Source organism: Sylvia atricapilla, chromosome Z (assembly GCF_009819655.1).
Source record: "Sylvia atricapilla isolate bSylAtr1 chromosome Z, bSylAtr1.pri, whole genome shotgun sequence".
Lineage (NCBI taxonomy): Eukaryota > Metazoa > Chordata > Aves > Passeriformes > Sylviidae > Sylvia > Sylvia atricapilla.
The window spans coordinates 26181666-26303561 of NC_089174.1; the positions used below are offsets into that span (position 1 = coordinate 26181666).

General features: G+C 39.4%; 1 protein-coding gene across 1 annotated transcript; it reads right to left on the minus strand.

Moving 5' to 3' along the window:
• Positions 1–36530: 36530 nt before the first annotated feature.
• On the minus strand, positions 36531–111701 carry PRDM6 (PR/SET domain 6). Its single transcript, XM_066339857.1, has 7 exons — positions 111176–111701; positions 101920–102227; positions 62127–62254; positions 58398–58522; positions 54911–55253; positions 44309–44485; positions 36531–37328 (listed from the first exon to the last, which is right to left on the minus strand). Exons 1-7 carry the CDS (start codon positions 111699–111701, stop codon positions 37214–37216), a joined length of 1722 nt encoding a protein of 573 aa, XP_066195954.1. The 3' UTR covers positions 36531–37213.
• Between the last annotated feature and the right edge of the window lie 10195 nt (positions 111702–121896).

Below are 121896 nucleotides of genomic sequence, written 5' to 3' on the forward strand. Positions count from 1 at the left end.
TCCTCATTATACTGATGATTTGATGAATAGCTAGTCAATGCTTGGTTGTTACAGCTATTTGAAAAAGAAAAGGTCAAGCATTTTTTTGCCATATCCTATCTATTGAGTAAATAAGTAATTGCAAGGATTTTAGTGAAAACTTTTATAGGAAAATCGTTTCATGACTTATTAGTATTGAAATACTAATAAAAGCAAATCCCTATTATCCTAACAAATGTGACAAATACTTCTGGAAATTAATCTTGAAGGTAGGGGGAGGCTAACCCTTATCTAAGTAACTCAAATGCTGTGAAACCAGCAGGCTACTGCCCACATGCCAAATGTGACTGTGCCCATGAGATGGTCACAAACTCTCTATCCCGATCTGGAGCTCAGTACAGAAACTCAGGAGCTGCTAGGCCACAGACTGGGCCACAGTGGGAGGAGGTGGTAACTTTACATCATTGCACTTTCCATCCCACGGAAAAGATACTTTTACTTCCACTCACAAAACCTTAGTCTTGCCCAGTATGCCAAGGAATTACCATTTCTTTGCCAGAATGAACTTATGCACATACATCCTTTTTTTTTTTTTCCCTCTGCTTTTCCTGTTGTCAAGTGTGATGATAAGATGACATGATGATAAGAATTAGCATATTTCACTATAAAACAAATTATTGAGTTGTTTATTTACAGTGAATAATAGAAAAGTTTCATAATTAAACATGCAGAGAAATTATGTGCTAATTTATTATTGTATTTGATCAAGGTTGCTTGATCAAATAAATATGTTTTGAAGAGCTGTATGTACATAAAACAGGTTTGTTTGCTTTTTAAAGATTTTTTATGCTTAGTCAAGCAATCTTTCACAAAGATTGGAGGGTTTTCTTGGGTTTTCTTTTTTGCTCTTCCTTTTATGCTCATTGAGTAAGTCATTCACACCATCTGCACCATTATTCCTGGTAGAATCTCACCATTCTAAAAGTAGAGTATCTTAACTAAAATAAATGCTGGTAGAATAAAACAACAACAACAACAAAGAGAGAAAACCCTGTCTGTGTGTTTAATTTGATTGCTGCTTATTTTTCCACTCAAGTTTCAGATAAAAAGGCATATCATGCTTTATGGAATGCATTTTTTTTCAGAGCACAGAGAGCACGCTAACTTGTGTACCACAAAATAACAAGCTAGTATGAGTACAGGCAGGGCTGCTGTTTGTACTGCCAGATTCAAACTTCAAGTTTGATAGTTTCTGGCAGTGAAAGCACCTAGTCTGTTACTTATACACCAGTTAATCCTGACTTAGAAAAAAATGAAAGTCCATCTAGGGCCTTTAAAACCTTAGCTAACTTTTATATCACACTAAGAGTTTACTCAGAGTATATCACATTAAAGATTATAATTCTTAAAATCTTCCCACTGTTGTAGGCATTAGGTCTTTAAATGCTAACACTTTTTTACACAAAAACATAATAATTAATACTGAGACAAAATACAAAGCAACTTTTAGTGGGCTTAGCTCAAAATTTGTTTTATGACCACAAGACGAGAAAGCAGGCAGTTAGTGGTATCTGCTTTTTTTTAACAGAGGAACAAGGACTGCAGTGAAGAATTAGCAGTATGAAGGAAAGAGACTACCCTATGTGGCTTGAACAAAGGTATATATATGTGTGTGTGTTTAAATATGCTAATAAAAGAAGAAATATAGTAAAAAGAATCCACACAGGTTTTTCATGGGGTTTTTTAAGGCAGAGAAACTTGCTTTATCTCATTGTGGTTTCTTGATTTTCTTCTGTAGCACAGAGCAGTACTTCAATGGCCCAGCAGCCAGATTACATAAAGTCATTTTAATAAGAAACAAAATTCTCTTTGGGGACACAAGAGGCAACATGTAATCTGGTTCACAATATCTTGCATTTTTAATTCTCTTCTTATAAAAAAAAAAAAAAAAAAAAAAAAAAACCCAACTAAACCAAATCTAACCATTTGGGGGTTTCCTTACAGAGATTTCTCAAATCTTGCATTTATTCATGGAAGTCTTAACAATACATATTTTTAAAATATCACATCCTTGACTCCCTTTTCTATTTTTATTATCATAGTATCTATTTTAATGGGTATTAAGCTACAATGTCCCTACCTTATCTTTGTCAGCTAATGTATCTAATTCCACCATCCCAGAGGGAATAAACCTGAAGCTAAAGCCTGCAATATATTATAGAATCAAGAACGCTTATGCAGAACAAACAGAGGATTTAGCTTGGATAAACAGCAGAGAGCTCAGTGTCTTTTATGTCCAGAGCTCAGGACTGGATGAAGAAAATGACTGTAAATCATCCCTGAGAAACAACATAACATAAATGTTGTATGTTTATTTAAAACTTTATACAATCATTTATCTGGGCTATAGCTCAGTTTCAAAAAGTGGTCTGCCGTAATGAGGTACTGAGGCTAGCAGTGATCAAGAGTAAAATGATATATAGTCTTCAACTAGAATTTGCTTATGGGAAGAATGGAAAGCACTTAAGCAGACACCAAGTATCTATAACTAGTAGATCAAGCAGGAGGATAATGCAATAATAACAAAAACTTTGATAAATTTTTTCCTGTTTCTCTTCAAAATATCACATTTCTTGTATTGTGACATTGTTTTGAGAGCTAAGCAGCCAGCAATTTATGCCTGAATTTTCACATTTGAATAAAGATTGATTTGTTGTGAGTGTCTGAGGTTTGACACAATGTTCCACCAGACTTAAATTTTAAAAAGAGGCTAAATCTTTGTCTGGCCTTACATCCCAGGCACAAGTGCTCTTTAAAATGTGCTGCTGGGTTTTGTTCTCGCAGGAGCAAGCACTTCTGTGATTTCATGGCTAGTAATTGTTAATTTTTTTACTTCAGGAAATTTAAGAGCCACTGATGATACATTTACTGCCTAAATAAGGCAGGCAAAAATATAATGCAGATTTTATTGCAGAAGGAGATTTTTCCTGCAAGTGCTTTGCTCCCTGGAGTATTCCAGAGGAGAGCCTGTGGTATCCCAGAAGATGTGTTTGGCCCCAGGAGTGCCCAAGCAGCCATGAGGTTCTAGGACAGGTTTAGCCATGAAATCCCTGGCAGGACTGGTGCACCTCCCATGGTGTGTGGGCACGCTCTGGCACGCTGCAATCCCCAGCACAGCACCTTCTACTTTGTATTTCAGTGTCGTGCCAGCAGATCTTCCTCAGCAGGGAAGATTCTGTGTTCTGTGGCACAATAAGTCCCACCCAACCCTTAGTAAAGTGCCTACAGTGGTGGCAGCTTCTGATGTGACTTGCAGGCTCTCTCCAGGTGCTGCATGCAAAGATTTTCAACTCGACCTGACAAATCTCCCAGCATCTGACAGTACATTTGGGCCCAAAACCCTATAAATTTTTCATTTCCTCTAGAGATGATCTGGTGGCAATTTAAAGCCTGCTCTCTGTTACCAAATTAATGTTAATTTAAGCTCTCTCTGGTACTAAATTAATGTTAATTAAGCTGCTCTGTGTTACTTGAAGGACTACAGATCTATTTGTTAGTCACTAAAGAACCAACCACAAATAAAACCCAAAACTAAATCAAGTCACACCATTTTCCTCTTGTTTTTTTTATTTATTTTTTGGTCCATGACAATGAAGGCCTGCAGAGCTGAGGCTGACTGGAGCACTGTATCTCCTGACAAGAACACCAGAGGTGAAACCTTCTCCCTCCTGCTTCCCCTCCACAGTTGACAATACCCTGTAAAACAGTGCTGTAAAGAGCACAGGCTCCTAAATACTTCTATGCCAATGCTGCTCCGGATGTTTTCAAGCAAATATATTTATTATGTCAATAACTATTAAAAAAAAGATTACTTATTCAATAATTATAATGGTTTCAGAGCTGCTGGAGGCTAATATGGCTCACTTTACTTTAGATAACTTATAAATGTAGATTATTTTCATGACACACTGAAATTACTTTCTGGTGAATATTTACTTGAGCTTTAATTTTCTTATTAACCCAACATGTACTATAAAAGAAGATGGTACTACTGTCTTTCTCGTGCTGATCTCCCAGATGCCAGTAACAAAATCTCCAAGAAGTATTTTGTGAAAGCCAAGTCTTAAAAATTCTCCCATGCCATCAACAGCAGACCTAACTCTTGTACGGTTGTTTTTTTTTGGTTTTTTGGTTGTTGTTGGGTTTGGTTTTTTTTTTTTTTTTTTTTTTTTTTTTTTTTTTTTTTTGGTAGCTAAAACCTTTTTCCAGCATCTGAGTGTAAACAAACAATTCTACAAGAAATAGGGAGGGCTAAGCCACTGCTCTCCCTGTGAGAACTGCAGCAGCTCTTGCACAATGCCCAGGTGCCCAGACAGCCCTCGCGGAGCTGGAGCATCCTTTGTGGCCAAGGCACCTGCGGGAGGGACGGGAAGGCAAGGGTCAGTTTGGAGACAAGAAAATGTGTCAGGCACATCAGGAGCTCCCATATCCTGAGGGATGCAGGACATTGCCACCATCTGACCTCTCCATACTTCATCTACATGAAGTGGATCCTGGTCTGCCCTTCGGTTGGACATGGCACATACTGAAACAGAAGAGGCGTCCAAAATCCTAAAAATAGTTTAAAATGCCTCTGGAGTTTCCATCTTCAGAGTAAGTGAAAGCTGGAATATCTTCTCGATAGGAGAAGAAGAGGGGCAGGAAACAGCTGGAAGAGGAGGGACTCACACAGAGAAAAACTTAGCCCTTGTCCCTACAGCAGGCTGACTTCCTTCTCTTTTTCTCTAGGTGAAATATCAAATTCAAGATATTCTGTTAAGCATGTGTCCATATCCCAACAACCACAACATTTTAAGTGAGAGCTGCTGTGATGGTGCTTGAGCCATGTGAAGAAAGCATTTATTGTACAGATAGGAACACACACTGGGACCAAGTTTAAGGTGGCTTTTCTAGCTTGTTGTTTGAAGTTAGATTGTACAAGTGAATAGGTTTTGAATTTACAAATGTCTTTTCCACAGTGTCTTTATATCCAACAGGACACGACTAATCTATACTTTTTCTACATTAAATTGTTTTATTAATTTAATTTTGCACATACAAGAAATATGCAAGTGTGGGAATCCATAAATAGAGTCACGTTAAAAATAAACCTTGCCCTAACACCAATAAAAGCTAGCAACAAATATTTGAAAACTTGAACTCTGTACAAATATGCAAGAAATCCGCTTGGAGCCTGTTTAGAGCCGGTTTCGGGGCAGAGAAGGGTGAGAGCAGAGCGTGTCTGAGGCCGCGCACCCCTGGGCAGGGCCGGGATTGTCGCACGTGGCAAACCTGCAGGGAGGTGCGCGGGGCGTGCCCGGCAACATTCCCTTCCCAAAAAGCCGCCCTGCGCACCGACGGCTGCGCTCCCCGGCCCCCGGCTGCCTGCCCCGCGCCAGCACTGACAGAAAGCACCCTCTCGCTTTAATCACTTAAGAAGTAACTTATGATATGCAACCAAATATTTAGTTGTGCAGAGGACAGCTTGTCACAGACAGCTTTGTTGCTAATGTATACAAATGCTGGTATGGCACTGGCTTCCTCCCTCCGGGCACAGAGCTACACACATGCTGACCACAGCCTAAATAAGCTGATTTATTTGTTTCAGTTATTTGATAAGTGCATCATACCTCAAACCCTGCGAAACCACTTTAAGAGGATTATAAGTTTTATGATGTGAAAAGATTACCCTGAGTGTGCTGGGCAAAGTTTATATTCAGAAACTGTGCAGGAGGTGAGGCATTCACAGAGGCTGGAGAATAAGGGCTTGATAGATCAAAAAGGGATTTTCTTTGTTGCTGCACCACTTGCTGGACTTTTTTCTTTCTCTTTTCTTCCATTAAAAGGATGGTCCTGGCAAACCCCAGATTTGCTAAACTTGTAACATTCCTCTGCCTTACTCTCAACAATGGGAATTTCAGGATTTACACCTTTTTTAAAAAAAAGAAACCATCCTTTCACTGGCAAATGAAGAAAGGGGAGAGCTGAGTCTGAGGTTACCTCCAAAATGTGTCTGTGAGGCTCATCCTGATCTGGGAGTCTGGGGAGAATGGCTCAGCCCAGTTTCCCTCAGGATCCCATGGCCACTGCCAAGCATAGTGCCCCAGGGAGGCTGGAGCAAACAGGGTACCTCTAGAGATCCCAGATACCCACCCAGTCCGTGGGAGGGCTGTTCCATCACCCTTCTCTCTGGTGGGAACCAGCATCCGCTAACCCCAGTGCAGCTGAGAGTCCAGAGTGGTGAGCAGGTGAGGGGAGAGCTGAGAACAAGTCTTGGCTTTGGACCTGAACTGACAAAGTTGTGCTCATCCCATGTGGCTTTGTTGGGCTTGACACCTGTGTCATGACATGGCAAAGAGAGGAAAATAGCTTAGCCTTTTTACTCTTATTATTTAATGTTTGACAGATGCTTGGGGAATAATTGTAAAATGGAGGAGAAACAAAATTCCTAGTGTATGCTTTCACCCACTGTTTTTAAAGGAATAGTTTTGAACTGCAAATCTTAAATACTGTGTTCTTATGATGTTCTTACATTAATGGGGCAATGTGGATATAATGGGGCAACACAGGACAGAAAACAGGAACAGCAAGTGGAGGTAGTGCACACAACACCATAGAGGCCTGCTGTCCTCAGAGGGCTTCGCTCAGGTTCTGGAGCAGCACTCAGGGAGGCTGCCTGGGGGTTTTGCTTTCCCACAAAGTCCTCTGTGCCCTGCCTGACCTCATCCCCTCTGCCCTGGTTGCATCAAAGTGGGGTCCTATCACCTTCGCCGCTACCTTCCCCATCACATGATGGGGCAGTGCTGCCCCAGAGAGCTCTATTAAAAAATGTGTTTGTGCCCAGTGCTGCACAGTCCACAGTACTCTGCTGTTACTAAAGAAGCATTTATATTATATTCTGTCTCCTGCGTCTTTCATAAGGGAGTTTTTATGTGTCACCAGAAAATACTGGTAACACACTTTATTAGCCTCATGATACTGTGGCCCATCAATACTTGTCGAGGCCTGATGAGATCATGCTATGATTGTTAATCAGAGCTAAGGAAGGAGGTGGAGTAGTGGGAAATACCTTTAGGAAAGAATCAATTAGAGAGAACAGTATTGCAGGTAAGCATGCAATGTGTTTTCCAGTGTAAAACAGCAGGCAGCTGCTCAGCCCATCACTGAAGTTTAAACATAACTTTCATTTAATAACAAACATTCCTTTACTCAAGAAGATAAGAAATACTGCGTTAGCTTGTGATCAGTCTGTGGCTCTTTCAACCATTATCAGCCTCCTTAAGATCCATTATCTAGGAAAGTACTTAGGTGCACAGCTGGCTTTAAACAGATGGAGTGCTGCCCCAGACGGTCTCATTTATTCTTTGTTAGACTAAAAGATTTCAGCTTAAGAGATTGTCCCGCACAGCTCAGTATTGATTACTCACTTGGAAGGTGCTCTAGACTTGGATTTTTCCTCTTCAGTAAGGACTGGTTCCTGGACAGGGAGGTGAATGATTTTTACTTCTTTGCATCTTTGTAGAACCTCAGAGCAAAGGCTCAGCCTGCTGCCAAAGTGATCTGAGTGTTACACAGGCAGCGTGAAGGATGCGGCAAGATCTGTGCCACCACCCAGTGATCACCAGGACGTATTTAAGCTGTGTGGCTGCAGGTGATGTTTGGTTTCCAGGCCCTACTACTGTTGCTTGGTACTCATAGTGCATAATTTCTTTCTGATGTATTTTTCATCCTGTCCTGGGCCAGAGGAGTGTAAAATTTTTGTAACATAGCAGGGAGATTTAGTAGTCATGACATTTCTTAGACTGCCGCAGAAGTCTGCAGCTCTAGTGCTCACCTCTCATCCCTCCAAACTCTTGCTTGAGTTCCTAGGAGGAACCTTTAGATTGTGGTCAGAAAAGCACAAGATACTTTGATGACACCTTGGTTGAAAACCACTAAATTTATAGAACCTGTTTTGCACACCTGGCTAAGAATGAAGCAAAATGTTGAGTGGTTTCCATCCCTCAAAGTAATACAGACCAGGCTGATGACAGATGCCAGGCTGATTGCTCACTGCCACCAGCCTAGGTAGACTTAGTCTGGTTTAAGAAGTACAAATAACTTAGACACTCCTTGCTAATTTGATGCCAAGTGGAGGATTTCAGGAAAACATGAGGAAAGAATCAAATCAGATCTGGGTAACTCACACTGGCAGAGTGTTTGAAATGCATCTCCTTAAACTATTCCAAGGATACAAATAAGGATGAATTTTGTCTGGGACCAGCCATCCTTTTACAGGAGAAACCCAGAAATCCTATTGCATTATTAGTATAGCAACATCCTACTCTATTAATTTGTATCCTAGGGAATTCATGTTGAGGAACAAATGGGTGCTTAACTGTCTTATCAGAAAAATACAGAGAAATAAACAGTAAACAATAATACCTACTGAATCAGCTGAACATTTCAGAGAGTCTCCAGAGTTATTTTAAGAAGTTCTCATAGGCAACCCTTGATGTGAGCTATGTCAGCACTTCTGAAAGATTCCCCAAAAGTCTCGGCAGAAGGTACCTCATCCATGGTTATATGGTCTCTATCTTCACAGCACAGTGAATGGGCTCTTATTTCTCCAAGTTTAAAGTTATTACGTGAGCTCAGTAAGTGTGAAGAGAGCAAAAAACCTAAAAAAAAAAAAAAAAAAATTCCGAGTGAAAAAACCTCCACATCATCAAAACAACCAAAACAACAGAACAATAAACTCACTAGAAACCAGAGGGCAGCAATCATGATTCTGTAGATGCTTCACAAGCCAAACATATTTAGTTGTACTAAAAGGCACCTTCCTGAACTACTGACCAAAGGAATAGAACTCAGTGCATCTCAGTGAGATGAAAGTATGTTTTCCTGTGACCTCTGGGAGCTGCTTATCCTCCTGTGTATCTGTATTGTCATATGCCCTAAAAAGAATAGGAACTCTACATTTAACAACCGCAATCTCATTCCATTGGCTCTTCTGGAGCAGAGGTACTGTCAAAAGCATTTCTGTGCAAGTCCTGATGTATGTGATGACTGTATTGGGTACAGGGACAACAAAGCTCTTTAAAAGTATAAATTTCCTGTGAATTGATTAGCACAATTCCTGCAGGCCCTATGATTTTTTTAAAATGGATATCAGGTACAAGAACAAAGCTATGAACTCAAATACAAATCTGCTTTGCACAGGGCAAAATTCTGTGTTCATAGTTTATTCCTATGCCTTGTACAACTATTCCAATTAACAATGCATCTGATAATTGGGAAAAAAGTCCTAAATACTCTGGTTTTGGTGGAATATTTCAGTTCAGAAGGGACCATTACATCATGCAGCCTCATTTTTGTTTATCGGGGGCTTTCTATTTAATCTGGCTATTCTTGAATAGAGCCCAGTGGTCCCTTTGGCTGGAGAACACTTGCTTTGAGTTAACCATATCTTCCAGAAACATTCTCTAGTTTAATTGGAGGACATGGGTTTAGGTACTAAGCATCCTGGCTGCCCACATGCAAATCCTATGTGTCACTGCCAGGTTGATGGGAGGAGAACTCTTCAGTGAGTCTGACGGGGCCAGATTCTGAAGCAGCCAGCAGGAGGAAGAAAATTTTTCTAAACCCATTTGCAAACAATTTTCACTAAACACTTCCGTAAACCTTCTGGGCTCTGTAATTCAACACTGGCTTTGAGCTCCAGCTTTTTATTGGCAGTGTATCTTGGCTTGATCTCATGCCTCCACTGTTAAAAGCCAAGTTTTGAAAATTAAACTGTTGGGTTGACTATGGGTTAGATACACCCTTGATCCAAGTACAGCAGTTTTTGAATCTGTTTGTACTGATTTACAATGAAATCAGTCTTTCAATCACTATTTTTTTTTCCCAGTTTTTCCTCTTTTTCTATAAGAATAAATAATAAAATCTGTTCATTTAAACTAGCTTGTTTTCTATTGAATTCTGGAGTCCTTATGGACATATATGGCTCTGACTGTTGTAAGATTGGTGTTTCCAGTACTTTCAGGTAATTCCCCACCAATCCCTCTCATGGCAAAATATCAAATTTCACTTGATGTGAATTGAGCAAAAGGTGATGGAAACAAATGAGAATGTGCAATGGAGATATACTTTAGAAATCAGACAATGATGGAAAAAGAGCAAAGATGTCATCCGTATTCCTCCTGATCAGCACTGAGCAGGCATGACAGTTTTTTAATTTAAATCTTGCAGTTTACTTCTTGTGAGCAAAGGAACATGGTGAGATTAACTAGTTTAACTTAGTTTTGGATTTAATACAAAGAAATCTTCACACAATTTTCTTTTATAATCTGGGAGCCTCATGTGACCCCTCACTTGTGTTTCCATGTGTTCTGCTGTTGCCATACAATGACATTCACTTTTCATTTTGTCCTTCTCATGGACAAGAGGCGATCTCTTTGTCCCCAGCTCTCAACGCTACTGAGCATACTGGCAGTACATTGGACTTTCTGTGTCCTTAAAATAAAATGCAGACAGGAGGCAAATGATGAAAGATTTGCCACTTGTATCATGGGGTAAGGGCAATTTATATCGAACAGAAGATATATGTATATATGAAATATGTATATGCATGTCTGGATTTTTTCTTTATTGGCTTGTGTTACTCCCTTCATTTTTGCTTGACTAATGATACAACACCGTGTTAGTTTAAAGTTAACTTAGGAAACTATGCAGCATAAGGGACTCATAACCTTGTATTCTTCTGGGAACTCACCCAGACACTCAAAATGTTCCCACAATATGGTGGACTAAGTGTTTGCTGGTGAGACATCATATGGCACCTTTGAGGTGTCTATCACTCATCAAACCAGTTTTGTAATTTTTTTCCTTACAATTTGCTGTATCTCTTGGGAAAGTTTACCTTAGAAAACTGTTGTGGGAGTAGAATGAAATGTTTTGGTCTGGTAAATGGAAATGGGAAGTTTTGATCATTTTCCTCACCCTAAATAGAAGCTCAGCACAGCTCTCCTGTCGACCATCCTCATGAACCAGACAGGTGCTGCTCCACTTTTGCACTCATTTAATCCAGGACCCGTTTGCATTTCTCATTAATTTGTCAGCTTCCATTTGGGAAGCATTCTTTCACAAATATTTGAAGAGGTTGTGCCTAATAGGATCATTCAGGCTGTTCTTGACCATAGTGCCACAGGGTTGAGAATATATCCTTGGAAAAAAACTCATGCACATTTGTGTGTGCACAAACTTATGCACTCTTCCTTACACACCCCTTTCTTCCTCTGCTCCTCGGAAACCCTGCACCTTCAGGGGCACGCATGGACTCAGCACACGTGCAGTGCTAGAATGTCACTGAAGCTAAAGTTTAACTTCCTCATATGAATAAAACTAATGGTGCTATTTAAATACAATAAAAACATGCAGAGCTTCACTGCCAAGTTGTGCAAGGTCACATTGCAGTGCGCCGGCTGTAAAGATTTCTAAGGAGCCTGTTTTCTTGAGTAATAGCAGTTTCAGAAACGCACTTATCTGAAGAATGAGACTGTTACATGTTTCTGTAAGTCAAACCCTAGCCAAAGAGAAGTTCCTTAATATCCATTTTCCACTTCAACACTTTGACTGTGGCACACACACTGGGCTAGGTCCTGCACAGTTCACAAAAGCAGCCCACTCAAATCGATGCTGGCATGACTGGCCCTGGGTAAATTTAGAAAATACATCGAGTGACTCCATTCAAGCAGGAATGAAAGGGTCTGGTGCTTTCTGTATGTGAATACTGGAAGTTGTGCCAGCCTCAAATTTCTCTCGAAGGTGGGCTCAAGCCATACAGGGCTCAAGCCTTCGAGATAAACCAAGCTCATGGGAAGTGATACAAATCTGATAGACTAAAGTATAAAAGAGCACTGAATCCATAGCTGCCACCTTTTGGGATTCTATCACCCTCCTGCACTCTCAGGCATACCATTAGTGGGTGTCCTTGCGTTCACAATGGGTGATCACTGAAAGCTCTTCAAGGTAGTTTTGAGATGGCTATAAGTACATTTCCCTTTAAATTTCCACTTGTGGTTGTCAGTACCAGGGAAATGAGGCTCCCACCCAATCCAGCTTCTTGCCAGAGCTGGGCATGAGACTGGCTCAGCTTCCTCCTATTTGGGGACTATTTGGTCAGCATAAAAAGAGCTTTGGGAATCCCCTCTTTTAGAGAGCTACCACAAGCAGTAGGGAGGTGGCAGGGTCCCTTGTGAGCCCTCACAGCTGGGGGGTGCCTGGAGAGTGGGAGCTGGCTCATGGCATCATGCTGCTCCCTGGCACAGCACCCAGCTCTGCACCGCAGCATGTGGGAGGACTGCCTTCTGTGACAGCCTTGGCAGCCAAAAACACAGGCATCTGAAAAGGGTTTTTTACAGATTCTATTAAATGCTATTATTCACAGGAAGCCTTAGAAAAATCTAACACTACATTCCCTTCTGAGGTATAGTAGATGTAAAGTCTTTTTTTTAAATCATTTTAATGCGATCATTTGTTGGGCCTTAGGGTAAAATTACATTTCACAGCTCCCTTGTTCCCATGCTATGTTAAAAAAGAGATTGATGTCTGAAATTTCGACTGTATTTGTCTTACGAATTTGTCTGACTCCCTGGAGAATAATTGTCTCATATCATTTGAAGGCTGGTAATTCCTTTGGAATGACCTCTGTGTTATAATTACAGCAAGAGTACTAGTATGTAGCTAGGCAAAGTGAAAGTTAATGTTCTTGGTTTCTAGCTTTGTTATTTTTATTAAACTGTTCTCCTTTAAAAGAAATACCTGGAGATACGGACTCTTACTCAAAAGGTCTTTTTGGAGATAATACAAAATGTCGTTTTTCCTGCAAAACACTTACATGCATTAGCAATTATCTGAAGGTTGCAAAGTATTCTTAAAGTCATGTGCATTTCTGGAATATATTAGAAGAATTGGAGACTTCAGCATGTCATTTGCCTCAGGATTATTTATTTTATCTTACTTCAAATGTTTTGAATTTTTTTGAATATGTATTCAGCCATGGCTCATGTCATTTTTCTATCATGATATGGGATGGAACTGAGAATAACCTAAATGTACCTTTTCCTTAGGAAAGAAAATCCTGCAGACCTGGGAAGAAATCTGGAAAAAACTGGTGAGCAGATCAAAAGGCACAGAGAATTAGAGATGCACTTGCAGAAGGAACAAGAAAGAGGATTCAATTTGGCATACAGCTTTGTCCTGTTTGCCGTGGTCTCTGTGGACCATCAGCCCTGAGTCAGAGCTATGCCAGGGCTGTGTGGGGGTTACAGAGGGAAAACCCTCCCTGAAGCCCTGGAGGCACTCTCACTGATGTGCAGGCACTGGGATGTAGAATTACTGTTACCATTACAACGATTTACATGTTCAAATTCTGTCTGCCTGGGCAAGGTGATAAATACCTCAAAATATTATACATTATAGAGCCTATTCGATTCTTGATTTACAAGGTCAGTTGCCTATACTAAGCCCTCTTAATGTTGGTGGGAATTTATTTTATAAATTTTCAGCACACCCAGAAAGGACATGGGAGTCAATCTGTCATGACTCTTCTCTCTAGGGGCAGGACCAGCATCTTACTTCCCCCAACATAGTACTTATGCACATTTTTGGATGATATTTGAAGGTAAAAATGTGGTTTGGTGAGTGGGATGGGTCTACATGCTTCATTTAAAAAGAAAACATAGACTCTGCTTAATACATTTACTGCATTACAGTTCAAAAGTGGGAACATTTATCATTTGTTATAGTAATAGCTGAGATATTATTAGTATTTTTTTTAGCCTCTGCCCACTGTGAAACTATGATATCTTATAGTGGATATCCATTATTTGTTCATGGGTAGGTTTTCATACAGGTTACGGCCTTAGACTAGCCCAGTTACAACTCTGAAACATTAGAGTAACCCATCATCATTATTAAGATATACATATAATAACTGTTTAGTAATGACTAAAAAAAAAGTAACACAGCATCTTCTGTATTCTCTTGAACAATGCCCTTGCTCATTGTCTTTGAACAACATCTTCTTTCGTCCAGTGAGCACAAAACTAAAACTGAGACTTCTGAAACCAGCTGATGAATCTTTTGGGATAGTCCTTGTTCTTCTAGGCAACAAGAGAGCTTTGATCCATGTTTCAGCAGCTGAGTTAATCTCTATTTTTTCTTTGTATTTTCTGATAATTCTGGAGGGCTATGCCTAGTTTCCAAGCTAATATCGACAATATAAAATTTCACACTTTTTGGCTGATTTAAAACATGTATGCTTTTTTTAAACTTAGAACAGGAGGAGCTCAAATTTATGTCATAAATTGCCTAGAAGACTCACAAACGTATGGGCACAAAGTCACTAAAAATAAAACTTCCCAAAGTTCTTTTAGTTAAATGACTGGATATATTTGTAAAGCAGTCTTGCATGGAGGCAGTATGGTGACAGAATTAAAGGCAAATGAGAAACTTTGTTGAAGTTTAAAGAGAATTAATATTTTGGCCATTGAAATTGATGGATATGTTGGAAAAATAGTTTAAGTGCTTGCTGTGTTAATGTCAGCTGACATAACAATTGTTTCCAGAGAACCAGACTTCTGAATCCTCATGTAAAGCACTGGGGAACTTGAACAACACAAAAAAAATGTAAGGTTTGGAGAGAATGGGGGCAGGGGAAGGAAAGAAAAACATTATATAAGTTTAGCTACTTCCAGCTCATTTTTCCCCATTGAAATAATGAGCATAAGGGTGTCTCAGCAGCAGTCCAAGCCAAGTTTAGAGAGAGCTTCAAGACTGCTATCTTAAGCTGAAGAACCATCCCGTGCATTTACCAAGCTGCACCAAAGAGTCTTTAATTCATGTTTGTAGTCCTACATTGAAATGAAAACTGGTTTATTAGATGAAAGGTAATAATGACCTTGGGGAAAGAAACTAATGTCTTGACTAGCTGAAAACTGAGTTCCTCACTGAACTCAGAGGAGCCAAAAGCAGTACTCAGAGCCTAGTGCTGTGCATGCACAGCAGGGAGGCAGAAAGACAGCCCTGACCTTTTTCCACAGCACAAGCACAAGCCCACCACAAGCCCTGCTTAGTGGAGATGGAGAAAGCAGTGTCCTCAGTGGCTGGAGCCTTGGACCCAAACACTCCATTGCTCTGAAGTTTTCAGTCTTCTGTGCCATGCTTCAGCCTCCAGGCATCAGCCATGCCCTAGGGGTCCCCCCAATGGCTCCCAGAAATCTCACACCCTTTGTAAACTCCTTTCTGTAAGGAAATTCGTACTTTTTTTCTTTTTTTTTTTTTTTTTTCCTAAGTGCATCTTATAATTCAAGATGCTACAGAAACCACTTTATTTGGTCTGGATCAACTGGTGTTTGAGCTGGCAACTGCCCACAAAGATCCTCTGCCATAGTTATCATGTTGCATACGCTCATTAACCTCCCTGTATAAAATAATGAGTAGAATATGCACAATGTTACCAGTTTTTTGTAAGTTCAAAACCCAGAAGAGCACACAAATCACCAGAGGAAGAGTTTACAGCACTGGGGTAAATTGGAGTACACATTTCTGTGCCAGTATCAAAAAAAAAAAGGCATTTTCATTGTGAAGAAAGATGTCTTCATTCTCACACAATGCACAAAATAATATCCTGATGGTTTCCCATGGACTGAAAACGTATCAGTGGAAAATGAAAAAATATATACTATCTCTACCTTCTCTCCTCCTCATATTTTCTAAAGCCATGTAGAAGCCTCTGTGCCATTTGTTCTCAATTGTTCATGTATCAGGGCAGTGAGGGATCTAAATAACACATTTTGTGCAAATAGGAGCTTTGTAGCTCCTGCCTCAACTCCAGTGTTCAGCTCTTGTGATCCAGCATAGCTGAGAAAGGGGTTTTGATGGAATGACCCACTACTCAGGGTTTCCACCCACTACTCAGGTTGTGATAGTCAAGACTGTTCTTCCAGTCAATTTCAGTGACTACCAGAGCCAGCTGTGAAACATTGTGAAGTATAATATGTCCTAACTGCATGTTTTTTAAGAGACTGATCCAATGAGGGCAAGTTCTTCATTACCAACTTAAAATTTAGGTTTTAAACCTTTCCTGGTCCCCATACAAGGAAACCCTGTAGGCTGTTATACTCCCAGTGTACATGTTGTTTGCATATAAGGTATCTCCATCAGTTTTAAAGTGGCCAGCTTTATTCTTGAAAATGCTTAAATAGCCACAGATTGTATTTCACAAGATAATGGGTCTGATTATTCCCAACTGCTTGTATGTTGCTTTGGTCATGGAGAGTATTGGCTGTTTCTAGAAAAGCAAGAGTGGTGACCCTGGTAACTACAGGCCTGTCAGTCTCACTTAAGTTACTAGTAAAATTACAAATTTTCTGATAGTTAATGAAAAATACCTGAGAGAGAGGATTGTCCTCTGCTGTGCACTGGTATGGCTTCACATGCAGGATTGTGTGCAGTTTTGGGTGCCACAATATAGGAAAGACATTGAGCTGTTGGAGAGTGTCCAAAGGAAGGCCATGAGGATGGTGAAGGGCCTGAGGGGAAGACGTGGGAGGAGTGGCTGAGGTCACTTGGTGTGTTCAGCCTGGAGGAGACTGAGGGGAGACCTCAGTGCAGTTACACCTTCCTTGTGAGGGGGAGAGGAGGGGCAGGCACTGATCAGTTCTCTGTGGTGACAGTGATAGGACATGACGGAATGGCCTGCAGTCACATCAGGGGAGGTTTAAGTTGGATATCAGGAACAATTCTTCACCTAGAGGGTGGTTGGGCACTGGAACAGGCTCCCCAGAGGAGCGGTAACACCACCAGCCTGACAGAGCTCAAGAAGAATTTGGACAACATTCTTGGTCACATGGTCTGATTCTTGGGGTTGTCTTATGCAGGGCCAGGAGCTGAATTTTGGTGATCCTTACGGGTCCTTTTCAACACAGGATATTCTGTGACTGAATGATTTTTAATCCCCATTGCAAACCTCATTTTAGAAGGGTTCACCTGCCCTGGGTCCAGGTTTTCTGTATTTCCTCATATACAAAACATGAGAAAAATGTGAGTCTCTTTCCTTGCATGGGAAACAGATTGCTGGAAAACCAAACCCAGCAGCAGCCTTGTGGCAATCCCACTTACCAAGAGGAATGTAATTTCTGTTTGGCAAAGGTCCCACTGAACATCACACTGTCCACATCTTTGCCTGTGCTAGGTGTTCAGTACAGGTTGAATGACCAAGACACAGCCGTGCTCACACCACAACCCCTCTTTCAGAAGGATGGAGGTGGCTGGGATGTTGTTAGCCTTAGAGACCGAGCTCCCCAGGCTGCCATCAAAGACTCTCTGAAGGGAAAAGTCTAGGAACAACTTAGAAATTATAGACCAGATCACAGAGCTATCATAAACCTTTCATCAGTCAATAAAACAGGCTTTCCTTTTCATAAAAAAAAAACAAAACAAACAAAAAAAACCCTCTCAAACATTTTTGTCTTATAAAAAGAATATTGATGCTGGAACCCTGAAAACTTCATCTGAAGTTTTATTTTCTCTGCTTTTCTTTTCATTTCCTGTTTTTCTTTTCTTTCTATGTGGTGAATGCTTTCATGAGACCTTTAATGCTTTTTGATCCACTTATGGGTGAGGTGCCTCAAATAGCACCTCCATTTTGCCTATCTTTGATTTCTATCAGCAGGTCACCAGGCAGCCATGACCTCTAGGAAGTTGTAAGAGGGATGTCATCTTCGGTCCTCTGCATCACCCTAAGCTGAGGAAGAGCACAAGAATAGTTGGGGAGAAATATGGCAATTCCAACTCCTCTACCGTTTTTAAGGCTTCTTGAAAGATCATCATGAGAATGGCACACACTGAATGACCTTCTAGCTGCCTTTGCAAGAAAAAGGTTCTTTCTGTGAAGTGCTTGCACCAATATCATCAAGAGATACTCCAGCCAATACACAAAGCAGGTTCCATATTTTTCCATTTCAGTTAATTTTCCCTTCATAAGTGGAAAACAGAAGCAATTATCCAGCTGTCACATCTGGCTCAGCCCCACCTTGTCTCATACTGCAGCCTGCAGAACTGCTGGTGTTCTTGTTGCTGAGGCTGAAGCCCCAGCACTGGGCACAGGGTGCATGCATTGTGACAGTCTTACTGCATGAAGGCATTATTCAGGAAATATTTAGCTATTTTTTCCCAGTGTTGTACAGTGGTCAAGCTTTTCTTTTTTTTGAATTTAAGTCTTTCTTATAAGGAGAAAGGCTATGTCTATGCCTGCCTGTGTTATATGCAGGTTGAGTGTCTGCTTTTAATTGCTGACAATAAATCTCACTACAGGAAACAATGATAGAAAAGAATTACAATTATTTTTCCCAAGGTGGTGCTGCATAGGTAAAGCAGAGAGCCCTTAATGTGATTTGATTACTGTAATATACTCATCCAGCATTTGTTGACACATGGATATTTCAGAACAAATCCTATTATGAGTTTTAACGGCATAAATAATTTGAGTCTATCTGTCACAAAGATATCTGAAGAAATCAGAAACACAGAAAAAAAAAAAGGAAAAGAGAAAAATTAATCACATAATTTATTCACAGTGAATAATGTGGCTCAGTCCATCTCTATCTCTGTACAAGCAGCTGACAGCCCTGGATTGGTGGCAGTCAGGAAATCAGTTCTCTAAACCATTGTCCTTTTCCCATGACTCAAACATTTATAATTTAATAGTAAGAGATTTTAAATTATTACTGGACAGTTGATTGAAGGTTGCTGTACCTGTTTTCAAAGTGTTGTAAGTAAAAATTGATGTGATTTTGAAAATGGAAAACTATTGTATGAAACTCTTTAGCATGAAGAGAGCTTCCTGGACTATGGCCATAAGCTGCATTTGCTCAAGTCAATTTTGCATTAATCAGTGTGCCTTGAAGATTACGTCCTATGTTTTTTTATTTAGTGGGTCATATATTTTAAAAAGTGCCTTTAAGTGTTTTGATGAAACACATTAAAAATCCACTGTAATGCCTAGGTGGCTGACAATGTTAATATATAGCAGGTACCTTTGCCTTTGCAGTTTAAATAATCTGAAGGAGACACTTCATTATTTATTTTTAAATTTTATCACCAGAGATCTGTAATATCTGAAAATCAAAGTTATGGTACTTGTCTCCAGTATTTTAAAAAATACTAATGAATGTTTTTCAGTCACTCAACCACAAAATCAGACTTTTAAAGAAAGTTTTCCAACTAGAACTTACATAAAAATGGTGTGATGTTCTTTTACACCACCCAGAAAGCATAAAAATTAACCCTACCTATCTTTGTGCAGCCAAAGAGTCCACAGAAGGAGTAGTATAACATTTAGCAAAATGGCAAATGTCAGGCCATGGTGTATTCTGATTTTCTAAATATTCATGGATCTGATTTTTTTTAATATCCTGTCCAAACATTTTGATCACAAAATGGACTTTTCACAACAACCAGGCTTCATCTGAGTTTCCCAGCTTGTTGTGAAGAGATCTGTCTGTCTTGGAGGTCCTACCAGCAGCACAAGAATTTTGTAATCTTACCTCCACTCCTGGGTGCAAAGGTATGAACAGGAATAAAGGCTTTAGGATTCAACCTTCCATTCTAAGTTAAAACAAGTGTGTGCAGGCAGACACATGCCCTCTTCAATACAGAAATGACAATCATGAAAGGCAAAGCAGCATGCACGTGCTGCTTTAGCCAGTAAAAATCTTTTGACACCTCACATTGGAGCTGGTGGTGCTTTAACACAACTCTCTGTGCAGGGAAGAGCTCTCTCCTATACCCTGACCAGGAAAAAACCAAATTTTCTGCTTTAGACTGCAACTGCAGAGGCACAAAGAGACCTCCCAAGACAGCCTTGGAATCTCTAGGAGTGTGGCAGAACTGTGTAAACATGGAAGAGAAGAAAGTGCAGCAGCCAGGTTAAAAGAGATGTACTTCAATTGCTCTTTAATAGGAATCCAGACAGCTGGTTTTTTACAGCTCTCTAAAATGACACTTTTGCAGAGAGAAGACCATACCAAAACCCTGCAGTAAGAGCTGCCTTGTTCATGTCCTGGAAATGCCTGTCTACTGAGCTGAACTCCTGTGGGGAGGCAGCCTTCTCATGCAATGGGGCCTCCAAGGCAGGAAGAAAGGATGGCTGTAGCAATTCACGCATTCTGGAGGCCAGGATGTAGGGACCCAAGCTGTGAATATGAATATTCACAAAAGTTATACACACAGAAGAATGCAAAGCCTGACAGGCTTCAGCTCAGTCTAGGATTTGAGCACATATTTTGTTTCAATGCTAGTCTATCCAAACTAATTTGTACATCTCTAGTAATTTTGCCCAGTGGGCCCCATCTCACAGCTTTTAGTCTTTATTCAGGCTATAAGTCCATTGACCTCAGTAAAAGCTGTGCCAGGATAAAGATTGAAGGAGGACCGCAGGATTCAGGCTGAACATCTTGAATAGCATTTAGATATGATTTCCTGTATAAAGTTCTCCAATATTTTTAAAATAAAATCAGAGAAGTGGGAGGATGATAACTACTTCAGTGATATGTTTCAGAATAATCACTTCTCAAATGTAGACATGAGATAAAAGATAGGAAATGAACCTTTTGAAAGAAATACAGCCTACGTAACATGCTGGGAGTGGCCAATGGGTAAACAAGTTCTGGCAGAGGTGAAGTTATGCGAGTACACAGGAATTATTTAGTACTTTCCTCTGACTAGAGGCAGGACCACACAAATACAGGCCTGTCACAAATATATATGAAGGGAACGATGAGTCCAATTCATTACATTTAGTGGGATTCTGTGTGTTTTGCTGGGCTGCTGACCTACTGCAACATTATTAAAATGCACTGGGGTGCATTTTTTAAATTACAGAGAAAAAGTGAGTGGAGCCTTCAAAAGGCTTTGCATGTACAGCCAAGTTCACATTTGGTGCAGCTCCTTGAGGCTATACTACCAATAAGGCTGAGTAAAGCCCTGAGACTGGAACAGAAGTGGTCACTGACTGCTGTCCTACAGAAGATCATTTAGCAGGTTTTACAAGTCGTTCTCTAGCCATATTTGAGTTACTCTAATTTTGCATTATCATGTAGTTTCACATTCCTTTCTATGCCCAGCCCCTGTTAGAGGCTTTCCTCATCTTGGTTGCTGTTTGTTAAAAGCAGAGGGAGTCTGCAGTGGTTCACTCAGGGTGGGAGGGAAGAAAAGATGAGAGCACTGCAGATAGGGGCTTTGAAGAAATTGAATGTTAAAGCTGGAGATCTAGTAAGCTTGAACTCTCCTATTTTGGCTAGCTCTGAAACTGAAATTTGTAGAGTTTTCTTGGCCTTCTATCTAGATCTGACCTATCCTCTGAGAATATGTGGATATTTTTGGCTTTTTAGAATACACTGCACAGATCACAGATCAGAAAAATTGCAGCTGGCAAAAACCTCTCCTCATTGAGCTTGGCTGCCTGTCTGTGAAGGATGGTTCCCTAGAGTCTGTTTTTGTAGAATTCATAATACAATCTAAAACTAGTGAAAAGGGGAAAGTTTGTCCGAGAAATCTGCTATTTAAGAGAAGGACTTGATCTGGATTTTTATTTTTGGTTGTTGCTGTTTTGTTTTGTCTGGAAGAAACATGCTAGAATTTACACAGTTGTCCAGCAACTCTCCGTACGCCTTGGTTGCAGGAGAAGATTTGCATGGCTATTTATTTTTGTGATAACCTGTGCTTCAAACAGATCTGAAGAATCTGTTAACCATCATCTGAGCTGATTTCTACCTGAGTGAGAATGAAGGACTACTGCACGACATGTGAATAATGCATCACAACAGAGGCTGTAATTTAGCATTTGCACTACAGTAGCCCTTTCCAGTCCTTCAGAATGTACTATCACAGATGAGCAGTGTCCAAACCAAGATTACAGCTATAACATGGCAACATCTTTCACATCCCATAAAGTGGGAAAAGAAAAAAAAAAAGAAAGAAAAAAAAAAGAAAGAAAAAAAAAAAAAGAAAAAAAGAAAAAAAGAAAAAAAAGAAAAAAAACAACCACCAACCCAAAGAACCAAAACACTTAAAAGAACCTCCAAAATACCTACAGATCCTTCTGTCTTGATTGCTTCTAGGTCACATGGAAATGCACTTCAAGGGAGGTCCCCCAGAGTGCCTACTCAGAAAGGGGGGCTGTAGGTGGTAAAAATCTGTTGGGGAGCCTGGTTACACTGCTTTTTTTCCCCCTACTTTGCACACCATGTGGAGCTTTTAGGCTCAGCCCTCTGGATCCTGCCTGGCTAATGGATGGGTTACAAAACAGCACACTGCTGGTCTGATTGGGACTAAGAAGGTGACCATACCTATCCTCATAGAATTGTATTAAACTTCCCTTCTGCTAGGTTAAAACTGAGAAAAATAACCTCTACTTTTCTTTTCTTTCGAATTGTCAGTCCAAGGTTTAACATAATGTTTTACAAATTGCATGAGTTCCATATTGTAGTTGCTTTTTGACAGGTCTGACTCTGCTTCATTAACTGGCTCCTTCTGGCGTAACACTTTCACCCATCAAATTTACCTGTTCTTAAATGTCTTGAAAGAAACTCTAAACTGTGAGTAGTAGTTAATACTTCTCTCTGTACCACATCTGGCATTGTTTAAGGTTATGCATAGGCTCTTAACACTAATTTTCCTTTCTGCAGTACAAAATGAAACATATTGATTATAATTTGTTTCCACTCCCTTTTATCTTTTTTTTTTTTTTAATCAGAACTTGGAAGAAAAATATTCAAAGAGTACTTTTCTCTATTTTTTTTTGTTTCTGCAACAAGATAATTTTTATGAAAAGTAACCTTCAATGAAGGCAAGGGATAATTTTTATTGCAATTTTGCCAAGTGTGTGCTTCCCCTTATACAAATCCTCTAATAATCTCAAAATATTAGATAGAGATCTTACAATTAGGGCACAGAATATAAATCTAAGCATCCCCTAGAGTTCTGTGGCATCATGAACGAATCTAATTTTGCTGTTGAGGTTATCACAATGACCTTGTGAAGCTTGTGGATGGCTTTGAGTAAGGTGGACTGAAGGCCCCGAGTCAGGAAATGTTTTTATCTTACAGACAAATGAGTGCAGCAACATAACTCTAAGAACATGAAATCTCAGTGAAGTCAGTGGGATATACCTTGTTAATGAAAGAGGAACTGCAAGGGAAATTGACAGGAGACAAAAGTTCCTTGTGTGCCTCTTGATAACTGTTCGACTGGACTGGTTTTCATTTTTTTCCTATTTTCTACTTTTTTTTAGAATTCAGAATACAAAAGGTTTAAGGTTCCAATTAACTTTTATGAACAGATTTGGCATCTAAATTATCAAAGAGAAAAGAAGTTGTTTCTGAAAGTAGTGTGCTTATGTTATTTTAGATTTGGAATTTGTTTTTCTTACTATCCTCTGGTATTGCAGGGGAAGAATCAATAAAACCCTTCCAATGATAAGGCTCAATCTAACCTGGCAGATGTATTAACAGTACCCAGTTCGAGAGGTGTACCATCTGACTCTGAAATACAATGGGGTCTAGGAACTTTTGGACCCTTTTTCCCTACTTCAAACCCGTCTTTTAGGTTTTCTGTCTCTGCACACTCCAGCCACATCTCTGACCCAGGTCAAAAATGGAGGTAAAATAAAACTGGCATGTGCCATGCAATGCATCTCTCCCTGACACAACCCAGAGGACTGTTTTAAGCTTTACTAAGTTAATTAGGATTTTAAGATATTTTCTTCCATCATATTGGCTTTTAAACCATTTCCTAACAGTACACCCTTTCCCCTATGGAAGAGTTTTCTTCCATCCCACTGGCTACACATTTCAAAGGTGTTCTTCAAGGTATTTCTATTTCAATCTGTTTCCCATTTCTTTCTTTCTTTCTGAAACAAGCACTTCTCTTGCACCAGAAGAACTAATCATCATCTCCTTGCCCTCCTTCCTGACATGTTTTGTTCTATGAGTAGGTTCCCAGCTGGGCTTTGGGATTAGGAGGAGAGAGCGACTGACCAATCTTTCATACTTTGGATAGTGTTTGAATGTGCTTTGTACAGTTCCAGCAGCAAAAGAAACAGTGAAATTCTGGTAAAATGAGAACTACATCTACTCAATTAATTCCTTTGCTTCTGTCTTCCTCAGTAACCTTATTAGGGAGGGGAATTATTTGGGAACAGCTTCCTGTTAAGGACAAATACCACTGTAGTTTTGCAGCTATACTATTCCTTGGCCTCATGGCTGGTGAATTACCATTTCTTATACCACGTCCGAAACTTGCCTAAAAGATATCTGTAAATTATTCTGACATGATATTTATGGAGAACAACTTTATTCTGTTAAGGTTATCTGAAAAAGAAATATAAGCAGTGAATAAAGTTCAAATGTTATTTGAGAATAGCCTTATGGAATGACAAGTAAAATTAACCGATAGAGATGGGTTGTGACTTCCTTTGCACAGTGAAATTTTGTTTTGTGGTCACACTTTTTTATGAATAGAAGGCATTTAAGTGCCACCAGTATTACCCTGCAATTCATTGTACTTGCGGTACCATGGGATGATGAATTCAGACATATCTGCTGGGAACCAAGCATTATCAAGAGGATTTCACAGAGGAAAACTAATTATTTAAAGGAGCAGCTGAAATGTATTTCTGTTCTGAATGTCCCCTAGAGCCTGGCTAGTAGGGACATTCAGCCCATAAATATGGATTAAACTCTATTTTCATAATTGATTTGCAGTACATCTTTAAGTGTTAAGGAGGCCAGGTGGTTCAGCAATGACTGCAGCTTTATTCCCGTACAATAAAGAATCTGTGCATGCTGCACTCAGGCAAGTTATACCATGGACAGTTGAGGCCGATAGGAATCCATGTAATAATTCTCACTCCATCATTTTCGAAAATTAGTGACTTACAGGTCCTGATCTTAGTTCTGAATTTGCCTTCATTTTCATTGATTTTGTGGTATATCTCATGCCCACTGCAGTAAATTACTGAGATCATAAATGATGACTCATGAAGCCGAGAGTGAAGTCAATGCCATTGGGGTGAACAAAATTAATGGATGCTGGTGAATGATCTTTGTGCTTTCCTGTATCTGTTGTTTGAACCTTTTCAATGCACATGGGTCTTAGGAAGCCTGGGGACATGATCACAAAAAATAGCTCCATGGCTCAGTTTTCTTGTACATCAGTAAATGAGCAGGGGGCTGAGGAAAGGGGGTGCATGAAGTATTTTTTTTTTTTTGAAACTTCTCTATTTCTTAGTTAACTAGGTGATACTGATCCAGTAGCTCCTGGATTCTGATCTTTACAGCTCTAGGCCAGCACAAATTGAGGTAACATTATCTAGGGCAGTTATAAACTTTCAGCAGCAGCATAAAGTTAATCTATATTTGGAATATCTTTCCACTTTTTCAAGGCAGGAGGGAAGAATTGTTGCTGCTGTATTTATTGACTACCGCTGAGGCAATCTTCATGCAGCCCAAAAGCCTGGCACTATCTTTCTTTAGGAGGCTAAGTCACAGCAAACAATGGTGGACCCTTTGAGAAATACTTTTCATATTGCTTAATACACAAATTGGGAAAAATGCTTCACTAACTTCAATAACAGAATCTTTTTTGAGGAGGAAAATGTAGTCCAACTGAGGGTAAAGGAACTTGCATGGACTTAGAGTAACAATAGGCTCTTTGATAGAATTAAATCAGTGTTACTGGCCATCCAAAACTGCCTTTTACCACAGACATGACAGAACATCTCTGGTTTTATGCTTTGCAGCAATAGAGTCACACTGATTTGCAGCTTGGTGACTACAAAGTAGCCATTGGTGTTTGGTTGGCTGTGTGCTTACTGACACAGATACAGGTCAGCACCTGCCACCTTGCATGTGAAATGAATCTTTCATAGTCCTCGTCACATCAAGAGACCCTACCAGAAATGATGTCCCATTGTTTCCTGTCAATGACAGTGTCCCTGTTCTAGAGGATACTGGGTTTTTAAGAACTGCAAGGTCAGTAATAAGGCTTCTAGATATGTCTGTATCCAATAGGGGCACCATATGAAAGTAGTTGCAAGGACAAAAAGTCTGATGTGAAAGAAACTATTTCTACTGAACATGAACAATACTCGAAAGAAGCAGGCTGGGAGCTGAAGTTACACCATTCTTTGTTGCTTTTGATGTTGCCACCATTGCAGTGGTCAGCAGTGGAACAGCATTTGAATAGGAAAGTACTTGGTCACAGAGTGACCCCTCTGATCAAATACAATACCAGTGCAAGTCTTGGGATTTCCAACACTATAAGCCATATAGAGAAGCATTGTTACAGAAAAGTTGGCAAATCTAAAAGGCCTTTTAAATTCTCAAATAAAAAGCCTAAGAAATTTATGACTGTGTTGCTAGATGTGGAGGCCACGTAAACTCACAATGTTGATCTTAGTTGTGTTTAAATTTCTCCTGCCTTCTGGCACTTTGAGCTGTAGTGGAAAGAAATCATTTACTTCGAGCAGTTTTAAGCATTTGGAATTGCAGGGGTACCATGGAAAAGCATTAAAAACATAAATTATATCGTACAAATGGCCCCAGATGTTTAGTACCTTTCCTCTCACACACTGCAGATCTATAGTGTCATGTGTGGGCGCATTAAAAAAAGCCCCTGAACAAAATGTGATGCCAGCCTCTGGGTTAATGGCTTTTGACATCAGGCTGTACTCATTTAAAACTCCATTGCGAGCAAACAAGTAAACACAAAGCTTGAGCTTCTAACCCTGACAGTCCTTGCTGAAAACAGGATTGTCTTTGTTAGACAACTGATATTTAAAGACAGTCTTTGTTTATCTATCTACAAACATCCTTTTCTAACCTGGCTAAGTTTGGGATGGAATACAGTATGTGGTCTTTCTCCTCTTGGGCTTTTAATTGCCCTGCAAGTTTCATGTTTAGGAAAGAGTCTATTCATCTTTTCACCCTATTAGAGATCAGAGGTTACCGGGTGCTCACAGAGCCCCCAGAGCAGGGCAGCTGAACAGTGAGGGTGCAATCTCCCTCTCCAAGACAAGATATGCTGGATGAAATCTCTTGAGCAGAATAGCAGTCATCCATTTCCTTTGCAAAGGTTTTGGTTAAAAGAAGTTTATTTTTCATTCCTTTATTGAGCCTAATTTTAAATGCAGGATAAAGATTGTCAAAATTCCCAAGTACTGCCGTGTGTAAGAACAATCAGATGATCTATGATGTGGAAGATTACCTTGATTTAATGCAAGGCAAAATGCAGTTTGTTGAACCCAGGGACAAATTAAACACTTATCTCAGAAGTAAATTTAATAAAAAAATTATGTGTGATATATACATGTTCTAGTTAAGTCATTAAAGTTAGACGGTAATATTTCCTGGTAGAAATTTTCTTTCTTGTTTTTACCAGATATCAACTTTATCACTTTATTCCCTTAACTTTGCATTTTCTTTTCACTTCTGAAAAGTCTGAATCTTTTGAAGAAGAATCATTAAAGATTAGGGGGAGAGAGAATCAGGGTGAATGCCTGCATGTGTACCTGTACACACTGAAGGAAGAGAGTGTGTCATCTGTGAGTTACACAGAGCAGTAAGACTATATGCTACTAGAGACACTTATTAAGAAATACAAGGCAAAAAGAGTATAAAACCATCTTGGCTTTAATCTGGCCTAGATCTTCTGTTACCTGTGATTAGTTTGAGCCATCTCTTAAAATTGTTGCAAATAATAATTTGTTTCCAAATGTGAAAATATTTCTTTTCATGCAATCACAATTTTTTCCTGTTGCTTTTTTCCCCTGCTTTCCTTTATTTTCTTTTTAATGCCCCATAAAAAAACCACACAAGATATTTCTGCTTGAAAGACATGTTTCCTTTTCGTTGTGGCAAGTCCTTGGTTTTGTGATAGACATAAGACCTAAGCAAAAAAAATGTATTTTAAGAAAAAAATACTCTTTACTCTCTGACCAAAATTTCATTTGATTCTCTCCAGAAAAGGCTTATTGTTGAAATTTTATTCTTTAATGCAATGAGATCTAGTGTTTTTCTTTGTTTTAGTACAGACTGATTGCATCCTTCAGTTGCATAGGCTATTATTACTATTTTTTTCAATTCTGATGATTAGTCTATTAAAATACATTATTATGGTTAGGCAGAATCACAGGTACATTTTATTTTATATTGGAGCTGAATAATTTTTCTGAAAGTTCACTGCATGTGTGCTCTGAACAAGAATATGTTGCCAGCAAAAATAGATCAGTGAGGAAAGAAAAGAGATTTGGCGAGGCTGTGTTTATTGTTCAATAAATCACAGTCACTATAAGTGACCTGCTGACTTCAAGTTCTTTAGGTCAAGGAACCCTTTGCTATTCTGCAACTTCACCTCATTGCTGAGCCTCTTAATCAAAAGTGTAAAGCCAGAAAGAACATCAAACAATCAAGAGCTGGATGATTGGATTGGTTATTTTAAATGACTACAGCTATGGTTGTGACAGATTTGAGGATAGATTGCATCATCTCAGCCTCACTAAGCAGGTTGAATTGGTTGAGCGTTTTGTGAAAAACATCTCCTCTCCCTCCAAAAAATATTTACATGAGGCCATCACTCAAGGTACTTTAGCAATTAATTTACTACACATGTAAAAACTGCAGGGATTAGGAAAAATTTCTAGTGTAGTGACACTTCAGCTTTGCTATGATGGAAATTGATGATAATTTTTAATGTCTTTACTATTAACATATATTTGCTGTGCTGTTATATTCAGGCTTATATCCTAATTCAACCTGGTAATTTATATCGGTTTCTTTGATTCTAACTGTGCTGTTCGTGACACATTCAAATGTGAGAGGACTACAAACCAAATTAAGGCACAAAGAAATTGGGATTTATGCAGATTCCCTTTCTCTTCTGCTTCTGAAATGTGTGACTTCCATGATGGCAAACATCACAACAGAAAACAAAGTAAAACCAAAACCGACATCTGGATCATTACCATGGGATTGTTTTAGGTAACGAGCCAATAATATAAAGGAAGCTATGCTGCCTTTTACTGGGGTGGAGCCAGATCTAAGAATTTTTACATCTCAAGACAATCTAAAAGCATACTAGAAGCATGCTGCTTACTGAAGTATCCATGGAACTTCCATGGGATTTTGCAGGCAAAGTGCCCTTATGCTTGGGGAGGTAGAAAGGGAGCTAACCAGCAACCTCATTTAGCACAGGAAAATACTAAACTAGAAAGGTGCCAGCAAACAAAGGAGAAGGAAGAGAAAAGCCACACATGGCATAAAATTCTTCCTGATCTACAATATAGCTTGTTAATGAGTGTCATGTGCACAGTACACGCCCTCCATTAGGACTTGGGGGGAATTAAGACCATATGACCATGCAAGACTGATAGAGAAAAAGTATTTTTACAGCCATGGTAAAAAGTAAAACAATGATTTTAATATCAACAGTGTTATTCTAAAGCTTGTACAGAAGAACCAGCCATTAAACTCCATGGAGAATCATGATCTGTAGTATAAAAATGTTAATAATTTTGTACTTTTGTACTGAGACCTAGACAGGAAGCATCTCTTGAAATATTTTTACATGGAAATGAACCCTTGAAGAGAGGAATCTTGTACAAATCAGCCTATTTTATAGAGACATTTTAAATTATTTTTCACTATAACTTATAGAAGATATTTGTCTCTTCTTTTTTCCTCTCTTTTTTTCTTTTTCCTCTTTTTTTTTTTTCTTTTTCTTCTTTTTTCCCCTCACTTCAAGCAAACCCTTTACTTTTCTAGAGAGCAAATTTTGAAAGGATGAAATGAAAAACAACCTGAAAAATCTTTATTGATAATGTGTACTTGAAGGAAGATCTTTCTCTAGGAGCTTGGCTATTAACACAGAGCAAAGCAAAACTAGGAAAAAGGAGGGCAGATACAATGTGGCGTAAAACTTCCTTCAGAGTTTAATGCCTCCGACCGGCTTACCTCCCAAAAAAGACAAGTGTGGATACCCTCCTATCATTAGGTTTTAAATAAAAACAACCTCAACAAACTGATGTTAATAGTCAGATACTCTTTTCAGTTGTGTCTGCCTATGGTCATGGAACATATGTCTTTGTCACATAAGTTATTCCAAAATCTTAAGATGGGAGTAACATGCTGTTATCACAGACTGATCAGACACTACTACAGCACTTCTTAGTGCAGAACTATGGTGCAATTACTATTACAGCTATATCTAATCCAAATTCTTGAGGATTTTATGCACAAGTAGAAGAAATTTGCTTTATATATTTTAAAGAGAAAAAAAGAGATAATTAAGAGAGACCCAAACAACCATTACAAATATGGTTTAGTGTATGCTTTTGTCACACTCTTTTTTGGCTTGATAGAAATTATTTTTCTAATGAAATTTTTTATTTCTTGCATATATAATTACTTTTATGCCATGGGAAATACAGAAAACAATTGTTCTGTTATAAGGCTAATAAAAAGGAAAAAAAGCTAAATAGCTTCCAGAAGAATTATTTGATCTCTGTAGTGTGTGCTTTAGGCTAAAATGTTCTTGGCTTCCTAAAAAAAAATAAATTCCAGGTTGAAAACTCTGCATGACTATTATAGTTTGACTCATTCTATTGAGACTAAGATTATAAAAAAAATTATTTCTGTGACTTGTTGTGCCAATATAAACAAATACAAATTCCTTCTCTGGTCATTTGCAAACTTATTTGGAGAAACTCTAGAGATGAGAAGACTGATTGAATGCAGTAATGTCAAAGGGGGAAAGAAAAATAGAAGTATAATAGATGAAAATTATAACAGGCAAAATGGGAGGGGGGAAGAAGACTAAAGACTAGAAAAAGTTTAAATCCATGGAGAAGTATTCTTCTACTGTGTTTGGTGGAGAAGGCAACATTGGGGAGAAAGGTAGTGGTACAACTACAGCTATAATGGATGGCCCAGGCTTCACTAATCTCTTTTTCCAAGACAGCTAGTGTCTCTAAAGTTATGTTATCTGTAATAAAATCAGGAAAAAAAAATCAACGTTTTTCAATGCCTTCGTCAAAGTTGAGAGAGACACACTGAGTCCAAAAAATATATTGATTCCTTTTGTGATAGACTGTATGTTTCTCTTCCTTTCTTGTGTCCTTGGACCAGTTCCAACCATATTTGGTTATCTAGGTCTTCTACACCATTGGTTTTCTGATATCCTTACTTACATGAACAGGAAATCACCTGTGGCTGTGTTCACATATCTGTGGTCCTTGTTTTATACCTACATAAGTAAATCAGAATTAGAGCAAAGCAGCTATCTGTGGTTGCTCCTTGACTAGCTGGTCAGGGGCTGTCCTCAGGGTGGCCATCAGGAAATACTGAGAAGAAAAATAAAGCATCCTTCTGATGGACTGGCTTGTAGCATACCTAATTTTTAGGGACCTAATTATTGTTGTACAGTAGTTGGTGTCTGTTTTCACCAGACATCTGGGCATGTTAAGAATCCTGCATCATATTGTTTAGTCCAAAAGGCTGTCAGACCCCTTGCAGTCATGGAACATGTGATTGGCCATATTTGCTTTCAAAATGTTTGCTTACTCTCTTTTAACAAATATGAAAAGGAGTAAATCTGAGGATGGGGAAATTGACATTCAGTATATGGAGGTCAGAGTGCAGCTCCAACATGTGTATGTCATCAGTTCAAGTGTAGCTTGGGTTTCTGGTGTTAAGAAGTCATTGGACTTGTTTTAACTGGCAGATGCCATTTGGTGCCAAGGAGGTTATCTAAGCAGTGTGTGCAGTGACCTGGATGCTGCTGGTGTCTTGCCTACTTGTTTGGGAGCAAGTGTCCATTTTATTTGGACAAAAAAAACCAGGAAAAACCAAACATTAAGACTGGTGCTGTCTAGCTTTCCTGGTCTTTTGCACTTGAATATCAGATTGATTCTTCCCCAGATCCCAGTGAACACATTCAGAGACAAATTAAGCGAGCAGCGCATTGCTGGTCCTCAGTGCTGTTAAAAAAATTTCAATAAATGAGGTAAAAGAAAAATATTAGCAGACCTGAGTCTCACCCCTTCTAAATCATGCACCCAAAGAGTTTCAAGGTGGTGGACCCCAAGACTTTTCTTTATCATAGACTGGGCCATCAGCCAAAGGACTCCTCTACTAGCCACCCCCTTCACACATTTGTGTCTCATTAGCTCGTGACAGATTATTTGGGTTTGGTGATATAATCTCATATATCATGACTCAATACAATTCTTGTTAGAAAGAGCTTTCCTTGGATGTATAGAAACTCACCTTGAATGATTGAATATCCCTGCTACTTGCAAATCAGCAGGCAGTCTGCTGGCCGATTTACCTGAGTGTTTTCTCAAATACAGTAGTTTTGCACAGTTATTCTACCATGGTGGTTCTTGTGCTTATATAAAAGGTCATATAACATGAAAAATGTCAGAAAGTGACATATTTTTTGCATACTCAAGTCATATTTTTTCAAGTGGAACAAGAGGTAGCTTAGTGAACTAATTGCTGCTCCTTGACACACACAATGGCAGTGAAATAATGCTGAAAAAGGCATTGAGGGCCTTTTGCAGTGGGGCATGGTTACTGCTTTTCGTTATGGTTTTAGAGTGACTTCTGAAGAATGAGTTCAGCGTACACATCAACTGGAAGTCTGAAATTCTGTCTCTCCTCCACTAGGTGGTGATCCTTTTGATCAGGATTCAGGTAACTGAAAATGACTCAAGCCATCAACCACACAAAAAGCCTGGCACTTGAGTGAAAAACTTGATAATGATAATAATAAAAGTGCATGATTTATATAATAAACAGCTGCAAAAACCTTTTGGAAGCTGACAATGACAACTACAGCAAGGCATGCTGATTATTTGAGGCTACCTTCAATGCACAATCATTCAAGCATATTTGATTTTCTGCAGAACCCAGACAAAATCCTATGAGTAATATTAACGTAAGACAAAGTCTTAGGGTACAGTAATAGAAATGTTTTATTAATCAAATATATTTACATTTCTTCATCTTCTTTTTAAATGTGTGCCTGTTATTTTCATTTAAACACAATGTAATCTTTACATTTGATATCACAAGAATACAGCTACATGCATGACTTAATTGGTCCTTTACAGTAAAAAAGAGGCAATTTTATGAAATTTAAAAAATGGAAGCAAACTGCTGATCTTATAATTACAGTGCCATTTTTGGTTTTGTTACAACACAAGACCCCTTCAGTAGAGTCTACATCTTTAGAGTGGATTTATGGAATTTTTCAGATTGACTTGATGATGTCAAAATTTCCAAAATGTAGAATGTGAAAAAAGATTCATGCAGTCCCAGAATATTATATTTTCTGGAATCTTATCCATAGAAAGGACTTGCATGGAACAGAATAGCATTTGAATTGTATTTTCTAAAAATCAGAGCAACTTAACTACTCTTAAAAGCAATGACGACTTAATTTTGGACATTCTTCTATTTATTTGTTTGAGATCACACTATTTTTTCAGCTATAAGACAGCATCACATAACACAATGGCATCATAAAAAAAAAGATGATGTTACCAAAAGTAAAAATATACATACAATTTCTTGTAAGTTTCTAGTATGTAATGCGCTGCAATTATTGTATTATTTCCAATTCAGGTCTCTTCATGGAAGGAAAATCAAACTGTATTTAAAACTATCACCTTTAGGGGCTATAAGAAGGTTTATAAAGGACTTAAAGTCTTTCTGAAAGGTATAACTCTATGAACATATAAAATTTAATTCCACACTGAAAAAGAATCAGAACTAGGCACATTTTTTAAATATGATTTCCTACATGTTCAGGGTTGGACAGAAAAATCAAAACCAAAAAGCTTGTATTTTTTAACCGGACTACAAAACAGAGATGCCAAGTGCTTCAGAAATTCTGAAATGGCAGGCACATAATCACTACATTTAAAGATAATTGTATTACACTTACTGCTTCAGGTTACTGTGTGCAAACACATATTGTATGCATAATAGACCTAAATCTACAGTTCTGCTGATACATGAACTGAAACTCACTCAGCATTTAGGGAGTCCAGACAGAACTGAATTCTGTTTAGTCCAAACCTAGAATGTATTTTAGCTTGTTCAAGTTGGATTTACATTTGCCATACTGTAACAGAAAGCCGAATGTGGTACTTAAGAAAATGCCACTATGAAATTGTGGGTTTTCACTGTATTGCTTTTGTATGCTGCCAAATCTGTTGTGAAAATGCGATGCATAAAATAATACAATAACTGAAATTGTGTTTAGGCATGTGGAACAAAATAGTGATTTACACTAGACAGAATTTTTTGGAAGGAAAATAAAATAAGTTCTGCAGACATACTACTCTAGTGCATTTTTTAAAAAATCCAGTACAATCTTGAAACAATTGACCTTTACTTCACACCCATTTAGCAGAATATTTAGACATGTTTAAATGAAAACATACAAGTAAGCCTACCTGTAGTCAGCAGGGAACTTGCAATATTTGTAAGCACATGCTTAGGTACTATTTGCACTACAGGATTCGAGTACAATGGAGTGCTCTTCACTGCTGTGAACCTTATCCCTGACCATGAGAGCATGGTTAGATAATGCAACAGCACAGCTCACTGATCTAGCACAGCGCAGATTTGATTTTCAGAGCATGACATTTTCCCAATTACTCCATTTATAAATTTTCTGATCTCTTGTTCTTTTTTTAGCTGCTTGCTTGCAGAAATGATCAATAGATACTGTTCAAATAGTTAACTAAAAGTTGGTGCTCCTCCAGAATGTTACTTTACATTAAGTTACTTAAATAAGGGAAAATGTGAACTACCAGTCATGAGTGTCTGATTTATTTTGGTTTCTTCTGTTTCATTCACCTTTCTAGGAACAAAACAATGTTCAAATAGTCACCTTTAAGTTACAAGTCTTCCTACCCAGCTCCCCATGTTTCCATGAACCTAAAAACAAACAAACAAACACATTTATATAGTAGCTAAGAGTTTCTCATAGTCTTGAGGATAGAATCAGGCAGGTGACAGAATCGCTCACTCCACATACCTCTGCACTCAGAAAGAGAGCTGAAAACTCATAGGGATGAAGCTTTTTTATGAGATAAACTTTTATTTGTTAGAATAATGATAAAAAACTCTTTTTCCCACAAATGTTTTTTACATTTGTAATGGCCAAACACAAATAATCCTGAAGTAATTCCCTGCAAAGCATTGGAAACTCCAGATTCTGCAGTGTAGTTTTTAGAATATAATAAACAAACATCATGCAGTATGGATGTCTTAGCTTTTAAACTTCTTTTAAATGAATTTGAAATTTATTGTAAGCTCTTTTTCTGCTTGAGTTCTTTGCAGAATTCATAAATGGTTTGAACCTGGTGTTAAATTTGTAGCTGACTCTGTCTAGCCCTTTACAGAACTGGATACTTTATTCTCTACATATTTAAAATCATCCCCATAAATGTGTTTAAAATATTTAATATAATCAACTGAGCCCTTATGAGCCACTCAGCACTTCAGTTTTGGTGCAAAACTGAATTATTCTGTTTTAATCCCCATATTCTCCACAATTTTATTTTGTAGTTTTACCTTGTGATAAAGCATGACCTCAGACTGTTAAGGTTTTGCTTCTTGATGGTTGTGATTTTGTTTCTTTCATTTTAATTTTTTTTTTTTTTTTTTTTTTTTTTTGGTTTGTTTTGGTTTTTGGTTTTTGGTTTTTTTTTTCTTTTTTTAAAACATTTTAATCAATCTACAGCTCTAGCATTGAGACAATTAATATATAAAAAAAAGCCACTGGTCTCTAAAAGTGAAAACATAATTTGATTAGACAAAATCATGAAATCTGGAATACATCATGGATAAAAGCATGGAAAAAGTCAATGTGTAAATTACTAAATCAAACCAATGTAATGACATCTGAGCTTTTTATATTTACGTTGGGAATATTTTGGCTTTCCTTCATTCACTGTACCAGTCAAATTTCCATGAAGTGAATGCTATGAAACCTCCAAGAAATTTACAAAGTACCTGTATTCAGATTTATCTCTTATTTTGAAGTTCAGCCCAACTGTATTAAAAACTTCATCTAATACAGGAGCATTTCCAATTTGATCCAGATAACAGACTAAAAATATCAATGGACTATAGTTTTGATTTCTGATTGTTTTTCCTAGAAATCAACATGACATTAAATCAGTTACCCAAACCAAAAGTATCGTCTCAATTTTCTGCTCCTTGTAATATGATTTACACATGGACTGGAATATTTAGTGTTTAAAATACTTTCTACCACCTCTGTCTTTCATAGCTATTAGACTGAATTTGAAAGCTCAATTTGTTTAACACAGTTTTCCTACTCATTTCTTTACAGAATGTACATTTGCAGGTATACAACATTCCATATTTTTATTATTATTATTTTAATTTTTGCTTTTGTTCTTTTTTTTTTTTTTTTCTTTCACAGAATATCTATGCCAATGCCAATGCAAACTACTTGCATGAAAAAGTGCACACAGTGTGAGGCATGAGACTATGGAAATGGAATGCCCTTTGGTCTGAGGTGGCTGACACTGACCCAGGTACAGCTCGTGATCACTTTCCGTCCCACACAACAATTTCTATTACAGCCATGTCAAGATAAACTTTGCCCAGCCCAGCCAAATGTACAGATTACATCTGGGTCCTTTGAGTCATGCTACAAAAAAAGGTGCAACAATAAACAAGTCCATGTGCATACTCAGTCATAACTATGAGCAGAAGAACTCTAGAGATCCCTCACTTCGGCATTAAATAACAATTATAAAGAATTTTTTAGAATTAAAGCAATACATGAAGGGACTTGAAATGTTAACAGTCCCAAGTAACTTGTCAATTGAAATAAGACTCATCCCTAGTCATAAATAAATAATCTCTTTCCTGGTCTCACTTCCATGCCAGGATCAATATCTCTTAACATCTTACTTATTTTATTACTGCTTTTGGTTTTCTGGGACTGATTGAAAGTTGCTCAGAGGAAATCTTTGGTTTTGCTTAAGTGTCCGTGACATTTAATCATGACTTTCCTTGCAGTTTAATTCCAACCAGTCAATCAGTTAATCCACTTCAATTGATTCTGTGCTCTCTGTTATTGGCTTGCACTCATTGGGCATCCTCTGGTGTCGACTCAGCTGGGTGGCTTGTGTGAAGCTCCTCTCACACCTCTCGCACCTGGTGAAGGCAAGAGAGAAAATTGAGACCAGGGAGCTGCTCTGGGGGGGGTGATGGGCTTTGTCTCATCCTGCCTAATCAGAACAGACACTCAAAAGTGGCTTCAGATTTTACTGGCTCAAGAGGTTTAATTGGTGGCTACTTCCAAGGTCTTGATGCCTATGATGGGACAAGGCCTGTCTGATTCAGAACAGAGGAATCTGTCAATAGACAAGGGGAAGGTGATTTCTCCAGAGAGGCCTGTCCTGGTGTAGCTCTGATCACTGTCAGTTCAAATAGATAAAGAACAAAAAGAGATTTTTAGGAGTGAGCCATCAAAGAGGCAGCTTGTCTGCAGTTTTCTGCTCTGTATCCTCTAAGAGAAATTGATGACAAATAGAATTTCACCGTCTGCTTTTTTAAAATCCACAATTGCCTGTTGGAGGATGAGAAATCACAAAGAAGTAATCTTTCAGTCCTAGAATAAGAGAAAACTCTTTGTTTTTCTGATCTAACCATGTAGTGGGAATAATTTTTGAAAGGCACACAGAGATACTTGTTACTTAATTATCTGCAAACATCTACAGTATTTGAGAAATCTGTTGCTTGAGCAAAAAACTCATAACAACCATCAGAATTCCTTTACTTTTATTTTGTCTCTCTTTCTACCCTGTCCTCTCTTAGACAACCATAATCTGCAAGAAAAACTGTGTGTGAATGAATGAACAGAACCATTCAAGTTTGGAGAGGATAGAATATGGGCTATTGTTGCTTTGGAATTAATCCCTTCTCCCTGCTCTTAAAGACAAACTACAGTATTTAATCACCCAAAATGCTGCCATTTTGATTTACACTATACAGGGGCGTTTGGTGAGTCACAAACATAGATGAAGCAGATTCTTCTTGTATGGTTCTTGCTCCAAAAGCCATCTTTGGTTTAATGGTACCATGTCATGTTTTATCTCCAAATAAGATTTTCATGAAAGTATCACTGCAATGAATTCTTCACCTTCAAAGAAGTGAGGAAAACAATGGACGTAGCAATCCATTTTAATCTTTCTCTATTCACTGATGTGAATGATAGAAAGTGAACTGTTGGTGATCTGCTTATAAAAAAATAAGATATTTACACATATGTATAATTGTGAGCATTTTTCCCAATTCTTAGTGATAAAGTTCTGCTTCAGGACTATTTAGTAGAGACGTTACAGAGTAATTCATTCAGGCTACTGTACCAATCTAAAATGTCAACACTTTTAAGTTGTATTTCCTTGATTGTCTTTCATGGAATATTTTTAGCATCCTATGCCACTGTTAAAAACTGCACTGTGATCTTGACAAATGTAAAATGTCAGCTTTAATGTATCAGACCTATCAGCTCAATGAAAATAACTCAGAAGTATTGATTACTTAATGATTTTTGGGGTATTCATTAGCGTCTATGTGCAGATCATCCACTCTCCAGAGCTCCTGAAGTGCTGATGACACATTAGTGCACTGCTGATTGTTTATTAGAAAACGGATTACTTACTGGATTAGTGTGTCAAAATATACTACCTTTCATTGCCTGACAAACTTGCAAATTATTGTATTATTTTTATATACATACATATATATCTATCACAGAGGCATTATAATCAATTTTATGGTGGAGGGGTTAGCTTAGTCTGTATGAGATATTACTGACTACTTGAACTTGATAGTTTTGTTATTTTGATGTCTACAAAGATGAGTACTTTGCTTGATGAGTAATAGGAGGTTTGGATTCTTGCCTAACTAAGCTGTAAGCAATATAGTTGCAAAATAACCTATAAAATCAGGTGTGGCAACCCCTGATTTTGAGAATGTAGCCAAATAAACAAAATAACAGGATTAACAGAATGCCTAGACACCATTAATGACTTAGATAAAGGCTATAGAGTGATCAAAAGGCAGTGCTACCCACTAAAATCACTTGCTGTGGCAGACCCCCTTACCCTTTCTGGAGCTTGTCCGGGAGGCTAGACTTGGGCAGGCATTCACTCAGCACCTTGCATTGCTAGTGAGAGCGCCGAGCAAGGTTTACCTTATTTCTTTAAAATACAACTTCCCATCTTTATCCACAAGATTCTTCTGTTGTGGGAGTGCTCTGCCTTCCCAGCTACAGGCTGATACACTAACTTATAGGCACAGGAAAGAAGGGTACTAAAGAGAGAACAGAAAAAGGATAAATCCCTCAATACAAGCATCTACCCTTTATGAATAGGAGGATTGTTGGTGCCAAGGACTGCTGCCGGTCGAACTGTGATCTTTGTGCTTACACAGCCCTTGGGCAATAGTCAGAATAAAGCTTTTGGCAAGGCACTTAAATCCCTTGTCCTTCTCTTGTACCTGGATAACCTTCAGATGGTACCCAAGGTACCTATGATTTTCTAGGCACTTAAAAATGATGTGGGTGTTGCTTTCAGGACCATAGTTTTGGATATATAAGTACCTGGCTTATGGGCAGAGATCTGTATTAGGCTCCTGATTCCTCTTTTCAATGTGGTCCAGAGAAGTGGTTGCTGGATACAAACTGATAGAAAAGGTGAAGATAATAGTGTCACAGCAGTTAGCATTACTGTCTCACAGTAGGTAGGAATGGGAGGAAGGGCAAGAATATTTTTCTTCTGGACTGTGATGTACTCTGTGATGTACTGTGCAGTCTCTCCCTCTATTAACCATTCTTTCCCAGCCCATCATAGCAGAATAACCACTCCCATGAGCTCTGTCCATGAAATTGGTGAGCATGTGTGTGGTCTTGTGTGCATATTGCTGTACTGTAACCCGTACATGTTTAATGTTGTGTTGGAAAGTTCAACAGTAGTCAAAATTTTCAGAAAGGAAATAGAGTCCATCCATATCTCATGTGACCCCACACCAGTCAACCATTGGGCTGAGCCCAGGCCTGAATGCTATAGACATACCAAATTTTGGTTAAACCTGCACTGTAGATACATGTATTGGCAATAATGACACTTATTAACCGAGATGCAATTTAATTTCCACTTAGGGCCATCTGATGGCATTTGAATGGAATTTTAACAGCCCCAAACGCATACAAGTCCAAAGCAATGCCAAAGTCCTCAAACAATTAGATAACATCAGTGAAAACTGGATCCATGTTACCTTCTTTTACAATGTATCTGTACAACACAATTTTAAGGAACAATGTGCTACAGCATTCCATCTCCTCAGCCTCAAGACTTCACTCTGCCCCAAGGTTTTCTGGTATGATTTGCTTGGGTGAACAAGGTAAACAGAATTGTTCTTAAGTTCACACAGTGCACCAATAGTTTTGGGATATTTCTAAAGTACTGGGGTTTCCAATTTTGTTCAGATAGCCTTCATTGTGACTGGTCTGCTTGTTTGCTTCATAGTGCTTTCAAAACATTGACAGTGAGGATTATACAGAGGATTGGTTTAATCTGCACATTTATGTCAACCTCTGCGAAAGGTTTTGGATGGAGGAAATGCTGAGGGTCTATTTTAGAGAAAAAGTATTTTCTCTAAAATCTTCCTAATTTCAAAGTATTAATTTGATAGTTTCAAAATATATCTTAAGATTTCATTCAACAAGTACTTTTAACACTACATTTTAAATTCCTTTGGAAGGGTATCAAAAATTCAAGAAAAAATATTAACTAAAAAATAATCCCTCTTGGCAACACTGAGATGACCCTGCAGGTACAACACACATATTCAACCTAAAATGAATGCGCTCCAGTTTTGTATTTCAGTAAGAAACAATGTAAAAACTGTAAGCTATTGCAGGCTGAAAGAATCTTTCCTCTTTATTCTTTTGGGTTGACTCCTAAATACTAGATTTTTGCTGAAATGGAAGCAGGGACGGAGCGAGAAAAAATTAAGAAAATTTAGGTAACAAATAATTATACTTTTTGTCCTGCATTTTAATTTACTTAAAAGCTTTGTTCCCAGACTAGCAGCCGTAGTGGAGACTTCAGTAAGATAAGAATACACAAAAACTTTACAGTGGTGTGGCTGGTTTGATAGCTTGTGATGACATGAAAAGTCAAATTCAGCTAGAGCTTTGACTACAGATAACCTCACTTAGCATTGTTATCTTAATGAAAAGCAAATAGGAAATCTTCCGCCATACATCCAAAGTTACCTAGGACCTACAAAGAAAATGCTCTCTCATAGAAAAGGTATTTTGACCAATCCCAAACGTTCTCTTACAAAACAATTAATCTGGAATATTTTTTTACAATACTGTCACCATATGTTCATCATTTTAAAAACCAACTTCTGTAAATAATATGCATACAAACATACTTAGTGTTTAACATTGCTGACTTAATACACGCTGACTGTAAAGTGTCATATTGCCCCTTATGAATATAGATGCCTTGCTGCATTAGAAATCATGAGATTGAATTCACAGCAGAAGCACATTTAAAATTGAACCTAAAATAACACCTTCAAAATTATACCTGTTATTTTGAAAATAAATTAGCTAGGATTTAAGTAATTTATCACTATCTATGCAAGACAATTCTTTCTAATATTAAAAGCATTATTTAAAAGAACAGTGTACATCACCAAAAATACAAACTTCTCTGAGGTACAGAAATACTATCTCTGTGGGCTTTTCCATCTGGGGGCCGGTGAGGGGGGGGTGTTTAGTAAGTGTACATTCAAAACTCCTTCATAAACAAACATTTTAAGCTTAAACTGCATGATCAAGAGAGAGAAATATTGTTTGCTTTATTTATGGTTCTTGTTTAATAGAATTTGTTGAGGGGTTTTTCCTCAACTTTCTTAATACCAGATCTCGTCCACCCCTTTTTCAAAAGAGGATCGAAGCAGTGATGAGACATCAAGATGAGCTGCAGCTCTCTCTTCTTTCTCAAGCAGAGATAATAGATTGATTTCTGGATAAGTTTTCTGCCCCTCTTGTCCCAAATGCAAGCGACTGCATGAGAGACAAATCTGCCCTTTTGAACAGCTTGCAGGATCAAGGCTTGTTTGTCCTCTTATCTGACTAGCAGGGATGGGAAGATTTGCAGCTCCAGTTTTAGCCTCACATGAAGTTACTAGTCAGCTTACTGCAAATACTTCAACAAGCCTTCCAGAGGGAAGATGGTACTACTCTTTCCTGTGCTTAAGGAAGAAACTAAAGAAACATCTTGCACAATTGAAATTATGCCATACATCATAAAGAACCAGTACAAAGCATACACATCTTTTTGTTGTTGTTGTTGCTCTGTCCTGCAACTTAAGGATTAGTCAGTTAAGTCCTGGAATACTTACATGCTTCCACATGAGGAGGGTGGGATAAAAATATAAATAAACAAACAAAACCCAGACCTCTGGTTAGTTGCTTTAAGTGCATTAAGCTCTTTCACAAATGAAAGTGTTCTGTAATCAAGCCCATTTTGGAAAAGGGTAAAAAAATTAGTAGACCAAAGGGGAAAAATAATGAGTCTAAATGGGGCAAAATAGCAGATCTATTGGAAACATGACAAAAACAGGATGTTAAGGAAAAAAATTAAGTGGAGTCAACAAGGTTACACATAAGTAACACCTTAACATTAAATGAAGTCTATTTTCCATTTTGACCTAGAAACCTCTTCCATTAATTACTAAAATCTATTTACACAGCAACTAGATAAAATCAATCTGATTGCTCACACCATTTTTGGCTCACTTTCTCTGGGCTCTGAGCATTCAAGAGACTGGGTCAAAAGAAGCCAATATTTTGGTGTTCTGAGTTTCCATGTTTTGCCTCCTGCAACACTATCCTAGCCATGATTTCTGCTATGCATGTTCTTCTGTACTGGATATGCAGCATTTTGTTCCTGGACCTGTCCTCTTGCCCCAGCAAAGACATGTGTGGAGGCCATGCTTCCTTCCAACCTTATATGGAGGCAAAGCACGCACCAGTATCTCTGTCAGGCTTGTTATGAGGGGTTCTGACAGGCCCATGGCTGAGCTCTCTTACATTAACCAGATCAAAAGCACAGTTTGGCAAAAGTAGAAAAAAAAGACAAACAGAGAAAAGTGGACGGAGAACAGACAGTACTCGGAGAACTGGGAGAGACACAAACCTTCTTCTACACTTACTCCCCTTCCTCCTAGGAACATCCAGGAAGCTTCCAAAAGAATGTATATCAATACATTAGGTGGAATTACTCCAGTGACCACATACATACACTCTGAGCCTGTCAGTATAGCCAAGACAAAGACACAAGTATGGGATATATTTCTTCTGCTTTGGAGAACTCTTCCTGTTATGTAGGCAGAGTCTTGCATAACAGAAGGAAAAATATACCTGGATCAGCTGTACTACAGCTGGAAATGAGCACTGGTGAAAGATTTCTAAGACAGGTATATGCTTAACTTTAATACCAGTAATTAAAAATTCCAGAAATTAACAAAGTCTATTTAATGTAAAACCATCTTTATTAGGTGACTTTTTTTTTTTTTTTTTTAATTACATCTTGGACAGTATTTTTTTTATATCTGAACACTATCAACTTATTACTATGATCTTTCAAAACTTATGCTGGAAGTCAGTTTCATTTTCTATCCAGTGATTCTGAGACTAAAAGAAAGTGCATATTTCCCCTCATGTATAACTAGAGCTAAATTAGTTTTTAAGTGAAGTTCCATCTACCTCAGCACATAGATATCAAAGAATCATATTAGTATTCTTACAGCATGACCTGTCTCTGTCTTGATCATATTTTTAGCTGTGGCTCTGAGTGCCAGCAGCTTGCCCTTTAATTAAAACAATCAAGGTATCATTAGAGAACAGAAAATTTCCAAGGCTTTTGAGAAACCCAAAATCAAACCTGCATAAATTCTGATTTTAACAGCACCACTAGATATTTTACCTCATGGTCTGACCTTGGCTTTCAAGGGAACCTCTGCCGAGTGCTGATGATGCTAGTGAGCAGCAGTAATGCATTTCCCTCCCTAATCTCAGCTGGCAAGAGCTGCTGGCTTCAAGTACTTACTTGAAGGGCTTTTCCCCAGTGTGTGTCCGGATGTGGTTGTTGAGTGTTGTGGCACCAGCGAAGGCGCGCCCACAGTAGCCGCACTTGAAAGGCCTGTCGCTGGAGTGCGTGACAACGTGGTTCCTCAGCTCTGAAGGCTGCGAGAAGGACTGGGAGCAGTGACCACACTGGTAGGGCCTGCAGTGGGAGACAGAAACAGCATGCTATCAGTGCTTCCTGTTGGCATGAGCAGGAAACCACTCGGAAGGGAGCTCCCAATCTTCCCAATAATTTCCAAAGAAATTGAGTGCACGTCTCTGGGTGTTTCTTGGGAAACACCCAAAACTTCACAACTTCTTTAACAAATGCAAAATTCTTGGGCAGGAATTAAATGCGGGCCCACAAACCGTAATTCAGCAAATTAGTGAACCTGCCCTGCACATCATATGCCTGCTTTAATTCTCTCAAATACAACATGGTACTCCGTAAAAAAAAAAAAGACCCACACACACTGGAGCTGAGGGCCTCATGAAATCCCCTGTCTGTTGGTGCCAGCTACAGCCTTACTTACAAGTCCATATCTGATTGTTACGTGTATATCCTAGCTGTATTCTGTAGCTGTTCACAATTAAACTCCTCATCTTGCTTTGCAGGTAATTTTAGAGATCACCTATTTCAATAAGAGATTTGAAAAAAATGAGCACTGTATTACAATTATCTTTCTGTTTTCTTATTTCAGTGGAAAATCTTCACATTTTATTAATATTTTTCTCCCATCCAGACTGAAAATACCTTTTGAAAGGAAACCCAGAACTCAGGTTTTCAACAACACCTCCTGTTGAAAGTAAACATAACAAACATACACACAAAACTGACCAATATGTTACAAATTCAGAATCATAACAAGCAAACTGTGAACACAGGACAAAAAAAAAGGGATCCAAGACAGCAATGTGAGGTTGGTCTGCTGAAATGCTAAGTGCTATAAAATCCCAAGAAATCATGTCTATATATTTTTCTTTGGTAAAAATGACTTAATGTCAACATCCTACAGGAGTTTTTTCCATTTCACATTTGTTTTAAATTTGTAGCAGAATCCTGAACCCTTATCAGACATTTTGCTAAGAAAATTAAGATTTTTTTTTTTTTCTGGAGGGGTAATAATGATTTTTACCCTACACAGCATCTTAACTCTTGGTGTCTGCATTTCCAGAGCCAATGGCCAACACAACTTAATTGCTCTCTCTGTAATAAATGTATATGTTTAAATGGCTAGAAACCAAAACTAAAGGGAAAGAGACAATGGTGACCAGGCATGTACAATTCAATTAAGTGCAAAATAAAGTGAACTATCTCATTTGTCAAGTGAACTGCTTAATTGTGGCTACTTGCATCACTGAACACAAATACTATTATTTTACAGTGCTTCAGAGCACTGAACCCTGATTGTAGAATTTTTTAGCTTGATTAATAGCTCAGTATTCATCAATAACTCAATAGCCTACGATTTTAATTACTTGCATTTGAAAATCTAGCTACTCTCCAACAAGTTTGAAAGTAATATATAAAAGCTGAGGAGAGGTAATTTAGATGATATGGCCCCTAAAGATACACAGATACATGTAAAATCATATTTAAAAAAACCACAAACCAGCAAACCAAACCAAACCAAAAACAGAACAAACAACCAAACAAAACCTCAAACAAACAAAATCAAACAGAAAAAATCACACCAAAACCCAAGAAAGTATTTATCTGTTTCTCTTACTAGAAGGTAAGTAGTAACACGTCCAGTTTTGACCTTTCTTGGAATCCAAAGGTAATTTGCACAGAAAATATTTATCAAATTTCATATGAAATCTCAAGAGTTGTACAGCAGAGATAATAGGTGAATACAGTAATCAAATACTTTTAAGCAAAATAATGCAATAATATATTCTGTATCCAAGAAACATTGATTTTTTAATAGTGAAGGAGACCATTAACATCTATTAGCCTCTGGTTATCTATTTTTAACAGCAACCACAAAAAATTATACAATGCTACATAAAACAAATTAATCTTTCATTTTTGCAGTGAAAATGCAGTGAAAATTCACACTGTATCTTGTCTGTAAACAGTCAAAATTTCAAACCAGATATAAGTGAACACTGTGGTGCCAAACAATATGAGCTCATTGGCTCAAAATAAATGCCTTCTTTACAAAACACTCAGAATGTGTTTCACTGACTTATGCTCAAGAAAATAAGCCCTGTAAAAGGTCACCTATTGTTAGGTCACTTTGACTGCATTTTTCTGATTCATCCATATCTTGGAAGAAAAACTATTAAAGAAGTTACCTTTCTCTTTGCAGAGGATGCATTTATGATGTTTATATCAGGTAATTCTAATTTATACTAAAATGTGTCATTTTTTAAAGCCCAGAAAAATGACACATATTAGGCAAAATTAATTTTAAAATGAGAGCCTTAAAATACATTTAAATACTGTAACATCTTAAAAATGTTTTAATTTGCACAATTGTGGATTCAAATATGCCAACTTGTGGCAACTTTTGGATACTACTGTTTTTCAAAGAGAAAAATATTACATTCAGTAAGTACAAAAGTTATCATTCTGTTCTCTGGTAACTATTTTATTGTGCTCAGATTTTTTTTTCCTTGGAAGAGAATAAAATCAATATGTTATTTTTCAAAAAAATGAACGTGGTGCTGAAGGACTGAGCACGAGCAATGCTCGGTTCAGTGAGTACATTGACATGAGCAGAGCACGCCTGCCTTTGATGTAGCAGTTATGTCTTCTGCCATCACTTTTGTCTGCACTGGGACAATGAATTAAGATGGTGACCTAGCTATAACAGAGTTTTGCAGACAAGAAGGAATAGCAATAAAGTGACAGAAATGTTGGTCTTCCTAGGCTGTATGATCAAAAATCCACTGCTGGACTACCAGCTCAGAAAAACTCATTTCCTTGGAATAACCAATTATACTTTCTTGAGCTTCACAGTATCCATGTGAATCAAAACCTTACCAGATAGTAATTTTAAGTTACAGTTAAGAACAGCTAAACTGATTACAACAATGTGCAGATGAGAATGATGGTCTGACAGCCATCAAAATAGTTCTAATGTTTTTTATTAAACACCTAATTATATGGGAGATTTTAGTTCCACATTCTTCTTTTTGAGCTTAAAGAAAGGAAATATACTTATCCCAAAGAAAAAATTCCTATTGGAAAAGTTATGCTGTTGCTATTAATCCCATGCATTATTGATAAGCTCTCTGGGTTTACTGACATTTAGAATCCATCAGCTTTTTCTAGAGACCCTAATCCTACAGTTTCTGACTATATGATGGCCCATATAGGAACACAGGCCACCTAAAGTGAAATTCTGAGAGCAATTCTAATGTAATAGGAATTTTCAGGCACTGTGGTAATTAATGCTTTGAGCTTTTCCAAGTTCAAGACACATTTTTTAAAATAAAAACATTAAGGAATAAATTTTGCTCTCTAAGCTAGACAATCTCTTGAATTATTTTGCTCTTTTGTGATGTCTTTTCCTGTCCTAATTTCTTTTACTTTTGCAGCTGATATTTTTCTGGGTGAAACTACATCATGTATGGGACCAAAACTCATGCTTCCCTATAAGGCTTACTGAACCTCACCAAACCTCGTTCCCTCCCTTTGGGCAGGGAATGTAGAACCTCTAACATGCACAAAGCATGCTAAGAGAATAGAAAAATCCATATGCTTTCCCCTGAAATAGCTACTGAGAAACAGCTATACATTTAGATTAATTCTTTCTAGATTTTCATTTAGCAAAACTGACATAGCTTTATTTATGTTTTATTATTCCTCTGCCAAAAGAAAATCTTTTTCCAAATTCTGACTCCTAAGTATATCTGTGTTATAAATTTATTTTCTACATCATTCATTATTAACTCTTTGAATTATTAGAACCTTGAAAAAATCCAATCACTATTTTCTACTGCATTTTCAAATTATTTCCTTTACGATTAATAGGTTTTTAGTGTGGCCTCTTCAGAAGTGAATTTTCTTTTTGTAAGGGCAGATGGAATTCTAGTGCAATTCGTAGAAGAGAAATCGCTTGTTAAAGTGAGTTTCTGAGCACTTTTAACTTTGTCACTGAAAAATCCCTTAGCCTGGTGAGACAAACAAGCACAGCACAGCACTCTTTTTCCTCAGAAAGAGCTAGAAAAGCACCAGCTGAAAGGAGAGACTGGCATGTGATTGAAAGTACTTTTCTCCCTGTTGATGACTAAGAAGAAAAAAGCAACATGATCATAGATTTACAGAATGGTCTGCCTTGAAAGGGGCATTAAAGACCACCTTGTTTCCAACTCCTTGCTGTGGACAGAGACACCTTCCACTCAAGGCCCCATCCTATTTGACTATGATCATTCCCATGATGGGAGATGGTCAGCTTCTCTGGGAAAATTTCAAGTCTGTCTCACTACACTCTCACTAAAGAATTTCTTTCTTATATCCAGTCTAAATTTACCCTCTTTCAGTTTAAAGCCATTATCCCTTGTTATATCACTAAACGTCTTCTCAAAAATCTCTCTTGCAGGCCCCTGTGGGTACTGGAAAGCTCATATAAAGTGTCCCTGAGCCCTTCTGTTCTCAACAGTGAACAGCCCAAACTCTCTCAACCTGTCTTCAACCTTCTGATCACCTTTGGGATTGTCGTCTGGACTCTAGCAGATTCACATTCTTGTTATGTTGGAATCCCCAGAGCTGGGTGCAGTGCTTCAGATGGGGTTTCACAAGAATTCAATAGAGGGGGAGAATCACCTCCTGCCAGTGCTGTTTTTTACACAGCCCAGGACATACTTGGTTTTTTGGGTTGTGAGTCCACGTCTGGCTCATGTCCAGCGTCTCATCCACCAGCATCTCCAAGTCCTTCTCCTCAGGGCTGTTCTCAATCCTTTCTCCACTCAGCCTGCACCTGTGCTTGGGACTGCCCTGATCCAAGTTTAAGACCTTTAATTTGCTCTTTTTGGACTTTGTGACATTCACACAGTCCTCCCATCTCTCCAACCTGCCAAGATCACTCTGGATGGTAACCCTTCCTTCCAGAATGTCACCTGCCCCACACAGCCTGGTGTCATCAGAGGACTCGCTGACGGTGCACTTAATCCCACTGCCCCTGTCACCAAAAAACACTGCTGTGCTAAGCAGCATCAGTCTAAATAACAACCCTCAACGAGCACTCCTGGTCTCCACTTGGAGGTCGAGCCATTGACCACAACTCTTTGAAAGCAACTTTCCAGCCAATTACTTATCTATTGAGAGACCTGACCATCAGAAAAATCCATGTCTCTTCACTTCAGAGAGACAAGGCTGTTGTGTGCAAACGCTGAGGTCCAGGTAGAAGACCTCAGACTCTATTCTTCATTCACTAACTCAGTAAATACTGTTGTAGAAGGCTACCAAATTTGTGAGGTATGACTTGCTCTTAGTGAAATTGTGTTGGTTGTCATCAGTCACAATGTTTTTTTTCCATATGCCTTAACCTAGTTGCCAGGGGGATCTGCTCCATGCTCTTGCTAAGTACTGAGATGAGCCTGACTGCCCTGTAGTTCTCCAGGTCTTTCTTTTAACAGTGGAGGTTATGTTACTCCTTTTTAAATCAGCAGGAGCTTCACCAGATTGCCATGACCTCTCAAATATGACAGATTAGCTTAGCCACTTCATCCACCATTTCCCTCAGGACATGCACATGCTTCTCACCAGGCCCCATAGGCCTGCACATCTGCAAGTTCTTTAGATGGTCTTCAATCTGATCTTATACAGCTGGCAGTTCCTCATTCTCCCAGTCCCTGCTTTTGCCTTCTGTGACATGGGTGCTGTGACTGGAACACTTTCCAGTGAAGTTACTGACTAGATGAGCCTTTGCCATGTTACCAAGCCTCCTGCTTCCTTCTAGAGAGGGCCCACATTTTCCCTTCCTCTTATCATTGATGTAACCACAGAAGCTTTCGTTGTCCTGTTAATCCTATCAAGGCTTTAGCTTTCCCAAAGGGATTCCAGACTGCTTAGACAATCTGTCTGTATATCTCCCAGGCTACCTGTCTGTGCTTGCATCCTCTGGAGGTTTCCTTTTTGTCTTTTAATTCATCCAGGAGTTCCTCATTCATCCATGCAGGCATCCTAGTGGTTTTGCCTGACTTCCTCTTTGCTCCTGGGCTTGGAAGAAGTGATTGGTCTCATGGTCTCAAAGAGTGGGACGCAGGGTTCCCTTAAACTCAGGACAGTGTTTCTCATTGTTATAGGGTGGAGGCTGCCACACCACAGTCTCTGCAAGAAATCCCATAAGCAGGGCAGGTTGAAGTGGGGCCGGTATCAGCTCCCAGGACCTAGCTCTCTCAAAATGAGCAGCCTTAAAAGCGCAGTTGCAGTCAGAAGAGTTAGGTCACAGTTGTTCTCACAGGAAAGTATTTTTGAGGAATACCATCTTCTAGCAAGTTGAATTAAGGCTGAGAACAGTGACCCCTCAGGATCCTGCTAATTTGCACACTTGATCCCTAGCACCAGAAGAGCCATGGGTGGCTTCCTCCACTGCCTCTAGACTCCACATTCCCTGCTGTCTCGGTGTTCCCCTTAGGCATCACAGCTGCTGCCCCAGCACCTCAGGCACCATGCAGCAGCCAGGATGGCAGAGCTGGACCTGCTGGAAGTTCTACAATCATCTGCTACAAATGTTTGTGAAGAAACTAGCAAAAGCAGAAAGCCAGCACACTTGGAGCATCTCTGAAGAGAGCAGCTGTTAGAGAGGGTTGTTGCTCTGTACCTTTGCTTTGTAATTAGCTCTGAGTACTGGGTACTTACAAACCTTTATGAAAAGGTTATGCAAAAGCAGCATTAAATTCAGAATGAAGTTTACTTTAACAGAGCAATACTCAGAAATAAACAGAAATAGGCAACTCAAAACACATATTTTTTCTAAGTCTGTTTTGGAGATGTTAAAATCAATTAGAAGGCTTGGGGAGAGCATCAAGGTTAAAGACACAGAACCTAAAATGAAAATATAAACTTTAAATGGACTAAGCCATGATCTTAGACAAAAACGTCTATTCAATTGATAACTTCAACTTCCTGTTAAGAAAAACCAAACCAAAACAAGCTTACTATTTAATATACAGCTGATATTGCAAAACATGAATATAATAATATCTTTGGACTAAAGAGAATTGTGACTGCCAGATCACACTCATAATCTATCCTGCATAAACACATTTATGGAGTGTGCTTTCCCTCAGATTCTCAGCTTGAATACCTGACAATCAATGTGAATGTATATCACACAGATATACAGGTTGTACATAAAATATGCCACACAGAACTCTCAGGAACTGTTGCCTTCTGCCTTCCCACAGCACCAATGGATCCTGAATCTGGTGATCATAGTGATATGGAAGAGTGATGTCTTTAAAAGGCTGTGTCATTATCAGAAAAGTAGTTACTGTTAAAAAACCCAAAATCGACTTCTCTAAAACTTGTTTATTCTAATAAAGAGGATTGGTTAACCCCCTTTAGAGCCTTCCAAACATGGTTGTTGGGAATTTCTGCATCAGAAGAGATGAAAATGTTATTATTATTACTATTATTATTAAAAAAATAATAGTAATAATAATAATTTATTCTCAAACTGTACCTGTCTGGACAAGGCTTAAAAAAGTCTCAAAGGCTCAGAAGGTCCCCAAGTCCGGGATTTTACAAATTTAAATTTCTACCTCCCACATCTACCCCAACTACAATTAATTTCAAAGAGAAGCCTTACAAAATGTAACAAGCTAAAAAAATTGGTGGAAAGGGAGAAGTATGTAAGTAAACCAGTAAATAATTGAAAGTTTTTCTAAATTAAAATCTTAGTCTTGAAATTAAACAGAAAGCACAGCAGATTATTTTAATAATTTCTCCTATTTGCAATTAATAATATTTTAAAAATATTTTTTATTTATTAAGTGATCTGCCTGTTAAATAAGATAATTTATTTCTTACGACTTCATCGAATTATGTGTATTATGGCCTGTTTTATGTCTGCTCTTATTTAGATGTTTTCTTAATCTCATCTGTTGTATTATCTTTGTTTGGACTTCTCAAGCTTCAAGTAGTCTGTTTTCTCAAATTTCAGACCATGAATTGGATTCCTGGATAGATTCAAAGGTGTGCTCCCTCTGAAGCATTGCTGCAAAACAAATACTAAGCCAGAACAAATAGACTAAAGTCTATTTCCTAGAGACGACAGGCTCTGCTGCTTCAGTCACATCAAAGATGCAGTGTCTGGTGTGCTCACAAATTGCTGACAATAAATGAGGAGCTGCTTATCAGCTGGAGTGATGCTGCAGATGTCATTGAGAAAATAAAACCCAGAGAGCTGCATCCAGTACTTTGGGCTGGAAAGCAGGTATTCTCTCACAAATCATACCTTAGCTTCATGTCTCCCGGAAATTTTGTACAACACTGTAAAAATTTTTCATCTAGAAAAAAGCAATATGTTTAAGAAACCAAAGGCCACTTTCTCTAGACACTGTATCACTAAATAACTGGTAGCTGCTGAAAGGCAGAAAGTTTCCTGTGATGTAAGCTCAAAAGGTTATGGTTTCTAAGCAGGGATATGAGAACCCAGATCCTAGGGCAATACCTGTTATTTATGATAATCTCAAACACGGAATGAATTGCAATGACCTTAATCATAGCAAGATGATTTCCTACTATGCCCTAGGGTATTCTGAGCTGACAATGCTCCAGACTTTCCTGAGGAAGCTGCTGGCTGGGTAGGCACAGGAGGGGACTGAGAGCTAAGACACCATGAATCAGCACCCTACTAATGAGAATGTTCACTTTTAAAAGACCAGAAATCCAGTCTGTATTTCAAACAATATTTGGCACAAACATCTGAGCAGTAAATATATTTAAAAAAAAATTAATATAAAAAATTAATCTCTCACCTCCAAGATGGAAGATCTAAGGGTAAGACAGACTTATCGTCATTTTCTTTCTCTGACAAAATGAATATTTAGCTGTCACTTAGAGTGAAGAATAGTGCCATTAAGAGAGACTGCTCTTGCATTAACTATTATCTGCAAGTTGCTCCTTCATAAAGGAACACAGGTTCAAGTAAATTATGAAATCTAAGTGTCACACTTGATTGGATGAATCACTGAAAAAATACATGGAGGGCCTCACAGCATGCCTTTTCCAGTCTCTGGACTCTTCTGGATGGACGCACCAGTCTGTGCTTTACAGTATGCTTAGGATCCTTTAATACTGGAAGCATGCAAGACCATGATATGTAGGAGAGCAGACATTCTACAGTGTGACACTTGAATTACCAGTTTTGTCCTACAGCTTCCTTAGAAAGGCTTTTGCTTCTGCTGAGACAAGCATAAAATCCAGAAAAGTGTTGAAAGGGCTTGTTTGCATTCACAATATTTTCAATTCTTTAATTTTGATGAATATTAACTTGGGACCTAATTTTCCTCTAGCATGCTTGCATTTTTTTGTGGAAAAATGGACTTACTCTCTCCATACGCATAGAATCACACAAAAATGTGTACATGTAGATAGTACACAAAGTGCACAAGAAGACACAGACATACACACAAACACTTGCACAGACTCACTCTTTGCTATTTTTTGGTAGTGTTTTGTTAACTGTAATTCACAATTAAATGCTGCTTTTAGAACAACCTTCCAGGGATTCAGATGTTCTGCTCAAATCTTCACAGCTGAAGAAGAGACAAAACACAGGCAGCCTTTTTTATTGAATTAATTTGATTTTTGTCTTTTGTCCTGCCAGCTATCAAAATTGTCAAATAAACCAGCTTTGATTCATAAATAATGGTTCCATTATATTTACTGTGCCACCAGTCAGAGTACCTGAAATTTTAATTCACTTGTTCAGCTAAATTTCATCCTCAGTTCACAGCCATAAAATTCTGTATTGACAAACTTTCAAACCAACTTTGACTCTGAGGTATCTAGTCAACATTTTTCTTCTGTGTGGATATTAGTTTATTGAATAAGTGGCATCTGTTTTCCTCCACATCACTGGTGGAGTAGGTATTTCCTTTTGACAGCTTTGTACGATTTATGGGTTTGCATGCTATGAAGAAAAATAGTACTAAGCAAAAAATTCCAATTCATTACCTCTTAGTACTTAATTAAGTTCATACGCATTGCACACTATAGGTGAACCCTGAAATGACTGTGACAGCCACTGAGCAGCAAGTTAGATTATCTTTGGAAGACAGAGAGACTTTTCATTATCTTGACCTCATTTTTTCCATCTATGATATTCATAAATTTTCATTCTATTTTGTTGCCTCCATCAGATGTACCAAACCATTCTAAAAACAAGATTATATCCTTAGCTATTTCCTTTTATCTGCACATTTAGGCACTGAATGTTTTTACAAATAGTGAAGGCAAGCAATAGTTTTTATCAGCTTACTTCACACAGTTGCAGATGAATTATGTCATACTGGCTCCTCATAATAGTGGTTTGGTTTTGAAAATGATAACAGCTTGATAAAAGAAGAAAGCAATGGATCTGGCTATCAGTAGATACAGAAATAAAGAGAGCCTGAGCTTTACCTGTCGGGGTTCTGTGTACACACATGCATCTGTAAGAGGATCCGCTGGGTGAAAGTCTTAAAGCATTGCCCACATTTCCAAAGATGCCAGTCACTGAACTCAGAATTTAGTTGGCTTGTTGAAGTTGGGCTTGCAAGGACTCGTTGGTTTTTGACACTGATCTGGTTAAATCCTGACTCGATGGACCCAGACTTATCCAGGAGAGAAAAATTTCTGCTACACGGAGTCTGTGGAAATACTACGGATCGCTGTGGAGTGGCAGGGGATAGTTTGTTACTTTTATTAAATGGCTGTAGGGTGTCTTGTCTGGACATGGCCTCCATTACAGTCGAAGGGACATTCACTGGGAGAAAACAAGAAAAGTAAATAAGATCCTTTTTATGGCTTTTAAAACTAGCACAATTTTGGGAGACACCAAGAAATCAACATACATTTTCTACAACACTACAATGAAACAATTTTGTTTTAACAATGTAGAAAAAGAAAAAAAAAAAAGATAAAAGAATAAAAAAAGGGAAAAAATGGGAAAAAAAAAGAAAAGAAGGGCTTGAATGAAATAATGATCTGAATGGATGGTGCTGATTCTGTGATACTGAAATGAAAATTCATGTAAGAGAATGTATGAGACTGAAAGGACCCTGAGAAGTCTGTGATATACATTTATTACACTGTGGGATTGTCATCTGAAAGAAAAAGCTGCACCACTTGTGATACCCTGACTCTGCATGTTGCAGTCAGCATGTCTGACTGCTATATCACAAACAAGCATGAATTTTGAGAGCATGGAGAAAAAAAATCTCTGCTGGGACACTCCTTGATATACAACAGGGCTTAAATATCTACTGCAGCAATAGTTATCCTACAAAAGGATAGCTAAAGGCCTCTAAGGATATTATACTCTTACATCTCACAAATAGTCACACTGCCAATGCAGTAAGAAGCCAGGGACTTCATCATGTATCTTATGCCTGAGGTTAACAGCAGGTAGATGACCATGAAACACGGAAAAGTACAGGCAGAGAAACTGCTTTGTGCAGCAGTTTTCCACCTTCTGAACAGACATACAAACGTTTTGAAGTGCCATGCAAATTGTTTCTAGTCATATGATCAATAAACTATGGCTTATGAGGCACTCATATATTTCAGCAACAAATGCAAGAAGTGATTTAGGGCTGAATTTGTGACAAGAAAGGCTGGTGGTCAAGCTGCCTCACACCTTGAGAACCATGTAGATCATACAGTGAACGAGGCAAGGGTCCTGTGGAAAAATAAAGTCCACTGACAAAAGCTTGCACCACAATGCAAAAATAGACATAATTTAGTCCACCTGTACCAAGTAACTTCTAATGCTTTCTAATTTTGGCACACTCAGGCTCACAAGCTACTATTGTAATGGAAATTTTTAGTAAAGTATGTTATATATATGTAAGTCTATGTATGCAAATTTAGTTACTTTCTAAGTGACAAATTTTATATCTACCAATAGGTACATAGCATGTATTAAACTGATGATTTGAAACTACAACTCTGTTTTGGTAAGCCATGATGATTGATTTCTAAGAGCAAACATGAGAATTGAATTTTAGTTGTAAGCTGGAATCAGCCAACATTATTTAACATACAAACCACCACCCCCTCCCCCAAATTAATACTTGGTAATATTTTGAATCATGCCAGTTGCTTTAGAATTATATTCTAATATCTATGATCAATCATGACAATCATAACAATTCTGATATTTTATTTATTACAAGATATTTATGTCAGTTGAGGTCCTTCCTAATCTATTCTTTCTTGTAATATCTGAGAACCTAATTTCTAAATAGAGTTACATCCATGGAGCCATCTATCACAAGTTTCCAGACACAGAATACATCTTTTATGTCTCTTCAGGAGCAATTTATATACAATCATTTTGCCTCAGCATACTCAGAAGGAGATATCTTTTTTGTTTTTTTCTTTTCTTTAAATTGTACTCATAAAAGTCCACAAAAGCAGTGAGATCAGGCTACTTAAAGAATATAGGAAGAACTTGTGCTGCTGGCAATAACCCTGTGCAGAAGATAAGCAGAAGGTACATTCTGGGAGTTTAAATGGGACTTAAGTCCTATACCAGTCTGCAGCTAGCTCCATGGTCAGAGATTAATTTAATCTACTCATGTCAGTGTCACTGTGGATGAAACTCTGGTTTGTCTCACAGAAAAGCAGCAAGAGACAATATATACAGATTTTAGCCATAGTGCTTTTCTTTTTAAATAAAATTATTGTAGTCTTTGGTTCCTGAAAGAAAAAAATAATATTTCTGTGTTGTACACCGCAGAACAGTGTACAATGACTTTCAAAGATGATTTTCATCAGCAAATATTTCTGCCAGTAACTAAACTTTTTAAAAACATTTCTCAAGTCCAACAGACTTGAAAACTCAAGATGGGAAAGGATGTTTACTTTTGACAGTTTAATCCCTGCTATCTTGCTGTTTAATTGCTGCGTGATTCAGTATTAAAGTTGCCACAAGACACTAGTTCCTCCTAGCAGTTTATCCTGTTAAAGTACTCAAGTACTGAGCCAAATACATGCATCTTATACATCATTTACTAAGTGTGGGCAGTCACAGGGTTACGTTAGACCAAAGTCAATGGGTCCATTATTGTTTTCTTTACTATGTAGATAGATATAGTTGCCAAAATGGATGCAAGCTCTCAACAAGTCCCACATACACCCAGTAAAACTTAAGGATGTGCCTGGATCACCCATTTCTATTACAGACAAAGGTATTCAGCACTAGATTGTGTCTGTATGACATGTAACGATGTGTGCTTAGTTTTGTGAGGATCCCTAGCAAACTAGAAATAAAATGTTGAGAGCAGATAAAGAATGGATGACAATGGGGATGATCAGGATGGGATAGTGATTTATTGTCATTTCCGGGTACTTACACTCAGTTGATATTTTTAAAAGTAGGTTTTTATATTTAACCACAAGGATCTAACCTCTTAAATCAGCCAGCCAAAATTTTTCTCAACATGCTCAGAGATAACAGAAAAACGAATCACAAGAGAGACTCTGTGGGCTTGTAATGCATTACTATTTTCGCAAGACAGTGTTTTGTGACAGGTCTGGTAACAGTGGTAATCACTTATATATATATTAATTAATCACTTATAAAGAACAATGATTCTAACCACACCATAGTTTTGCACAGTTTAAATACCTCACCTTACCTTATGTATACTACCACTTCCATTAAATGCCATAGAATCAAAGAATCATAGAATGGCTTTAGCTGGAAGGAGTCTTAAAGATCATCTAGTTCCAACACTCCTGCCATGGGCCAGGACACCCCTGGAACAGGCTGCTCAAAGCTCTATCCAGACTGGTGTTGAAGTTCCAGGGAGAGAGCTCCCTCTAAAATACTCCATGATATATCTGATTTGGCATGAAAGAGGAATTATGGTTTACAGAGGTAGAAATGCAAGGAGGAACTCACAATTTTCATCTTGTGCAATGCACTGGAGAGGGATTCCGAAGAAAGATGTGTAGCTGTCATTGTACCACACTAACAGCTCAGTGCCCCTGGGGATATCTATACAAGCCCGGTAGAATATGTTTGACCTAATCAAGAAAAAAAGAAAACATTGCATAATTTAGGAATAGAGCATTATCATCTTATACTACCCAGTATAGCAGTAAAAAATCATTGCTTTGGAAACATTTCTGCAGGTAAGCAAATGAATAACCTACTAATTGTTTTAAAACAAAATCTCATTAGAGAAGGACTTTTTTCCTGTAGCACAGGCTAAAAACATTGTAGAAAAATTTATGCAGAATATATTAAACACTATGGTGTTAGAAGGACCAAGACACTATAAAAATACAGGTATTTTCTTGCAATATATGTTTCAGAGGGATTTTATAATGGCACATTTTGCTTACACAGTATAACCATCTGAGTGGTGTTAACAGATCAGCAAGTACAGCCATTTAAACAGCTTTGTATTTGTCATCTAAACTAAAGTTAATGTATTTAAGGGCAAATAAACAATATCTCTTTTATGTGAATAAGTTCATTTACTAAGAGCTTTTAAGTAGTATGAAGCGACCTTTCATGACAATAACATAACATCAAAAGAGAGATCTTGGGTTGTTGAGAAAAACAGGCGTTGGAAATAAAAATTTGGGGCTAATTGGATCATGCAGCGCTAAAATCTGCCGCTATATCAAACATGAGGGCAATGCCAATGATTTAGAATGTATAAATTAGTGTTACCATAAGTGCAATATCTCATTCCTGTGAGAGAAGACTGGAGGTCTATTTCTAGACCACTGAAGTGGGAATTGAGGGGGGCAAAGGCAAAAATCCTGATGTCTTTAGCATAAAAACAAGAATTTTATCCTGATCTTGCACTGATGTAAATAGCTTCAGAGTGATACTTCTGCAGTTAAGACATTTACATGGCAGGAAAAACTGTGTCAGATTAGAATCAAGCACAAGATAAAAGATAAATGTTATCAGTTTGCAGCGGCTTTTTCCTTATGCTTCACATGGAACAGTAAAGCACACTTCTGTGAGATGGATAAAAAATCAATATATACAAGAAGAACAGTCCACTCTTGCTGAAGGATTACATACCAAAGTGACACAGTCAAAGTACCAAGAAATGACCATTTTTTATAACAGCTTATGTAAGGCAGAAAAAAGTCTATAGCTTAAAAAAAAAAAAAAAAAAAAAAAGAGAGAGAATTTAGGCCTCAACCAGTTTTCTGAGTGAAGAATTGCTACAAACATTATTCTGAAGTCCAAGATAAAAGTGTTTAGGGTTGGTAGGCCTTAAATTTAGACTTTCTATAAAGAATTGGCTGTAGCAATGCAATTTGTTCCTTGTATAACACTGCAGACATAAGGAGAATCTTCTACCACATTTTTCATGGCAGTGAGATATGCACTTGTCAACATATTTTGTCACCGCAAAGTGGCTCTTGGCAACAGGATCATAAAGATCAATAAAAAAGTGCAGATTCTCAATATTTTACTAGCAGCTGCAAAAATTTCATTTATCTTGTTATTTTCCTCGCTTACTGCCACCCTGTCTCAGGAGGGCACTGCTAGCTAAGCAGAATGGTTTTCTTAGCCTTCTATGAATATCTGACAAAAACTCTCCCCTTTTTGTCTCCCCTTCATCTTCCCTCCTCCTCCTTCTCCTCCTCTTCTCTCTCTTTCTTCCCAGAGCTTTGCATTTAGTTAATTCTTTCCACTGTTACATAAAAATGAAAATCGGAGCCATGCTATAAATTACCAACATCTCTTAACTTGAGAAAAATTGAGTCTACTTTGTACTTCACCCTTGTAACATTTCATCTCTCAGTTTGGCTTCCCTTAACATAAACACAGCAGCCCGGCAAATGAATGTGCTAAAACCAAATGACACACTTTGCTGCTGAAAGAGCAGAACTGTTTTTGAGCAATGGGTGGTCTATGGGGCTTGGAGTAGGCAGGGAAAAAAAAAGTGTAAGTGTACACCGTCCCTTGCAAGTGTGCAGAGCTTCCAAAACTCGCAGAAATCTCTGCATGCTGAAGTACATCAAAGGGATTTTTCCCTTTTTGGATAATATTTCCTTTGCTGACATGTATTTAGTATTGTGGTTGGATGACTCATAAAGATAGCTTCATGGCGTCCCAACGCAGTTGAAGCAGAACACATGCCAACAAACATTATTGTCAGCCTCAAAATAAAAACAAAACGTTCAGCTAAGGGTCAATCAATCAAGAGCACTTTGAAGAAAATTCCATTTAGATATTACAAATCATAACAGAATGAATTTAAACCAGCTGACTTTCTGTGAGGAGGACATCCATGTACAATAAAAATTAGGCTGGTTTTTCAGTGTCCAACTTTTCTATTTTCTTACACTTGGATGTAGTCACTGGTGATGGATGCCAGTTTTTTAAATTGTGTTTTTCTAGTTCATTTTATAAAGATCTGAAGTAATCGAAAACAGAACAACAGAGGGAACTCTAAGTAAAAACTCCATCATGAAAGGAGAGTTGTAAAATCCACTTAATATTGACAGATGTGTAATGACTTTCTCATGTTCACTTTTCATTTAGTTTTGTCATCTATATATATATATACGCTTTTCTTTTCTTACTTTTAGATATATATACGTGCATGCACACATCACCAAACAGACCAGTAGTCCACAAGATACCTACAAAAATACTCTTTCATCACAACAATCTTTATTCATTATCCAGTGTGCTTATTTTAAATCCTATGGTATTTTAGGTATAGATAGCAGATATTTAAGTATATAATAAAAGATTTGTAAGGTCTAAATAGGATTGTTATTTTTTTAACTGCAGCATTGTTTAGTCAACTGGGCAGAGAATAAAAAAGTTGAAAATGCAATTGAACAATTTTACCATTGTTAAATTGGATCCCTATGGGATAATCAAACTTTATATATTTCATTTTGGTTTGCTTTTGTATGTTTTAGTTTTAATTTTAAAGGTAGTTTAAATAAGTTTAAGATTTTTCCTAAATAAAAGAAACTCTGCTCTCTAAAGCAACTAGCAAAAATCATTGCTCGCTGCAACTGGCAAGCCAGGGGCATTCTTTGATGTAGTTCCTACCACATTCAATAAGGCCAAGCAGTCGCTTCTGATTCTAAGGCAAAAGGTCTGTTTATAGCTGAGATCATGTATTTATGTAATGTGTTGTCTGGGTTTTCTGGATGTATTTGCATGTACAAAGTAAAATGCACCATAATTCTTCACATTTTTGTTCACATTTGACTTTCTCTAGCCAGTGACATAAGAGGTGCAAGCTCTAGCAATCTTGGCTAGCAGGTGCACTCAACAAAAAACCTCAAGATGTAAATGCACCCTGTGACTGACCCTCAGGATCCCTCCAGGTGCCACCTTTCCCCCTCCCCTACCACACACATCTCTGTTAAGGGTGGAGAACTGCTTGTGTTGGCTTGCCTCTGATGAGACTGTTTGAGAAAGTGCAGAGAGCTCTGTATGGTGTGGTGGTCACACAAGAGACACAGAGCTGCCCTCACTCTCTGGAACTTCACCCCGCCTGTGGTGCCCTGGGTGAGCACATCTCCCAAAGCTCTGGTACTGTCTTTGCAATCAAAAGCAGCAGTACTGATGGTTACAGTCTGATAAAACACTCTCCTTTTGTGTCATTGAGTGAATGAAAAATCACTTTACCTGTACTGAACCACCGTTAAGTTCTGCTCCCCACAGTGCCTGGCACATCGGATGTACCTCATCCAGCTTGACTTGCTGGGTTCTCCACCATCGATAAAGTGCTGCAGTGTCCCATCTTGGTCATATATCTGGGGAAGATGTTACAAGGTCAGGTAGTTAGAACAAATCATCAGCAATCATTTTCACTGCTTTGCTGGTGTCTCTCTGTGGCTTTTCCATGAGGTTTGTCATCTGTGTACTGATACTCTTAGAAATATACATGAAAAAGCAGAGAAGTATTTTAGGGGAGGCAAGTTTATCGTGTTACTCTTATCAAGCCAATCTTTTCATATTAATAGTATTTGTGGTGTCTTAAAGATGTGACCATGTTTCCCAAAGAATATTTAACCTATTTTGACAAGCTGGCCTTAAATAATGAACTGCCAGATAAACAAGAAAATCTGGATGTAAAGTGTGTAATAAAATGGTTGGGACATCTGAGCAAGGGGCAGTAGTAACCCCTAAACAAGGATCCCTTCTTTCACATCACATCTTGCTGCTCTGTTGCAGCAAGAGCATATACTTCAGCAACCTCACATGGTATGTTTGGGAGTTGTACGATTATAACATCAAAACAAATGAGATTGGAAGGAAAACTAGTGTTGATGATGCCTTTAAGAGCTCCCTTGAGACATACAGTTTTTTTTAAGTACTAAATGACAAACCAGTCCTGAGGGAATCATTGTTTTCCTAAACATAACATCCCTGCCAAGGGCATGAGAGCTAGTTACAGTGATTTAAAAAAAAGGCAGTATTATGTTTGTATTCAGAAGTGGATGCTCTCTCTGAAGTTAAGAATAGTTCTTCTATAGGCTCTGAAATGAAAATATAAGTGTATCATGCATACCTGCCCTCCTGACTGCTTAAAAAATATTATCTAGGTAGATCTCATCTTCATAAATGCACGTGATCTCACAAGATGTAAACTTGTTGCATAATTGCTTTGGCAAACTTCACAAATGCATCTGAACAATCAGTTGCCTATCTGAAGTAAATCTCTTTTTCATGCCTTCTGCCCTCTATGAACACCATTTGCTTTAATATCTGTACTACAAAAATATTATCCATTTTTAAATTGTATGAATCTAAATGGATGTCTTCTTGAAAGCATTAATTATGCTAACTACAGAGGAAGCACATTTTTTGCACTGAATTAAACATTTCTAGTATATTACAGATATATTTCTAGTATATTACAGTATATACAGATTAACAATCTTGAATGTCTATTTCAATATCAAGAGAATAATCTCAGAAATTATGTCACTATATTCAACACTTGTATTTTTTTAAAAGGAAGTTTTCTACGGTTCACACAAATATATACACAGGAATTAAAATCTATTTTTTCCTCCACCAAAGGAGAGTCTCAAATTCAGGAATGAGCATTGGTTTTTCTGCTTTTGGCTAAGAGGGACAAGAGTGAGTAATCAGGAGGAGTATGTCCATTGCAGGAGCACGAGAGACACAAAAATCATGTCTGTGGTGATTGTCATCCTTTGTTCCTGAGTGTCTGTGACAGGGACCAGGTGGTACCTGGCCAAATAGTCCTGTGTTAAGAAGGATAAGCAAGATGTTAGCCCAACGTGCACTTAGTGGAATAAAGTCAGAGAAATCAGGAGTCCTCAGAAGTAAACAAATAGTCCAATCCCAGGGATTACGTTTATTTTTTAAATATGGTAACATGCTGACTATCAGCAAGGACCTATTCTTATGCATCTATCTTAATAGTATGTTGAATATGTGAGTAAAATATGCTAAACTACAAAAATCTGTGAGGAAATCAAAGAAGTTCTACAGGATGTCAGCCTATAAAAAGGAAGAGAAGGAAAAATTAATGACTAACAATACTTGGCTGAAACCATTTTTGCCATATCTATGCAAACATTCTCAGCAGTGCTTATTATCTATCCATTTACATGCTGCTTATTCACTTAACAATATATGACTTAACATGAGGCAAAAATAATTCCCATAGATAAAGAGTTGATAACTTCCTAGTCGTCAGATGATATGAAACAGGAAAGACAAAGAGGTCGACCATAATCAATAGTGACACTCATATATTGGCACACAGAATCCTACCCAGTACTTTGTGTAAATAGACAGTCATTAACTGATATGAAAAATTAAAATCTGTCATGAAAATATAGGACTGGATCTTTCCTGGGCCTTGGTCTGGAATTGGAAGGACTGTGCTGTAAAACTAAATATTTTCAGGTACTTTATTCTTGCAAGTACTGATGCATCCAGTGACATTATGCCCTCCTATCATCCCCTATCCTGGGAGGATATTACTGACAGTGCTGCGTAGTCATAGTCTATCCAGCAGCATTCTTATCCCTGTCCTTTCAGGATTTTAAACCCATCTGTAAGGAAGTAGAAGCCCTAGGTTTAGAAGGTAGAGAACAGTACTGTGTTGAAACTATTTGTCAAATTGCATGATACAGGTTAAAATCTGAGAAAAAGCCCAAAACTCAGATATGGTTATTATTTTTCATGCCACCATCACGCCGGAATTTTTATTCATTTTCCAGTTGTATCAATCAGGAGACCAGCGAAGCTATAACTGCCTGAAGAAACCCTCATGAGGGAGCAAACCATAACCTGCCATAACAGAGAAAAAGCAAACCTGTAGCATAAGCTGTGAAGACAGGCACTACAGTAAACTATGGATATACATATTTACTCACATCTTTACTACACATGCATGTATCCTTAAACAGTCATAGTATCTATTACAGAAAATACTACAGAAACCTATGAAAAAATTATGTTACTGGAAGTCTTTGACTGCCTCTCTTGACCATTACATCTATCTACACTGGAATAATTTTTAACACATAGCAATAACTTCATAGCAAAATAGAATACCATTTCTCCAAGTTCCTTCAGATTCTGCATTTAATTTTTTCTCACATCAGTCACTGATCTAAGCAGTGGAAACACAATTAGTTATTTCATTTTTCTACTTTGATTGCACTTAGAAGTGTTACCTGATCTTCTTACTGGACCTTGATAACTTGTTTTTGCTGAGTTTTAAGGGTTTTTTTGTTGTGTTTCTTGTTTGTTTTGTAATAACTTCTTTAGTTATGGAATGAACCAGATTTGTGAAAGAGACTGGAATCTGATAAAAGAGGTCTGCACTCTCCTCATCTGACATGCATTTTTGTCCCCCTTAGTGTTGCCTTATAGTTAATTGACTTCTTAATAGGTTCGTGACTGTTTACATATACTTTACTGATATGTTGCAGATCAAGGGACTCAGAATGGGATACATACATCTCCTCTATGAAATTCACCCTTTGACTTCAGAATACAACAGAAACTGCTTCGTTTTCCAAGAAAATAAGTCCAAAGTATAATCATCAGAATTACAAGTCTTCTCTTTTCAGTATTTTCTATTCCCTTCCTTGCAATCACCACTTTATTAAATAATTGAGATATGAATAGAGGTGAAGTTCCTCTCCTAATGGCATGCAAACATAAATTAAATATGAAGGATTGGATCTATTACTTTCTGTATTCGTTGAGGATAATTATTTGAGGGACATAGACACTGTTATTTTAATGACAATGATAAGAGCAGCAATAACAACATTACAATGGCAGTAATAACATAACCTCTAAAGCATATTGCGTCTCATATAAGGGATGCTCTAAAATCTCTGAACATCCATAACTAACATACATAACAGAAGTAATATAAACATGGGCCATCTAAGATTTAAACAGTATTTAAAAACATGCTCTCTTTAGCTCAGAGGGCTAAAGAGACTTCTGAGGATTTTCAATTGCTTCAGAACTGATATAGTCAGTATTGCTTGCTTGGATCAATGGGGCAAATCTAATTCCAATGCTAAAAACTGTTGCTCTATTTTCTGGTATAAATGACACCAAATTTTAGATTAAAGAAGCTGAAATGTAACAGCACAGCTGCAGGGAAAGCCAAGTTGTGAAGCAATTAAAAATTATTTCATAGAAGTAGCAGGAAGAGCAAAAATAGTTTGTTGAAATTCTTTCCTCCCTATTTGTTGCCTTCCCTTGTTCTCTTTCCATGGTCTGCTAAAGGATTATGCCTTTAGAAATTCTTCCTGCATTTTATTTTTCCATTTAGTCAGATAAGAAAGATATTAACAGATAATTATTGGGCTGCTTGGTTTCATTTCAGACAATCAGGATATAGAGTGATCCTGAAAATAAATTTTTTCTTTGCACATATATTTATATTATAAAAGTAGTTATTAGAATATTTGTTTTATGTTGCAAGGCATCAAAAGACATATGAAGAAAACCACAAAATATGCAATAATTAATTCTTACAATTATAGAGACTCTTGCATTTTGCTGTTCACTGCTATTCTCATTGATATCACACACATAAAATCATAGAATTTTCAAATCACCTTCTATGGCCTTCTTCTCTCTAAAGAAGTTTTACTCTTGACTTCAATGGGAAGAGTCAAGATAGCAAAGATGCACCCAAAACTACTGGTAATATGGTGAAAAAGTTGTAACCAGACATGTTAGATATGGTAGCATCCATACAAGTTATATTCTTTCTGTAACAGCGTATGAACCTATACACCCCAACAACACTGAAAGTTTCTTCTTTGCTAACTTGGACATCAGAACTCAATAAGCTCTACATTAGGTAAATCTCACTACTGTGAGACCCTGCTTTTAATGTAAAAACACTACAACGTCTTCTAAAGGTCTCTATCCTAAGTGGAAGTTGAAAACAATGCCAAAAATGATAATGGTTATAAGCCAGGCTATTAATCTGCCTGTCTATACAAAGTGTGCAATTATGGAATCATAGGATTGTTTAGGTTGCAAAAGATTTAAAATCACTGAATGTAACCCTTAACTCAGCACTGCCAAGCCAAGCACTAAATGAAGTCCCTGAGTGCCACAGCTATACTTCTTTTGAAATACCTCCAGGGATGATGACCCTATCACTTCCCTGAACAGCTTGTTGCAGCGCTTCATAACCTCCTTGGTGAAGAACTTTTCCTTAACATCCAAGCTAAATCTCCCCTGGCACAGTTTGAGGCTGTTTACTCTTTTCCCGTCACCTATTACTTAGAAGTAGTGCAACTCTCACACTCCTGGAACCCCCTTTCAGGTAGTACAGAGCAGTAAGGTCCCCCCCAACCCTCTTTTTCTCCAGACTAAACACCCCCAGCTCCCTCAGCTGTTCCTCACAGGACTTGTGCTCCAGACCGTTCCCCTGCTCCACTGCCCCTCTCTGGATGTGCTGCAGCGCCTCAACGTCCTTTTTGTAGTGAGGGGCTCTGAACTGACACAGGGCTTTGGTGGGCTCACCAGTGCTGAGTAAAAGGGGATGGTCACTGCTGGCCACACTATCGCAGACATAAGCTAGGATGCCCTTGGCCTTCTTGGCCACCTGAGCACAGCTATCTCATGTTCAGTTATTGCTCCACCAAGACATCTTTCCAGCCTCTCTACCCCAAGCCCATACCATCATGTAGGGTTGTTGTGACCGAAGTGCTGGACCTTATTTGACCTCACAGACTTGGTCTCAGCCTTTCAATCCAGCCTGTCCAGATCCCTCTGTAGAGCCTATCCACTCTCCAGCAGGCCAACACTCCTATGTAAATTAGTGTTGTCTACAGGCTGACAGAAGATGCACTTGATCCCCATATCCATATCATGGATAAAGATATTGAACAGTTCCCCATCACTGAGCCCTGGGGAACAGCACTTGTGACCAGCCATCACTTGGATCCAGCACCACTCACCTTTATTCTCCAGACACAGCCAGCTTCAGTTTTTTACTCCAAGAGTACAAGTAATCAGCATCCAGTTTTTCCACATGAATTCTGTAGAAAATGGTGTCAAAGGCTTCACTGAAGACCAGATAGGCAATGCCCACAGGCTTTCCCTCATCCTTGATATCACACTTTTACAGAAGAAAACCAGGATGGTCAAGCAGGACCTTCCTTTAGTAAACTTGTGCTGGCTGTATCCAGTCTTGATTGTGTGCATGTCAGCACTCAAGATTATTTGTTCCATGACCTCCCTGTGTGTAAGACCACACTTACAGGCCTGTGGTTCCCTGCATCCTTCTTCCTACCCCTCCTGTAGGCGGGTTTTATGTCTGCTGACCTCTGGTCTACTGGGACCTCTATAAGTGAGCTATGGCCACTTATAAATGATTGAAAAAACTTAGTGAGCTCTTCCCCAGCTCCTCAAGACTCGTGTCAATCCCATCTGACCCCATAGACTTGTAAATGTCCAAATGGAGTAGCAGATCTCTTACCATTTCTCTCTTGATTACAGGGGCTTCATTCTTTTTCCCACACCTGCAGCTCAGACGACTGGCTATTCAGGGAAGAACTGGTCTTACTGTTAAAGACTGGGGCAAAGAAGTCATTAAGTTCCTCAACCTTTTCCTCATCTTTTGTCACTGTTTCCTTACATATCTGCTAAAGGGATTCTCCTTGGCCCTCTTTAAGTTGCTACAGAATTTATAGAAACATTTTTTTTTTCCTTTATAGCAGGTAAGTTCTACTTGTGCTTTGGCCTTTCTAATTTTCTCCCTGCATAGCTTCATGATATCCTTGTAGTCCTCTGGTGTCGCTTGCCCCTTTCTCCTTCTCTTTCTTCCCCTAACTTCCAGCCAAAGTTCTTTGTTTGACCAGGCTAATTAACCCCACCAATTCATCTTTTGGCATGTGTGGACACCCTGCTCCAGTTCCTTTAAGATTTCCTTAGGGCACATGCAGCCTTCCTGGACTCTTTGCCATTCAAGCCTGCCTCCCAAGGGACTCTGTCAGCCAGTCCCCTAAACAGGCCAAAGTCTGCTGTTTGGAAGTCCAGGATGGCAGTTCTGCTGATCTTCTTCTTTGCATCTCTGAGATTAGAAGACTCAGTCATTATGTGACCATTGTACTCGTGACAGCCTCTGACCACCACATAACCAGCAAGTCCTTCTCTGGTCACAAACAACAGGCCCAGCATGGCACATTTCATAGCAGACTCCCTCACAAACTCTGTCAGGAAGTTATTTTCCACATACTCCACAATCATCCTGGATTTTTTCTCTCTGCAGCATTCCCTTTACAGCAAACTTTGCCTAAATTGAAGTCTCCCATGAGAACAATCATGAGACTTCTCCCAGCTGCTTATAGAATGTTTCACCTGCCTCTTCATCTTGGCTGGATGGTCTAAAACAGGCTTCCACCAGAGCACCTGCTATGTTGGCCTCCCTCTTTGTTACCCAGAAACACTCAATCCTGTCATCAAGGTCATCTTCTTTTGAAGGAAACTGATGCATCCTCATTTAATTTTTTTTAATTCACTTTGCAGCATTTTACTCGTCATCTGCAATAAACTATTACTGAAAGTAAAGTTGAATACACATATGCTTTCATAGATGAGGGAAGACTGTTAAGTGCTGTTACTGGTAGAAGACAGCTCTACAGCCAACAGAACAAATTATAAGGATGGTTACCTCTCCCATAAAGCTGAATAAATAGCTGTCTCCTTCCTGAAAAGTCCTGAGACTAAGAAAACTGAACAGTAAAATTCAGTGATTTGACTTGCCTAAAGCAGCGATTGTTAAGCAAAATGCAGAAGAACTCTAGAGATTATTATGACATATATATGTTTGTTAGAGCTTCTAGTCATGTCGAACTGAAAGCAGGCTGGATTGTATGCATGACTTGATAGCTTATTTAGGTTGGATTTTGTGTAGTGCAGTAGTGCCTAGCTGGCTTTGAAACCAGCACACTGCCAAAGGACCTCATTATCTAGAAAGCTGGAAACATTCAGAAGATGCGACATGAACTGAAGGAGAGAAGACTACTAACGGAATTCATTGAAAATATTACATTTAAGGAGCATAGTTCAGGCTGAAAATCAAAATACAGCTGGATTCATATTGATAGCAAAAGGTGTTCAAAGAACGAATGTTTTTAGACTGTAAATGCCTTAATATTAGGAGTTGGGTGTCTGCTTTAGGACAGGAGGGCCCTTCTAAAATATGTCTCTTCTCCTTGTTACACACTGAATGAGAAGAATGTATAGAAGTAAGCATGGATGTAACCACCTCTTCTTTCTCATTTCTTTTACTAACTTGATGACCAAGCAAGGATATTCAACAAACTTTCTAAAAACTCTTCAGTCTCACTTTCTAAAAGAAAAATGAAATAAAATGGAACTCAGAGAAAAACTAAAATGCATGGAAAACTGTCCAAATACAGTTTAACTAAAAAGAAAAACTGATGTTGATTTATGACAATAGCAATATTATATAATCACATCCATTGCAAAGACCACACCTCAAACATTGAAATATTTGGTAAATTACATTATATCTTTTGGATTACCTATACAGCAAACAGGCTGAACAGCCAGAATAAAGAAAAGACTATTCATTATGTTCAGATAAATCTGATTTTTATGCCTAATAAATATTATTGGATCTGTAACAATCAACTATAAATGTAAAACTGGTATGGAACTATAGTGGTATATGTGTCATCAACCTCAATCTGCTATAAGTGGAAATGTTTTTACAGGTTCCCTGTTCGATTGCATGGTCATTATTTCCAAAAAACATTAGCTATAAATACTTCTTATATGTTCCACTGTTTCTTGATAAAACTAATTGATTTGTTTTACTAGTTAAAGTATGCCTTCAGATTATTTATGGACAGATAGCAGAATCAAATATGTTTCAGATAACATTCAAGCTTGTTGTCTTAAGAGGAGATAAGAATGCTTTGGTTTATTATTACGTGGAAAACGAAAGCCAGTTACCATGGTCTTTATATCTATATGAAATAAATCCATGTCAATAACTAGTTACTTGCTTTGAAGTGCTTCTATTTTTATAATAACAATTGATGGTATCTCCTTGCCATCTAGAAAATTCAACAGTCCATTCAAAGAATGGTTTTGCTTTGTTGCAATATTTGTATTACATGCAATTTGTTTATACTTAGGATTATCATCAAGTTTTTCAAAACAATTAACAAAATAGAAATCTGAAATAAATGAGCAAAGGACAAGTATCAGGAGGCCTCACTGGTTAAAGTCAAAGCAAAATTTTTGTCCAGCTGGATGCAACCCCTCTGTGAAAATGCACAGAAATAAATCCTGACAGCCAATGGTCTTCTTTGACTGTTCACACAATTCAAAGAAATTTTCTAAACTTAACCATATCTGATACGGTGTGTACATCTTGTAGTTTCTACTTAATAGTTTTTTTCTCTTTAATCTAGCAGGCATCATCAACCAAATTTTATAAAAGAGAATACTTGCCAAATAATATTAAAAGTTATTTAGTTTTAATGTTTCTCAAAGGATTATGGCATATGAAACTATAAACATTGGTTTGAACTGTCTGTGCTAGGTGAAAGGCTTCATCTCTCACTTAGACCTCAGTCCAGTAAACACTTCTGCACATGTTGTAGTCCCATTGATCTCAATGGGACTACTCGTGTGTGAAATCAAGCATCTGTGTAAGCAGTTGGAGGACTGGGGCCTTATTCCAGAAAATGTCATGAAAGCAATGCCCTGCTGATTATGTGGACTTCATAAAATTACTTTTTTTTTTTTTCTTTCTTTTTTTTTTTTGAGTCAAGTCTGTTTGACATTAGCCCGTGGAGGTCCTGAAATAGGAAAAAATTTCATGTAACACAACAGTGTTACTCAACACCAGTGTGATGAGAGGAAGACACAGAGCAGAAAAAACCAAACCCCACGCATGAAGCTGGAAACTTACACACATGTAAATAGATCTGTAAAGTACCAGTGCTCTTGCAGTATCCACTGACATCACAGGGCCTTCCCTGTGAGTGGTTTTGCACTCTCCTGACAGACCCAGTGATAGGACAAACAGAACTGTGGTGCTCCAGCCACGAGTCATTCTGCAAAGGAGACATTTTTTTTAACATTATTGTTTCTGCCCTGCTCACTACACTGCATTTCTGCGCAGCCCTGGTAGCAGAAGACCATGTGGAGGCAACAGACCAAAGTGGTTCTCTCCAGTCTTTTCTATGGGGGACATGCACCATGAAGAGAAAAAGTGCTACCAATCTAGGCTCACCATTCAGAGAGACCATGAAAGAAACCAGACTAAAAATAAAAAGAAACAGAGACACAAATTACCAAAGCTGAAATAACTCAAAAAGAAGGCTCTCACACCCTTTGACTTGTAAATGTATACCCTAGTAAATATAACAGGGAAGGAGTTACAAGTAAGGGCCCAGTACTGAAAACCCTTATTCAACTGAAAAGAATCAATGAACTTACTCAGTAATTAAGCTCCTAAAATTATATTCAGAGCCAGACAATCAAGACAGGTATGATGCTTCTTTCTTGCTCCCAGTGCCTCCAAAAACAGAACACTGTTTCCTTTGCAGGGCAGTGACAGAGCTTTGGCCATATTCTTGGAGGTTCTTAAAGCACTTAGACATTCAAAAATGAAAATAAAAAGTGTTAATTTCTTTTTTTTTTTTTTTTTTTTTTCATTCCTTTACAGAACCAAATATTCCAGAAGGATTTTGGCAGAGTTAGTTACTCAGCATCAAGTTAGACAACTCAGCTGAAACAAGGGAGCAGGTACACACTCCTGAGGTGACTTACTGATGACTCTCTGACCTCAGAGGAATCACTCAGGATCAAAACAAACTCATAAATGGAAATCATCCTAAATTTTCCCTGATTCTTAAACATAAGAGAGAACAAAAGTATGGAGGGTCAGTTCTTCAAACTCAAGGCTTACCTTGCTTGGAAGACAAAGCTGATGGCCCAAGAACAACAATTTTGCAGCACCTGGGGATTCTCATTATTTTCTTTACGTTTAGGATTATTAAAAGCTTTAATGTCATATTCCTTCCTTTAAACATTTTAAGATCTAGATTATAAAGGTACTTCTCTTCTCAAGCAGAGCTGCTAAACATTCTAAGGGATCTGCAGGGAGGATGGCAAGAGGGTGGAGTCACTCTTCTTGGTGGTGCCGAGCAAAAAGACAAGAGGCAATTGTCAGGAACTGATGTAGAGGAAGTTCTACATGAATATGAAGAAAAACTTTACTGTGAGGGTGACTGACCATTAGACCAGGCTGCCCCAAGAGGTCTGCTTCTAAGGAGATATTCAAAAGCTGTCTGCACACAATCCTGAGTAGCATGCTCTAGGATATCCTCCTTGAACAGGGAGGTAGGACTGCGTGACTTCCTTATGTAAAAAATCCCAACCCTAATGCAGAAAGGCATGCCATGTGAAAATACTCTCTGAAAAGAAAGCCTGTCCACAAGAAGCCTCCTCTTCAAGAAATGTTGAGAGCATTACCTTGTTCTAAAAAAAGTATTGCTGTCTAATGTAATAGTTGTGATCCACTGATAAGGGCTTGTTCCTGGACTAGGGGAATAATAGTTATATTCAGGTGTGTAAATTTAAGTTCCCACTAGTGTTTCTGGTGGATTCAAGTATTCCACTAAGAATTCTGTGGAATTCTGCTAAGTCATTCCAAGACAAGCAATTATCCTAAAGTTTTGAGCATTACTTGTCAGCCCTGTCTGTATGTCTTAGATACATACTTTCCGGGATTTAAAATTCCACTAAACACCTCCATTCAGACACTTGGATTGCTCTGCAGATGCCTGGGTTTAGCTCCTGCACTGAAAATGGTTTGTCACAAGGCTTACAGCAAGTACTTAAAGTCTTGATCCTGTGGCTGTAGAAAACAGGGATTTTGATAACCTTTTTTTGTGAACCATTTGCTTATCTTCACTCTGAGTTTGTAAGTAAATATGGAGAGGGATTGTGTTTACAGTGCATGTGTAGAACATCTGTGACAGCAGAGTACCCATTTACTACTACAATGCAGACTTCACAGATAATTATTTCAAACCTCTTTTAAACTTCTCATTAAGGCTTACCATAAATGAGGAATTTCAGTAAAAATTACATACCTTAGAAAATATACTTAATTCCTTTGTGAGTTTTAAATAATGAGGCACTGTGATATTTTTAGTTCGGAATATTTTGGAATGTCTGGAATGTCAAGTTCCCCAGATGATGATTAAAAGGTCAAGTAATAAAGTATATGATAAACTGTGCCTGAGATTCCTCATAAAACAAATGAATAATGGCTGTACAAACTGTGTTGCCATGTTTTCATTTCAAAAAATTCTTAGAGTCTGTTATTCCTTCAAATTTGTTATATTACAGAATTGTCAGGAAAACAGCACAGGAATGGCCAGTTTGCAGCTTCTTTGGGGCTGAAGTCAGAGTCAAGAATGTGAGGAGTGCAGTGAGGAGTGCAGTAAGGAGTAGTGCTGATGCTGCTAGTGGATGTCAGTGGAGAACTTGAAAAGGGTTTTGTTTTTTTCCCCGAGTGCAGGTCTGGTGTTGGTAACTATCATGCTAAGTTTCTTTAGAAGTGTGTTTCTGCAAGGATTATAGCATTAGATTAGAACATTGCTTGAGGCACAATCACAGGAGCCCTCCAGAGCTGTCAAGCATTTGGCATATCTCAGTTATCTCTAAGGGTGGCAGGGGCCATCAATACAAAGTGGACCATCAATCAATACGGGGTCTTCTTCAGACATTGTCTGTCAGCTGATCAGAGGAAGGCTTTAGAGAATCAGCTTTCCATTATCAGGATTTGGTCTGTGATCAGAACAAGCCACTAAACCTTTTACTTTTCACTTGGCAGAAACATACACACTGGAAAAAAGTCCTGACAGTTCATTCATTTCGCTCCATCACTGGAGCCAGATGATGTTTGACTGGGGAGACCCACCCTCTTTGATGTTGTACTCTTTTGAGAGTGCCCTGCTGTGAAGAAAATTTTCTCCTTCCAAATTAAAGAGAAATATTTCTGTGTCCAGCTGTTAAATGTGGCGTTTGCCATTTTTCAGTGCACTGGCTTTGTGCCATCTTTCAGGCTGTGTTTCAAACCTATCTTTTTTCCTTTCCCCTTCTCAGCAGCAATATCCACAATGTGTTAGTGTCTCAAATTTCTACATACATCAATACCAAAAGGGAAAATACATGTAATACTACATTTCTCTGAACTACAGCAGCAAAATTTACATGTTTCTTCAGATTTTTTAATTAAAGCCAGTGATCCTTTATGCAATGAAGGATAAAACCCTTAAATATGATCTATAAAAGCTAACTTCAGTTTCATTTTGATTGCAATAGGCAAGCCATGCCGAAGCAATGCCTTAGTAGAAAACATTTACTGGTTAAATGAGTGCAGATAAAACTTGTTTTGGGTCCACATCAAAAAAAATGGCACCCATTCAGCAGCCCTAGCTCTGTTTAAATTAAGACAAACTTCTCATGAAGTCTTGAATAAATATTTAGGTTTATGTAATCAAGAAAATCTGTATCTTCTCATATTTATTAAGTGCAATTTTTAGAGTTATAAAAACCTCTGTCACAAACTGTGTATACAGTAAATAAAGGGTGAACTCATCATTACAACATTTTGCCTATCCATTGAGGTGGATGAAATGCAACAGGTTCCAAGTATTCTTCCGTTCAAGCTCTCCATAATCCTTTTCATTTCCATATTTGCTGATGCAGAAAAGGATCAATGTTTGATGGATTTTGGCAAAGTCATTATTACAAACCTGTGTTCTGTAATTAATCTCAGACTGTGACCAGCAAATCTGAATAACTGATCATGTACTCATCACATCTTCATGCTGAGAAAATTAAAACCTGACTGAGAGCCTCAAAGGATGAGAATGAAACTTAATTTGGAAAATTACATGGATTGTAACAAAAACAAAGCACTTCCCCTTTAGTATTCACTTTGTAGATCCATGCCAAGAAAGAGTATATTCAGACAGATTTGATCTAGAAATAAGCAGTAAAGATGCTCTTAATCTGGACTACAAGTTTCTTAAATGGACACAGTTTCTTAAATTTTAGAATGATACAGGTTTGCAAATAAATATAAATTAACCTTTCTCCAAAAGGCTAGCAGAGAGCCAAGCTACATTCTGCGGGGCTTCAGGCAGTTCTCAAAAGCTATCTGGTATCTAATAAAGTACTGGGACTAGAGATGTCCAAGCAACACAGAGACGCTGGCTGTAACTGTGTTGGCAATTCAACAGCAGGCATGCTTACTTGTTCCTGGAATCAATCAGTCACTGCCACTCCTAAAAGTTCCAGCAGCACACATATACTCTACAAATGGTACATTTGGATCACTATATTATGCTGGTTCCATGGCTCTGGTTCTAAAGAAGTGATCTTGTTATACAAATATCATTTACACTGGTATGGTCCTTCTCTATCCTCATTTCTAAATCTATTAAGAAATTATTTTCTTACTGATAATTCTAACTTTCTCTTATTTAGCAAACCAATGTTATCCAAAATTTTCTTTACTTGCCTCTAGTTTTCTATCAGCCACTGTTTCCTCATGTTCTTTTTTTTTTTTTTTTTTTTTTTTTTTTTGTCTCTCAGTCTGCCAGGTGGCAGAAAAACACCCAAGAATACTTCATTAGAGTGAAAGTGAAGAACTGATTCCAAAGATTCCTGTTAGTCTCTTTCACTATTGCTTTTTGCATTACTCTTTCAACTTTAAAAGTATATACTTTGCTTTTATCCTTCCAGATTTTCTCAACTTTCCTCTGTGCCAAAATAATTTTCTGTAAAAGGGAAATTTTTGAACTAAACAGGTCTAAGTGAAAATGTACAGGTGGCTTATATAGGCCAACACATAGATGAAGCTGGATTATTTCAGAAATAATCGAGTAGTTTGAGTAGCAAATCTGATGGCTTAAATGACCACTTTTTTACAAAGAAATTCAAGGCAGCTAAAATAATTTGAAACCATTAGAACCAGTGATTATAATCCATCCTGAATATTTTACCAGTAAAATGATTTATGCAAAACAAGTTTTATTTTTCCTCTAGACTAAATTAAAAAATTAAAATAACCCAATTATTTTTATTATTTTCCCACATCCTCAAAATTTAATACGAAGGGGAACTTAAAAATTTTCTAGCAAGGCTGCCTGTAAAATTATTTTGCTGGATCTGTTCAAAACCTCACAATGGTTGTAAAGCAATAACAATAACAAAATATTTTGAACAAGGGTTTTTGGCTTTGTTTTCTTAATTTGGATTATTTCAAGATTTTACAAACCAAAATATAAAGTTTCATTGTAAGCTTACTGTGTCTGAAAAATTAAAAGAATTTTGAACTGAGAAATAAGCTTCCTGTTTAGAAAAAAATAAGAACTCATATTTAGATAATTTTGAACTATTTTCCCCTAAATATTATTCATGAGGAATTTCCATGAATCTGACAATTTTTGCAAAAGTTTCATTTTCAATTTCATTCGCTTGAAAACAAAAAATTGTTTCCTTGGGAAACTCCAACAATTTGTAACTAGTTATCTGTTGTACCCCAGTTAAAGACATATAAAAACAGTCATGGTACCTAAGAGCTCGCAATCTAAACGACACAGATAAGGCTAAATGAATTGAGAGATCCAGAAAATGTGATGAAAGTGTAACCTTTCTCCACTCCTTTCCTGTATCTTTCTCCCTCATGCTTGATTACAAAAATTGTCTGCTTAAATATAAAGAGAATAGTAGGGAGTCGACTGCAGAGTTTTCCTGAGTTAAGCAGGAATTGCCATGCTTCCCCTCTGCCCCCTTTGGATGTATGTGCAGGCAGGTTAAAATCTGAGCCCTTTCCTGGCCAGCTGGTATTCCCTCACTACTGGTACATGGGAAGACAGACAGGGTAATTCAAACGTACATTACTCCAGGCATTTCAGGGCAAAGGGAAGACATACCAAAGAAAAAGCAGGGAAATTAGGCCATGTAGAAAAGAGATATTTTTGCAAGCGGTTCCTCAAGAACCCCTTGCTGATCGTAAGCACATGAGTCCTTGTTCAGTTTCTTTTTAATGCTTCACAGACTATGTGATTGACTTTTCTAACTGGTTTGACCATTATATTTGTAAGATGAGAGAATATTAAATATAACTGTGAGCCAATTCTTAGCAATACCTTCAGACTGTTTTCAAAGAATTTGATGAAGCTGTAATAAAAATCAATTTATCCACAAAAAGAAGCCCTTCTTGTTCTCAAATGACAGATTTATGATTTCATGCAAGTATGAATATCCTAGAACTCACCCTTTTTAATAAGGAGTCTTTTAAAAGACATAAAATATTTGTCCTAATGAAGTAATGGTTTCCTAAGGTTTTGCTTCTTTTCTGTACTGCCTACAGTTTTATGTCTTTGTTGAAATGTGTCACTTCTTAAATTATGATGTTTTCCTAAGTCTACTATATTCTTTTTCTAACCCACACTAAGAAAGCACAATTGTCAGACATTATGTTTTGAGGGCAAACTGACCTCCAACATATTGTGGATAACGTAAATTTAATATTTTATAGTTGTTCTGAAAACATTCCTAAACTCAAAATCCTTGGTTGCTTAGTATGTTTAACTCACTCCACCTCACAACAGTAAACTAAAGAGGCCAATGTTTTCTGCAGAAAATCAAAGTAAAAGGTGAGAGGCAAAGATGAAAAAGTACTTTAACTTTTAGGGAGTCACTGCTATTACAGAGTCACTGCCAAGTCTAGATAAGACACTGTACCGAGACAGCCCGAAGAGCTGCTTCAATCCCAAGACTGTCATCTTAGCCTGTTCAAATTTGTCTAAAAGTCCTCCAAGAAACTGGGAGTATGGGATGAACAAGACAGGAGAGGTTAATGCACTGTGATTCTAGCCTCTGCTGACTCATTCTGTCAGAAATAGTGGGGTTCCTCCTGCAGAATATAATAGTATGTCACTGTGGTAGATTTTGCTTCTTTTTCTCAAACACTTTTCATTCTCCAGTAGAGAGCAGAGAAGGATCTGAGTTACTCCAGGCTTCAAAGGGAAGACATTTATTTTGTCCAGATAACTAAATTGTCTAGTAATCCCATATGGCATCTGGATAGGAAATATATTATACTTACTAGAAAATTGAGCAAATCCTTGGAATCAAGGGTGAATAAACAAACTGACTGAGAGGAAAAGACACTTACCAGAGTCTTAATAATGAGATACCTTCAGGAGCATTCCATACTTTAAAGGGTAGTTTTGTGGCGAGCGTGACTAATGAAGCCTGGTTTTAGTATGGATGTGTGTGTTTTGTCCCCAAAACATTCATTGCTGTAAAAATCTCCATTTTGACACTGATACCAGTGTATGACACTGATGTATAAATACTTCTCAGTTATGATGCACTTAGTACTGTTGCTATCGCTGGAAGTTCAGCACGCAGAGGATCAAAATGTGCAGTGCAGTCTGTCATTGTGAGTGCAGGAGGAATGGGGTCCTGGGGCACTGAGCCTTGCAATGTGTAAGCAGAGAAAGCTATAGTTGTGACTAAAATTACTCCCAAAAATACTCAGTAGCTTTTGCTCAACAGTGAGATATAGATTGGTCACTGAGCTTTGCTGAGCCCCAAAGGGTTTTTTTTCTTGAAAGTATCCCAAACGGATGTAACTTCTTCTAGATATCACTTTATGAAATGTGAATTAGCAAGAAGGTGAAATCTGGAACCATACAGGACAGAAAAGTGCTGATGCACAATTTCCACATGCTCAACAAATCTCATGGGTTAAACCAATTGTTCAGGAAATAGGTCCAGATGGCAGCTATTGTTTTCCCAAATCTCTGGAAGTTTAAGCTGCTGCATATTTGGAAAGGTACAGTTGCCATGACAATACCAAAAAGAGTGTGCCCTGTATGCTTTTCATACTTGACTTCACTATATATACAGGATATCCTGTATTATACGCACTGTCTGGTGGTTCTAAAAGCTGAAAAACTACATTTCCTGTTTTCTTCTCTTTTTGCCCTGTTTTTTTTCCACATTTCAGGAGATTTACCTTCTTACTTATGACATCAAAATCAGTGAAAATGCAGGAGCAATTACTGTATTCCTAACAATATAGTTCTGACTGTTAACTAAATCCACCTAAATCTCTACAGATAAATCATTAGCAATAACACGGTTCAACTGTAGATACTTTCCATAATCACTAAATTTAAATGTCATGTTTTTTGACACTTTCTCAATCTAAAATGTGTTTTATCTAAAAATGTTCAAAACCAACAGTGACCAAAACAAACCTTCAGATTCTAAGAGTTTTTAACACTGTACACAGGACCTGAATCAGACCACAAATTGTACTAGTATGAACAGCTCTTAATACAAAATTGCATGGAAATTTTACGAACAGTATTAAATGGCATCACACTCCACAAAGCAGAGCATCTGTGTTTCAGTCTTTTAATTACACTGTAAATCCTCTAAAAGTCAGTACAATAATTACCAGCAGAAGCACATAGCTAGCAGATTTTTAAATTATAGTGGTGATGGAAGAAAAAGAGCAGGAAGACCCCATCAAACTTATAACAAATGATTGCAGCACTTTTCACCTGTAATATTACAAAGATATGTATTGCAATTGCCATTTTACACCTGATGTAAACCATACCATTTACTCTGTAACTCTGCTTAAACAGTCTGTCTACTTTAATGTTACATCTACACATACTCGTCACATAAATCATAAAAAAATCCAAACCTCATCACATATGTCATTCACATACTGAATACAGTGAGTTCTAAGATTTGTATTGATTTAATATCCTTGAGAGTAAAAATAAACAGGACTCAAAAGATCCATCATGATGTAATTATAGAAAGTTTTCCTTTTAAAATGCATCTCTTCTTGTTGCCTGACAAAATAATTTTAACTGTAAATTTGCCAATGTCTCAGTTATAAAACTGCACAGATCTTAACTTTAATAGTCAAAGCTCAAATGTTTTATAAATATATTTTAAATATGACATTAATATAAAAATCCTATATCATACAACCAAAACAATTTAATATAACATGCTATGGCAATAACCAGGTCATTAAAAAATAGATACACTCTATCATGTAATTTTGAACTTCTTGTGACCTTCTGATGGCTAAGATTAGGAAGAAATGTTACCCAGTATAAATACATTGGCAGCATTTTATTTGCAAGAAAAGAGGACAATAAATTTAAGCAACCTTTGTTTTGGTAGATATGTTGGATGCATTGCATAGGAAAACATGCCACTCTTTCACACACACACACACACACACGTATATATATATATATATATATATATCTGTAATAATCACGGATTAAAAAATCTTGCTGATTTAGAGTGTATCTACATCAGCAATTAAAATGACTCGGACTGGTACAGGCAAGTCTGTTCTCTGGGTGTAAATTAGTTACCTAGGTCATGACAGCAAGGGATGTACTTACAGCTACTTACTGTGCCTTACTGAGAGTTTGCTATCCTGTGGTAAGCTAATTTTTGCTGGAATTACATCACTTATAAGACTGAAATAGTTACCCTGATTAAAATTATTTGGCTTGTCTCTGCCCAGAGGTGCAAAAACATCTTTGGAAACAGTGCAATATGTTCTAAGTGGATCTGCAAAAGGGGAACCCGATAATAAATATTGGGGCACTATAGGTGATTTCCTTTGTTCAAATGCAGCATAAAATGAAGCTTTTCACTCGAGGGTAAGATTAATTTCACACAGCCACAACCAGCTAGGATTAAGTATATAACCTCACTGTATTGCCCAGTGTCCTTGTAGAGGCAGCAGACAGAAACAGGCAACATCAGAGGACAACACACAGTAATCAAGGTTAACTCCCTTAGATCAGGTACTTACTGGTATTGAATGCTGTTGCCTGATGCTGCAAGCATAACATGCTGTAAATTGCCACACCTCAGATGTCAACCCTGGTCGCTTACTGAGACTAGTACTGGAATAATTCAGCCATTTTTTGTATTGCTTTCTCATGCTCTTGAAGAAAAGGATATGAATAATTTTTATAATCTCAACATTGAAGTGTGACTATTGTAGTACACTTTTTGCTAGAAAAACAAAAATACTTTCTCTATGCAAACACATTTATAAGTAAATGTATAGAATCATATCAGTCTTTAAACAGTTAGCCACCATTATGACTATAAAAGCATTCTGTCAACCAGTCAGGAGTCTGGGGTTTTTAAATTTTTTTTCAGCATTCTGTCCAAGATTTATTTCTCTCTTTTTCCTTTTTCAATAATTTTTTTTTAATAAGAAATACACAGTAGTAACACCAGTTTTTAGGAGAGTTGTGGTTTCTAGGGTTGCTGAAAGCTGCTTCCCTAGAATGACTTTTCCTACACAGTAAATGATTACAGAAGGGCAAAAAGAAAAAGAAAAAGGAAAAAAAACACTTTTTTTTTTTCTCATATTGCTCACAAAACTACTGTGCTGTAGTTTTTCAGACACATGTTCAATACTTATAATAAACATACAAACAAATAAATAAATAAAAGTGTTGCCCTACCACTCAATTTTAATTTCAAGACTTGACAAAATGGAACATGTCAAGCCATTTTATGGAAGCCTTGAGATAAAATGTGATGGCAAGAATATGAGAATGTCTGGAGCATGACAAGAATGGGATACCACTGCTTGAACTGCAGCAAAATCTTGATATTACAAATGGCAGCATAAAGTAGTAAAGCCTGGTAAGCCCAACCATTTCAGCCTTATCAAATGGAGGAGCAAAAAGCCTTTACTTAAGACCAGAGGCTCTAATTCCTCTGCTGGGAGGAGGGCCAAGTGAAGACATAGTTTCCACATGGAAGATGCAGCAGCCCCAAACAGTCCATGCCTCCATGTCAGAACCAGGCTGCCCTGGGAGGGCAGGTGGGATTCTGGCAGAGCAGCTGTGGCTCCCCTTCTTGACCTTTTCTCTCCAGTGACACCATGCCAGATCACCCAGCAGCCCCAGTGTGGACACTGCCTTGTCCCGTGGTGCACATGACTATCTTCTGAGCTCTCCAAAGCAGAGGTCTTTGCAGATCTTTTTCTTAACAGTGGAGAAATCAGTGCTGTCAAAATTGGGTCTTTGGGATGCAAACCGTACTCTACCTCATACAAATTGAAGTGCCAACCATGCCTTCCAGCAAAATCTAATTAGAAAGACTTAATTGGAGAGCAAATCATCGTGATGCTTGCAGCTGTATGAATTAAAAGGAACTGAAACACAAGAGAGAGTACAGCATATCCACACACGCACTAAGAAAAACGATTGTGTGAAACTATGTAACAATGTCATCTAGTGATTCTTGCCATAATCTTATTATCCAGACAAAACCAACCAGCTGCAGGGAAGATCAGTTTTTACCCTGCTGAGGTGAGCTGTGCCCACACACTCTATTGACACTTGGCATTCAGCTGTGGCAAGAATTCACAAGCAAAATGAGAGCATGCATATTCAAATACGACATTTGCAAACAATTGTCTGATGAGTGCACAGATATCATTAACTCTGGAAATCCTAGTGGAATGCCAATGTGTGGAAATCCTAGTGGAATGCCAGTGCTAGGCATGGTATAGGTCCTGTCTTGTGTCATGGAAAGCATCTGTCATGATGGTGCTGAAATACAGCCCATGGCTACACCACCTAGTGAGACTCCTTTGAATTCAGTCCTTTGTGTAATCTGCAGGACACTTCACAGGATCCTGCAGACCACCAGGGAGCTGTGGACAGCAGTTTAGTAGCCTGTGGGGAAAGTAGCCACAGCTACAAGCAAGCAACCTGGTTGTCTTCTTTTTCCTTTCTAACATCGAACCCTAACACCAAGGATTACCCTGGGAGTGTTCAAGGCCAGAATGGAATGAGGTTTTTGAGGAACCTCATCTAGCAGGAGGTGTCCTTGCCCATGGCAGTGGGGTTGGAACCAGAGGATCTTTAAGGTCCCTCCAAACCCAAACCATCCTATGATTGTGTATTAGTAACCAGTGACTAAATACCATATCATACTTCCTTATTTCTAAGCACATTCACTCAATGCTGGCTAATCTGCCCGTAAGGCCCATGGGAGCCCTTTAGCATGTAACTAGAGAGTTGTTTCTTTGGTTTTTCAATTTTTTTTTTTCATTCTTCTTGCCCAAAAGTCTGCTTCCCACACAAGCAACCATATAACAAAGACCATTAATAAAAATGAAAAAGCTTAACTAATATATTGGATTCCTTCCTTTTTAGAGTTATGAAGTTCTTCATAAAGTGCACTACTTGCCAAAGAATACAGCTGAAGGCATGAGCATTTTGTTGTATTTCCATTATAATTAATTAAACTGTCAGAAACATTGTCCAAAGAGCATTCATTCTGAAAAACTTGGAAAATCTGGAAAATGTAATGCAAGTGTAATGCTTGTCTATAATTCATGCTCCAGTTCATAAGGGTATTAACTGCACTGCAACCTTTATTACCTGTTTGTAAATAAAAATGAAATAGAATAAATGCAGTTAAAGTGCATTGGGTTTTTTTGCAGAGAGTTTAATTTCTGAATCAAATTCACCTTCTTCCTTTGCTTTACACTGTACTGTTTAGTGCTTTAAATTATATGCATCAAAACTAATGTAACATTCCAGAAAATTATGACAATTTTTTGTCGTGGGTTTGATAATTTATTTTTCCAGATTCTGCTGTAAGCTTAATACTTGAAATTGTGTTTAACACACACACACACATATGTATACAAAAATAAATAAAGGATTGTCATTCACGTTTAGATTTTCTTGCTTGAGCTTTGTACTTACCATGCAGCTGAAAGGTCTTTTGCATCTGATTAGATACCATCATAATAATCACTCAGAACAACAGGCAAATTGAGACACCTTTCTTCTTCCTAGGCCACTTAGATATTGTATTCAGTTTAATCACCAAGCTCTGTTCAGAGCTCTGATCACTAATTTGGGTACTTTCAGAATCTCAAGCCTTGCTAACCTGTGAATGCAGCTTAGTGCACCCAGGCACCTTAAAAGGATGCATCCAGGTTAGCAATACTGGAAACTGGAAAAATACAATAATATTGTGCCATGCAGCTCATTCAGAAATAAGTCAGCTCAACACCTCATTGTAGAGGACAGATATACCTCTGGTGGCCAAGGAGCACTAACCTCTGATGAGGGTTTTGATGGTGGTATCAGCTCAGCTCTCTCTGGGCAAGTGTCTGCACACTAGTCTGCCACAACTAGTTTTAAATGGTTTATTGTTGGCAATCCAACAGAAAATAAATTTTAAAACCAAAGCATGGGAGGGGGAAAATAGTGAGGAAAATGTTCACAGTAATGCTTTTAGAGCAAGGTTAAGACAAGTTGAAAAAATAAAGAGGAAGGAAGAAAGAAATTTCCAGATATGTGAAGAAGTCCCTTGCCTTTCATTTTGAAACAAAGTTACAAGCACTTTGCTCTACCAGAACAGTCTTAGAAATCTGTAAAAACAAAACAAAACAAACAAACAAAAAACAAAACAAAACCCAAAAAAACCCAACAAAACAAACAAACAAACAAACAAAAAACCAAAAAAAAACAAAAAACACCACACCAACCCACAACTAACCTAGCAGTATTTCAGCAACTCCTTTCTGTACTATGAATAAAACAGGCTTCTCTGCATTCTTTCCCAGACCTGATCCAAGGAGCAGCTTACTGAGGGGCCCAAGGGCCCAGGAATAAGCTGTAACCAAAGCTGAAGCAGCACAGTCTGTTGCCTTTAGGAACAGGAAATCTCAGGATATTGAGCTGTTCTCGATCCCTCTTCTCAAGGGGAACAGGAGGACCAACACTACCACTTCTTCAGCACAATATCTCAGGACAGCTCATGTCCAGCTCTCAACTCATGTTTCTCATCAACAACATTGCTGATCCCTCCTTTCTCACACTGCCTGGATCCATTTCTCATTCCCTCCCCATTTCCTCCCTTGATCACCTATTCTTTCTTTTTCACCTTCACATTGTCTTCTTTCTCAGGCTATTTATCCCAACTCCACTCTGTGTTCCCAAGATATTGATATATAGATATAAGTATTTCAATATTCCTTTCTAAAACAGAGAAGCGTTTGGATGTCTCAACAGTCTGTCAACTTGCATGTAACAAATCCAAGAAAGAAGGTTATTTTTCTTGCCTTGAAACTCACCCTCTTTATCTGCCCTCTTCCATGATTTCCTTTATGGCACTAAAATGACCATAAGCTAGATTTTTGTTGGGACATTATTTATATATTTATCAAGCAGGTGACTCAAAGGTGCTGAAAAAGGCAAGCATTAAAAATGTGAGAGGGAAAGAGATTCTTCTTCAGCAAGTTGGCTTAGTTCTTAGCCCACTTTAGGAGGATAAAATGTAATGACAATGCAGTGAACTTGAGAGAATGCTCTGAAATCCTTCAGCATATGAGTTTGGGTTTAATTTCTCCCAAGTAACACCCTCAATACAGCCACATTTGGAATTGCAAGCCATATCTGTGAGAACTACTAGACTGAAATGATTGAATTTCAGACAGTACTTTTTCTTCGTAACTGCAAGGAAAAATCAAACATATATGAATGATGTTCAAAGAAATAAAGCTAAAATTTGTAAAGCTAATTCTAACTTAAAATATTTATAGCAAAATAGTGCAAGCTTTTGTATGTGCTGCATAGACTTATTAGTTAAAAAAATATATTTAATAAGTGACAAGCTCAAAAAAAAAGTTTTATGTGATACTGGATACCCACCCAAGTAGTTAAATCAATTCCTTTCAGTTTAATTTTGTTTTTTGTTTTTCTATCTTAGCTGCCAATTTTCTAACATATTAGGGAAGAAGTAGGAAAGCCTTTTTGATTGATAACAAGTTCAGATTTTTGTGTCAGATCAGTAGAGATTTTTTTTTCAAAGTAAGAATTTCTTATGTTGCTTTTACATTCTTAGACAATTATTCTACAAAAATTATTTAAATGCTCTTTTTTTAGCTGCTTTGACAAGAACACCAAAACAGTTCACATCACCCTTGACCTGCAGGGTGTACATCATCTTGTCAACATATAAACAAACACATGATGGGCTGTATTTTAATAGATTCTGTAAATATCAAGATCCAATTCATCAAAAGGTTTGCCAAAGTGACAGCTGTGGGGGTTGCAGCATGTGGTTGCATATCCATTCACCATTCTTGCAATAGAATCATTGCAAGAAAATGCAGAGCTACTGTTACTATTTCTTCTACATTATTATTTCTCTGGAAATCTGGGTTAAGCTGCAGTCTGTATAAGCCACTTCATGTATAAGAGAAATATGTAGACTTCCGGGCAGAGCCACAGGGACAGCTTTTATAATAATCCCTCTCCTCTCTCCCCATCTTTATCAGACAATTCCTCTGATGTGCTGCACTCTGTCATAAAAGAAGGCTGAGAGGAATTTATAAGCACAGAAACTCTTACTTTGGAGAAAGAACAGAACTCAGTTTTGATAAGGTTTACACAGACATAGTAACTTTTCTTGGTTGGCTTCATAGCTTTATGAATTTCAAAGCCAGAAAGGACTGTTAGATCATTTGCTTCAGACTATACTTCATGGGCCATTAACTTCTATACAGGAAAAGACACAGAAAAAAGGGAGAGGAGCAGTATGTGCTTGAGGAATGAATGACATGGGTACCTGGTGCCCCTACAGTGCCAAGGAATTGTTAAGGGAGTTAATGCCCTGAAGCCTACAGAAAGCCAGGACAGCCATACCTGAAGCTGTAGAGATTGTGACACGTGTGCAAGGACAGTGGCAGTCAGCCTAGGCCAAAACTGTGCTGGCTGTGAAATGAAAGACTGACATCTCACATCACTGCTCCTGACTCAAGTCTGCAGCAATTCTCCGGCTCTCAAAAAAACCCACAGAGAAAGCAGAATCTATCTGGGCAGCTGAGGGAAGAAATTCTCAGAAAACACTTCAGTGAAGATGAGGTTCTTATGCAAAGTACTAGACGGAAGATGTAGTCTTGCTCTCCTCCTGTACATCCTGGGAGGTAAAGATTTTGGAGTTTCACAGGCCATGAAGGCAAAGGCTGAGATTGTTGAATCCAAAGAGGCATAACTTGATACACCTAATGACCTTTCAAAAGTCAAAGGTGCCAGATTCTTTTAGCAAGATATTCTTATGTTTTACTGCTAAACATATTTACCTTCCTCTTTTGAGATGCATTTTGTCTAGCTTCAGCTTCTAAACATAGTATTTGGTTTATCATTTCTCATCCATTAAATAGAAAATCCCTTCTGCCAGGCTGGATTTTCTTTTACATATGTAAGTGCCTAAACCAAGAAGTACAACTCTAGCCTCTTCCATAATGAAGGCAATACATCATGGTCCATTAAGAACTATATTCAAAGGCTTTTTTTTCCAGAAGCTGATCACCTCCACAGCCATCTTGTACACTTTTACCATAGTACTCTAGTTGTGGTCTCTAGACACGAGGTAACTTTTCAAAGACATTTCAGTCATATGATAACAGTCATATTATAGAATTTATAGCTACCATGACCCTTTGCTGGAGATTAAATCCTGTAATGTTCATGGGCCACTCAAACTCCTACACTCATGCAGAAAGCCAGCTTCTCTCTCCTTGGCCCCTGGTGCCTTTCCAACAGACTCCGGAAGGATGAAAAATTAAAGAGACTGATGTATGAATTTTAAATATTTTTCTCTCTTTGAAGCTTCTAACATTTTTGATTTTTCTTGAATGAAAAGTCACATTGGAGCCTTTTTACTAACTTCAAAGAACAAGCAACCATGAAACAGAATGAAAGTGCCTAAAAAACCCTGCAGTCTGACAGCAGGGCGAAGCTCAAAAGTCTTGATTCTGGAAACCACTTCATACTTTCTCTAAACCACCAGTTCCCAACAAAGTTGAAAGGAATAAATGAAACGCAGAATTTTGCAGCAGTGTTGTGATATGAGCTTAAACATTCAGGCCTCCAGTCATAGTATTTATAACATAGTATTTATTTATGATGCACTCAAGGGAAGAGTCTTCTAACCCAATTGGTTGTAGTTAGGCACAGCAACTACTACTGGTTTGGTTTATTTTGGTTTAAATACTGATGTTTACTTGAAGTTCTTAAGACCTTAATATGAAACCATTCTACTTTCACCTCTAAGATTTGTAAGCAGGTTGAGCAAATGTTATAACTGATTCTGCCCGTGTGCATGTACAAACAACTTCAATATAAATCACACTATATAAAAACTCTTTTGGCACTTGCAGTTGCATCATTTGGTCTTGATTAACTTAATCCTACTTAAGTCCAGCCAATGTTAGAGTTAGGATAAATTACCTGCAGCTATAAGTGGAAGATTTGAATTATCTGTCTGTTTTCAGAAAGTCTAGTAAGGTGTTGGTCATATAGTCACAGTTTTTTTTTTCCCCCACCAGGAACAAAGGAGAGTCATGTCAAAAGGCGTGGAGATCCCCCAGCTCATGACACTGTCTGGGCACAATGGGGCTTCAGCCCATAAGACAATTACACTTGCAAAGATTTGCATTCTTGGGCATGGCACTGTGCCAGCAGACACATGCCCACGTGTCTTGCACTCCACAGCAAGCTTCTGTCTGGTCAGCTTAGACCAGAGACACAACAAGCTGGTGCCCAGGTGCTTCTGCCCATGGTCCACCCTTGGTGATACCATGTTTCCTAGTACAGTGCTGAGGACACTAAAAAATCTTTAAGAAAATCTCACATGCTCAAGTCTATACATGAAGATATCTTTTAAGGTAATTTCAAGTTTTGACACTTTGACCTAGACAAAATATTTAAATTCATCAGCAAAAGAGTGGGAAAGTCCAGAGCACAACATGTGTGTGAAAATTATTAATTCTGAATGCTATAATTTTTTAATGTGTTGTCCATGACTTTCTGTGAGATGTCCATGACTTATCATCAGACAGCACCAGCACAAAAACTTAGTAATAGATCAGCAGTGCAATGCTGCAATGCTCATGAGACAAGTCTAGCCTGGTTTGTGAGAGTGCTAAAATTTCCTGTAATCTTTGAGAACAAAGAGAAAGAATAGCAGTAATCTTCTACAACACTCACAGGCAGAGAAAGCCCTGGCTTTTCCTCCAAAACCGTTGGCATTACACTGCCTTGCAGTCCTATTTTTCATCTTCTTCAAATACGTTGTTTTAGCAGCCTACATCTCTCTGTTGTCCCAATTTTTCCTGTGATCTAAAGGCCTGCTTTTTCAGCCTATATAGATGCTTGAATTTGCTGAGAAAAAGACATCCAGCTCTCTGATTTTTACATTGAGACTTTCAAAGGGTGTGAAGGGGGGAGAAATTCAGTCAACCTTTCAGTCTGTGGCAATATCATCCTTGGATGCTGAACTACAAAGTCTTTCTTATACAAAAACTTCTCAACATTTCTCAATCCTGTTAGCTATTTACCAGATAAGCTAATACCACATTGCAATGAATGTCTGTAGCATTATTTTAATAAAACAGTGGAATTAACTGTAGAAATATTAATGTACATCCAGACCAACTTTGCTTTTGAAAGAGAATTTTTTTCTACATTTAATATCAGATCACAACTAGAATGGATTCTCTCAACAGCAAGCTTAGGGTTAATTCTCCAAATAAATCAAATCACCATCATTACAGAAGGAAAATGCCAAGATGTTTGTTCCCTTTGTAGGAAACCCTAAAATAAAAGGATGTCCTTTTGCACAAAAACCACAGGAATAATTTTTATATCAGATTTTTACAGTAACAAATAATAAATTAAATGAGAATTTAATTTTAAACAAATAGAAAATAATAAAACAAAAGTAAGAAAAGTTAAAAATTAGTGAAACAGACACAATGGTGGTCCATATAGGCACTAAGTTGTCTATAATCATAAATTATTGTCTAGACAATAAATCGTCTTGTCTTAACTATCACTGTAGCCAGCTATTTTCTCTGCAGATAGATCAGCAATGTTAAATTCTTGATGCCTTTCATCCCTTAAAACAGACAAATGAAAGTCAAACACGGCAGAGAGAGGAGCATTTCTCCTAACCTGCCTGCCAGCCAGTGGCTGGGCACACGACAGGAGAAGTGTTCTGCTCAGATTCAGAGAGGGCAGGACGCACAAACTTCTCCAGTGGTTATCCCTGTTATTTCCAATTGTGATTGATAGCCTCCTGAGAGGCATTGCTAACTACTTCTGACCATAAATACAGCCACTGCAACATGCAGGCCATAGGGTGTAAATGACTAGTGTAAAGTATAATATGTGGACCTATGAGGTTTCAGAAGAGATAAGTAATAATGTGGAAGAACTATAAATTAAGAATGATGGATTAAGGAGAGTAAGACTCTAACAAAGTCTTTAAAGTGATCCAAAATAGCAGATACTGCATCTTTGAATGAGACACCATCCGATTTGTCTTGGCAGCAAACGATAAAATTGCACACAAATTAGCCTTTCAAAAGTAAAAAAAAATCAGTTTTAGATAATGAGGAAAAACTTCTGCAATGCTACTGCCACTGGATCATGTCACTTTCGTGTAACTTGGGCATGAAAATTAACATCTTATTGAATAAACAAGAACTCACAGAGGTTAAGAAAAGAGACAGACAAATACAGTCTTTGGAGGAAAGGGAGGCTCCAGACCTCAGCCTGACCTTCAGCCATCTTTTGTTGGGAATGGCAGACCCCAAGGTCAAAGAGCTACTCAGCCAGTCACAGTCTGAGCCCACCCAGGCTCAGATATATAGCCTACTCTAATGCAGGCTCTGCCATTTGCTGGGCTACAGACACCCCTGACCCCAGCCTGTGGGGCTGCTGCTGAAGGGTCCCAACCAACCCCCTTGACTGGGCATATTGGCACCATCCAGGAGAAACAAGCAGAAAGGTTAATATTCCTAAAATACAACCTTTCATTCCAAGTGACTTGAATGTGATCTTGGTTTGATCAGAATGGAATTCAGATGAGGCAACACTGATGCAAAGATTTCATCATCTCTTTGGTACCCATTTTTTTCCTACACATTTTCATGATTCATGCATGGTCTAAAGAAGTGCCAATGCTCATCTTCGTTTTGGATATCTTTTTGATAAAATTTTATCAGAAATTGAGCTTTCTAAACTCTGACTTTTAAACATGCTGAAAGATATGCAGCAAATTAAACTCTACAGTGTTGGCCCATGAACAACAGAAAAAATTCATCTGGGTGAAAAGCTTTGGTCCCCACACAGAAAGAGCACCTTGCATTTATTGGCAAGAAAAGTGCCAGAATCAGGGCACAGTATCTAACAATACACAGGCTTGGGTCCATGAAAAAAGAACAGTGCTGAAAACACAGCTGAGGTCCCAGGTTGGTACGCTTCAGTAACTGCCTCAAAGGGTTGCAACAGCTTCAAGTGAAATTTCTAAGTTTGTATAACTTTTTGTGCATTTCTGTTAGAACTGGTCAATACTAATCTGCAATTTACACTTTTGCATGAAAACCACACCTTTTTTAAAATCAGCCTTTTTTTTCAGGATCCTATTAGTTCAGTGTAAGTATTGTGAACACATTTTTGCATCAGTTAAAAAGACACATATTTATCTTCATTAAATATTAGTGTTTCTTCCTGAACTTTCTGAATGCATGCCGTCTAGGAATCCTACTAGTCTTCCTGCTCTGAGATGGTCAACAGCCCTAAGTCATGGATGAGAATCCTTTTTTTTTTTTTTTTTTTAAGGGTTTGTGGTTTTTTCCATCAATGTCAAATCTCATAATGTTTGCTCTGAAAGACAAAGTATTTTTTTAGTGGCAGAAAAATGTCACTTTGTTACTGCAGTTGTCACTGAAATATTCCTGGTCACAATAAAATGAATTAACACAAACCCAGGCTAAAATCTACAACTCTCTCTTCACCTCTCCAATTGGAAATTAAGATGGGCTTTGTTAGAAACTGATAATATTAAAAATAAAAAAACAAAACACACACACCAAAAAAACCCAAAAAACAAAAAACAAACAAAAAAAACAAACAAAAAAAACCCAAGCAAAAAAAACCCAAACAAACAAACAAACAAAAAAACCCAAGCAAAAAAACCCAAACAAACAAACAAACAAAAAACCACAAAAACAAAAGCAAAAAAAAAAACCAAACAAAAAAACCCCACCAAAACCAACGAATCTGAGTTCTCATTTTTGTCAAAGTGATAGAGCTTTCATCTGCTTTATTGGAACAGGGAAATGGGAAGAGCATTCAAGACAGCTTAATACAGAAACACAAAAATAGGAATAGAAACAGAAAAGGAAATAGAAAGAGAAACAGAAATAGATATAGAAAGAGAAAATAAAAATTGAATCTAGAAAAGAGACTACTTTAAAAAAAATTACATAAATAGTGAGCTCTTTTTGCAAAATTATGGTCTAAAAATGTCAATCCATACTGCTATGAAACTCCTTTCACAGACTGATAAAAATTAATTTCTTGCTTTCCACAGTGAATGCTGACATGGCAACTGGCAAAAAGTACATATAAAATATTTTAAAAGACAAAAAGTGACCTTTACAGAACTAGAAAATTAGTCTAGGTAAAAACAGTGAACTTTAAATTTGCTTGCTTTATATGTGTTTTAGATGACACTTGACTTAAAGTAGTTTAGGACTTTGATACTGACCACCACTTTATTTGCAAATCCAGGGCTCCATTACAGGTGAACAACATGAAGAACAGAGCCTTCTTAAGGCCTCTATTTCATAGGAACTGGTAGTCATGACAAAAACAACTTTTTTCTACTTTGTAGTTACACAGATGAAATCAAAACATCTTTAGAAATACCCGCAGGTCAACAAATTTGCTTTCTTATACACCAGTAGGTCTCCACACAGAAAGGACCAGGTTGAATTACTGATAAAATACAGAATTGTTTATGTACATCTTGCTAAATCCAGGCAACTAATATGCAATGTAGTACAAACAACAAGTTTATGAGCTACACATTTTTTGCAAGATGCAGAAAAAAAGGTTTTTCTTTCATTCTAATATTCATCTAACTAAACACAGTGCACTACCACACAGCTATTGGCAGTGCAAACCTCCCTTTCTTCACAGCAAAATATTGTCTTTAGGTCTAATGAATGCATTTATACAAAGGCCCCTTTACATTTACTGCTATATTGTTGCTGTATAGACAGAAGCAGACAATATGCAGGTGGTTCTGCCAATCTGAAAGAGCTACTAACCTATCTTTGAAAAAAAAAAGATTTAAGAATTGTGATTACACCGGTACTGTGTTATTCAGTCATGCCTGAAGACCTCCTTAAATCAAAGCTCCTAGTGACATCAATGGCTGTCTTGTCTAGGCAAGGACTGATAAACAACTGCAGGACATCAGTCTCGGAAACTCCTGATATATATATATTATACAAAATAGCTTTCTGCCAGCTACTACTGAACCTCATGTAAACTTTGCACAAAGAACCTCCTGAACTGACCTGCATTTTAAGGTTTTGACCATGCACATTACTTTTTTCCATGCAAGTAGAAAGAAGTGTGGTTTTGTGTTGGCAGCTAGCATTTTGTGGCTTTATTGTACTTCTTTTAACATAGGAAAACTTCTAGACTATATTCGCTTTGTGACATCATTTCTTGATTGTGTCTTGCAGAAATAATTGACCCAAATCAAGCTACTGTACTCTATAACTATTGGTTAATTAGAGCTTTAAGATGCAAAAAAAATAAAACGCAATATTGACTTTTAAATCTTCAATCAAATAAATATTTACAGCTGCAATTTGCCAAAATTATTTACCTTTCAATAACAGATCACAAAAAGTATATGTACTACAGATTCAAGTGAATGCCTCTGCTGTCAACAAACAAATTACAAACAGAAGGAAAAATAAGTGTTCCGGCTATCATTACAGGCTATAAATAGCTGATGTGGTTCTGCTTTAAAGATGTGTGATCTTCTACATTAGTACACTTTCTCAATGCATAATTGACCTTGAGATGGAGAATAACCTCACAGTAGAGTGGCTTTTCTTTTAAAGAACAATGAGTATAGGTATTAGAGGATGTGCCTGTTGTCAATGATCATTGCTGAAATCTGCCTATACCACACTGGGACAATCAATTTTGTAAATGATTGCAATAATCAAGGAAATTGCCTAATTTATAAATCCTGGCATACAGCATTTTAATGGATTTCTACATTTTAATGCTGATGCTTTCAAAGCCAAATGAATTGCTGTCCAAGCTGTCACTACACAAAATGATAAAAACATTCAGTCTTCCAAGTAACTACATCTCATGGATATTCAGACCATCAGGTACATAATCACTCATTAGTGAAACCTGTGATAGTTTCCAGTTGCATGCCAATGGCAAAAAACCCCCACAGTTTCCTTATGAAAAAACCTTCTGGGAACTGAGGACTAAAAATAGTTAAGAATTACTGAAATAAGACACTGAAAACATTCTTAGTGTACCTTGTCCAGGTAAGACAGCCCACTATTCTACCCCCTACCCTTTTTTTCCATTGGTGAAAAACCAGAATTATCATATTTCTGTAACTAAAAGTCTGGTCTAACAAATTTTTGGCCGTGGATTCTGTCAGAGCAGGCATTTTTCAAATGGAAGGAGAACAAATGCAGGACATGATGCCACAGCAGTGGCTGGTGCATAATTCCACCTAAACCACCCTGCAACTCACTCTCCACATTCAACCTGTTAGTGCAGACATAGTTGTACACACATTGCTATTCTCAGTTAAACCTTAAGCAATTGATTTCAGCCAATAGTGGGCTGGCAGTGCTTTACTTACTGCTCAATCTCACTAACCTGACATTTATGGTGTACTGATTGGCCTATGTCAGTGGTGGTGGTTGTAAATTCACTTTGAAAAGCTTTGTGTTAACAGCCTTCAACCAGGCTCCTAGACGAGTATGAGCAGGCAAGCTGACAATTGCTCGACCTCCTGCCCTTATTACAGTGAGTAAATCAGGCTTTGAGCCATTAGGCTGGAGCCCGGGGCCTACGCAAAAAGGATTGACATGACTAAAGGTCAACCTCTGTCACACATGTGTAACAATTTGGATAATGGAATTCTGTAACTTATCTGGAAAAGGTGCCAAGTGCGTGGAGGGAAGGTATAGCTTGGGCTGAATTTTCCAGCTTTTATGTTAAGGGATTACTTAAAAGTCTGCACTTTAAGGTCTGTGTGCATTTGGTGCCATGGAATCTGGGGGGACCAAAACGCATACAGCAGCGGTTGAGGCAGTTCTGCAGAATACTGAGTGTCACCATCACATGGAAAAGCACACAGCACTGTTTCACTTAGTCAAATCTATATCAAATACATTATTGACATCAGGCCCGCAACACATTTCAGACACTTGTACAGATCATTAAAGTACTGCCTTTAATTACCAGTTTTGAATACAAACCCAGTGGAAATAATTACCTGTTAATGTTTGTTATCACAAACTAATTGCAATTTCACGCCTTACAAACTTGTCTCATCCAACAGTGGAAATTGCTTTTATAATTAATTAAATTAAAAGGTCAAATATTTCCGTAACACTGCCGTCTAGTCAGCAACGCAGAAAGGTAGTGGTCAAATAAGGACGGAATTGAGCTGTTATATTTATTTGTGCTCCACTTCAGTATTTTTGAATATTACATAATGAAATCTCCAAGGTGAGATTATGTGCCATGGAAAAACAGATAGTCCCTGCATGATTTAACAATTTAGAAAATATTGTTTTTCCTGGGAATAGTGTGTGTCCAGATGGGTGCATGTTCCACGCAGTCCTCAGAATTCCTGTTTTCAGTCACACTGTTAAAATTCTGGGGCTGTATTCAATTCCAAACACCAAAGTTTATTCCAAACATCACTATGTTCAATAGTAAGACAATCTGTCACTGTGCCCAAATTAGATTTATTTTGTAGCACGTGTGCCTAGACATACAATACATACGTTGTGTAGATGGAAAGAACATATCAAAAACATGGAGATACATGAAAGATAATGCATGAGAAAGTCTTGTAAAAGTCACAGGTTTCCTAAAAGAAACATCAGGGTTTTGTTTATCTTCCTTTAGAACAAAAATTTTTAAATATAAAGTACCTTCTACACTTCGGCTCACAGTAACTTTTTATGGAGCTTAAGAAAAGAGTTTGTTACTTACAGAAATTATCTGGGAAAATGTGTTAGTAAGTGATCCAGAAATATTAATGATAGAGAGCTGCTTTGTAGATGTTTAGTACAATTTTATTTTAAGGTACATAAATTAAGGAAGCCATGGTGCTGAATGTCTTTTTACTGAGCTTACATCTTTGCATGCTACTGACCACAACATTAGTGATATTTTCCCACTGCATGGGAACTTACAATACATATAAAAATAAAAATTATTGGCCTTTTTTGATGGAAAATAAGTGCAAGAGCCATACATCACACAAAATCTTCAGAAAGGGCAAAACAAGAAAATAAGAGTATGGCATCAGCTGTTGCTCTGAATAACTTAGGATAAAATAGTAAAGTAACTAAGATTTTTTAAGGAAAAAAATACTTGAATTTCCTGAAAATGACAAATTTGAAACAGAGTTGACAAGGAGTCTGGAATAATAGATGACAGATTGCTGAGAAACATAATTTTCACTTTAATAGAACGACAACATGCACATAATTCTATCCCCCAGTGCTTTTCTACAACAGCAATTTTAGTCCAAAACTGCAGCCTTGAGAATCTGAATACAAATCTATCACTTTAGCTGGAATGAGTGCTTTATTTGAAGGGCAAAGATTCTCTGTGCATATTAATTTGTTCAAAATGTCCAATATTGCTTCATGTGCCTCGGCCAGCATGCATCCCAGCGAAATGCCTGCTCTTGGTCCAGCAGAAGGCAAAGGCAACATATTCCTCTGCTTCAGTTGAGACACGAAAAGGCCAATAAGCACCCACATGGTACTTTAGTAAGATGACATGCACACTTTTTTGTGCCAGTTAATCTGGGCACCGAGGGAGCGGGAGAAGAGAAATTTTTTTTTAGGTGGAAAATCAGTTACACAGGTTTAGCATTCTGTACTTATTAATGTAACACCCTGATACATAGATATCTTTTTTTTAATACAGAATTTTGCTCATTCCTGTAAAAAAGTTGCATATGATTAGGCATTACTTCCAAAAATGCTAAACTTCAATTAAGTAAAGTTGAAATGAAGTGAAATAATATATTTTGCGTTCTTAGGCTGTTGCAAGGAAAAAAAAACTTAGACCACCGATAAAAGAAGAAAAAAGAGATAGCAAACTCTTTATCAGGCACATGAAGAGCAGGAAACTATAAGACTGTATTTTTTCATATGTCTGCCAGTAAAAGTTTTTTTCATCTAAGCTGCATTTGCAGGGAAAAGGCCATTTACAAATTAGCTGTTTCCAGAATCCACACTTTAAAGTTGGGAGTCTGAAAAATTTTGACTACTAAAATGTATGCCCATTTAAACCTCAGTGTTTTACTCTAATAGAATTTAAATGTATACCGTACACATTCCTTAAGTCTAGTCTTATTAAATTTTGATGTTAAACAGAAAGGGGAAACCATGTGCAACTAGATTAATTCATCTCCAGGGAGTAAGGACACATTAATAATTGAGATAATGTTTTCATATATGTTGGAATCAAGTGTGCCTTTCCACTTCTTTATTAGAAAACACATTAGTGGAAAATTATCTCATTTTCATCAGCAAGACCTAATTGCTAAGAAAGTCTCTGTTTCTTTGCAATAACAAAAGGATTATTCTCACTACTTCAAAATAATAATAAAAAAATGGATCAGAAACATTATCAAGCATAAGGCTGGAATAAATGCCTGTATTACCAAAGAGAGTGTTTACTTAATACACCCAGTCCTGTTTTTGTTTTAAACAAATCAGAGTTTATTTTATTTTTTATAAAATATAAGCAAACTCTGGTTATAGGAGTGGGCCAAAGGGGTGAAAAAAAAGCACTACAACTGAAATGACTAATATTTTTGGCATTCTGAAAGACTGATCTTTCCGTAACTCATAAAAAATTGTCTTGGCTGATTGTGAGAGGGACTCCATAATTTCCCATGAACACCCACAGGTGTCAAGGCCTGTTGTGAGGTAATAGAATGATATGTCATTTACTCTGCATGGCTGTACATTATGCCGTGTGGATTACATACAAAGCAAACATCGAGTGCATGGTGGGAACACTTGTGCAGACAGGCTGAAGCATATTTCCATAACATTGAACTATACATCAAATGCAATGCTTCTGATGTTTCCCACAACAAAGAGCATTAAAAAAAAGCAACCAAAGCAGTAACTTGCTTAAAAGTGTTTGCAACAGTCCTTCTGTTTTCCTGGGGTACACAAAGAACTGTAAACTCAAACAAATATCTATCAACATTACAGTGCTGAGAGTAAAACATTAAAATGCAATTTTTGGTAGTAAAAACATGAAATTCTCTCCATAAGGTCCATCAAGACCTAATGCTGAAGAGCTGATCTGTAGACACACTTGCATTTGCAGCTGTCTGGGAAATACTGGTGGAGGAGAATTGACTAAAGTCAATTATACAACTTTACAAAGGGATTATGATGAGACATTCCTTTATAATTTACAGTGATTTAATCCACACTTTTATACCATGTAGACTAAATTATTGCAGAATATTCAGATATATACTGTCACTTGTTTTTATATATTTTCACAAATCAGGTTTTGTAAAATCACACACATTTTATGATTATGCCCTTTTAATATGTTTTTCTTTATTAATTATTGTTTTCTCTGATAGATAACATATGCCAATTCGAAAGACAAAGCAAATGTGAAACAGTAATATTTCGGCTAGAGTTCAGAGTATGTGTTTCTTTGATAACAGTTTTTGTCATTAACAGAAATAATTCAAGACCATGAGCTGCCCAGCAATGCGTTTTTGTTAATTCAAATTGAATTTTTATTTTTAAGATAATTCCCTTAAAATACATGCATTCATTTTTCTAGCCAAGAGGAAATCTGTGTTGTGCGTTAAGAGTCAAGAGCAGCACCACACACAAAAACTCATCTGACAACCACTTATGACCCCAATCTGGTACATACAATAGTACTGGGTTTTATTTTTTCCATAAAATCTTTTTGGGTTTTTTTTAGTTTTGGTTTTTTTTGTTTGTTTGTTTTTGTTTTTGTTTTTGTTTTTTTTAAGCCCTAGCTTCTTTCATTGCTTTAAAACAGTTTTTTCTTAACCTGAAATATGACTGAAAATTCTTGCTTATTTAAGAAGATTTTGTCAAGATTTGCAATTTTAGTTGCATAAAACTAATTCATTTTAATATTAAATTTGGAATGTAAATATTTATGGAAAAATTATCTGACTCCACTAATTTTATCTGAATTTCAATATTTTATGTAATGTGTGCATCTGACAAGCTCATTTTTCTGTTAATTAGAATAGTCTAAATCACAATACCCATCTTAACAATTAGAGCCTCTAACATCATTATAAAACGTTATATAAAAAATATTTGATTGATAACATATCCCAAAACAGTGTTATTATAACAATTGTTCCTCCGGTTAGTTTTGTAGGAACAGATTTAAATCCAAATTATCGATATCTGTTGTACAAGAGAAATTCCATCTAGTCTGGAGGCAGAAGCAAAATTCCCAATCATTGTAATTCATTCAGTTCTACTGATCACATTCAAGTATGTTACAAAACTGATCTTTTTAATGTGAAAATCTCCTTCTTGCCACAATGACATTCTTGGGTAAATACCTAGAGACAAAGACCCTGATGTGTTGTTTATTATTTGTTTACACATAGCAAAAGCATAGGAGCTCCTACTCTTCCACATCCCCAAATATCTTTCAAAGATCCATTCACTTTCACTATACACACACAGAAGAGAGCAAAAACACTCTGCATCTTCATGGATTCCTTATATTCTGAAGATTTGGATTTGGTCTAGATGAGCAAATACAACAGATCTATGGGCACGTTTCTACTGACTGTTGCAGTTAGTTTTGACGCAAGCAGAGATTGCAGCTACAGAGGACTAAGCAGAACTAAAAAATTATACCTTTCAGTACAAATCAAAGAAGAAATGAATGGCAAAGCACTAGGAACAAAGTAAGCTCTTTCTGACAGGCAGGGATTATAGGTTTTCCCTAACACTTATCACTGTTACCCCTGCTAAGACAGTGACAAATATTTAAAAAAAAACCACATAACAACAACCTTGTGAAAGTGGCTTTCACACAAAAGTACTGGAAACCTCATTTAGGGGAATGCATGGTATGTACAGGACCAGAGCTGGACTAAATTGCACAAACACTAGCTCCTTCACTCTGCCAAGGGTCAGGCTGTAGAATAGGGTCCTGGTTTCAGCAGCTTTCTTGGACTGGTTGGGGGCCACAACAACACTGCAGCACTTCATCTCAGCCCACATGTGCTGCTCTGACATGATACAGCCCGTGTTGTGACCTCAGGGCTCCATCAGCTCTTGCAACTCAGGTCAAAATATAGAAAGCATATATATTGTTGTAAAAGGTTCAGAAAGCTTCTCTGATCAAGTCTCTTTACTACACATTACAGCACCTGCAACAGCCAACTCTTCTTCTGCAGACCGGTTTGAGCTCTGTGCTGTCCACTGGTGTTCTGGCTACCTTCATCACAGCAAGGCTTCTGCTTCCACTGCCTACATTTTCAAATCTGCTTACTCAGTTTACATGAATTGCGGATTTGCTTGCTGATTTTCATGACTAGTCCTGGTGCTACTACTCTATACAATCACACTCCATGTTTGCTTCAAAAAGATTAAATCTTACAAGGAAGGAAAGATACAACTTACTTCCCAGAGATGCTGAGTGTTCCTGATGGCACCTGCTTGAACCTTCTCTGGCAAGAGCAAGATTCCCTGGAAGGGCCCAATCCAGGTGCCCTGCTGGATCCGTTGTGCCGCACAGATGCCATAGGCCAGGCCAGGCACCGTGCTGGTGCACAGACACACTTCTCGGGGCAGGTCCCGGAGCCACTCCGGGATCTCGGGAGGAGGCGCTGCGGCGGCCGCGCTGCTGGTGCCCACCAGCCGGCGCAGGGAGTGCAGGGGCCCGTGCATGGGGCACTCACCATTGCGGTTGTCAGCGCACATGTCACATCCTGAGGGACAAAGAGGGAAAAACGCCATCAGTACGGCGCTGCTGGCCACCACCACCGCCACTGCCAAGGGCCTTGTCAGACCCCTGTGCTTGCGCTGTCATTTCATGGCAGTACAGCCAGTACTCGTACACAGCGCGCCCGTCTGTGTGCTGCTTAGGCTGGTTTCCCCGACCTCACCAAAGCCCTAAATAAGAAATTCCAAAGGCTGAGCAGAAATTCTGCAGACAATTTGCAAGCCTGGTGTATTCACAAACCTGCCAAGATTCATTTACTTTAACAGTGTTTTTAAAGATGAATATTTTTGACTAATATAAATAGCCCCGTTAAACCATCCCAGTGTGTTTAAGTGAGACATTTTAAAACACAGTCATAGTGCCTTACAAGTCTCTCTCAACTGCCTTACCACAGCTCAGCCCAAGGGCTTAATTGGAACAAGATTTAATTTAGTCATTATTTTAAATGAACATTCGCTCTGCTTTTTACGTTAATATGTGTGTGTGCATGCCTGTCTGTTCGGAAAATAAAATAAATAAACTAGAACCTCATCAATGACAAATTGGAGCCTACATACGCATTTACTTTCCAAAAGACTAATCTAATCTTAAAACTGAAATTATGCAGCAAATATTAGTGGTTCCTAGAACACATTTGAAATTTTATTTATTGAATGAGAACCCACGGGGTTTTTGCCTGTTACATGTAACTGAAGCCAGGCAAAAAAACCAAAATAGCATATCTGAGTCTGTGAGCAATTCCTGTGAAAAAGATCAGTTTGTTGAACTGCTAATTTTTTAAACTGTGGTTAATAATGAATGATGTGTCTCTATTTTGGGAAGATCCTACCATGACTTTTCTTTTCTGAGCAAAGAAAATTTTGGTTAAATGTTTCCACTGCACACTATTCCACATGCCACAAATGTACATCTTCCAGGAAAATGTTTCATGTTCAAGAAATTAATTTCTCTGGAGATGTGCTGAGTTAACAAAACAATGAATCTCTTGAAATAGGTTGCCATCTCCTTCACATTTCATTTTTGCAGCACAATAAAAGCTCTCATATAAATTTATTCCAGAAGTACAAAGAAAAGAAACAATAATTACAGCATAGTACTCTTGTAGCAAGTCCTACATCTTTCTCCTAATAATTTTATATACCATTCCTTATGAAAACAGAGCACAGCATTCACTGCAGAAGTGGGAGTTTATTGGTCTATGTCACAGATTTAGACTTGCTAGACTGCCTGCAACCACAGTTTTAATTCTCAGGGGCCCTGACTCAGATGTTCTTCTTTCCAAAGTGGACGAACTATGTATTAAGTAGGCCTTTTCCCTTCAGATTCTTCAAAGGAAAACCCGTCCCTCATTTACCAAAAGCTGCTAAAGGGCAATAAAAGAGGCATCTTCAAATTATGGCTTCTATGTGCAGCCTCCAGTTTTAGACATTACATAAACACTCTGTTCTGTTATATATTTTAAATTTTGCTATTAAAAACTGGTACATTCAGCAGCAAGAAATTATTACCAAATTAGACGTGGAAGCTAATTTCCTTCAAGATCATTATGCCTTTTGGTCTTGCAGAAAGCACACGTCTTCACCCGATGCTGGTCTGTTCAAGTTCCCTACCCGCGGCATCGGTCGCAGAAAGCGAGGAGACAAGCCCTGAGTCGTGCATTACACTGGCGGGTGCTCCCGCAGAAGGGCTGCATGTGAAACTGGCCCCAAGCCACCCATCCGTCACAGGCCCGGGCAGGAGGAGGCAGGAGGCAGAGCCCCGCGGCAGGACAAAGCCATCTAGCGGGGACCGCGCTTACGTCGGCAAAAAGAGTGGCTTTGGCTGGAGGGTGCAATTTCGCCTGGCCTTAACGACATAATCCCCACCGCAAAACAACTTCTGTTGGACTAAACAGCAACTGCAGAGGGGTTTTGGTCTCTCAGCCACGCCAATTAGAGGTGGATGGAGGATGGGATTTGCAGGACCCCAGAGAAGATGTTTCTGGCGAGTCCTAAAAGAAGATTATTAGACAGCAGATATTCCTACAACCATTCTGATGCATGATGAATAAAAGGCATCAAGTATATGCTGGGGGGAGTGGGGGGAGGAGGAGGAAGTTGGGGTTTTTTTGTTATTATTTCCACAGTTTGTTTGGAAAGTGAGGTATCGCCACAGTACCTTTTCTTCACTTTCCTCTAATAAAACCAGTCATCAAGAAACCCTGTGGTTTTGGCACATCCAAAGATGCTAGGGGCAGCACTGTGGTTTGGCACTGGAGGTCACATAGGAAAGGATCCCAAAGAGGGAAAAGGAAGAAAAAATCCAAACAACAAAAATTCAAACCCATAATCCGAAATAGTTTGGCATGTGATACACTCTAAGCAGATTATGGCTGAACTCTATGATCTACAGTTGGACTTGATGACTTCACAAATCTTTTCCAACACAAATTGTTCTATGATTCTATGAAACCTGGCATCTACCCATGCAAGTTAGAAAGAAAACATCTTATAGGAAAACTGAGAGCTTGAAAAAATTATGTCTAACCATGATGTCAGTTAACACACAGGGTAGGCCATTGAATTGTAATTGTTTGCACTGTTTCGGTATTTTCTAGGTGCAACCCTCCTCACAAGTAGCTGACTACAATGGCTTGCTTAGAGGAACTGTATCTCTGGACAAATTTACATTAAATGTGCTAAAGTATCCTCATGACTCAAGTCAGACAATTTCAGTGTCAGGTTCCTGCATCTGACCACCAGATATAAGTAACTTTTCAATGCACAAAAATTTCAGTACCTGCCTAGAGCAATAATTTCTTATCTTCATCCTGACAAGATGTGTGCGTGAATTTGGGTTAAACATTTTATTTCTACATTTCCAAGAAAAAGAAACTAAGAAATTGTCAAGGAGTATAAACAAACTCCATGTCACTGTCATTTACCCTTACAGAAAGTCACACATGGTGATATTTATTTTCCACTGTCCAAAAACAGTGGTAATGTCTTAATGCTTGGCAGTTACAGTATCTGATCCCCTGCTGTGTTCCTTTCGCTTTGTCCTGCCAAAGCTGAAAATTTGGAAAATGGAACATCTTTTGAAACTGTTTTGGCTAATGGCTTGTTGATGAGAAGGGAGGAATCTGTCTTTAATACTAAGCAGTATTGAAATTCTTCTTAGTTTCATGCTTTATACATTCAACTTCAGTTGTTATATAATTGTACAAATAAAATCTTAAAAAATTCTTGTAAATGTTATAAGGAATGGAAAGCATCCTAGATATATTTTACCATGCCTGGAGTAAAAAGCTACCGTGGATCTTTTCTCTTCTGTGACTAATTTTCATGTAATACGTGGATGCATCCATTTCAAGAGCATCACTGTAGGCAGTGTATTCCTCCGCCTCAGAGGACAAGGGAAGGACTTCCTTCCTATCCGATTGGGGAAAAAATCAAGAACTCCAAGACTTGCATATTATCCAGCCTCACGGCGGGATCAACAGCGCCATCTTTGTGTATACTGCAGAGTACAATGTGACACACTGCACCAACACGCTTAATAAGACATGGAAAAGAAACGACGGGGGTTTGAGAGGTAGAATGTTGTGGTCCACTGACAACACCAGAGTCTCCAAACTGGATGGTGGCCATCATTACCCACGCTGGTGTGAGGATTTCACATTAAGAGCATGCTTGTACAAGTGTGAGCTTCCCAGAGGATGGCCACACAGGGTGACAAGGAGAGGTGTACTGTGCCCTTCCGCCAGTTTTGGCCTCAGAGAGCAGCTGTGTGTGAGTACAGGGCTTCACTGAGAACAGTTGAAATGGATAATTCTACTCTCTGTAATAGCATCAGTCAAGCCTCAAATCAAGTCAAGAAGAAGCAAGAAATGTGAGAAAATTGGAGGACTTGCTGAAAATGGAAAAATAAAGGACTGCAGCCAGAGTAGAGTATGTCCTGATAAAATCTAGAGATGTAGAAGGTAAAGTCAGTGGAAATACTCCATTGCAGGCCCAGATACAGCCAAATACTTTGGAAGGAGATCAGTTTTTCTTACTTTATACCTTCATATTCTACAGATAAGGAAGATTAAGGAAAGGAAGACGCAAGAAAAAGAAAACCAAGGATTTCCTAGTGGAGCTGTTTGGCATGATTCTTATGGAAGGACTGCAATATGTTACTGTTTATGTGCCTCCAGAAAAATGAACACAGTGTAATGCCAATACTGTAACTCTGTGTGAGTACGCTTAAAAGTAAAGTAAATCTAATCAAAAAACATATAATTGCCCCAAAAATGTAATTTTAAGCATTCATCAACATAAATAACACTACTGATGCATGCTTTAAAGCAAATCTGAAAGGAAAAACCTTTTGTCAGTGAAAACTAGATTTTAACACGGTGTTTTTACCAGCCAACCAGCTGTAACAATAAATGAAAGAAATACATTTTTTCCTAAGCAATAATATGCTTCAAAGGTGCAGTTAGGCTGGATACCTGCAGTTTGCTGGTATTAAAGAAGGGCGGCCTCTGACCCTCTCTTCATAATTCACCACAAGCATGCAGGTATCCAGTGTAAGTGGCCATCATTTCACATGGTATTACTCACTTGCAAGTATAAATCACTACGGCTGGCCCTGCATCCTGCTCTGGGCCTGGGTACCCAGCTAAGCAGGAGGGAGGGCTGGAAGAGAGTACCCTTTCATTTCCTGAAGGCTGGAGCTTTCCAGAGAAGCAAAGCATCCCTCGTACTTCAGCTTCCTAATCGGTGAGCTGATATCTACCTCCTTTCACCAAATTATTGGCAGTTAATTTCAGACTGCCTCACTGGAGGCAGACTTTCGGGGGTGGGGGCAAAACACAGGTGCACTTTCCTGTCGGGTGCTCTCTATTTACTTTTCTATTGTAAATATTCTTTGCAGAGAGCGGGACCAAGCTCAGCCCTCTGACCCACGCCAGGTCCCGGACGCCCGACGCTCTGTCAGGGCTTTAACCCCTTGCGCTGCCGGCTGGCGGCACGGGCGCTGCTCCCGCCCCAGCGCAGGACTCCCAGCCGGAGGTCAGGCAGCTCCTACGGGGAAGATGTTGTTCGAGAGCCCGCCTGGGGCGCCCCGAAGTAGGTCAAAGGGCATGTCCCGCCTGCAGAGAGGCTTTCGGGTTATTTTTAAGAGGCGAGCGGGGGGCCGGTTGAGGGAGGTGGATTCGATTTTCTCTGCCTTTTACTGTGGGTATGAATGAATTAAATTTCCGTGTCAGGTATGAGAAGGGTAGGAGAATATTGTGTGTAGATAAACCTTGCCACCCTCTGCCCCTGAGAGACCCCCATATACAATGCAGAGATGATGAATAGGCGCTAGGAGAGGAGATCGAAGTTCAGTCCGCACCGGCTCCACTCTCTCCTACAAAACTATAGGGCAATTAATTGTGGCTTGTCCCCTCATCCTTCATCTCCTGGTGGCACATATCGATGGAGATTACTGCTGATGGACCATTTTATCACCCTAAATAAACAGTCACCACCTTCTCTAACCTCAATCTAATGTATGGCTATCTTCTATATTTAAGGGTGCTCGGTAACTAATGATGTAAAATAGCTAAATCATACAGGTTACCAGCAGTCCAGAGGAAAAAAAAAAAAGTCCGAATATTTTCCACACCGATCCACTTCTCAGCATGTTATATATACACTGTCTCCCCATAAATTGAATGGGAGAAGGAGTGCAAAGTGCTTGGTCGCGTGACACCTCAGTTTTACACAGCGCATTTATTACAGTGGCAGGTTGGTTCAGCTTTCTGCTGAAGGTGGAGGACTCTCAGAGCTCCCAGTGCGGAAGCGTCTCCCCAGAAGCTAGGGGCAAGCCTCTAAGGGAACAAGCTAGTCCCGCTGTGCCCAGACTCACCCTAGATCTCCTCCTGGCCGGCCGAGCGCCCCTCCCCCAGGGCCCAGAAATACCCTCGTCCTTCCAGATTCAAGGCTGGGAAGCAAACAGTCCCCAGCCGCCTGCCACATTATCGGGGCTTTAACATAATCCCCTTTACTTCCCTGTGAGTAAAGACTGCTGGGCTCTAATTGGGGTTGTGTCTCTTGATTGCTTTTTATTATTATTATTACTATTTTCCCTAGCTAACCTCCTTTCAGTTTAAAACAATTACCTACAGACGCTTAACCCACAGCTCCTAGGCGGCCCTCGCCCCCCTCCCTCTCCCAAGACCGTGCCATATCCATTGATACTTGACGATCAAGGCGTGTGTCTACAGGGAAACCGCCCCCCATCCATCTTCCCGCGGCGGCCGCCCGGCGCCGGGTCGGGCCGGGCGCTGGGGAGCGGGGCCGGGCGGGGTGGCGGGCGGCCGGGGCAGCGTCGGCACCGCTCGGGCTCCCTCCCACCGCCCCGGCCCCGCAGAGCCGCCGGAACACACGCGGGGCAGGCCGGCGCCTCTCTCGAGCGGGCGGGACCTGCCGGGGAGCGGGGACACGCGAAGAGCCCCGGAGAAGAAGGGGATGCTCGGAATGGAGAGGGGGGTAATATTTGGGAAATAGGAGGAGACGGGGCACTCGGTCGGTTGTTGAAGAACGTACAACTAAGAATAGAGCCCGAGAAGAATATGGAGGTCTGCTGGGCCGGGCCAGGAGCAGATCGATGCCCCCGCTCCCGGGAGGAGATTAATCCCGGGGAATGGGTGTCTGTGCCGGGCTGGGCAGAACCCGCCTGTCCCGAGGTGGAAGCAAGTACAACTCCAACTAAAGTAGACGGCTCCTCATGTCGCCCACAGCCCCCACTTCCTTCCTCTCAAATGGGCAGTGAGGGTGGGAGTGATGCGAAACGGGGAGTGAGGGTGGAAGTCAAGGAGGGTGGAAATCCCACCTGCCCACGGACCGCTGGCGTGACCCCCGCGGCACTCTGGAAGCCGCGCAGGGGCAGCCAGGCCCGTGTCCCGCAGCTTGTTCCCTTGATCGTGAGAGCGCTTGGAGTGCGTGGCACGGCACAGGCTGTGGTTGCGGCACTCCTTCTTCACTGAAAGTTTACTTTTTCCATTATTTTTTTTTTATAGCACGAGTTGCCCAAAGCAACTGCGCTTGGTCCCAGAAGACTGAAACACTCGGGTTGAAAGTTTCGCTCAGAGGCAGCTAATAACGGCTGGAGTGAAAGCCGCCCTGTAAACAAGTAAATTATAAGAATGTTTAGATCTAATTGAAGAAAAACAAAACAAAAAGGCGAGATGGCGCTGGCTGCCCTCTGCCCGTCCTTCCGACGGCGACGGCTGTCCCGTCAGAGCCGGACGCGATTCACAAGCGTCCTTTCCGCAATCGACCCGTTTGCTTTCCCGAATCCACATTTAACATCGCTCTCGGGAAGAAATTATCCAGGCTTCGCCTCCGACTCTGTGGGGTGCTGTTATTCCACTCACTCCTTAAAAATGTTCCCTCCCTAAACCGTTTTAGTATTTCTTTCTCCTTTTAAAATCTTTATCCTTTATATTTACAGAGCGGCTCCGAGAATAAAAACATGTAATGTCTGAACGGTTCGGTTGTCGCTTAAAAGTGCATTTCGGATTCCATTTTCTGCATGTAATTTATAAGATCACCTTTTCTTCACCCGAGAACACAAAATACACGAACAGTTTTCATTATAGGGTAAAACTAAGCATGAGGAAGTCGCTCAAAATAAAGTCGACATCCAATATAGAAAGATTCGCAATGTTAAGAAGGCGGGAAAAATCTCCACCAAACTCCGATTCAACTTTCCTCCCGCACATATGCACAGAGCTGAAGACTGTGCTGGCATCCACGTAGTTAATTAATTCATAGCAGGGTATAATGGAAACTTTCAAAACAAGGTCCTCATCTGAAATTGAACTAAACGAATCCGCGTTTTGCTTGGTCCTGTGTTTAGGGATTGCTGGTTTGTCTGGTCAACAGCCTTTCTTAAACAGACATTTGGGGAGTAGTGGTTGAGAAGGACAACAAAAATAAAGAGTTTTAAGAAAACTTAGGATAAAAGAGAGTGTTTAGAACAATTAGGAAAAAAAGTTCATGAGCAGAAGCGATGTGGTTTAAGAGGGACAGATCCGTGTCCTCTTCATGTTAGTTATAAAACTAATGAACTAATAGGAGTCCATACAGTTATTTCCACCCCGTGAATTTCCTCTATTGCGTCGTATTGACAGATACAGGGGAAAAAAATACAGGCAGAACCAGTTTCTAAAATTACAAACCTCTCATCCATACAGATGTTTAATAATAGGGGCGCCCCCTCCTATCCCCAAAGACCGTTCCAGCTGTATAACTGGCAACAGCATTATAAAACTCTTTATAACCATCAAGTCCTAAATTATTTCTGACACTCAAGCAGACTTTTTCGTCTAGAAAATCGGCTTTTCTCTTTAAATTACCATGTCATGCTTTTCCGTAGGGTTGAAAACCAAAACCAGCAAGATGTTAACGAGGTCTGAAAGGAAACTATACTCTGAGATAAGAAAGAGGAAAACTTCGCCCTAGACCATCTGATGAAAACTGCAAATTTCCCCCTGCCCAGCTCGGGGGAGTAATTGATTTCTGAGTATTCAGCGAAGCCTGGGCTTTCCAGGCAAGAGTGGAGTACAAGGCGAGACAGGACCACTTTGCAGCTAGTTACCCTGAACCTTTGTTGAATCCATTTTCCTAAGCAGCCCTCCGAAAGAAATCTACTTCCACCACAGCCTTTCTTGTGAAGCGTGCCTTTCAGGGAAGGACCTGGTTTCAGGCAAGAAAAACTGCTGCTCAAAGGTTGCCGCCCGTCTCCTGAAACAACTGGTAACAACGCAAAAACTAAAGGGAGGAGAGGGAGAGTCGGTGGATGCTCTTCGTGGAGTGAGAGCGGGGCAGGCACCAGCTGAGGTTCCCTAGCCTGGAGGGTTCCCGGGCCGGCCTCGTAGGGTAGGGGGTGGAGGAGTGCGAGAAGGGGCACGATACGTACGGTTGTTGGGGTCGCTGGTGTGCTGGTTCAGGGGGATGATCTCCATGCGCTGCTGCCCGTACAGGTAGTAGTCCAGCTCCTCGGCCGTGCAGCGGTACCGAACGGCACCGCGGTCGCCGCATTTGCCGCCGCCGCTGGCAGCCCCGCACAAATCCTTGCTCTGCAGGGAAGCGGGCGCTCCCGCGGTCGGGAGCTCCGAGCTCTGCAGCGGGCCGAAGACCGGGAGCTGGGTCACAGGCAGGGAGGTCAAACCAGCCAGAGAAGCCGCCGCCGCGGCGACGCACGACGAGGTGGAGGAGGAAGACGGAGTGGACGAGGAAGAGGAGGAGGAGGCGGAGGAGAGGGAGGTCGGGCGCTGGCGGAGGCTGTCAGCCGAAGGCTCGGCTCTCTCGGGCGGCTGGAGCTGGGCGAGGGGCCCGCTGCTTTTGAGCTGGCTGCTCTGCGGGAATAGCTGCTGCCAGTGCTGCAGATAGGCGGGATCCACCTTCAGGAACGCGGATCCGCCGGGGTCTCCGGGCTTCAGCATCGCTCTGCCTGTGGAGCGGGGAGGAAGCGGACAGAAGACGTGAGACCCCCGCCCCGCCCCGGCAGGGCCTCCCCGACCCCGCGGTCGGACACACGCTCGGACACGCTGGGCCACGCGTGGGCTCTGCGCAGCGGCTGTGCGGGATCGGCGGCGGGACCGTGCGCCCCTCGCTTTCCCTGCCCGCTCCCAGGTTCGTCAGGAGAAAAACTCGTCCCGAAAAGCCTCAAGACGAGAAGCGTGGTGGCCGGGGCGACGAGGCTGTCACCTGGTACCCGCCCCGGAGCACATGCAGGACGCGGGCGGTGGCGGCAGCCCCTCACGCCTGCCCGGTGCCGGAGAACTCCCCCCTCCGCCGCCCCGCAGGGCGCGCAGCTCACCCCGTCCCCGGCGCACGCACTGTCTTCTCTTTTCACTCTCTTCCCTCTCCCTGCGGAAGCAAACGACTCTCCGCTGACAACAGGGAGGAGGAGGAGGCGGAGGAAAGTTAAGTCACACGCACACACGCGAGGGTCTCTCCGGCCGCTGCTGTTTTCCACTCGGGCGCTGGCAGGCGGGGCCGCGGCCCGGCGGTGCCCTGCTCCCGGCGGAGGAGGTGCCCGCTGTGCCGGACAAGTCGCAGGGGCCCCGGCCCGGGTGTGCCTTACCTGAGCGGGGTGAGCGCTGCTGCGCGGGAGGTGGGCGGAGGTGTCAGCTGCCCCGGGAGCCTTCGAGTCGGACAGCGGCCTGGAGCACAGACTTGTCTGGTCTTTGTCCACGCGGGAGCGGGACGATCCTCCTCCAGGTGCCGGGGACCAGCGGGTCGGCTAGCTGCGAGCCGCCGGGCTCCCTCTGCTGTGGCTGCGCATCGCAGTCGCGGCCGGGCGCTCGGCTCGGCTCTGTCAGGCTCTGGGCGAGACACGTGGGTTTTACGACAGCGCAAAATACAAGTGTATGTGGTGTGTACGAGAAGGAGGGGAGGGATCGGGAAGTTACCAGCGAGTCTAGATGCAGAGCTCTTTTTTGGCAACTTCCCCCACTTTGTTCCTTGCTCAACTTTTAAAGGTGCCCCTTTCCTCCCTTCCCTCCTCCTTCCCTCCCTCCCAACTCCCCCAGCCTTCTACCTCTCTCCCTCTCTCCAGTTTCCCTCCCTCCAATTTCCCTGCCTCTCTTTCTCTCTCTCTTTCTCAGTCCCCCCGCCCCCCACCCCCCGCGCTCCCCGCGCCCCCCCCTCCTTTCCAACTCCAAAGCCCAATCGTCCCTAAAAGAGCTGGGATTTTCGCTTTTATCTTGACGGGAGGGGAGCGGTGGCCCGGCGCCCTCCCGAGCCGGATCCGAGCCGCTGCGCCGACCCCAGAGCCGAGCTGCGGGAGCTCCCGACCTCGCCGGCCCGAGCACCTCGTCCCCGGCCAGCCTCCCGTTAGCTGTGTTCCTGCCACACTTGCTTTTTGGCCCTCGGGGGCTCGGGTGGATTTTAAACATCTACCCTAGCTGTCCTGATACTGCCCCAGATAGTTCGCTTAACACGTGAGCTGGATGACATGTTTCCCTTTCTCTCGGCTGAGACCAGTGTCAATACAGCTGAGGGAACCCACTGCCCCAGAGTTTCTCCTTCCTCAGACCTTGCATCTTCGAGCACCACTAACACGCCTCAGTCCTCCTCTTTGTACTCGGTTACAGCTCAGTGGAAGAAGTATGCCAGAGAGACATGCAACCTATGGCGAGAAACTTCTCACCTCTGGTGACTTTTCGTCCCTACTCGGCTTAGAAATTTGCGTTTCCCGCCCCGCTGCTCAGTTGTTGAGCTCACGTATCAGTGAGTATTTAAAAGGTTAGGGGCTGCTGGCGTGTTTGTGGTTGTTTTTTTTTTTTTTTTTTTTTTTTTTTTTTTTTTCCAGTTTCTTTCCTACACTGTATGAAAAACCAGACAAGAACGATAATCTCTTAGGCATATCGCACGCAAACAGTATGCCTCGCATTTAGGGCAAAATGCACAAACTGTTCATCTTACCAAAACAGCTCAGAAGAGCACTCGTAGACAGGTGTTATGCTGACACTGAATGCGCAATTGCCTACAATCATTACGTATGAGCGTAAAATGTTTTCACCATTCTCCTCACCCTGTTTCTAGTTTGTTTCTTTCCCACCCTTCATTCTCGCAGAGCCTGGGAAAGCTGCTGCTGTTTAGACTTCGTCTGTGTCTAAGGCAGGACATTTTAACACAAATTTGAACAGGGTTGGGGCAAAAAATGTTTTGACTGGAGTAATTTTGACAAGGTCATCCGTCATCTGCTGTATAGATTGATAACACCTAAATTAAAGGCAAACACTAGTAGGAACACCCCCAGCACTCATTTTTAGGGGTTATAAAGTTGGGTATGAAAACTTTCTTTAAGTCTTTGATCAATTCTGTTATGCAATATGTAACAATTTTTATCCCTCTAGATCTATTAATCCTCTTTCTGAAGTTCTGCAGAGCTACCACTCAGCTGAGGAACAGAGGTTCGGGCTGGGAGTCTGCACCATCGCTGGCGGTCGGTGTTGGGCGCACTGACAGTGGGTTGAGCTTGGTTTTCTGTTTTCACTGCATTAATACAATGTCTCCCCCTTACTCAGCTTCTTCCTGGTCACAATTTTATTCCGCTCCATCCGACTCTTCCAATTTTTTAAATTTTTTTTTTTTTAAACATGCACATCCGTGCTATGGTTGTTTTCCTTGCTGGACTTCTTTCGAAAATACTGAATTGCTTTTCGTGACAACAATCTCAAAAGTTCGTTTTGCGCTAAAAAAATGTGTTGAAGTAGAGAAAAGATCTTAACTAATGGACTTAAGTACATAGTCATTACCTGCATTTGCTTCGAGTTGCTAACAGAAGTATTCCGTTAGGGTTCATATTCAGGAGTACTTCAGTCTGTTGCTTTTTTTTTTTTTTTTTTTTTTTTTTTTTTTTTTTTTTTTGACAGACAGAAAAGTAGTGCTTTGAGCGAGCAAGGTGGCAGAATAAAATTTATAGACTCCCTTGACACTCCGGGACCCTGCCGAACCAGAGGACGGGAAGAAGGAAAGAAGGCTGGCCGTCTTTGCCGGTCCCCGGGCCGTGCGGACGGCGGGGAGGGAGCCGGTCCCCCAGCTCTGCCCGCGGCTCCGGCCGGTCACTCACTGGGGCGGCGGCGGCGGGGCCGGGGGCACACTCCGCCTTGGCGTTTGGCTTTTGTCCTTAGCGACAATAAGCCCCGCTACGCCGGGTCCACTCGACCCAGTGTGGAAATGGAGAAAAGCGCCCGGGAGAAGGTCGGAGAGCCGCGGGTCTGCACCATCGCCCAGCGGCGGGCGGGGAGAGCGGCGCTCCCTGCGCCGGGCCGGCGGGAAAGGCAGCGGCGTGTCCCGCCGGGGCAGAGGACAGACGCTCCAAAACCTCGCCGCTCCAGGCCCCTTCACTCCCTCGGGAAGAGCATAGCAGGCAGATCCGCCAGCAGGGCCCGCAGCCCTGAACTCGCACTTCCCCGGGGTGGCTTTAGCCAACCCTGACCTCTGGTCTCGCTTCCCCAAGCAGAGCGGTTTGTGCGCGTCCCTTCTTGTCTCTCCCGAGTTGGTCTGTTTGCTACTATTTCTTGGGTTTGATTTTGTTGTGAAGGGTTTTCCAAAGTAATTTGAAAATTTATTTTATTTCTTTGCTCCTGGATGTAAAGATGAGAGGGGAAAAAAAGAAATGAGGCTTTAACTACTGCCACCTCCTTCATCTTCTCTCAGGCTTTTTCATTATTTAGAGGATGAGTGCTGAAACAAATCACATTGACCGTTTAGAAGGCGATCAAACCTTTATAAAAATCCATCGCCTACGAATTGATTGGTGAATATTTGCTAGGAATTTGTTCAAAAGAAATAAATAAGGAGGGTAAGTGTATTAAATGCAAAGAGGGAACACGGTAGTGTTTTTCTTCATTGATTAATGACCTCTAAAATAAAACAAGCGGGAAGAGGAGCCAAGATCGATAAATTAACCACCCAAATTCATCGTTTTCCCTGCGATTTTTTTTTTCCTTTGAGGGCGTTTAGTTGGGTTTTGTGGGGTTTTCCGGGATTTTGTTCTTGTTGTTGTTGTTGGGTTTTTTGTTTTGTTTGCTTTTCTTTTGTAAACAACACTTTTGAAGGACGCTCTTCTCTTTGGAAACTCGAAGGCTTTATTTTAGGCTTGGGTTAGAAAAGGGAGCTAAACCCTTTTTAACAAGGGATTGAATAGGAGACACCCTATCTGATTTCGTTTGACACACAATTAAAAAGTTTGCCTTTCATATTAATTAATTCTCCTGATCTGGGGAAGACAAATGGTTGGCTACCTCTGACAGGAGTCCGATAAAGGATTCAGCAGCTTTCCTTCTTGCCCTAGGTGTCTCCTCATTCCAGTTTTAAGGTCATGAGCGGCCGAGTTAATAATTCATTAATATAGACATTTATTCAGATGGGATTCGCGGGGATTCGCGCTCCCCTACAACTCACGGTTCGGATTCCCGTTCCCTTCGAAGAGAAGAAAAGGGGGAGGAGAAGGGATAGAGGAAGGCTCTACACAATGGCTCTACGCGGACCTATCTCTACACACGTGTCTAAAACGTGGCGCTCTCAACGCGGGCGCTGCCGAGGCAGCGCAGCCCCGCTCAGCGCCGGGGCGGCCGAGGGCAGGGCGGCCTGGCGGTCCCCGTCGCCTCCCGAGCCCTTCCCGAGCTGAAGCCAGGCGCAGGCCTCCCCCTTCTACTTCCCTGGAATCACCAAGCGGCCGAAGCGCGACCAGAGTCGGTGAAATTGCCCGGAAAAAGCCGCTGGCAGCGCGCCCCGGGGCCGGGCCCGGGGGGCGGCTCGAAAAGGGCTGCGGGGGAGCGACCGGCAGCCGGGGGTCGCTGTGGGGGTGGCGGGGGGTGTCACGGGGGTGTCGGAGGGTGTCGAGAGGTGTGAGGGAGGTGTCAGGGGGTGTCAGGGGGTGCCGGGGGGTGTCAGGGGGGTGTCGGGAGGTGTCAGGGGGGTGTCGGGAAGTGTCAGGGAGGTGTCAGGGGGTGTCAAGGGGTGCCGGGGGGTGTCATAGGAGGTGTCAGGGGGTGTCGGGAGGTGTCGAGGGGTGTCGCTGCCGGGGATGATGGCGCCCGGCGGGCCCGCGGGGGGTGCAGAGGCCCAGAGCAGCCCCCGGGAGGCGCCCTCGAGGCCCGGAGGGCGGGGGTCGCCGCCGCCGCTGCGAGATCCCCGGGGCGTCCCTCCGAGCGGGTCGGGACGGGCGCCCGGCCCGCCGTGTGACTCGGGCGACACCGCCCCGCTGAGGGCGCAGGAGCCGCCGGTCCCCGCGGATGGCCGGGGCCTGGAGGGGCCCCGCCACGAAAGGGAGGGTCTCTTCCTTGGGAGCAGGTGGCGAGAGGCTGCCCCGGGGGTCTGCTGCAGGGAAGAAAGCAGAACACCTGGCCACGTGGAACCGGACAGCGATTGTTAAATGATTTGGCAACGGCCACGAGGCAGATGCCAGCGAGATCCCTAATGACTTTCTGCCACTATTGACCTGATACGGATGTGAACTAGTGACCCTTGGGAGAAATGAGCTTTGGTCTATTATCAATTCTCCCAACCACCAAATCCTCCTCACAGATTCAAATATTTATGCCAGTCAACAAAACTCTACTCCAAACAAGGCACGCAGATGGGACGAGAAAAGGAATTCTCAGTTGCAAAAGCCGACTAAAAATAGATCAGGTCATGGTGTGAAGAAAGTTGCCACAAAAAATTTGGGTTAATTTCATTCCTATTTTCACACAGAACCCATCTGAAACCACTCTCAATTATTTGAGAATTATAGGTGGATTTTTTGGTTTTGCTTTTTGTTTGTTTGTTTGGGTTTTTTGTTTGGTTTGGAGTTTTGTTTGTTTTTGGTTTTAGTTTGTTTTGTTCACTTGGGTTTTGGTTTTTGTTGTTGTTGTTGTGAGGTTTTGTTTTTTGGGGTTTTTTTCCTCTTTTAAACCCAAAGACAGTGTTTGATCTACAATGCAGTACTTCAAGATGGTGGGGTTTTTTTGTTTTGTTTTGTTTTTTGTTTTGTTTTTGTTTTGTTTTTGTTTTTGTTTTCCCAGATAGGATTCTTAAACTTAAAATCCATTCTCTGGGTAATAACAAGATTAATTGGCAGAATACATTAATCACCTCTGACATCTTTAAGCCCAGTTTTTGTGGTTTTTTGATATTTGCACTATGAGTGCACACTCCTACTGAATGCACTTCATGCAACAATTTAAAAGAACAAGTCTAAGGCAGCTTTCTAAAAGGCAGACCTCCTTTAAAATCCCTGATGTCAAGCCTTCCAAAACCAAGTGACTCAACATTTTGAATACAATGCTGGGTGGTTACTTCAAGCAGCAAAACAGTCTACGAAGTTTTCCTTTACTTTATCTAAAAAATATCTCTCAGAAATACAGAATCTATTAAATATGATTGTTTGCATGTGACATAACGATAAGGTCTGGACAAAACTGCCATAATATTTGCAGAAATAAATGGAGATTATGGGGTTTCTTTCCAATTTTGGTGCAGGGTTTTAATAGTGACTCAATGTTTTGGACAGAAAAACCTCACATTCTCTGTTTTCCATTTAAGTACTTTTTCAAAACTTTTACTTTTCTAACAGATTTCTCCAGGCCTGAAGTCTAGTAGTTTGCTTTGGGGGAGGGGGGTTAGGAGGGAGAGGGGTTGGGTTTTTTGATTGGTTTGGTTTTTCTTGCTGTATTTCATTGTTTTTTTTTTCTTTTATAAATCACCACTGAATCTATTGATGGGAAAAGGAAAAGGCTGACAGTTCCAGGGAACAAGAGTTCGAAGCAGAGATTTTATCTTCCTTTGCTTTGTTTACATAGTAAAAGGCTACAGGTACCATTCTGAAATATCTGCCCTTCACTGTTTGCTGGTCTATCTCTGGTAGATGATTTTTTGCTTAAAGTAAGACCATATGTCACACTAACTTCAGTAAGTCAGATTCTTGAATACTTTGTTCATTCTGACACCATTATTCAGGAATAGCCATCTTGGATTTTATAGTTTAATCCCAACCAGCAGCCACTCGCTCCTCTCCCACCAGTGGGATTGAGGAGAGAATGGGAAGGGTAAAAGCCAGAAAACTCATGTTTTGAGATAAAAACAGGTTATTAGGGAAGGCAAAAGCCATGCACACAAGCAAAACAAAATAAGGAATTAATTCACTGATTCCCACAGGCAGCCATCTCCAAGAGAACAGGACCCATAAAGGTGACTTGGGAAGACAAACACCATCACTGCAAGAATGCATACTTTTTGCCTTCTTCCCCCCTCACCTTACATACTGACCATGATGTCACTTGGTCTGGAATACCCCTTTGGTCATTTGGGGTCACCTGCCCCAGCTGTGTCTCCTCCCAACCTCCCAGGCACTCCCAACTTCCTCACCAGCATGGAAGTACAAACGGCAGAAAAGGCCTTGGCTCTGTGTAAGCCCAGCTCAGCAATATCAAGAACATCTCTGTATTTTCAACCCTGTGTTCAGCACAAATCCAGAACACAGCCCTATACTCATTGCAAAGAAAATTACCCCAGCCAAACCCAGAAGACCGATAAAGTTTTGTGTGTAGAGAAGGAACTAGGAAGAGGGTAGTAGTCCTGGAAGAGCTGCCAATGAGTACCATGATGTGTACCATGTATACTGTGAAAAATGTCTGGTCATAGCTTTAGCACCAAATAGAAAATTTTAGTTGCAACAGCATTATTGCTAGATAGAAACTCATGAGCAATAGAGTTTTCTAGGTGAATGAACAAAACTGAACATTATATGAAGATGAATTCTCAAGGAATATCTAAATCAAGAACTGAAATACCTAAGTAACTACAGTAGGTACTTGCCATTCCACCATAGTTACTCTAGATCAGTTTCCAATGCTTTACCAGAAACAAAATTTGTTTCAGTTCTTCATGTGGTAAAGTATTTCCCTTAAAGTTACCTAGAACTACGGAAGTCCAAAACTGAATCCAGAAATACAGATGTTCAAAAATAAATGACATAGATAAAACATCTGGCTTTTCAATAGAAAGCAAGCATAACTGAAGCTGGCAATTTTCTGCAGCAAGGTTTACATTCTGACATACTCTAGGTGTGCATTATTAAAAGCAGGGAGCCAAAGCCAAAACAGCTGATGTATGGAAATATATAGAATGACCATGCAATTCATGTGCTGCCTAAGTACCTAATTGTGAAATCCTGCACTCTTCCTTTCTGACTAACAAGAATGAGTTTTTCTAGATTCCTGTTTGGCTTCTGAGAACTAGACTAGCCTTGCTTTTTCACCTCGTGCACCAGAAATAAACCTATACTGGGAGCTAACCTCTTGATCAAAAAAAACAAGTAGGCTTTCTGTAGCTTGTTGCAGGTACGTAACCTCCATCCAACTGAACTGATATTAAAAAAAATAGACAACCCTAAAAGGCAAAGCTCTAGAGACGTGATTTTGTGAGCTATTCCACATTTTGGCTGTAACAGGTTAGGTATTCTGCTATGCTGACAGTGCAAGTACAGATTTTGGGTTTAGAAAGAAGAGAAAGCATAGACAGAAGAGACACTTTTGTTGCGGAGTTTAGTACATTGACATTGCAGTCAACTGTGGAACAGCTGTTAAATCCAAAAAAGTTCAAAAAGAAATAATTTCTCTCTACTGTATGCTGTAAGAGCTCTACCTTCTCCTTCTTCCCCTGAAAATATCTAATAAGAATCTCAGGGCTTTCAGCAGAAATAGAAAAAAAAACCCACAACAAACCATAAAACTTCAGAATACAATGCATCATAGGTAAAGAAATGGAAAGACAATTGATGCCATGGACCTCTGCTCTGAGATGAGTTGGTCAAGTGGAAATGCCCAAGGGACCTTAGAAAGTGAATACCCCACAGATAACAGAGGAAATAAAAATGTCAAAGTGTAATGGTCAGGTTTATTTTATATTCATATAAAACCAGATAAAATCATTAAATCTCCAGGACATTAAGCACATCAGTGCACTTTTCTCAATTTCTGATACTTGAAAGAAGACAAAGCACCCCATGGTGGTATATAAAGATAAAAAAAAAAAAAAAAAAAAAAAAAAAAAGGTGAGAGTCAGCCCCTACGGCAGCTGGGATCAGACAACACCTGTCCTGGCATTTTGGGGTAACCACTGAGGAAAATGAAGGGCTAAGAGTCAAACAACAGGCAATGAAATTCTATCTAACTTCTTGAAAACAAATGATGCAGGAAAGCATCAGGCATATGTTTGTTCTGCTGCAATAAAGCATCAGGCAATCCCATAACCACTCAGGCAGTGGTTATCTGCACCCCTGCTTAGGCACACAGTCTACAGAACAGCTAGAGAGAGGCCAAGAGAGCAGGAGGAACCTGACAAGAATGTGAGGATGTGAGGATGTAGGCAGCATGCTGCTCCATGTGGAGCCTGGATGAAGCAGCATGGACAAAAATTTCAGCTTTGCCTGACAACCAACGCAGACAAATCTCAGTTATCAGAGCCACTGGCTAAACCACGTTCCTTTGCAAGAACATGACACATCCCTCACAGCCACTATTGTAGTCACAAGATCTCAGTTCCACCCTAAAGCCAAGAGCTAAACTTGGAAAGCTGTTCCTCCCACACTCCATTTCTGGCCTGCAAACAATTCCTCCAGGAACATGTATGGGATATCTCCTTCCACTTAATCCCAAAAGGATCACCACTGTTTATTTATTCTAGTGAAATAAACTCATTGCAGATACATTGTTCTGATCTTAATGACAGCAGAACCTGGAACTTCTTGGAGTTTGTAAACTATAAAATTTGGTTTCCTGACACTTTTTTATGTTGGTTATTTAATTTAAAGTATGAGAATGTGTTCAACAGTTATTACAGGAAACTTACAGGACAACACATGAGTAGTAAGGTACAGGTGTTTTGTATGCTGGTAGCTTAACCAAAGTATTATACTTTCCCTTTGAAATTTATTCTTAGAGCATAAGAGGCTATTGTTCTGAAATAACTTTATCACATTTCTTCTGGAGCTTACAGTCTACAAGACAGCATTATGAAAAGGAACCACATACTTATTCAGTCCAGGCCAGCTGGACTAATGCAAAATACCCTGAGAGACAGGCTAATGTGAGTTGTGTGCTGAATGAAAGGGGCCCTCCCACATTGTTTGTTCTGCTGGTT

What these genes read in the sequence shown, in the direction of transcription:
- PRDM6 (XM_066339857.1), bottom strand. Translation starts at nt 111,701, where the DNA reads ATGCTGAAGCCCGGAGACCCCGGCGGATCCGCGTTCCTGAAGGTGGAT. An exon ending in TTAACGGTGGTTCAGTACAG is followed by an intron (nt 58,523 to 62,126) that starts GTAAAGTGATTT and finishes TTTCTTGATTAG; the next exon opens with GTCAAACATATTCTACCGGG. An exon ending in TGTACACAGAACCCCGACAG is followed by an intron (nt 44,486 to 54,910) that starts GTAAAGCTCAGG and finishes CTCCCACTGCAG; the next exon opens with GCCCTACCAGTGTGGTCACT.